The sequence below is a fragment of the Mytilus trossulus genome, chromosome 9 (assembly GCF_036588685.1).
Source record: "Mytilus trossulus isolate FHL-02 chromosome 9, PNRI_Mtr1.1.1.hap1, whole genome shotgun sequence".
Taxonomy (NCBI): Eukaryota; Metazoa; Mollusca; class Bivalvia; order Mytilida; family Mytilidae; genus Mytilus; species Mytilus trossulus.
Genome location: NC_086381.1, coordinates 30,962,244 through 31,106,422, shown reverse-complemented (window position 1 = coordinate 31,106,422; position 144,179 = coordinate 30,962,244). Strand labels below are relative to the sequence as shown.

Here is a 144,179-nt window from a genome sequence, read left to right as displayed (position 1 = left end):
ATGGTAACAATACATTTGTGTCTTACTTCATGCAGTTACAGTAATATTTTTATTGTGTATGGATAATAATTTTTAAAAGGTTTATATCTAAATTATTTAGTGAGTTTTATTTTACATTCTAAATGAGCCGCAGGGCGTATTAAAACCTGAACGCTTTAGAAAGGAATATCCCACTTAAGTGTTGTCGGTAAAATAGGATACTAAATTTTACAAATCTTTATAAAATTAATATTTTTTGACGGTATATAAGTCAGATAATGCTTATTTTAAGGTTTTTCTTGTCGTAGAACACACCTCAGTGTGTTCTACGACAAGAAATATTTATCTATAACAGATATTTCAATTTACACTTCTGTTGTAGATTTTGTTTATTTCCTATTTGCGCTTCCCTTTGTTTTGTAGCAATTTTGTTAACATTGTATATAAATCAAATTCAGGTTTATATATAATTACCATTTCATTCCCTGTTTGAGATTTATAAGTTCCAGTTAACTAGTTCGGTAACTATAATCTTGTAAGAATTGTCCTTTTCATTCTTAATTTATAACTGAAGCTCGTGCAAGTTCATCGCATACGGACTTGATACTCAGATGTATGCCCCTTACCTCAAAAAATCCTCCTTCATAGTAACGAGGAAGAATAACTATATTCGAAATTGTTTTACGGTCACCATCAAACATTAATATTGGTTGATTGATACGAAATGTATGTCTCTCAACTCATAAGCAATTCAACTTGTTCTTTGAGTTGTATTCTTTAGATACTAGTATTGTTGCATACTACGAGACCCACCCGTGGTGGCTCTATTAAGAGTTCATCAGATTCTTGAAGATATGGTTTGTTAGTTTAAAGTGCCTTCTAAGTTAATTTTTGATATTTCAAGATCGGTAAACCATCATTTATTCACATCGCTTCTTAGTTTAAAGTTAGGTGTGGCTTACCATTCGTTTTGGATGCGTTTTGTTATTTAATTTTGCCATGTGATTATGGAATTTCCGAATTGATTTTCCTCTAAGTTCAGTATTTTTGTGATTTTACTTTTTACCATATTGTACAAACACTGTTCAGGCTATGTATTGACCTCGACATTATGTCTTCGTTTCATATTATTTAGTATTGTAGTTTTGTTTACTGTTGCACATACGTTTATTCCCTTTGTGTGTATCAAGTTTAGAATCAAGTTTGATAGGCTTATGTTAAGCACATACTATTTTCTACTTGAGAATAAATTCGTTTGTGTTTTGATTGTTAATACATTTTAACAAAGTGTAAAGTAAATCATGAACAAGGAGCAACCGAAATTACCTTGCCGATTAATACAAGTAGATATGCCATATGATTGTATCATTTTCATTTGGTAGTATACATGCTAAATTACAGACGTCTGGAAGCAAACAATCCAAAATATAATCTGTACTTAATTTCTCTTTGATTTATTTTAATTATCTTTAAAAGTAATGTTGATTCTGTAAAATTCTCATGGAAATTGCTTTAGTATTAAATGCATCTGCATTCTGAGGCGCACAAAGCGGCCGATAATACCAGTTATCTGACAAGGTACGAAGAACCAATAAAAATGTAAACATACGATTTAAAAGCAAACACTAGTGTGCAAGACTGGAGTTCGTATGGATTCACATAGGAACGTATTATTATGGCATATATTATTAAAACTTAAGCAACAGTGGAATAAAGAGAGGTTCGGATTGTACGTTACACGCCAATAAAAAAGCGTTCTGGTAGAACAAGCGTAACAACGTATTTGTAATACGACTTTAAAAAAGAGGGTGGTAAGTTGTAACCAAATTGCATCAACTTAATTGTAATTGTACATCATAGTCTGCATATTAAACTTCAGACATCAGGGAATAAACAATCAAAATTAAACATGTACCCGTCTCACATACAAATTATGCTATGTTTGGAATCACTGTGTTTGTATTATCTTTATTTTTGCTGATGTGTTTTGTATATGCGACGTTTTGTGTTTCCTAGTTTCTTATAAATGTGACTCTGTATATTTCAAAATACCGGAATCATGTAAATGATCTATTACAATTATGTCAATTTCATTTTGTTATTGTTCTATTATATAAATTTGATAAGGGGACGACCATTCGATATTCTTGGGGAGGGGGAGAAGGATTTTGAAAATAAATAACTCAGCCTTGATAATCACAAAAATAAATGGTAGTTTGAAAATAAATTACCTGACTTGCAATGTATTGAAAATAAATAAATCAGCAGGTCTATAGCTTCTTGTGCCTTCAGCGGTTCCAACACCCTTCAAAACATGTTTTGTCTCGCTCCGCTCGGCGAAATATGTTTGACAATACTTTTGAAAGAGGCTAGGTAAAACCAAACTTTAATACTATGTATGTATGTATGCAATGCATATATATTGGTTGGGAATATAAATGATATATTTCATGAAGAAAAGTATAAAATACTTAATCTAATTATACCAATTGTCTTTTATAATATACTATGTATTTGTGTTTCGTTTGTCCTGTCTCGCTATGTATTATCTTAATATCTTAATATGTTTGTATATTTATATATTGTCCTCTTGTACACAAGAATGTGTCTGAGGGTATGAATAAAATCTTGAATCTTAAAATTTCTGCAGGGGATAATGATTAATTTTGATTAAATGGTACACAATAACTTGACTATAGATAAAGGAAGATGTGGTGTGAGTGCCAGTGAGACAACTCTCCATCCAACTAACAATTTAAAAAAGTAAACCATTATAGGTCAATGTACGGCCTTCAACACGGAGCCTTGGTTCACACCGAACAACAAGCTATAAAGGGCCCCAAAATTACTAATGTAAAATCATTCAAACGGGAAAACCAACAGTCTTATCTATATAAAAATTGAATGCTTTCGAATATCATAAGGGAGCTACCATTTGATTTTTATGGGGGGGGGGGGGGGGGGGGGGGGGGGCTAGGATGAAAAATTGTGTCCTGCATTTTTTTTAGTTGTAATCTCTGTCTTTTTATTTTTCCCTCTATCCGGTCCTGCTTTCTTTTTTTTTTTTATCCTCACTTTTTTTACATAAATTGTCATCCTGACTTTTTTTTTGCAAGTGTCTCATCCTGCCTATATTTTTACTCAAAATTCCTGTCCGGCCTTTTTTTTTTAATTTCATCCAAGCCCCTCCCCCCCCCCCCCCTAAAAATCAAATGGTAGCTCCCTAAATATAGTTGTGAAAAACGACTATTTTATCGATTATGTCTGTTTTGTTCACGCATCGTTGTAAAAATTACGGAATTTGATGCGACTTTCATAAAATGGAGAGGTTTATCGCTATAAAACCAGGTTCAATCAACCGTTTTATACATTTGAAAATGCCTGTACCAAAATGCAAGTCAGGAATATGACAGTTGTTTTATCATTTCATTTTGCCAGTTGATTTACCTCAGACATAGACTACTTTAGCTGTATTTGTTCAAATTTTTAGAAATTTTGGTCCTCAATGCTCTTCAATTTCGTACTTTATTTCGCCTTTGTAACTTTTTTTAATTCGAGCTGCACTGATGAGTCTTTTGTAGACAAAACGCGCGTCTGAATATATATACTATAGTCAGTTCTGGTATCTATGATGAGTTTATTTACAACCACTGGGTCGATATCACTGCTGGTGGAGATTTATTTTTCCAAGAGTATCACAATCCCAGTAGTCAGCTCTTTTTGTGCTGATATGAATTGTCATTGATATGGTTATATTTATAAATTTACTGTTTACAAATTTTTGAATTGTTTGAAATATTAAGGCTTTTCTACCTCAGGCAAAACGTTTAGAAATTTTGGTCCTCAATGCTCTTCAACTCTGTACTTTATTTGGCCTTTTTTACTGTTTTGGATTCGAGGGTCACTGATGAGTCTTTTGTAGACGAAACGCGCGTCTGGCGTATATACTAAATTTAGTCCTGGTATCTATGATGAGTTAATTTATAATATGTTTCCAATATTTAGAATATGCTAGCCCACTATATGTTGTGGTCAATATGTATTTATATCTACGTTTTTATATATCACATTTAAATAGTAACTTGTATTTACTGGTTAACTGTAATCGAAATCCAGACACACCAAATTTACGTCTGTTCTGCTTAAAGGCAGAAAGTAATAAATTATTTAAGTTTTTTACATGATAAATGGGAGATAACCCAATTTGAACTTTATGAATGTCCGATTATCTATTATATTGCATCACACGTTTGATACATAGGTTATACATAGATGACGTTCTTTCACTAAACAATTCAAAATTTGGTGACTATGTGGATCGCATCTATCCCATCGAATTGGAGATAAAGGATACTACAGATACAGTTAAATCGGCTTCATATCTTGACTTACATCTCGAAATTGACAATGAGGGTCGGTTGAAGACAAAACTTTACGACAAAAGAGATGATTTCAGCTTTCCAATTGTGAACTCTCCATTTCTAAGTAGCAACATTCCAGCAGCACCTGCATACGGGGTATATATCTCCCAATTGATACGATATTCTCGTGCTTGCATTTCCTATCATGATTTTCTTGATAGAGGGTTACTGCTCACAAGGAAGCTATAAAAACAAGAGTTCCAAATGGTGAAGTTGAAATCATCCCTTCGTAAATTTTACGGACGCCATCACGAGTTGGTTGACCGTTATGGAATAACCGTTTCACAAATGATATCGGATATGTTTTCTTACGTCGTAACTACAATCCCCTTCCCTTTAATGAATTTGACCTACCGAATTAGACTATTTACCGGATTTGTAATCACATTAGCAACACGACGGGTGCCGCTTACCCTTCCGGAGCACCTGAGATCACCCCTAGTTTTTGGTGGGGTTCGTATTGTTTATTCCTTAGTTTTCTATGTTGAGTCATTTGTACTATTGTGTTTCTGTTTGTCTTTTTCATTTTTAGCCGTGGCGTTGTCAGTTTGTTTTAGATTTACGAGTTTGACTGTCCCTTTTGGTATCTTTCGTCCCTCTTTTAATCATTTGTACATGTTATGCGACTTCTCCAGACATATTTAAAAGTAAATTGTCACCAATCGGATAAATCTTCTATAATAGTATATTGTTTATTGTCAAAGCCATATGGAACTAAGATGCATTGAATAGTTGTTTTCTATTTATAGTGTTAATATATCCTTGCATTTCCGTTTGTTATAGAACGGTTATTAAAAAGACGCCAAAATGTTGAGTAAAATGTATTTACCACTGGTTGGTACCTGTAATCTATTTACCGCATGGAGAGATATTTCTGATTTTTGTGATTTTACTTTTTATTTTTTTGTATGTGAATGTGTGAAATGCATTTAGATAAGTGATACAGAAACGTCTCAAATGGTTCGAAAAACAAATGAAACGGTGTTAATGTAAACATATCACTAAAATGCAATTTCATGTGAAAAAGTATAAATTATCATATGAAAGTATGAACATTTCAGCTGAAGCTGAATAAAAGTGAAAAAGTAGTATTACGTTTTCCCCGACTTTATGTAGATCAATCTTGTGTCAAAGTCAGGTGACGAAAGTAAACTGAGAAGCATTGTATTTGCATTGAAGGTAACACATTTGCTGTTTTCATTGATGAATAACTGTAGAATGTATATGTACAATAAACATTTTGAAATCATTGAAATATTGTTTGAGAATTATTTTTAAAGCTTTCAAATTTTCATACATTTGATGTACAAAAACAGTCGGAATTAAAAGCATCAATTTAAAAAACTGAATAATACAGTATTTAGATATCACATTATTCTTTTGTCATGTTGTTATTATGAAAACTGGCAAATTTAGAAACTGTTGGTTTTCTAACCTTTTTATATGGATCTTATGAAGACGAAACGCGCGTCTAGCGTATCAAATTATAAGCCTGGTACCATTGATAGCTACTTATTCCACTGGGTCAATGCCACTGCTAGTAGACGTTTGGTCCTAGAGGGTATCACCAGCCCAATAGTCAGCACTTCGAAGTTCACATGAATATCAATTATATGGTCATTTCTATAGATGATTGCAAAAGTATGAATAATTCGAATACTAAGGATTTTCTTATCCAAGGCATAGATTATCGTAGTCGTATTTGGCTCAACTTCTTGTAATTGTGGGTCCTCAATGATCTTCAACTTTATACTTTTTTTGGCTTTCTAAATATTTTGATCTGAGTGTCACTGATGTTTCTTACGTAGATGAAACGCGCGTCTGTCGTATCAAGTTATAAGCCTAACAATTTGTATCGCCGCTATTGAAGAATAAATACTACCATTTTCTTCAAGAGAAAAGTGGAGTGTACGTTAAATGCCAAAACAACAACGTTGGTAGTATCAAACATTCCATCCTAACTGTGATATCATTAAACAGAACAATTGGTGGTTATCGAATTGCATCAACTTAATTTTGCACTTGTTATAAGAATGGTTAATGAAGTCTGAAAATGAAACATTGCATCTCCTACTCGGACCGTTTAAAGCGTCACCAGTGTCTGATCAGAAAGTTTATTAATCGGGTATATGTCAAAGAACGTCTCGTATTTTTTTCTAATATAAAGTTCATCGGAAGGTATTTAGACCTTGTTGATAAATATTCCGTATCAAGTTCACATATAATACAGTAATGATCTGAAAGTATTATTCTGATATCAGTTTCATCTTAGGGAATACGTTGATATTATTGGATGAGAGGACTTCGCGTTAATCGTTAAATTAAACAATAAACACAAACATTCATTTGAATGATAGTATGAGTTTTTTAGTTTATTTTTTAAATCAGGTATTTTAGCAATTATCACAGAGTACATGCATTCTTTTGCGTTAACCAATGAATGTATTCATGCGCTAGGCCAGGCCAGACCAATTCAATGACATACATATACAAAATGTACGTGGGAAAAGAGTTTATACTAGTATGGAAAAGTAAAATTCCTTATTTCCAATGTAAAGAATTATAAGGATTAAACGTAAAGGAATTTACTGATGTATAAACTGGGGCAAGTCACTCATAAACTCATCATACAAATATAATCTTAATACGTGTTATGGTGTTCTTTTATTTGCCTTTATTAATGTAACTTTTACTGTTTTGTCTGTATTTTTGATTATATCGATTTGACATGGCTCTGTACTTATGCATCCGGTCATTGTGTTGTATGCATTATCTTTCATATTTGCTTTGTCGTTGTAAATTTTTCTGTTTCTTTGATACAGATGACGTGGCTCTGTAATTGAACATCTCGCTATTGTGTAATGTTCTTTTATACGTTTTGTATTCTAGTCTTTCATCTTTGCAAATGTTTGCCGATATGCCCTTTTGTATTTCTTTTATATATGATATGGTTGAAGAACTATTGACTATGTTATTTGTCCATGCAATTTTGTGCTTCTTTGGTACATATTTGTTTGGTTTTTTTTTGTATTAGGATTATGATTGCCATGTTGACTGCTGTATATCTTACTTTTCTACCTACTATGTCTGTTTGTTTTGAATTTCCCTCGGAGTTCAGTATTTTTGTGACTTTACTTTTTTCTTACGTATCTTACTGTTTCACATACTGATCATACTTTTGTGAACTGACTATGAAACTACAGTATTAGACGAAATTATAAACATTTAGCAAACAATTACAATATTAATCAAGTCATATTGATTAAGATATTTTATTATTGATTTGTTCAGTAATGTGATGCAATCAATTGCCATTTATAGTCTCTTTCGGCGTTTTGTGAAGAGGTAAGGAATAGACGGTTATAAAATTACAATATTTATAATCCAGTTTGTCATGGATAGATACAAAATTCATAATGAATCATGGTTTATATACTTGATCAACGGGAGATAACCAAATTTGAACTATATTCCATCGCCTATTATATTACAGAAAACGTCCAGTATATTCGGTGTACATGTAATGTGGGTTTTCGTACGTTTCCATTTGGCTAAATCATTCCTATTTTGCATATCTAAGAATAGTTATAGAACATGTAGAAGTGTGAAATTTTCTTTAATAGTTAGCACTTCTATTAATTTGAACATATGTAATAACGTTCAATTACTATATATATTGAGGAAACCTTGCTTTTTACTTAATTTCATAACTAAAGACCAGTTAAAACAACAAGCAAACAATTGAATGTTTTAGCATATTTGATAATAGTAGTATGAAATGGTTCAAGATTTTTTTAGCATTTATATAATGTTTTAAAGCAGCATTATTACTGGTGCCAAATGTGAAGCACCTGAGATCACCTGCAGTTTTTTTTTAAATGCATAAGATCAGCATTTCAATGTTTCGTGTTGTGTACTATTCTTTGTCTTTTGGTCATTTTTTGTCATGGGTTGTCAATTTCTTTTCTACTTATGTGTTTGAATTTCCCTTTGGATCTTTCGCCTCTCTTCTATTGTGCATGTACATAATGTAAGATACGAATTAAATAGTATTGCATCTTAAACTAGCGATCAAGGTGATTTCGTTAACATAACACGATACCGAGGGGTATTTAGAGCATTAGTAGGAGAAGGATAAAAAATGCCCGACGAAAATAAAAAGAAGACAAACAGTCCTCAATATACTTTGCACGGAATTAGTGTTCGAGGAGCATGCACTCATATGTTACGGCAAGGGAAGCTGATGTGGCTCTATTTTTGGCTACTTTCACTAGTATAAAAATAAGCTCACGTGAGGAAAATAATTCAATAAAAGTAATTTACCACTTTTTTAATGTTGGTATTGTCACCCTAGGCAAATAACGCTCGGCTAAAATGGTAAATGTTGACATCTGCAATATTTAATAGCCGTATCCGTACTTTCATTTAGGAGGGAGTTCACAATGTATTGACAGCAAATGACTTTTTTTGGTGAAAGCCTACGTTCTATACAACTGTAGAACGATACTTGCAGTTGTGAATAAACAAAACACTGGCAATGACAAATAAGAAGAAGTCAAACTCGGAAAGTATAAACTATTTATATTTGAACGAATTTATCAAATTTTAACCTACTTCTGATGAGTAACAAAAGACACAGTAAATCATGCAAGGTACCAAGTCCCTATTTTCGTAATAAAGAGTTCCAGATAAGTAAATCGTAAATATGTACTATTCTCCATTGGTTTTTTAAGTAGAGGATGTCGATTTTGAATCACTATACAACTACATACAAGAAAGGCCTTAAAGACATTTATAAAGAGATGTCCAGCGAGGACAAATAGACGATAACCTTCAAAATTCCATAAATTACTAAAATGATTCGAATCATACATAATCATTTCACAAAAAAAAATCGATATATATTTTCTTCACAACATTGTATCGTATTCGAAATTAAAAGATATTTAACATTAACCAGCATTTCTTTTATATGAATGAAAAAGTATAAACAAACTTCGTTGTTTAGTTCGAAAATTGCTACATAACTTAGAACGAAACTTATTTCAACAACATATACGCCGACGTTGAACTATTTTGTAATTCTTTGTGACTAAGTCAATGGTTACGAGTTTTTGTAAGTTTTTTTCGACATTACCTTATTGTCTGTCAAATAAGTTTCAATGTGTTTGTGATATATGCAAGAAAAAACTTCCAGCTTTACAGAAACTTGATATTAAAATAGTTGAAGTTGAACAGTCGAAATTTGAACAAGCGAATATTGAAATTCCTAATAGGTAAATTCTTAAGACAAATGTACCATCATGAAACTATTTTGCAATCTTTTGACATTATATTGCTGCAGTTTGAATTAACATTTTGTTATTTGGTATATTCATCTTAAGTTTATTACAATGAAAAATGATTAGAAATTAAGTTCGTGTAAAAAACATACGGGTCCGAAGAATTTGAGTGTTATTCCTTTTATAATTATACTCTAATCTCATCTGCTTGTATATACCCCGTTCCAAAACCGATCATGCTATTATAGAAGATAAGTATGTTTTACAAAATTTCTTTTGTGATAATTTTTTAAGGTGTTAAGGAACTATTGTTGGCTCCTCACGAAATTCATACCGTTATGAAAGGTCTTGACAAGAAGACTATGTTATATTACCTATTGACCTTATAAAAAATGGCAGTGTTAATGGAGAAATTTTATATTTGTTCCGAAGAAACAGGTTCATATCATACCAATATAAGTAACTAAGCTTCAAATAAGCGTTGTTAATATGCGTTGTGTAAGGAAGAGTGCACTAAAAAAGTGTACATTAAAAATTTGGCAAGTTATTGTGATAAATTTAGAAAAGTAAGAAATCAACAATGTTTAAATCATTAGAATAATTAGGCTGCCATAATTGCTTTCATCTACATTGATGGGATCATCTGTTTCCCGCTGTTTGGTAGAGATGTTATCTTTAGGACACTTTCCCCACTTCCATTTACAATTCTATATAGTATCCTGCAAAATACATCCTTCACGTCAAATACATTCAAAATATTGATATACAATTCGACTTCGAATTAATTTCGGAGTGTTTTTATATTCCTAGTTCCCTGTTTCTGTATTCTAACTTTTAACTTATTTTGGTCAAATAAACAATTATACGAATATTAAAATGCATGGCACCAATAAAACCAGATTTTAGTGGTTCAAGTAATTTAATTACTACTTTCATAGCTGTATTGTTACCTTTATTCATTCAATTTATGTTCATTGTATCAGCAGACTCAATGTTATTGCATGCAAAAAGATGTAAATACCTTTTGTATTAGTTATAAAAAAAATTATAACACGTGAAGATTGTCTCTTGTTATATCAATATCAATGCTGTAAAACAAGATAATAACTATTGATTTACAACTTCCTGATTAAAATATTAATCTAAATTTACTCATTTGAAGACTAATGTTAATGAAATCTCGATTATCACACTGAACCATTGAAAATAGTTTGAATAAATGGATGAATGAATTCCTAATATCAATGCAACGTCTAATATACAACGTTAAGATATTTGCAAATAAAGGTTTTGTTATTGTTAGGTTAGAACGCTTAAATGACGTCCAGCATACGTGTAAGAGTTTTCTCTCATACCCCAGGTTTACCTGCGAAAACAAATAAGTAAATCTGTTGTAAATGTTGAATACAGAAATTAATAATGAGTGCTTTACAAAATTGTGTTTGTCAGATATAAAATAAATATCATTCCGCCACGTCTCGGTGTTGATATTTAACAATACTTATCCACTTGTGACAATCGATAGTGGATAGATATCGCAAATTGGTGTGTTGGAATCGATGTTGACATCATTGAATTAGACTCATAACCAGATTTGTACCATAACGAAAGGTTCCCATAAGTAACAAGACAGATACCACTAGTAGGGCAGGATCGTGTACTCTTCCGGAGCACATTTGATAATTCCCAAGGTTTAATGGGGTTCCTATTACTTGGCCTCTGATCTTCTATGTAGTGTTTGTAAACTTTGTTGTCTTAAGTTTCGTCGTCCTATGTTTTCCATGGCAGTTTCAGGTCCTTTTGGATAATGATTGTTCATATCTCCTATCTTTCTTCTCTTATTTATGAAGCCATTTGTGTGAATAAAGAATGTACTGCACCATATGCAGAATTGTAACAACATCAATTTAAATCAGACTTGCAGATTTCTTTTGTTGTCTTTGTCTTTTTATAAAATTTAAATCTTAGGTATTATAATCATTCATGATACTGTTAAAACAGTCGATGTGAACCTTTTATTCATCGTTTTTGAATGAAAAGTGTCATAAACTCATTTTCAGTCACACAATAAACTTTTGAATCTTTATGATTATAGGCGACTACTTCTTAGACATCATCATCATCGTCGTCATCAACCAAATATGATTCATTTAAGTTATCAAAATAAACCTTTCAGATTAAATCAAATCTAACTTTTACATGATTGTTCGATACTATTTTTATTTATGAAATGTAGACTTCATGGGGTTCTTTGGCAGACGCAACTTTAATTATAATTTGATGTAGTGATTTAATTTACGATTTTCTGAATGACAGAACTGATTGTGATTCTTTGAAAAATATAGCTAGTAGCCGTTTACACTATATACGTCACATGAAGATTAAAACAGATCAAAATATATACAAAATTTATAACTTCTAATCAATTGTACATGGGTTTATAAAAGCCGTTACAAGATTCATGACCAAAAATATTCACTGAAACAGGGAGACACAAAATTTATGATGGAAAGACAGGGCTTCAATTAGGTTAAAAAAAAAAGAAGACCAAGAAAGCTGAAATTTAAGTAGAGTTTTAAACAAATATTCAATATGAATAGTTTTGATATCCTGATTACTAGTAATTGATAAATAAAATGATAAGACTAAACATAATGAAAAGTGCATTGGAGAAAGAATTCATAAAATGATGAAAAAAATGTTCTTTAAAGAAAGAATTATGATATACTATATCGATAAAAGACGTAGTACAATATATGTTGCATGAGGATGAAGTATAGAATAACGGTCGAGATAAACATTTATTGCACTTGATTTAACATAGCGTGTCTGGGATAATTACAAACTACCCTAACGTTAGTAAACTGCATCTTCAAGCTTATGATTATCGGATTGTCAAACCTGTTATTGTTAAATTAAATAATGATGCATCCGGTGTTGACAATCTAGACAGTTGCAACTTGGTAATTGACAAAATACACGATACTGTATGATTTTTTAGTGCACATTTGTTATTGAATCAATAACTAAGCACTTTCTTTAACTACTAAAAAGAAAAGTCACAAAAATATTGAACTCCAAAAAAAAATTCGAAAAAGTAAGTCCCTGAACAAAAAGCAAAATCAAAAGCACAAACACATCAAACGAATGGATAACAACTGTTAAATTAAAGCTTTTCAGACATACAGCTCATTGCTAAGTGTTATTTGTATGATTTGACATTTTAATTACTTTTCTATTTGTTATTTAAGAGGAAAGTCAGTTTGAAAACATGTTTGGGTTTTTCCCCCTTTCGGGTTTCGTCAATTTGATTTCTTTATTGAAGTTATTTATACATGAACTGAATTGCATTAATATCGATTCTTAATACCTAACAACAATGAACAACGAATCCCCGTTTTTACCCATAATTAAAAATTACTCGGCTTACCGGAAGTGTTTCCTTGAAGTTGGTTGACAATTTTATACTCTATTATATCAAACCATTATTTCAATTTAGATTTCAGGTAAATGTAAAAATGACGACGGAATCAACATGACTTAATTGTGACAGCTTACATTAAGTTGACAATGTATTGCCTGCGATAGAATCCATAATTTCATTAAATCTTGAAGGTGTTGAGAATGGACGCTATTACTGTATCATGGCTTAGATTGTTTCTGGTATCGTTTTTCGAATTCATCATCGGTAAGTTAAATCATCTTAACTTTTTAAAATGAAAGAAAATTTAAAAAAAAAAATATGTTCGATAAGTTAAATTATCTTAACTTTTTAAATTGAAAGGAAATTAAAAAAAAAATGATTTCAAATGTGTTGGAAAAATTTGTTAAGAGTGTTATTCTATTATATAGTACGAAATATCTTGTTATGCATTACACCACTTTAATATATGTATGTTTAGTATTAGACAAAGTTATAATAAATATTTTCTAAATATTATGTTAAATGTATAATTGTTACATTTCCCTAGCCGACATCTTATCTCTCACAATCTCTGTTTTCTCTTTTAAATTATCCAGACAGAGCAGGTTTAAATTTTATCAAAATGTTGAAATAAATTGAATAGAATAACAATAACGGACTGTCATACAAGTGAGAGGTTTAGTAAGCTACAAAACCTGGTTTAATCCACAAATTTCAACAAACGAAAATGTCTGTACCAAGTCAGAAATATGACAGCTGATTTCCATTAGCTTGGTGTGTTTGTGCTTTTGATTTTCCCATTTCCTTCGGGACTCTACGTTATTTTACTATATTGTGTATATATATATTGAGTTACTTAGTTATTGTCTTTATTTGTTTTTGTTGTTGTTATATGTCACAAACTGTAAAGTTTATATGGCAATAAAACTTTGAATTGAATTGAATTGATATATTCGTTCTAAATATAGATTACATTAAATGTTTTTGACTGGATGCTTAATGAAACTACTCGTAATGTTTATTCTTCTAGCATTTTGATCGAAGTTCTGTAAAAACTGTGCAAATTATGAACGCTCCGATGGTTTAAATTTGACTAATTGTCAACAAAGTCATTATAAGAGGCTTATTTTCTACAATTTTGGATATATTTACCACATTTGCATCACTCCCAGTTTGTTTGTTGTTGGTTTTGTTTGGTTTTTTTTTTTTTTTTGGGGGGGGGGTCGTGTAGCTTACTCAGTTTATTTTCGATCTTTAAGTTTGATCTTTCGCCCCTCTATTAATAGGATTTGTTTCTGGTTTTTTTGTTTTTTTTTTTTGTTTAAAATTGTCTTATTTTTTTAACTACGCGATTGCTCCCAGTGATTTTGGTATCTTTAGAATAACAAACTCATGTACTCTTGTTCAAAGCTGATGTTTTTATCGTTTATTATTTCAATGAAATAAGTTAGCAAGTTTTTTAAAAGTTTTTCATTTTTTTTATATCAAAAACTCATTAAACATTAAAATGACTTGATTGGTTCGCTAAACAACTGCATGAAACCTCAAGTGTGCCTCAATAAAAAAAAGCTTAAAAAGTACAAAAAATTTTAAACTCATAAGTCAATGAAAAACTGACACTGTTAATGTCAAGGCATAACATAGCAAATTGACAAACAAAACTAATAGAATCAAGACTAAGCATCACGATATAAGAATTTCAAAACTATGAGATAACATAAATTAAAAAAAAACAATATGGAGGCGTTTAATTAAAAATATCGGTCAAAGAACGACTTAATGTCATTTCTATATAATGTGTGGACTAAGCTATAAAAATGAGACACAGGATACACATTAAAACAATAGTCATGTTAGTAGACAGGTATTAACGCTTTTGATGTTCATTTCATGAGGACATTCGAGTAACACGCCTAATTAACGTTTTACAATTGACATAGAACTTTGATTTAAAAAATAGTCAGCTTCAAGATATTTATATATAATTACATATTCTATATGTTTGATCAAATTAATCTTTTTGCAATTATGATGAAATATCAATATTTGCTTTATAAATGAAGTTGTCACCGTTATGCCTCCCTACAATACATCATGCAAAATAATCCATTAGATACAATTTATATAAAGAACTCAATTTAATCATTTTAAACCAAATACCCGTATAAATCTATGGGCTATTTTCTACAGAAGCCGATAAGGGCCTTTAAAAAAATTATGTCGTAATTACGACAACATAGCATGTCGTTATAACGACATCGCTATTACGTAATTTCGACATAATATGTCGTAATCAAGACATAAAATTGAGAATGAAAATGGGGAATGTATAAAAGATAAAACAACCCGACCATAGAAAAAACAATAGCAAAAGGTCACTAACAGGTCTTCAATGTAACGTTAAATTCCCTCACCCAGAGGCGTCCTTCAGCTGGCCCCTAAACAAATATATACTAGTTCAGTGATAATGAACGCCATCCTAATTTCCCAAATTGTACACAAGAAACTAAAATTAAAATAATACAAGATAAATCGCTATATATATAAAAGAATATGTTTTGTGATTTCCAAGAGACTAAATGACACAGAAATTCATCATAATGCACCCAATAATTAGAAAAGCCCCCGTATAGTCAGCTATAAAAGAGGGACGCAAGATACCAGAGGGGGAGTCCCCGAAATGCTGTGTGGTAGACAGTGTTATTTATTAATCATTAGCTCTTTTGGTTTAACTCCAAATTTCATATTTAATGTATTTCATTGTAAAATAATTTACATGAAGCTGAATAAGTATATATTTGATAATTGCATAGCTTTTGCTATCTGATTCTTTGGTTTAATATATTTATTTATATTGTTAAGTTTAATATTTGCATCGTCACAAAATCTTCGGTTACCTTCTGTGAGAAACTTATATATATTATAGATCCTATTTAAGTTTATTGTGCAAACAGCCGTGGAAAAGCTGTGTAGCCAGTCAAGAACAATAAAAACAAATTATATGTTGGAAGAATATTAAAGTGGTAATATATGAGGACTGACATTTACTTTTACAAAGGCAAGCCAATCTTTCCACCTCCCTTTAAATTGATTGCTCTATTTCTACTTTAAAATGTTGGACCCGATGTTCCTACAACACGACGTTACACCTACTTACCTTGAGAAAAGCTTTTCAAGATTCAATTTAATGTGCTTTCATATTAACAAATATAAAATTATTTTTCATAGATGCAAAGGACTGTTTGAAAAATGACGACATTGGATGGCGTGAGGGTAATATCTACAAATGCAATGACCAAACAAAGTCTGAATGTTGTGAAAAGGACCACAGGTTTACCTGTTGTGAACCAGCAAGAGATACTACATTGTAAATATAAGTATTGATATTATGTTCAATATACTCATTGTCATAGAACAGTATGTGTCATCAATGGCTGTAACTAAATTTGTTTGAGTGAACATAACAGTATAAAAATGTAAAAAAAATACGCTCCCTAGACATGCAAATAATTGATGAGACTTTGCTTTGTTCAAAATAGCGTTAAGTGATTTGCGTTTCGATAGGTCCTATTGTTGTACTGTTATCTGCTGTATTTTACATTTTAAAATAATCTGTCTAGTTGACCGAACAAAGACATCTTTATCCATTTCTTTGAATATGTAGACAATAGATTCGACGTAAGTTATCTAATGTGATAAGTATTCATATACAATGTTCATACTTCATTTCCACTTTTTTTAATTTGTAAGTCAAATCCAACGTTATTATTGATTCAAGACCTTGACAATGTTTTTATGGAACTTTTTATTTAAAAGATTATGTAAAACAGGCAAATTTGTGCATATCAATTATCTTTTCATTGAAAGCTTAGTTTGTTCGATACTTGCAAGTCTGAAGTGTAAGATTTTATTAAAACGTACTTATATTTTTTATAAATTGAAATTAGTTCACTTCTAACTTTCATGTTCTGTTATATATATTTATTTGTTTCAGACGTGAACAATTTCAACTGTGGGGTGTAGTGGCATTCTTCATAATGATTATATTTATCATCTACATGTATTTGAAGAAAGATGTCGAAATTTTTACTAGACCTACATTGAAAGACAGCATACTGTCACTTGTGAGGTAAATAAAGTCTATTATTTTTAGTGTAGTCAGTTATATATATAATGGCTTCATATTGTGAAGTGTCAACTTATTTCGTTTACTTAATTACATTGGTCATAATGTGAATCAGTGTCATTACTTTTTTTATTTATAGTTTTGTTAAAAAAATCAATTGGAGTTAAAAATCCGATGAACAATTAACAGGAATATTTGCAGCAAGACATTATTAATCTTTCGTTATAAATTATGCTACTTCTCATATTTTGCCCATACCTAATGGCTGTCACAGTTCTGTTCAATATATACCTGATTCTATGATTTAAGTTCAAACTGCCGTTATCGGAATACTTTTATAATAATCAGAATTCGGGATTGGCTATGGTTGCCCTCATAACAAAGTCCTTATTTGTCAAAACTATCAAAGCTGACAAAATATGTATATATTATGATGAATTTATAATTAATTAGACTAGAGTAATTTGCAATGTACAATTTTAAAACTAAATGTTCGAGATGCTTTAAAGTTATATTTTGTTTAAGCTTTCCGCCGTCATATTCAAAGATATAACCTTACGGTATAGACAGACGATTTAGATTTTTGTTTTTATATATAAGTGTTTTAACAGTTTTCTTAAAATAATAGACAGTGTTTCCAATTGACTAAAAATATAGAAGAATATCGTGTCTGGCTTATAAGATTGCTTGTTTTCTTCCATTTGTCCATTTTAAACGATAAAATATGTTTAAACTAAATTAAGTGTTATTGTCCTCTACATAATCTCTTTATTCGATTGTCATACATTAGGGTCATCTTAGCCTTGAAGTACTGAAGACAAAAAAAGGTTTTTTTTGTATTTTTTTTCCTGGCCAGAAAATCTAGTGTGAGTTGTGTTGGCGTCCGGTGTCTGACGATGCAAAACTATCTAGAAATTGAGATCTACCTTTTTTCGTATTACCTTACAACTGTTTGACGACTTTTTATAGTAATTTAAAATTACAAGTTTTAGCAATTCTTTTCTCATTTAGGTTTTGTCATTTGTTTTGCATTTTGGTCTATTATTGTTGAAATCATGATAGAAAGATAAATATAAATTCTTTTTTTTTTATTCGATATCAAAGAACCAATTCGAGATTTATTTTAAGATAGATACCTTTACTTGATGTTACGGGCCTTAAACTTATGTGTCGTACATCTCAACTCATTTATATTGTCATCCACTTTTACTGGTCTTATGCTGCTTTTTGTTTTGTATACGTCTAAATCAATGCAAATGATTTTTAGGGCTTTTTTTCTACAAGTGAAAAGCTTTAATATCCATCGTTGAAATAGTTATAAAAATTAAACTAGTATAAAATGCACGTGTATAAAAAAAATTTCTAATTTCGCGTATTTACCAAGCTAACAGTTTCGTATTATTCCAATTGTCTATAATTCAAGTTTTAGCTACGTACCAATGTTTTAATTATACTTTCAGAGCAAAAAAAAGACAAAGCGATGGAGCAACAACCACTGAAAGGTCCAACAGAAATGATTCTACTACTTACACAAGAACTGGTATTAAGAACAAACCCCATTTAAATGAAGACGACGACTCTTGTTGGTCCGATTCACAATCTGACTTTGAAATTGAACCAGCGAACGGAATGTCATCAACAGAAAATGATGGAAGCCCACATGTATCGTATACGGAAGCAGTCTCGCTAAACCAACAAAGTAAAATGGAAATTCAAAATAAAAACAGAGCTTAAATTAAAATGTATTATCATTGACGAAAGTTAGAACATTGCAGTTTTTTGGTTTACATTTTACATAATTGAATACCAATCTTTAATCTATTTTACATTCTGAAAAGAAATGATATAATGTATAATCTCAAGATACAGATTTCCACGTAACGTTTAGCATGTTTAGCAACAAACACCAATCTATCAAGATACCAAATACCTACAAGGATTAAACGGTCAAATAAAGAAAAGAAAGTAAACTCATGATATATTCCAGGATTGAAATCATGTATTTGTACAAAACACGCATTGCGTCTATAAAAGTCTCATCAGTGACGCTCGGATAAAGCAAGAGTTTAAAATACCAAAACAAGTACGAAGTTGATTAGCATTAAAGACCAAACAGTTATAAAAGTTTTGCCAAATACAACCAAGATAATCTATTCCTGAGGTAAAAGACCTTAGAAAGTGGTGAACTAAACCTATGTGTATAACTAGCTTAACCTCTCACTTGTACGACGGTCGCATAAAATTGCATTATATCGGAAATAATTTGGATATGTTGAAAACCACAAATAATCTACTACAATTAAGTATACGGTAAAATGCATCATTAATGCAATTGTTACCAAGATATGGCAATGTACATTTTTAACTGATGAGCATAACTCAAGGTACAACTCAAGGTAAATTTTAGTTCAATTATACAAAGGCTGCTTCCTGCATTGTCAACCTAAAGCGGCAGATGTCGTGATATCTTCAATGCTTGTATGTATTGACATCATTTTCAATTTTTTTAATAAAAAGTAAAAACACAAAAATACTGAACTCCGAGGAAAATTCAAAAAGGAAAGTTCAAAATCAAATGGCAAAATCAAAAGTTCAAACACATCAAACGAATTGATAACAACTGTCAAATTCCTAACTTGGTACAGGCATTGTCTTATGTAGAAAATGAATTTGCATTTAACGACCGAGTCGGTATGATAGAAAATGGTAGTAAGTGTATCACAGGACATTATGTATGAGTTCTAGAGTCAGCTTTTGAAGGACAAAATCATTTTCTTTGGTATATTCTCCTGAATTCACCAAAATATTGAAATATTTTTTCTTTATTTGATCAGGATATATACCGCACTCTTAAACCGTAGAAGTGCATTTTGTAGCTGATCAAATCTTGAATGACGGCATTTACTAATTAATTTAACTTCTGAGGATGTTTGATCTAAATTTTTATCAATGTATGATAATCATGATAATATTTCCCTCATGATTGGTTTTATATGAAACAGAGACTAATCAATAGCCATAGGAGTTAATGTCTATTTTGGACGGATATTTCTTTTTTATATCAAATTATCTGCTTTTATTGTCCTTGTCAATTGTCGATTAGATATGTCTTTGTATATTTTGATATTAAACCCATGTGTTTCTGGTAAATACACAAATCAAGGTAACGCACAATCTGATGGGACCGCATGACATCTAAGAAGGAGCGTTACCTGGAATGGGTTATCAAGGTTAGTACTACCTAAGTGAAATATATAATATACACAAAATTGTATGTGAAATGCGATTATTATAAACGTGTTTTAAATATTTTGCATATTGAACAGTAGGCTGATTTTAAAATCATGACTGTCTGAGGTGAAGTCAATGCTATCCACTTAAACCAAATCCTTTAATCTCAAAACCTTCAATCAATCATTCATTTGTTACGTAACATCATAAGTCCTCAAACTCTTACAAATTAACACTGCATTACATAAGGACATTTGGTATGAGCATATGTATGCTAAGCATAATCGTCAACATCTAATCAACAGTTTATGATAACCAAGTAAGTGACCTTTATTACGATATTCCTGCATGCGAAGGAACATATATTTTGTTAGATTGATTCATAATTGTGCATGTTAGAATTTCAGTGTTATTTTCATACAAAAGGTGTTGATTTTGTAAATGTTTCTTGCTTAGATCATTTATAATTCTATATTAAATTTTCGTACAAGAATTATATTGCGTCCCTTAAGCTAGCCTTCTCGTACTATAAATAATCATTACGTATTTAGGGATATGTCATTGTCTATATGTAACTATCTTTTAAGTACATTTATAACATAAAATTGAGAATGGAACTGGGGAATGTGTCAAAGAGACAACAACCCAACCATAGAACAGACTACAGCAGAAGGTCACCAACAGGTCTTCAATGCAGCGATATATTTAAGCACCCGGAGGCATCCTTCAGCTGGCTCCTTAACAAATATATATAACACTTCAGTCATAATGAACGCCATACTCAACTCCAAATTGTACACAAGAAACTAAAATTAAAAACAATACAAGACTAACAAAGGCAAGAGGCTCCTAATTTAGGACATACCAAAAATGTGGCGGGGTTAAACATGTTTATGAGATCTCAACCCGCCTCCTATACCTCTTGCCCATGTATAAAAGTAAACGCAAAATACGAACATCAATATTCAGTTTAAGAGAAGTCCGAGTCTGATGTCAGAAGATGTAACCAAAGAAAATAAACAAAATGACAATAATACATAAATAACAACAGATTACTGGCAGGTAACTGACATGTCAGCTCCAGACTTCAATTTTAACTGATTAACTGATTATATCTTCATCATATGAATATCTTGCACAATCCTTCCCGTTAGGAGTTTAGTATCATATCATCATAACCTATTTGAGAAGAACATAACCCGTGTCATGCCAACAACTGGTTTTTAAATAAATGTCTTTAGTTCCTATGCAAAGACCCTGTAAGTGAATCAATATTAACGCCAAAATATGCAATCGTTAATGATCTTACAACAGTTTTGTAACTATATCCCTTCTTAATAAGTCTATGTAAAGGTTTTGTTAGCTTTTGAGGTCAATATTCACATTATTGTGCTTTATAAAGAATATTTCCATAAAAAATTGGATGTGAAATACCTGAACGTATAACCCGTCTGCATGTTGTCCTTATACCGATGATAACATTTAGTAAATGTTTTGACTAGTTTGTGATATCGAAAACCCTGGTGTAATAATTTTTCAATAATACATAAATTTCTCTCGTTAAAATCTAAAAAATTTTTACATACACGAGCGAATCGTACAAGTTAAGATATATATATATAAAAACACTGTAACATATGGATGGTGACAAGGGATCGTCACCATCTAAAAATAGATAATTAACCATATGAAATGAACAATCATCTCTTTAAGCATAAATTTTAGTATTAAGCTTTCCGTTAATGATATAGATATCAAGATCTAAGAAACGGCAGTGGTCATTGTCAGTATTAGCTTTTTTAAAGTAAGTTCAACAGGATATTTACTGAAGTTGTCATTATTGAGAGCAAAAATATTATCGAAATATCTGAAAGTATTATTAAATTTGTGTATCAGATGTTGTTTCGATGTGTCTTTGCTGATTTTTGTCATGAATTGTAACACATAGCAATACAAAAAACGGTCCGCAATAAGTGGTGCACATTTAATCCCCATTGGAATTCCGATAACATGACGATATACGGAATCTCCAAAGCGAACAAAAAAAATGTCTAGTAAAAATTCAAAGGCAGATATAGTCTCAAAGCCTGTCTAATTGGCATAGTTTTTTTGTTTATTGCTACTAAGAAATGACCTTAAAGAGTTTGAACATATATATTCACATTCTGACTTTTTAATTGGGTGTGTGAACAGTATAAAGTAAAAACACAAAAATACTGAACTCCGAGGAAAATTCAAAACGGAAAATCAAAAATCAAAAGGCAAAATCAAATGTCCAAACACATCAAACGAATGGATAACAACTGTCATATTCCTGACTTAGTACAGGCATTTTCTAATGTCTACAGTTTATTTTTTTCAATGTTATCAGCATAATCTTAACAACAAAGTGCAGCACAGAATATGAAAGTATTCAATAGATTTGATCGAATTCTTTTATCAACATATATCTAATGACTTTACGAATAATAGTAATGATAAGAAAAAAAATATTATCAAAACTAATGTTGAACTAACAGTATAACACTTTGAAACTATTGAAATTACAATGGAAGGGCTTTGACTCCATCCTTCCGGAGTATCGGAGTTATCTTTACGTTAGAAGACGATTACTTTATTTTCTGTAGGGGTACGGAAGAGATGCTATTAAAATAATCGTATTTTTGCCTAGCGAGACTAAAATTAAATAATATTGCAGCAAACATGATAAAAATGAATATTTTGCAACACAAAATATAGGATATGATATTATTAGCCAAAGATCAGGGTAAATATTCAATCAGCTAAAGTATCGTCCTACACAATCCGCCAACACAACATGGTCAACAAATAACTGTAAAAAGTTATCAAAGGTACCAGGCTTATAATTTAATACGCCAGACGTGTAAATTAAACGGATCATGATGTTCTCTTCGTGGTTTAAGTTCTTAGCATACTTCGATTTGGATCACATTCACCAGTTTTACATTCAGGATATACATGTAGTAATAATCTACGCAAAAGGTAAAATCATAACCCACGCAATCTATTATTAAGTCATTGTACTTCTTGTTGTTTAATGTGTAATTATTTTTAAAACATGTGACATACGATTACGTAATCCAAGTAACATTATCACATGACAACACACTTAAAAGTTAAGTGGTTGCATGTAAATTAAATGATATTTGGGGCATATTAACTTTGAGAACTCTCTAAATGTTATTACACAAGACAATCATCATGATGATATCGTTTAAGTGTATAATATCTTTCATATTTACAGAATTTCCTTCTCTTTGTTTTTTGTCTAAATTTAGAATTGTTTGGTCATTGACAGTGAAACTACTTGCTCAGTTTTAATACTGACTATAAAACGATTAATGAATGAAACAAAAGTGTAAGTATTCACTCATTTTATATTTTCTTAAATATTTTGTCATGGTTTATAATTTTGAAGTAATAATGAAATCAAAAAGAGAAAGTGCTAAAACAAACTCTGACTCATTATCGATAGTATTATGGTTTTTTTCTTTGAGAGTTGTAGTTTGGTATATTTAGATTTTTGTTAAACAGTATTTTCATCTTTATTATTTTGTTTATGATAGAATTTTAACGACAAATTTGATTTTATTATGAACTTTTATTGTATAGATTCGGAGAGGACGGTTTTAATCAATAACGACTGTCTCGTGATATTCGTCGATAACTTTATGTACATACTTCTACGTCATTTGAAAGTTGTTGAATTATAGACAATCATATCACATCTTCGATAACTTCGCGTCACTGATGAGTCTTTTGTAGACGAAACGCGCGTCGAGACACATATCCAACCAGTGTAAACTATGTTAGGTCATCGAACGCTCTACAAAAATGAGCAAAGCTCATACCGTATATTCAAATACAAGTATAGAAGATCCCAAGCGAGATATACAATGTATACCAAACAGTCTAATTTATAAAAGCAATAAACGAAGAAAATGTGATAGACTGCTACCAAAGACAACCACTAAATGTAAAAAAGTATGAATTAACTTATCAAAAATACACGGATTAAATTTAGTATATACGCCCAGTAGCAATCATAAAAAATATTTCCGTTTTAAATGCCCAGAAGAAAATATCGCAATTTCTTCGGCCAAATTTGATCTTCATTTTAATAGTTACAACGCATGCAGTGTACTTGCGTGTGTCTCCACTCACAATGTTTTGAAGTCTTGTATCTTAAAATACAAGAAAAGACCTTTGATCTGTCGATATGCGTTCTTTTTCTATTGATAGCTATAGTTTGACTGAATCTAAATGTGCATAGTTAGTAATATTTACTTATCGACACATCTGTTCACGCTCCGGTTGGACTTCGTGTATTTCACTTAATTAGTTTACTTGGTATTCTAATTCAGAATATTTGCGAGATTTGAATACCAGTAAATAAAAGCATTACAGATACCAAGATATTTTTGAATTTTGAATAAACGCCAGACGCTTGTTTCGCATACAAAAGACCCATCAGTGACGCTTGAATCAAAATGTGCTAAAAAGGACAAATAAGTACTAAGTAGAAGAACATTGAGGACAAAACTTTTTTAAATGTTTTGCCAAATATAGCTACGGTAATCTATTCCTTAGGTAGAAAAGCCTTGGTTTTTCAAAAATTCAAAGTTGTGTAAACTGTTAGTTTACAATTATATGCATGACTATATGAATGATAATGCATGTCAACACAAAGTGCGGATTATTAAACTTGTGATACTCTGAGAGAATAAAAACTCCACTAGCAGTGGCATCAACACAGTGGTTGTAAATAAACTCATCATAGATACCAGTATAACAATTTTGAACTTGCAAGAGACGCGCGTTTCGCCTACAAAAGATTCATCAGTGACGTTTGAATCAAAAATGTAAAAACAAAGGCCAAATAAAGTACGAAGTTGAAGTATATTGAGGACAAAAAATGTGTAAATGTTTTTCCAAATATTGCTAAGGTTGTCTATTACTGAGGTAGAAAAGCCTTAGTTTTCAAACATTCAAATTTGTGTACACAATTAATTTATAATAATATGTATGACCATATCAACGTTATTTCGTGTCAACATAAATGTGCGGATTACTGGACTGATGATATCCTAGGGGGAAAAAAATTCCACCAGCAGTGGCATCAACATAGTGGTTGTAAATAAACTCATCATAGATACCAGAATAGCAATTTTTAATTTGCGCCAGACGATCGTTTCTTCTACAAAAGACTCATCAGTGACGCTCGATACAAAAAAATGTTGTAAAAAGCTAACTAAAGTACGAAGTTGAAGATCATTGATGAACAAACATTTCAAAGAAAGATAAGAAGCTAGCAATATCCTTTAACTTTACTTTCCGCTTTATAGATAATGTTCTGTAACTAAATAATCTAAAATCAATTTACTATGCTCAACGTATCTATCCCATCGAACTAGAGGTAAAATATACAACATATACAGTTACGTCTACCTCATATCTTGATTTACATCTAGATATTGACAAAGAGAGTAGGTTGAAAACAAAAGTTTTAAACAAAAGAGTTAATATCATCTTCCCAACTTTCCATTCTATGTAGCAACATTCCAGCAGCGCCTGCATACAGAGTATATATCTCACAATTAATACGATATTCCCGGGCTTGTGTTTCCTATCGTAATTTCCTTGATAAAAGGTTGCTGCTCACAAGAAAGCTATTAAACCAAGAGTTATAAATGGTGAAGTTGAAATCATCCCATTACGGACGCCATCACGAATTGGTTGACCGTTATGGAATAACTGTTTCACAAATGATATCAGATATATTCCTTATCTTGAAAATACAATCCATTTCCTTTTCGCCACGAATGTGACCTACCAAATTACTACTTTTTACCGTGTTATAATATTAGCAACACAACGGGTGGCACATGTAGAGCAGGATCTGCATACCGTTCTGGAGCACCCAATTTTCGGCGGAGTTTGTGCTGTTTGGTCTTAAGTTTCCTATGTATTGTGTTTTGTACTTTTATTTGTTACTTTGTTTTTTTCATTTCTAGCCATGGCGTTGTCCGTTTATTTTTCGATTTATGTGTTTGACTGTCCCTCTGGTATCTTTCGCCCCTTTTCTATCAGTTTTGCCAAATTTAGATAAAGTAATCTATTCTTGAGGTAGAAAATCCTTAGTTATTCGAAAAGTGTTGTAAACAGCTAATTTATAATTACATATATGACCAGATGAATGTTAATTTATTTCAACACAAAAGTGAGGACTTCTGGGATGTTGATACCCTCCGCGGGAAATAAAAATCCACAGTATTGGCATTGACCCAATAAACAAGTGTTGCTTCTTTTACGAGACTGTTTGGGATGTCCTTGTAATTTACAATCATATCTATTTATGTATGTGTTTCTCTGTGCCGACTGTTATGGCTTTCTTTGAACCTATCATGTCACGTGATGTGTTTTATATTAAAATGTCAAAATTGGTCCGTTTTCAATAGTTTTTTTGTAATCATGGTACACTTTTAATTCGTATCATTATAACTATTTCAACAAACTTATCAAAAAGTTGTTTATGTCTCATTTTTATAGATATTTCGGTAAACGGGAATGGAAACACAAGACAGGGACCGTTTGAGAAAGTACAGAATTGACATTATCAATAATCTTGAAGCTGGCGATATTTTAGACTACCTTCATGAAGATGAAATACTGACGAATACGGATTGTGAACTAATTTTTAGTGGTAAAACGAGAAAAGAACGCTCAAGATTACTGATCGATACAATTACAAGACGTGGTCCAAAAGCTTACAGCTCTTTTACACGTGCTCTAAACCTATCAAAGTATGAGTATATTTGTGCGAAAATCACCTGTGGCCAATGCAAGTGTACTAAAATATATCCGAGGCAAACATTCTCAAAAGAAATTAAGAACTCGCCCAATAGTTCAGAATCTATGCATGAGATTAGAACCTTGATTTTGGAAAATGTTGAACCAATTGATATTTTAGATATTCTGTATCAGGAGCATGTTCTCTCTGAGCACGAGTACGAACTTGTCCAAGAATGTAAAACAAGAAAGTCTAGATGTTCCAAATTGTTATACCTGCTTTCGCTATGCCATCAAGATATACTCATTCCAGTGTTGAAGGAGGCATTTAAATCCAAATATGATTTTATTAACACGACCATCAACCAAACAGTAGAAGAGGGTAAATTTAAAACCAATGAATTGCATTTCGAAAGTGCAGATATTTGCAAACATACATGTATTACATGCCATGATTGTGATACGAAATATATGAGAGATCTTTCTTGCAAAAAGTGTGTAGGGCGAATATCATATGCTGACTGCAACTGTTTCACGGCGGATGCATCCTTCAAAACTTCAGCATTAGATAAAAGACATAACCGTCAGTTAGTGTCAAATCATTCGAAATGTTCGACTACGCAAATTTGCCGACCAAGGCATTCACGAAACCGACAGAGACCGTACAAAAAGTCTTCATCGCTTTTACCGTTACTATTATCAGACACAGATTCCACATCTAGTGTCATGACAAATATAAGATCGTGTTTTCCGTCGAATTGGAAGGAGAATTCGAAATCGAGAAAACTTTTCATTTTAAAAAACTTGTCAACACGGCCCCCTTTAGAACAACACCAACATTTACTCGTGGCTTTCAACTATTTGAGTACATTAATAAACGAGGGCAAATTTGATATTTTTCAGTGTTATTGCGATGAGTTAAAGCAGAAATATACCGACGACTATGATCTTAACTGTTTGATCCTGTATTTACAGGCAAGTAGAGAGCTTTTTAAAGCAGATTCTGATAAGGCAAAGAAACTGATAAGTAACGCACTCGAAATCGTTCCAAAGACTTCTAATCCTCAGTACTTCACAACAGGATTGTTATCTGCAAAATCTAGAATGTTTTTAAGTAAGAGACAGTTTGAAAAATTTCAAACAACGATTGATGATGCTAAAATGATCGTTGAGTCAGAACCTTTGAGCTACACTGGTCATGCAGCTGGCTGGTTGTATCTAAATGATGCTAGATATTCTGCAATTCAAATTGGGTGTATCAATTTCCAACAGAGAAATTCGTCTAGGGCATGTAAACTGTTACATATCAAGGCCAAAAACAGTTTTAAGAAATCGATATGTCATTTTCAGAGAGATGTCGGAAAGGACGGTCCTTTTGGCTTTGGATATGCATTATGTCGTTTGATAATTTTGCTTCTTCGATGTGGTGATAATGGGCGAATGATGAATATATTACACCCTTCAAGTGTTGATATCAATACCGCAGCGAAGTATCTGAATCTTTTGGAAGATTGTATAAAAGATATGCCAAAAATGTTGAAAATGCATTTACATTTAGCAAAGAGTGATTATTATTTTAGAATTAAAATGCCACAATTAGCACTGCAGTATGCAACATCTGCTCACAAACTCAGCAAAGATTTACAAATGTTAGAATTTTCTGAACATGCAAACAACCGAATTATTGAATTGAATGTTATCCACCGCTTGCCTTGATCCGAAACAAAAAAAATGAATATCGAGAAGTATTGTGCAACTTTGTATTCAAGCATTGTTTACATTAAATTTTACGAACATGGGTAGTTATATCAAATAAACGCTTCCGAAATGTCTGTACTGAATCAAATAAAGTTGTTTTCTGTTAGTTTGAGCTTTTGATTTTGACTTTTAACAAAGGACTTCTCGATTTGATATGTCCTTGGAGTTCGATATTTTTGTTTCTTTTTTCCAATTTTTCATAAGTTTGAGAATTAAATATGTTAATCACTAGAGATTATGACAAAGAAAACATTTTATTTATATCCTGTAAGCTTGGGCCGGTTTTTTATATGTATAATGGATCCCTTTTGGTAATGTTATCTTACTAAAATCAGTTGAATGGATATTGATAAATATTTAATGAGTCAGACGCGTTGGCTCACACCGATCAGCAAGCTATAAAGGGCCCCAAAAGAAATATTCAAATTTATAGTCAAAAAACAAACTTACAATGACATCGCCAAAAAAAAAATTCTGAAAAAAAAGGAGTCTAAAATTCGCTAAATAGAAAACAAAAGACTGAGTAACTTGGGACCATACTTAAAAACAAAAGGTGATATCAAGTGCTCCGGAAGGGTTCGCAGATCATGCTCTACAGATAACAAACGTTCATATTTATAGTTATTTTGTAGTTATATTAGGTAACAATTGTGTAAGTTCGTTAACTATCATGTAAATTTTCTAACCTACACTGAGTGTGAAAGAGGGACAAAAGATACCAGAAGAAGAGTCAAACTCATAGATTGAAGATAAACTAACAACGTCATGTCTAAAAATTAAAAAAATACAAACAGACAAATAATAGTACAGAAGACACAACATAGAAAACTAAAGACTAAGCAACAGGAACCCCACCAAAAACTGGGGTGATCTCAGGTGCTCCGTCAAGGTATGCAGATCCTACTCTGTATGTGGCAACCGTCGTGTTGCTTATGTTATTACAAATCCGATAAATAGTCAATAATTGAATTTATGAAATGTTTAAATAGAACTATTTTTAAGAGGAAAAAGTATTTTACAAGATTGATCTCATGAAGAGAAACTTTGAGGTTTAAAATATCAACTGCTTGGTAAGATGATATTTTGAAACTAAAGAATGAGCAATCAACAATGAAGTGTATGTCCTAACAATATTTTGAGTTCATAGGATGATAGGAAGCAGGAATGGATAAGGATTTTGCGCATGCATGTTATCTCACTATGATGTAAACTAACGATACCACAGACATGAAAAATTTGTTCCATTTCATGACATATACCATTTATTGATAATAATGAATGGAAGGACAAAAACTTGAATACAAATGTGATCGTTTCTTTTTTCCAATAGCAAATATTCCCTTTCTAATTAGCTTTTATGCCTTCAAATGCTTATGATAATTCATTGTCCAAGTGATGACCTTAATCAAGAGCTGGTACAAATAACAGAAAATTCTTTATACAATATAAAATGCTTCGCTAAGCGCAGCCTGATACGACCGCAGAGGTTGAAACCTGAACAGTTGGGTCAAGTTAGGATACATTATTCCAGCTTGATACTGTCTGAATTTTGATTTTGAATACATTTTGGAATAGTATAGGTTTTATGACACAAAATAAATGTGGTCAAAGATCTCAATAAATCTATTGTGCAATAAAGTACAATTCATGATTTCTTCCTTACACATTTTAAAAATTTGAAATTTCAAAAAGTCTGAAGAAGAAAAAGGGACCCAACCAAAAAGTTGGGGGAAATATCCCCTCCCTTATCTTTCTGGAACCTTATTGGAGACATTACCCCCTAGTACAGCCTTCACTTTATGGTGTGGATCATTGTTGTAAAATTTTTAAGATAACCATACACTAAACACAAATTATTGTATGTAAACTAGAAAAATGCTTCTTTTTAGTCCCTTTTTTGTCCCTAAGTCTTTCACGTTCGGGGCAATAACCCCTAAACTCAATCCCAGCCTTTCTTTTGTGGTAAGATAACTTGTGGTACAATTTCAGAGAGATCCATACACTTACAGACAAGTAATTATTCGAAAACTACACAAATGCTTGTTTTAGTCCTTTTTTACCCCTAATTCTTTACTGTTAGTACAATAACCCCCAACATCAATCCCAACCTTTCTTTTGTTGTATTTAATATGCATTTAAACATATTAATATCAGCAAGCCTTCATCGGGAAATAAGCGCCATTAACGTCTTGCAATACAATCATTTCTAATGACACAACTCTCCAGGAGAGAAAACAAAAGACATAGAAGTTGGCAAATACATGATACTGTACTTCCTAATAAACTGAGAAAAACCCATACCACATATTCCGTTTTAAAAGCCTTGAAATAACAAATGTCAACTATTCAAACAGAAAAACTAATGGCCTGAATACCGTAAATACCAATGAACGAAATACAGTATGGTAAAAAGCAAGACACGTAAACCACTGAATTACAGGCTCCTGACTTTAAAAGTGCACCAAGCCTCACCCAGCTTTGGACATGTTTTAAGCATGAATGCTATTGATTATAAGATGGCATTAAAGTATTCTTGTAATAACAACTATGGATACAAATGACATGGGTAGGATCTTAATAATGTTTACTTCACTGCATTATGATGTATGTGCCCTCAAAGATTGCACTGAGGCCATATTAACATAACCATCAAGCCAGCAGCAAGAATGTTCTAATATTATTTCAAACAATATTTATCCATATAAAAATTGTTATCATTCCCCTTTAAAGGTACACAAGAGTAAAGTTACTGTATTAACAAGATCCGCAGGTTATTAAACTACGTTATTAAATAATGGAGGAGTAAAATGACCACAAATAAAATAGAACAAAAGTGTCAATAACTTATACATGTGTCAATGAAAAATTATGACTTTTGTAAACGTCAATGCTCAATAAGGATGAGTAGAAACTCTCTTTTTTTTAATTGAAAAATTGTTTTGTAGTGAAATTTAATGCTAATAAAATTCTGATCTTCAATCTTATAAACAAGCGATGTTCTATTTTGAAAGATTTCATAGTTCATATATGTGTTTATTCTTCAATTTGTACAAGAATATTTGTCATCCTATGAAATTATATTTTATGCTGTGTATACTTCGAACTTAAACCCGAATAAAAAACAAACTATAACAAGTGTTAAAAGGCACATTTTTTCTATACTTGTCATGTATAGAAAAATCTACAAATTTGAGTTTTGTGATAGTTAGCATTGTGTGTTAGTTTCAAAACATTATTTATCTGAGCGTCACCAATCAGAGCGTCACCAATGTCTACAGGTGACCAGAGTTTCGGTGGCCAGAAGAAGTCAAGATCAATACCTGCATGTGAATTGTGTTCAGAGGTTACAAAAGCCAATGCATGTGTAAGGTGACAAATAGTAAGAAAATTCAGTCTATGTACGATGACAGAGTAACTGTGTAAAGTCATATCTTTGTAAGGATGACCAGAAGAGTCCAAAATCAAAATATAATTGTGTGAGATGACCAGAAGTAACCACAATTCACATTTGTGTAAGGTGAATAGAGCTTACCAAAGTAGATATACTTGCATAGGTAAGTAATCACAGGTAACCAAAGTCATTATAAATGCAGTGTGACCAGAGGTTACCTTATCCAATATCTGTATGTGCATGGTTACCAAAATTAATTTATGTGTAAGGCTAAAAGAGTTAACCAAGTCGCTGTATGTGTACGATGTAACCGAGAGAGACATCTATGTGTGATAACCAAATTTTATCAAAATCAATTTTGTGATGTAGGATACATGGGGTAATCATTTAAAAACATGCATTTGTATCTCTGTAGAGATGATCAGACATTTCCGAAGTCAAAATATACATGTAAAGGGTGAATACAGTTTAAAAAAGTTAATGTAAGGGACCAAAAGTAATCAACGATAATATATGAAAAGGTGACCAGAGGTTACCAAGATTATTAGTAACACCTTTCACTGACGTCAATGTCTATGCAAGTTGACAAGATTGAACAACAAAAATATATCTGTATGTGTATAGTCACAAGAGGTAACAAAAATCAATATACGTGTGAGGTAACCAGAGATACCAAAAGACAACCTCTGTGTAATCAAGATGACCAGCGCGGTTACTTAGTCAATATGATTGGAAGTAAGGTGACCAGAGGTATAAAAAGTCAATATCTGCGTCAGGTGTCCAATTGTAGACAAAAAAGGCATATGCAAGTTAACAAATTAAAACATTTGTGAGATGGTAACCAAAAGCAACATCTAATTTAGGTAATACTGGAGACAATATATGGTATAAGCAACGTTAATACCTATTTCAGGTGATCAGAGGTAACTGAAGTCATAATATTTGTGAGATGACCAGAGGTAGACAAAGTTAATATCTGGAATATCTGTATATTATTTAAGCTATTATGGTCCTTTTATGACTCTTTGTTCAAACTATAATTACTTTATCAACTACATGATTGTTCGAAAATTGATGTCTGATACCAATTTTATATCTAATTTTATTATTATGAGTCTATCAAACAACTTTTTGTACAGTTTTTAATTGTGAAGTTTCGGATTTGTATGTATGAATAGATAAATTCATCAAAGATACCATGACGAAATTTTATATTTACGCCAGACGCGCGTTCCTTCTGCAAAAGTCTTATCAGTGACGCTCGAATTCAACAAAGTTAAAATTGCTGTTTCAATGACGTTTCACTTAAACAAATAAATGTCACCATCACATATGTGTGCAGCAAAGTGAAATTTTTATCTTACTGCGCAAGCAGTATAGCACTATTCATAGACATTACCTGGGCCCTTATCATGATAACTATGTTCCTTGTGTTATATTGTATATAACGCACCAATACGGTGAAATATAAGCCCACCTGAATACTTTTTAATGCAATTTTTTTCAGAAGTGCCACACTTAAATATTGCCTCGGTTTTGTTATTGAACATTAGCGCACCATTTAAATTTCTATCCTTAGGAACACTACTGTATAAGTGTTTGTTATTTCACAGAAAAGCTAAAACGTCATTATATTTCATTGAACATTTCACAGAATATTTCTTATGCATTGCAACTTTAAAAATATCCTTGTTATTCGAACTATTTGTTATGGACACTCCTTCAAAACGTCACTTCCGGAATAAAAAAAAATCAATTTGATTATGGACTTTCCGTTTTGAATTTTCTTTGGAGTTCAGTATTTTTGTGATTTCACTTTGTAAATGTTGTAGGATAAACATGTACAACCTACAGTTAGCTAATCGCATCGAATTAACTGACAGAAATCGAGCAGTAGTGTTGTTGCAGTTCTTGTTGATACAAAAAAGTTCGGGTTTTATTTTGAAAACCCAGCAGGAAAGAGGTGTTTTGCTAGAAAAAACGGAACAATCAATGTTATAGGTAAGGTTCTATAAAATGTATACACCAGACGAATGGTAAATAAAAGCAAGAGTAGTATACTTTTTAGGATTCGAGCGTCACTGATGAGAAATTCGTTGACGAAACGCGCGTCTGGCGTGTTAACAAAATTTAGTCCTGGTATCTTTGATGAGTTTATAAACAGCTTTGACAGAGAATATTATTCTGTAATCTTTCACTTCACAAATACAACAGAATTTGATATCAAGTATACGGGAAAATTTGTATGTAAACATTCAAATACTTTAAGTAAAGATAAATGGCACCTTTAAGATTTGAGGGTCTTTATTTGATTCATCCGAACCCTTCCGTAACGACAATAATATATAAACGATTACTGTTTTTACCATAAAGTGACCGCCTTCAACAAATAAAAGATTTAGGGCAACCGTGAACCCACCTTGATTTTTTTTTTCAATTTACATTGTAAATCGTGTCGTAAATTATAGTTGTTATATTTCTTTTTGATACCCTCGCGACACATATCGATGACAGCATTGATTATTAAACATACATCTAGAGAAATTTCGAAATAGAGCGAATCAAACTTTATTTGAATGCACTTAATAATATTTTTTTAAATATGTTTTCACGTTAATAATGTGCATGATTTGCTTTGAATACTACAATTCAAAGTGAAGTATCATATTTGAAACTTTAGGAACTTTTTTTACAATTTTAATGTTTAATCTATAAATCTATTCTAAAGATTAAAGTGCATTATGTTTGTGTAGTCTTTCTTATTAAGTATTTAATGGCATTATTTGTTATATTCATATACATGTAATATACATTTAATACTGCCTTTAACTTTATATAGGTTTAAGTAACTGATAGCTGTTTTTTGCCCTTATACATTTGTAGGACTCTAAAGTGCGATGGAACTCTAAAGTGCGATGGTCACGCTCAAGTGCGATGGAACTCTAAAGTGCGATGGTCACGCTAAATTGCGATGGCCTACACTAAAATACGATGGTGTATCACGCTAAAGTGCGTTGGTTGTTTGTTCGCTAAAGTACGACGGTGTACCACGCTTAAGTGGCTGAAGTGATATTTGTTTCTAAATCAATAAAATAAGTCCGACCAATTAAAAATTGCTATAAAGGTAATTTATGTTTTGCAAAATATCAAATTTCATGTAAAATTATTTTTTAACAATTCGGAGCGTATTGAATATTTGGATGTAGATTTCCGTTCACACTGATTTTACAACCTCTCTTACAGTTGTCATTGGAAATAGAAAAATACAAAATTCGTTCATTGTCGGAATATGCAACATTTATTTGTACAAGCTTTAATCGAAATGCGAGGGAAAGGCAACATTCGCCGAGCTTTCTCTTTTTTTGTAGCGAGTACAAATACATTGTTATTTTCCTACAATCTACGGTACACATTAATGTTTTAGCAGACAATGTATAATTCATGCATGAAAACATGTACTTGAATTTTTACCAACGGCATTTTAACGGGGATTACACAGTAAACTGCCACATAAACAATGATCCAAATGTACCCGTTCGCATCATAAAGAAGCAGGATAAATATGATTATTCTGTTTTGTATTTATATAGTAAAATTGTCGACTGTAGGATACAGTCCTACTTCCAGCACTAGAGAAAAACACCAAAAATTAAGTTTAAATCAATTACTAGGAAGTCATGGACATTTGTTAAAAAAATTGTTAATCACATATTCTCAGTATCTTCCGGCCTGTTCATTTTTGGTTTGTATAAACGACTGTTAACGTCATAATCAAACTACGTTTCAAGCGTCTAGATTTTCGCGGATCATCGGACTTTAGCGTATGGAAGCATCGCACTTAAGCGTAGACCATCGCACTTTAGCGTGGCCATCGTACTTTTGCGTCCCCATCGCACTTTAGAGTCCTACATATTAACTCACAGTTTTGAAACTTTGAGGCAATGTTGAATTGAATTATCAATCAATCAATTAATATTTTTGATTGACAAAAAAGTGATGACATGTTGTTTACATTTCTTCAGTTAATATTCTTCGAATCAGTCATATTTTAAACGCTCAAATTTGCATTCATAACTTAAATCATATTCGTTTTCAGAAAAACAACTCTACTTATATGCACCGTAAGAGTCTCAGAACCCAGTCATAAGCGTTCCTTTATCGCTTTGTTTTAGCTATAGGTCATTGTCGTTTTATTATTACATTTTTCTAAATCAGTGTAGGTAGTTTTTTCCCTTTCCCAAATAAAATCAACTACTGCCATTTTCCTGACTTGGTGCAGAATTTTAAGAAAAAATGGTGGGTTAAACCTGGTTTTCTGGCTAGCCAAACCTCGCATTTTAATGGCAATGTTCTAGAAGCCTCTTATTTTTCTATGACACAGCTGGATTCAATTTCTTTAAATTTTCATTGAACATTTCAAAGAATATCTCTTTTGCATTGCAATTGTAAAAAATATCTATGTTATCCGATTCATTTGTGTATGAATACTCCTTCAATACGTCACTTCCGGTAAAGAAAGTTTCAACCCATATTATAATATATTATGTAAGAAGAATTCAAAATCCTATTGGGTATTTGTACGTGTATAGTGCATTCATCCATCTAAATAAACAGGTATATATTTCCAACTGTGTAGAAAAAGTATTTAAACGCATTAATGTAAATAAAACGGAATTTGATGAGACTGTTATTAAAGTGAGAGAGTTAGCGCTATACAACAAGGTTTAATCCACCATTTTCTACATTTAAAAATGCCTGTGCCAAGTCAGGAATATCACAGTTCTTGTCCATTCGTTTTTGATGCGTTCTGTTATTTGTATTGCCATGTGATTATGGACTTTCCGAATTGATTTTCCTCTAAGTTCAGTCTTTTTGTGATTTTACTTTTTATATTAACAACATGTTGTTTACCGATGTCAAAGACCCTTCTTGTGAACAAGTATTCATGATATTTTGGGGATACTTTTTAGTCTTCCAAACGAATCCAACTTGATGAATCAACCTCAACAGAGTATAACTTCCTTCAACGACATCCGTCAATCAACCTGTATTTTAACATTGTCACAGTGTTATTGTGATAAATTATGTGAAGTAATGTGAAATGATAGTGAATCCCACAAGCCTCTTACGTTTTTTCAATAAATCATATTCTTTTTTTTTTCTTTGTCCTTTTATTCATCTTTTAATCAACTCAAGAGCATAAGATATTGTTAAAACATGATTATGATGTGTATATGACTTTATATATTTTGTTTGTTAAGTAAAATTATTATAATCAAAACTGGTTTTTAAATTCTTATTATCTAATCATTGTGAATAGTGACATATTTGTTTATTTGATCGAAAAACAAACCATTGTTCTGCTTGCATAATGTATTTATTAATTTAAATATCCTTTTATTATTCAAACAGGGTAAAGAATTTTTAAATCCAATTGATTTTGATGAGAAGAAAAAGCATACACAAATTACCACATAGATGAGAAGTGAAAAGCGAAATATAAAAGATGGCATGCTCTGAACAACACGAAAACATCAAAAGTATTAATAAAGACAAACAGTAAGTTCCACGTAGAGTACATTTTTCGAGGTAATACAAAGTTAAATGCACCTTTTGATAAATCTCGTCTTTTTATAATATCAATAATATTCCTGAAACGTTTAAACTCGTTCCTTTTGTAAGACTGATTTTATTCAAATGAATATCAAATGAAATGCTTGAAACATCCGTAAATTTTTCTAAATAAGATCTCTAAATTAGGACGACAACATATTCGATCTTCAAATATTGTAAATAGATTATGATGAGATAATTCTGGTGCTTTACCTTGAACATAACAACTAAACAAATGTGTTAATGTAACAAAATGATACCTAATGACAAGTATTCTAACAAAAGGATATATATATATATATGTATTACTGCTCTGCATATCTGTAGTGATACCTTTATGCCAAGATGATGTAAACTTGTAAAAAAAACGTAAATGAGGTAAAATCAGTGATAATTCGCTCATGTGCTACGCATATTTCTTTTGATATGGTATTCAGTCTCTCATTTAAAAATCGTTTGATATTTGATTTCCTCTTTCACATGTAGTTATTTAATAGATATTTCTAAAACATAATGAAAAGGACGGTAACGTTTTGATTTTGTTTGTTTAAACAGTCATGCAATATTTTTGGCAGGTGCATGGAGTTCACATGTAGAGATGAAGTTCACGTTGTGGTTACGAAAATCGACCATTTCAAAAAATTACTTAATCAGAAAGAGGAATATGTTGTGTTTTACTCAGGAGAAGAGTCTGTCAATGTTCACCCAAAAATACTCGGGATGGTATCTACATTCTTCAACTCTTATTTCAAATGGCATCCATATGTCACAGATGTTAATTTGGAAGAAAATGAGGATCAAGTTAAGGATTACGAAAGTATTTCCTGTGTCGTGCAATATGCCAATACCGGTATTCTTAGCTTTTCTTCTCTCAATGTCGAAAAACTTTACCAGACAGCACATTATATACATTGTCCCTTTGTTATAGAGGAATGTGAAAATGTTATAATAAAAATAATGGGAAACAAAGATGCATTGGAAATATTATCCATGCTAAACCTTTGCGACAAATTCCAGTCGCAAAAAATATTGAAAGCTATCTGTGAATTTGTCTCAGAGAACTTTGTACAATCTTCGACCGAATTATTACAGCTATGCGAGTGTAACTTTGAATTACTGTTTTCGAATCAAAATTTATCAGTTTTTCGAAAAGGAATTCCAGTTTATAATCCAGATTTTGTTTTATCTGAAACTGTAAATGAATATTTCAAGGGTAAAGACAATTGTAAGCTCTGTCGAAAGTTGAGTCAGTGCGTAGATCAAAAGTTCTTTTCAAACTGTAAACGGAACATAGAATTTGGAGATGAATCATATGGCCTTTCAGCAAAAATAATTTTGAAATATTCTGATTTTGATGGCGGCATACGTTCTGATGTTGTATGTAGTGAAATAAATAGGTATACAAATGACAGGCCTAAGAAAATTTCTCTTTGGTTTGTAGAATGGGATGGCGGAGTGGTTCTCGGCGGGATGACAATCCTATATAAAAGTGGAAGAAAAATTGATTACAATAAAAAACCAAAGAAATGTATTTCGGAAGACGAATTTTTTCTAGACGAAGACGAGGTGGTCACTGCCGTGAACCTGTATTTAGGATGCCTCGTGAAAGACTTGTCGTTTAATACCAATTTTGGGCGAGAAATTGGACCCTTCTGTAAAAGAAAAATTGGACCTTGGGGGTTTCAAAGAAAAGAAATGTCTCGTGGTGAGCACAGTTATTTCCATTCTTTAAGGTGTACAATTGTTCAACTGCGGTACGGCTCAGCTATCTCATGTTTGAACTTTGCCTGGATAACATATCCTTGCGATGAATTCAAAGAAAGCAGCATTTGGAAAAACATAGCGGAAGACGACTACATTGCCAAGAAAGACACCACACGGATAGAAGACTACAACCCTTTAACTATGAGCCATAGCCAAAATGATTACTTGAGATGTATAGAAGTTGACGGGGCTCATTTTAATTATCGATAATCACCACTGCTGTCATTAGGGAACTGTAATACAGTGCCTACAGAAAACCTATTATCTTAGGCAGTGTCCGTGCGTACCCGCATAGCCAAATTACCATTCATAGGCTGTCCACATCCGGTTTTAAAATGGAATGAATAAGGATAAGAAATGAAACGTGAAATATATAAAGAAGTTGATATCGATCATAAGGGGATTTCGTGTAGAAGAAGTGAAGAGTATGAAAAGTAACATTTTCAAATGGTATTTATTTGATAATATATACATAATGAACATTTCAAATTGAATACACACTGATGAAAATTGAAACTGTACAGTCCCTGTTAAAAACAACATGATAACAATTAATGCAATTATAGATGGTAAATGCAAAATTAAAGAATTCTATTTTACTTAAATAGAAAAAACATGTGAGATTTAAGAATAAACTTTAGCAAATGTAAAACAGACATTTTTCCAGTCAAATTGGTTTGATTTTTTTTTTCCTCCGTGAATACAGGAACAAATTAATCTGTTAAAACTTTAATTCCTCTGTATTTTCCCCCCTGTTCTTTTTTTCTCTGCAGCTTCAATCGATTGAAACAGGAAGATATGCAAATATTGTTTTAGAAAATAGAGTGTGCCATATATATAACGTTTTTATTGAAGATGAAGCGCATGTTTTATTAAGATGTCCTCTTTATGACGATTTTAGAAACCATTAATATTATATTGCTGAAACTTTTAATGATAATTTTAATACTTAAGATGATAATCAAAAGTTAGTGTTTTTATTCTCAGATGTAAATATGATACGTGTGTGTGCCAAAACCTGTCAATTGATTTTAAAAAGACGCAGAAATTTTAGATATTGTAAATAGTATTTTATTTCATATTGTGTATTATATCTATGCGTTTTAATAGTCATATAATTTTGCATATAATGGCTCTCATTTTATTTAGTATTATTCTACAATGTATAAAGATTGATTGTATTTGTTGAGAGATGAGACTTTAATAAAACTTTGAATTGAATTGAAAAGTGTTCAATCTATACTAAACTTTTATGAAAGTTGAAACACAGGTTGATATCAGCGATTTTTTGGACTGATTTGAAAATTAGTACCGAAAGATTATTATTTTACTATCTAAAACTGCTGATCACAACTACCAGATATCTCTAACGGAAGCCGAGCTGATGTGAAAATTTTTCCGTAGACAAAACTTGTATCCATACAGTATCTGTTGGTATACTGACCAAATAAAAGAGCACCCCTTTGTCTTATCCTGTCGACAATTAGTATGTTTATATTTGAAACATTTAAGTTTAGACGGACCCGAATAAGAGATGCTCGACAGTGAAGACAAGATCTTACTCCAAGATCCAAGCATGAGTAATAGACATTCATGACACTCAAGAAATCTTTCAATAATTATCATTTTTGAGTGACGCAAAAATTTCAATTGGCATTTATCTGTTTTGCGTTCGGTAGGTGTCTGTTATCCTTCCGTTCGTGTCCGTTTCCCATCCGAGTCATCCGTTATACTTCAGGTAAAAGTGGGTTGGTGAATTTTTCTACCGGACCTCCAACGAATCTATAACGGACAAGTAACTACTACAAAACGTAAACGAAAAGGACGATTGCAGTACAAGACGGACGTGAACCGGACGTTCAACGGACATTTCATCCGTTGGATGTGCGTTCAAAGTTTTGAACATGCTTAAAAGATTTCACCGGACAGAACGGACACCGACGGACAAAACTGACGCTAAGCGGATATGAACCAGATATGGACTGACGTCTAACGGACATAAACGGATTGAAAAAAATATCCGTTTGCCATCGATCCGTTCGAGCTATCCGTTAATGTTTTACCGAGGGTACGTTTTGCAACTCTTAGTAGACGTTACTGTCATTTCTTACGATTATGTTCCAATTCGTAATCTCAACCGAACATAAAACATTTATCAATATAATACAAAACTCTCAATTGGGAGTAACCACTTGCAAAAGTCAAGCGCATTTTATTCAGATAATAGATAGAAGTAATTCATTTAATATCAATGAGTATTGTGATAAAGTTATTGTCTGTCTCTGACTAGCACATAAATATTTGCGATCCATCCTGGACTATTAACCTGTAAATAAATATTTGTTTATAATTATTTATTTGGAAAAAAGCCTCTAGAACAATTGACTGCAATGACTCGAATGACTTGAACTACTTTAAAACCAACCGTGCATGAAATTCTACCCGCATTCCTAATATATCCAATCAAACAGACCTATCTATAAATAGCATAAATACGTGTACTTACCAAACAAAACAAACTTGAATGGATATATGTACAACTTTGATAAAGATAATAATCAGTGCATGTAAAGTGCGGATCCTAAAATACCATTCACTGTATATGCCATGTATTTCTGATGTAGAATGTTAAATAAACAGACGAAACAATTATGATATTTGAAGAAAATGAAGAAAAATAGTTCACATGTACATGATAAGTAATACATAATACCATTTAGACAAAGTAAGAGATGGAAATGGGTTTGTATCGCGACGAAAGCCCCCCATACGTAAAATATGTATCGAAATAGGTGAACATTTAGGACGTTTTACGAATAAATCGTGCAGGTGATTAAAAACTAGCAGGAAAGATGTAGTTAAAGAAAAATGTTAATTTCAACACAATTGTTAATGGTGTATAACGTAGAATAGCTTTTGTCATTTAGTTTGTCCATAATGTATTGAATTCCACTATGATGCTATCTTTATGCGAGTCGTGTTTCTGTTGAATAATGATACTTTACTTTCATTTTCACTGTAGAGCGATTCATTAGTATTGTATTTGCGGTGCATTTCACTGTATGAATTTTATTCATTTTCATGCAATAAATTCCTTTTTACAATTCATCAGCATCGGTATTTAAAGTGCAGTTATATTTATCAAATGCAATAACACTAAATCACTGAATACGTACATCTAGCATGTCTATCGAAATAGAATGGGATAAAAAGGGATAAAAAAAAACAGCAATGCTTTTCTTATATTTTTTTATCAAATCACTTCTTGACCAATGCCAACGAGGTTTTGACGTAAGATTTTTGATTTAGGGTCCGGTTTTAAATTGGTCCATAGCGGCAAAATTTGTTCGGACTCGATGGTATCTAACATCCGGCATAATGACGGAACATTAATAGACAGAAGAAAGCTAGGTTTCTCCTTATTTTCTTAATTTTTTTTTATGTTATCGAAGAATATATATACATATACAACTATTTTCTATTGTGATATGCAATATTTTCTACAACCGTTCTATTTTAACAAAGAAATAAGTAAAAATGCATGTAAAAATGACGAATTGAGTGAACCTTGCCTCGAAATTGTTTAATTTCTCGTTAAATTGTTCACATTGTACGGAAAGGAAGGTACGGGACCATAGATACTGACACTGAGATTGCAAAACTAGTCCTTATGAGCATCTCAATACTTGTATTTCTGTGTATAGAACGAAAGAAATGGGTCATGTAAATTAAAACACACCGGTTTCGTCATTGTTGTTTACAATAAATCACCCGGTTTCGTCTCTATATATCACCCAGTTTTTAATTATTTTTTTTTAAACCAACAATTTATGAAAAGCAACGTAATAACGGATCTGAATATTGTCTTTCGAAATAATTTAAATATCTATTTATTATAAAGTAAACTTGGCGTGTTTACATTTATTTACATACTAGGTAATTATAGTACTACACATTTTCCTAATGAAAGGCGAATCCGTTATTTCACTGATCGCCAAACTAATTTGAAATGGAATATGAATACTCAATAGCAAACACTGATTTCTAATTACTTTTTTAACATTAACATTATGATAAAAAAATTATATAGGTTTTGAGATACATCGCAATATGTGACCCCCCTTTTTGTACAAAAAAAACACCTAAATAACGAAGGTCTGTGGCCGAAGGAAAAATAATAAAGAAATGAGGTCAAGGGCAGGGCAATGGACATATGGCAAATTGGGGAAAAAATCGTTATATTGTGTTCAATACTTGTATATGTTACTGTCAAACATTCTAACTTTTGGCATATGCAGCTTTATACAAATAGTTCAAAACGCTATGAATTCGAATCACTTAGTGTCGCTTGTTTAAAAATATCACTGAGAATGTTTATAATGAACATAATCAAACTCACATAAGGGCAAAGTCAAAATAAATGGTTCCTTGCATGTATAGCAATATTTATCAACCATGCTGATAATTTGATTGGATAATTTGATTTTAAATGATGTTGCTTGGTGTGTAGAATATTCCTGCAAAATTTCTTTGGAAAATCTCAAGTATTAAAAAAATTATGTTAAAAAAAGATGCCAAAATTGTCAGGAGTGCAACACTTTTTTGTGACATTTTGAAAAAAAAAAATTTCAAGACACAGCAAATTGTTTCATGGAGTGATATGCCATACATTTTTATTTCTTTGAAAACTGTTATATCTTAGTAATGATTTTAGCTCAAAATGGAGCTTTTCCATTGAACCGTTTTGATACCGATGTGTTTTGAAAAAAAGTTGTGCCATGTCAGGAGTGCAACACAAAAATTAGTATCACTGAGGAAAAGAATGAATTTTGCTTAAATAACTCACACCTAAACATAAACAAAAGTTAATACTGTTAAACAAATATGTCCTTCCTAGAATAAATAGTTTATTTGCCTGATTCTTGGTATAATTAATGTATGAGAGTCAAGTAAATAAGGTCTCCCTATGAGTGTCAGGAGTGCAACTTTGAAGTTTAACGACTCACACTGAAAAAATACAAAAGCCAATATATGGTTCTGTATTATTTTTCAAAAGATACTATCCTAGATACAAGATTGCACCCAAAGAGTAGTCTGATAGACAAGGAACTTTTCTTTAAGAACCATTTCTTTGATGTCGGGAGTGCAACACTTTTAAAATGACATTTTCTTGGACTTACATGTTAAGATGATATCACCTCCTAGTGACTTATTTGCAACAAAACATGTTTTCTAACTATTTAGGTTACATGTATAAGGTATAATAAATTCTTAAAGGTAGGTTTCAAAGCAGGAGTTAGATCCAAGAATTGTTTTTTTGTCACAGGCAAACATATTTTAATGCTTAATATTCATATAATTTTCAAATTATGGAAGGTAATTGTCTTAAACTTTGTCATTTGATTAGGAAATAACCATATTTCATTTTACAAGTTTTAGAATGGTTTCAAGTAACACTAATCAAATTATTATAATTGTTATTTATAACAAACTATTAATTGTGTTGCACTCCTGACATGGATTTACCATAACAAACCATTTATCACATTTTGAGTTCAATTTTAAGACCCAACCTTTCAATCAATGAAAGCTGGGAAAGATGGCTGTGAAACTCAGCTTTAGAGTGCGATCAGACAGGCTAAGGGCATACATAGTCAACAACAACTTCAACTTTAAGGAGAAGAAAATTGAGAAAAACAATGAAATAAGATCCTAATCTGAAGGACAATCTAGACGAATATAAACAAAGAAAGAATAAAGAAAACAAAACAATGTAACACTTAATTCAAAAGACTTTGCGAGAATTAAAACACATATGAGAAAAGGAAAACAAAACAGAGAAAGTGTCAACAAAAGAGAAGAAGAAAATTGACACATTAAAGCTGAAAAAGTTGCAAACCAGCAGAAAATTGTCCAGTCATGGAGCAATAAAATCAACGGTACCAATTTTGTTGCACCAGATGCGCATTTCGACAATACATGTCTCTTCAGCGATGCTCGTGGCCAAAATATTTGAAATCCAAAGCATATCTAAAAGATGAAGAGCTATTATCCAAAAGGTCCAAAAAGTATAGCCAAATTCGTGAAAGGAATCAGAGCTTTGCATGAGGGAGATACATTCCTTAATTTATAATAATTTATAATATTTTGTAACAGCAAATTTTAATAACACAAAAAATCCGTATTTTCATGCCGGTACCGAAGTAGCCAAAATATTTGAAATCCAAAGCATATCTAAAAGATGAAGAGCTATTATCCAAAAGGTCCAAAAAGTATAGCCAAATTCGTGAAAGGAATCAGAGCTTTGCATGAGGGAGATACATTCCTTAATTTATAATAATTTATAATATTTTGTAACAGCAAATTTTAATAACACAAAAAATCCGTATTTTCATGCCAGTACCGAAGTACTGGCTACTGGGCTGGTGATACCCTCGGGGACTAATAGTCCACCAGCAGAGGCATCGACCCAGTGGTAGTAATAAAATCAACGGTACCAATTTTGTTGCACCAGATGCGCATTTCGACAATACATGTCTCTTCAGTGATGCTCGTGGCCAAAATATTTGAAATCCAAAGCATATCTAAAAGATGAAGAGCTATTATCCAAAAGGTCCAAAAAGTATAGCCAAATTCGTGAAAGGAATCAGAGCTTTGCATGAGGGAGATACATTCCTTAATTTATAATAATTTATAATATTTTGTAACAGCAAATTTTAATAACACAAAAAATCCGTATTTTCATGCCAGTACCGAAGTACTGGCTACTGGGCTGGTGATACCCTCGGGGACTAATAGTCCACCAGCAGAGGCATCGACCCAGTGGTAGTAATAAAATCAACGGTACCAATTTTGTTGCACCAGATGCGCATTTCGACAATACATGTCTCTTCAGTGATGCTCGTGGCCAAAATATTTGAAATCCAAAGCATATCTAAAAGATGAAGAGCTATTATCCAGTCATGGAGCAAAAGTACAGATGCACTAACAATACCTAGAGAAATCAGAAAGAGAAGTCAAAGAAAAAGACATTATCTGCCTGACCATTCCAAATCTTGTGCTAAAACAATTGAGCACATCATATCCACAGCTACACCAAGGTGGTTATCAGAGTTAATGAGAACTGATGGCAGCTGTGTACAAGAAATTGATGAGTCTTAAATATTTTGAAGTAAAAACAAAGATGAGGAACCCCTTAAAGATCTGAAAACTGTTGAAAAGAAAATGACATTTTCAAAGAGTTCCTTAGTTCTAAGTCTTTTGTATAATGTCTAGTGTGTCCTTGAGGTGGATCTTCTTTCAGATTTTTTCTCAATGTTCTGCCCATCAAATTTATAGTCGATGTTGACTTGGTGATTATTCCACACATCAAGCCACAACGTTCAGCCCATTTTAACATTGCAAGCACTGCCATTTAAAAAAAATAGTAGCGAAATGTGATGAGATGTGAATTTATGTATACAATAAATGTATGGTATAGCTAAAACAAAAATGTTTAAATGAACATAAAATATCAAATCTGAAAGGCATATATGTATATGAACACTTAATCTAGAAATCATGGTATGTTTTGATGATGTATAAACTATTTTGTTATGATATATATTGAATGTCATGAGTGCAACAAGATAGGGGAAATAAAGTACCTCAAATAGGTATAATAATTTAAAAAAAAATAAGAGTTCAGAAAAATTTTGAAGATCACAGATCTCTTTTTAAGCTGTCAAACAACAATTTTGATGGATATTTAATGGAATTTAGTTTATAGTTTGGTAACCTGCCCTCAATTGTATAAGAATGTGTTAGAAAATCTATTTAAATATGGTCTGAAGTGCATAAGATGCATAAGGTAAAACAGAAATTACATTCAAATGACAGATTTAGGTCTTTATAAACCAGCAATGATTAAAAAATTTAAAAAATCATGAGCATTTTGTTCTAGTTTCTTTATTTTAGTTTGGTGTATAATATGTCAGGAGTGCAACAAAAACAAGGAAAATTGGATGTATTTCCTGTTTGATACATCTTTTTTATTAAAAGATTTTTCTAACAATTTTTTTTCGTCAGTTAATTTAAAAAGGGTTAATTTTGATAAGGAGAAGGTTTTTTCATCAAGTTATTGATGAAATATTTTTTAATTAAAACTTTTCAATCAACTTTAAATGAATTGACACAAAAAATAGCCAAAAACATTTTTAAAAAAATTAATCAAAGATGAGAATATTAATTTTTGCATTAAAAGTAAAGTTTGGATTACTGCAATCAAATGGGTTGAAAAAAATAATAATATTTGATAGTATTTGTTTGAAATCATATTCCCAAGAGGTATACTTGATTTTTTTTTTTCAATTGGTTTATGTCAATAAAGTTTCAGAAATGTTTTGTTTCTTTATACTTTTTCATATCCTTTTGGATTTATTCACTTAAATGTATATGTATCAAGATACTATAAAAGAAAATGAACTAAAACAATGTTGAAATTTGACCCAAAAAAATAAATCTGGACCATTTTTTTTTACTTTGCCCACAATCCGATTTCGCGGGTGTCCCTGTTTTCTTATTTCTTACAATATTTTAATTCGGTATACACTTTATAAGATAAGTGGCGAATCTAGAAGACGTATAGATTGACCCCTTTCCGGTCCCACCTTTGATGCATGGTTGTTGTATCCTTTTCTTCATATAAACATTAAATTTCCATGTCGATTATGCATGCATATATACATTTGTCTTTTCATCAACGTTTATCCTTAAGAAAATTTGTTTTTAACGATCATAGAAAAGATTACATACATAGAATGATTAGATTACTTATAAAAGTGCCTATCCTTTTGAATGAGAAAATCACATATCAATTGTGTGTTTCGATTTTTTAAGACCGTAAGGATCTCTAATTTCAAGTTTAAACATATTTTCCATAATTCATATAGAAAACGCATATTTGAGAGCTTTAACCTCAATAAACGTTATAACCTTCATTTCTATCTATTCTGTTGTTAAGAAAAATGAATGCAAAGTAAAATTAAAAGTATTTGTGTTCCGTATAAGAGTAGGAAGTCTAGTGTTTGTTAATTAACACAGGACACTTTTAATTTGCAAAACACTCATTTGCAAATCCGCCGCCGCATCAAACAAGTGCTACAAAGTCGTGTATATAACCAAAATGTGCGTAATTACATGGGATTCAATAATTTCATTGGTTTTCTGCTGTTATTGTTATATATATTTGGTAATTTGATTTAGAAAAACATGGGATTTTCAATATCCCATGGGACAGGTCAAAATCCATGGGAATACTTTTGGTCCCAGTGGATTTTTTTGGTCCCAGTGGATTTTTGTTGTTACATGGGACAAAAAAACTCCCATGGAACCATATTTATCTCATGGGATTTTTAAAATCCCATGGGATCATAGTGGTTCATTATTAAATGTAAAGAATACCATGGAGAGATTGATTGCCTGAAAAACAATGATTTTTTTTTTTTTGTGTTTCAGTGATGAATCTCTGATTCTATGGTTGATGATTCTTCATAGCTGAATATGTTTTTCTCTTTGGATATTTTAATGCAATATGGTGTTCTACTACTTATATAAACTAAACATTTAGATAGCAAAGCAGATAATATTATGTATTAATATATGTTTATTCTGGAAATATCAATACGCTTTTAAACACAATTATTTACAACATTTAAAATCAATAAAAATATTTATAAATATAATCAACAGTCTTAAACTCTAACATAAAGGCTAAACATAACTTTACATAGTATTTTCTTTCTTCAAATTACACACCTCCCTCCCCCTTTTATTTGCCAACTTTTTTTTCTCCAAGATATATTACCCCATCCCCGCCCCAACAAAAAAAACAATAATAATAATATAGTTTTATGGAGACATATTCAAATCAATTTAGAAAGGACTTATATATACAATAAACAATCAATATGTACACACATTACAAATTTCAATACTGCAATTGTGAAAAAAAATTTCAAGCAAAGACCCCATTTGAGAATTTTATAAAATCGTATATTTTGAAGACCGTCAGTTTGCTTGTAACTGCATCATACTGGGAAAAAACAGTTTTAACCTTTAATAATAACTTTGAATGAACTATCTATAGAGACACATATGTCCATTGATATATATTCAGTTGGTTGTAATACAAAAACAAGTATTAAATTTCAATCATGGCAATTACATTTTTATTTTATTTTCATAATTAAAAATATATCATACAAATAGCTTGCATTTAATCATTTCTATTCATATGTTCTTTCCTTTTCTTTACTGATCATGCTGATTGTATTTACACAGGACTAATGATATATAAATTTGTTATATATACAAAAACACATACGATAATGAAAAGGTTATTATATGAATAAAACAATATAACAAGAACAAACCTGAAAGTTAAATGAAACAAATGAAATGGTTTGAGTATAAATCTATACTGTAACCTTTATCCATATACTTTAAATCTCATTCTTTACATCATTTAAAGATAATGTTCTTATCAAAGGATGTATTTAGGTCAGGTTTATGACTTTGTGTCAGATGTTCAGACTCTTGCTTTCCCCCTAGAATACATAGTAAAGTTAATGCCCCATAACACCCACTTTTCTTTTCATGTAATACTTTAACAGCTCATAAAAGTTCATGTCTAAAAAAATTAGAAGATTGTATATTTTTTTTCAATTTGAGACCTCAATAGTATATGTTTATATGCAAATATAAGATTAAAGCATTTTTCCTCCATTTCTGAAAAATGAGATATCTCAAAAAGGATCTCTATAGGTTACAAGAGCGCAATTATTCGTAATACATTTTCCATAGGGTATCAGTGGTGTTCAGTATGTTTTTTTTTCTCGGAGACTACACAAACTAGGGAAAAACAGGTAGCAGTTCCTTATACTAGAAAGACAGTGTTGCATTACAACCAAAAAAATATATAGGATAATGCGGCTCAAATTGACTACAAATGCAGTTGAAAAAGATTGTCTGTTTTTTCACTTAATGAAAAAGGCATATTTTCAATGGCTCCGATGAGCAGAAATTGAAGATATTTTCTATACTTCATAAAATGTGAATATGATTTTTGACAACATTTAAACCTAATTGGATAAGCTTTCGATTAAATGGAATTCCAATCTTGTATCATCCAACCAGAAGCCGTATATGATTCTATTCTGAGTACCATCTTGGGATAAAAAAAAACTTGCTGGTAAAATGTTAACAAATAAGTGCACTCTTGTAACCAATAACAATGATAACCTTTCAATATTTTAAGCTTATATAAGGCCAAATAAAAAAAGTATGTGTGGTTCCAGTTACATCTTTAAAAAAAATAGGGTAGGTAGGTAAGGATTTTTTTTTAATTTTATGTTTTATATTTACATGGAGTCTATGGGAGCAACAATCGGACTTTAACAGTGCTTAATGAAAAATGGCAAAAAAATCTTTACGGTAGGCTTATTTCGAGACTGAAAAGTAGGGTAGGTAGGGTTACTGGAACCACACATATTTTTTTTCATTTGGCCTAAGAAACATAAAATATATCAGTTATAACAATATACATCAGTCAGTGGTGACATTACTTAACGTCTTTTCTTAACAAGGCGAATCACAGACTTCTTCTGGCATTTTTTAAAATGTTTGTCAATGACATCGGTGACATTAGATTCTAAAGTTGGTGTCTGCTTCTTTGAAATTTTAAACCTTTGAAAATTGGTTTGAAGAGGCACATAAAGTCGTTCTTTTCTTTGGCTGAATGTTTCCAGATAGTCTTTCCACCAATCGAGATGTTCCTGCATAAACCTTAAATGAGAAATATGAAATTAAGAACTGGGATTTGGCAAATAAGTATTTTAAAGTATAAAGTTTATCATCGAAAACATAAACAATTTCTGAAATATTGAATAGTTTTGTCATTGAAAGTTCACACACAATTAATAAGACCCAAATAAAGATTTTAATTTCACTGGCAATATACGACTTCATTTCATCTTTTCTAAAATTAGATAAATATTCAACAAGTGATACCTATACTTCTTTGGCAAAGCACAGAAATAAAAGTGATAATAAATGATTTAGTATTCCTGAAGTAGACAATGCATATAAATATTGATATAAAACTTAATTCACATATGGTTTGCATTAGGAACCATTTGAACAGATATTTATTTTTCATATCTCACTACACAGAATGTGTTAACCTCAAAAAACATTAAATTCCTCCATTGCATCTATTGGGAGCATATATCCAAGTATGGTTGTTATCAGATATAGAATATTTACAGCAAGCATCCAGACTCGAAAGTGACTGACAAACAGATGGGTCGAACACTATATACCCCATTATTTTGAAGTGTGGAAAATTGGTTGGTATATCAACACTTCTTATTTATTTAAAATGATAATCATACATGTCAAAGGCTTGTTTTTTATTCCATTGAAATTTAACAAGTTGCTGATATCAAGTTATATTCAATATTCCCTTAATTTATAAAATATAAACAAAATAAGGAACTGTAATGAAAATTTAATGTTACATACCTTCTAGTCGACATCCATTTCTCAAGATCTCCACTCATATTTGTCACAATAGATGTTAACTTTGGTGGTTTGCCTTCCACTATTGATTGGACATCAAGGTCAGGTATGGTATTTGTTACATCTAGTTCTCTGTATGGTGTGCAGTGTCCAGTTTTTAAATTTCAAAGTCACTTTGTCATCTGCCTTACGGAACACAAAATGGTGAATAGTTGGATGCTCCTAATTTTCTGAAGTCCCAAAGGCTGGTGATACGTTGAATATACGGCATAGGCTGATGTTGATATTAGCTGGTGTAGGTCAGGACTCGTGACAGCTGCTTGCTGGTGGCATTAAACCGAAAGTCTTAAGAGAAACTGGTCGACATCCTCATGGATGTGACCTACCATCAGGAAACTGAGTTTGATCTAAAACATTATAAACAAAATAATTAGATCAAGAAAGCAGGCTTTTTATAGTGATTGAATCAAAATAAACATTTGCACAATATTTAAAACTGGAAAAACATATCTTTTTTATGAGTAAAATCCTATAACTTTACGTGTAAATACTAAAATTTATAAAAATTGAAAAGGGAACTTACATCAATAGATATAAAAAATTCTACAAAGTTTTATGAGAACTGCTGAAAGTATTTTGTGAGTAATAGTTGGAAAACTTGTTTATCTCTCTTTTTAAATGAATAAAACCATATAATTCAGTATTAAATGTAAATTTAAAATTAATATAAAATAAAATAAAAGGGAGCTCACATCATTAGATATCAACAATTATCAAAGTTTTATGCAAATTGGTTTTTTAGTCTAAGTCCAACATTTTGATGACGGATGGACAGACAAACAACAGTATACCATAATACGTCCTATAAACAAGTGTTTAATTACTGTATAATTCATACTATATAATATGTAAATATTCTTTGTATGTCATATTTTTTTCATAAAAAAATGCATTTCATATCTATGTTCCATTTTAGCCATTATGGCTGTGTTTCTTTGTGTACAAGGAATTAAAATACAAAATGTATGCAAGATACTCTCATTTAGCACATGTTTGGCTGATATTGATTCAGTAGTTTCAAAGGAGAAGATTTTTCTAAGTAAGCAAACTAGATGAACAGACTAAAGAAATGTTTTAAAAGGGTTATAACCCCATAATAGGTAAATTTACAATATTGTCATAAATATAATCTTATTTGTAAATCCTACTCTGCTGAACATTTTTGCAACTTGTATTTATCTTGATCTATACTCATATTCAATATAACAATTGAAAACTGCAAAATTTTCTTAAAATCATCAAATGTTTCCTAATTTGGCTAATAATTTCCGGGCAGGTACCTTGACATTATAAATACTTAAACTTTTTGTCTGATTACCCTAAATGACACTGTTTTATTTTTATTCATTACAGCTATGTTTTATGTGGAAACAGAAAATAAAACACAAACTTTATTCTAGTTAATCTAAGAATTTAAATTGATTCAGTAGTTCAAGAGATGAAGATGTAAAAAGTTTACAACAGATTGCAATGGATGCGAAGTGATGGCAAAAGCTCACATTTGCTTTGGAAATATACATTACTTAAACTGAATACTGTAAAAAAAAACTAGAGGCTCTAAAGAACCTGTGTCGCTCATCTGGGTCTATGCGCATATTAATCAAATGACACAGATGGATTCATGACAAAATTGTGTTTTGGTGATATTGATGTGTTTGTAGGTCTTACTATACTGAAAATATTTGCTACTTACAATTTTCTCTATCTATAAAAAACTTGACCCTTTAGATATAGAGAAAACATTTTGTAAAAAATTACAAAAATTAACCAAATTAATGAAAATAGTTAAAAATTGACTCTGAAGGGCAATCACTCCTTAAGGGGTCAAATGACCATTTTGTTGACTTATTTTTAGATCTTACTTTGCTGAACATCATTGCTGTTTACAGTTTATCTCTATCTATAGTTAAAAAGGTATTGAACAATGTTTTCATATTTTTAGCTCACTTGACACAAAGGGCCAAGTGAGCTTTTCTTATCACAACATTAACAACATTGTTGTTTCCTTAGTATTCAAGATAAAAACCAAAAAAACAAATTCTGAAAATTTCATGGCAGATAAATATTGACTTGATAAACATTTTAACCCCTTGACAGATTTGCTATGAATGCTTTTGTTTCAGAGTTATATGCCAAGATCTACATTTTACCCCTATATTCTATTTTTAGCCATGGCGGCCATCTTGGTTGGTTGGCCGTGTCACCGGACACATTTTTAAACAAGAAACCCAATGATGATTGTGGCCAAATTTGGTTTAATTTGACCCAGTTTGTTTCAGAGGAGAAGATTTTTGTAAAGGTTAACAGACGACGACAATGACGGACGACAGACGCAAAGTGATAAGAAAAGCTCACTTGGCCCTTTGTGTCAAGTGAGCTAAAAATATGAAAACATTGTTCAATACCTTTTTAACTATTTCAGCTTTCACTAGCATGGCTAAGAACATCAACACATAGTTATTTTTGTTGCCTTTTGCGGCATTGTCGGCTTGAAGACATAAGGTTGGTGGCAAGCTAGCCCCATTGTTCTACAAGATAAGAAAATAGTTATCATATTTTTAAATTTCAAAAATACTAGAACACACCCGCGAAATCGCAGACATTCAGTTCAGCATGACAATATGTATGGAAGATAAGTAATTTTCATTTTCGATATCATTATTCAAACACATATAATCTAATATTATATCGTATTCTTTTTTGTTGTTGTTTTTTTTTTACATAATAAATAAAAGTCATGAAAAAACATAAAATGAGAACATTGTTTATGTTTGCAATATCATCAGTTGGACACATACAATCTTTTATTGCAAAAAGCTCTTTTTTTTCTTTTTTTTTACGCTATAAATAAAAACACAGAAAAAAAGTATATATATACAAATGTTCATGGAAATAGGTAAATAATTTTACTATTTAATGTTTATAAAGTTTATGCACATTTAGTTAAGCTGGATGATAGTTAGGGTCCCTTTGGTTTCTGAATATTTGATGTTCGTTCGTGAATTTGGTCGGTTGGTGTTGTTGCTGGGCGTTTGTCTTTGCGTCCATCAGGCGTTCCAACATTGTTGTTTCCTTGGATTCTCCTCGCTGTCTTTATTAAGTTGTTGTGGACCGTTTTTTGCCAGACTTTTTTTAGCTTTAGCTTTTGCCTTTTTAATTTCATTGTTATGTTTAGATGCTGAAATGCCTTGGCGTTCAGGCTCGTTCATATTAAGAGCTGCATCCTTTTTATTTGAAGCATTATAGCTGAAACTTGCGCTTGTCACATTGAAATTTTGTGAAAAAGATGGAGACTGGTTAGGGATACCCATCTTTTCAGTGTTTATAAAATTTCAGATGTATTTTTATCTTCACTTGTTGAATCATCAGATTGACGTTGACTGGATGTTCTTGGGCGTTGGCAATAACAGTCTCGAAATTTGGACATTCAGCTTTCTTATGTCCTGGGTTATTGCATGCTGTACATACCCATTTATTTGGACATTCTCTGAGCACGTGCCCAGTTTGCAGACATTTGTTACATGTGAGCTGAGAGGAATCGGTTTTCTGCTCTTCGTGTAACAAAACGGCCATGTATTTACCAATTCTGAGAGTTCTAGGTAAGAACTTTTCCATGGGTTCACAGTATAATATCCTGTCTCCTGTTTGGCTGTTGGTGAGTAAACCGTCAACTCTGAGTCGCTCTCTGTCTAAAGTGTGGACTGTCCTTCCTAGATTTTCTACCGCCCTCATAATCTGTCCATCCTCAGCAGAGCATGGGATATTCTTGACCCTAACACGCCAGTGATGAGGATTGTCAGTATCGTATACTTTTGAATTAGGATTGCGGGTATAGATTTTCAAAAGTTTGTTTTCCTTAAAACCAGTCCCTTTGTTATTAAAGTGTCTCTGTCAGTTTCAGAGTCGGGATAGAAACGCCACATCCTTTTACCCTTTGCAAACCTTTGAGGTTCCTACAATTAACAATATGATCAATGGATTTATAAAGTTCAACATGGTTGAGAAACTGATCTATGTTTGGTTTGACATCACCAAACAGGTCTTTCTCTAGCAGGAAAACTGGTTTAACAGAACCCAGTATCTCGTGTGGGTTCATAGGGGTTTCAACCTGATTATTGGACATCAGACCATTTTTCACTGCATTTTTGTATAACTCAGGTAAGTTTTTAATATGGCTGACATCAGCACTGTTGATGTCCGAACTTGTCATCATCAATATGGTTATTTGTCCATATACTGTGGATTCATTAATATTCGTTGGATACCAATTTTCGTGGATTTCGTGGGTACAAGAGAACCACGAATTTAAATATTCAACGAATTACAAGTATTCTAAAGGAATGTATGCAGACTTTGTCAAAACCACGAAATTAAATATCCACAAATATACAGGTTTTCCTCAAACCACGAAAATTGATATCCACGAAAATAAATGAATCCACAGTATTTGTAAAAGTATTGAAAACAGCTAATTATAATTCAATTGTCTTCCTAATAGGCACCTATTCAATATACTTATACACTGGATTACGTCTTTAATCTATTGATTTTACTTGGATTTGTAGGAGCGAAAAAAATTCCGTGGAATACCTTCGGCCCCTTACGTCCCCTTACCAACCAACCAACTTATCAATCAATCAATCAATCAACCAACTAATCAATCAATCAATCAATCACCCAACTAATCAATCAATCAATCAACCAACTAATCAATCATTGCATGCATGTTTCCGTCTCGTGTGTTTAATACGGTCTCCAAGGTCTCATTTGTTTTTTTCGATTGTTTCAAGAGACCCTATCCAAAGTGTTTAAGTTATAAACCAACCAACCAAACAACCAATCAATCAACCAACCAACCAACTAATCAATCAATATGTATGACTGTTTTTTCATGACAGTATATTGAAGGAACAAACTCTCAATTATTCGAGAAAAATTGAAATTAATATTGTTCTTACGTCTCTTCTGAAAAGAAATTCACATGTGCTCTGAAACTACAAGTCCAATCGACCTCAAAATTTGCAGTCAGCAGGGCATACATTTACTAAAAGTTTATAGAACAACGTGGTGCAGCTACCTTTCAAGAATTTTCCTAGAGAAAAGAAATGGCAATGCCGTAAAAATCGCTTGCTAGGTCCGTAAATCTCAGTGAAATCCTACAATGAAATAACCGCTCCGAGATTGAAATACTAATCTGTGTTACAAACAGGTGCTGAAAAATGTACAATATCAGAAAATAATCATTAAATGTGTTTTAAAGTTACACCGGATCGATTAAATCCAAAGCATGCATTGCCCGTGAACTGTGATCAAAATGTCAATTTCCTACAATGACAAAAGACATTACATTGTGGACATTCCGTCTCTATACATGTTGTCTTTTCAACATCTCCACCTAAAAAGGAATAAAAATACTAAGTTTTCGTTATTATAAACCCGCGTCACGTGATGTCTCCTCAATCTTGCGCGCGCGCTGGACCTAAAATAAAATAAAATCTTTCCATACTAAACATGAAACTTCTCCGGTAACACAATACTATAGACCCCTTACAGAAACAAACAAACAAACAGAAGAACAAACAAACAAACAAACCCCCCCCCCCCCCCCCCATCAATCTATGCCTCAAAAGGTGAAAGACTGTTTACAATTGCTTTTTAAAAGCAATTGATTTATATTAAGATTTGATTTTGTTCAATGTTATCTGTACGATAATATACGTTTGAAGTTGGATTCATAACAAACTGGACATATATATTATAGTTAATTGCTATTAATAAGTACTGCAATATGCATTTTGTTTAAATGTAAGACAAGTATTTAGTTCTATATTATAATCTTAAATCAAACCTTATTCTACCTTACTTTTGAGATATAGTTTTTCATATGTGACGTGACGTTATTTTTGTGCTGTTTCGGAAATTTCATAAATTCAACCTGTGCCTTTTTACCACTTCGTATGTGACGTCATTTTTATGATTTATTGCGTTGAGGCCTGGACTGAGTCGGTTGTGTCTATTCTGTGTTGGTCTTTGCATTATGTATTCGGGTTTTGTTTTCAGTAATTAGTTCATACTTCAGTTTCATTATGTATATCTTTTATATTCATTTGATAAAATTTACTGTTTGCAATAGCATTAATTGTCATAAATAATATGGATTATCTTTTTCCAAGCATAAAAACATAGCCGTATTTGACACAACCTTTTTCAACTTTGATCTTCAATGCTGAACAACTTTGTACTTTTTTTCACTTTCGATCTTTTATATCTGGGCGTCAGTGGTGAGTCTTTTGTGGACGAGGCGCGGTTTTTGCGTATTGAATTTTAAACCTGATTCTTTTTGTTATCTATTATTCATGTGTTTCTTTGTCTAATACATTCTCCTGTTTATGTGTATTGTAGTCCTGTAATATTATGTTGTCATTTCAATGTTATATTTAACATTGCCAAATTTGGTTTAATTTGACCCAGTTGGTTTCAGAGGAGAAGATTTTTGTAAAGGTTAACAGACGACGACAATGACGGACGACAGACGCAAAGTGATAAGAAAAGCTCACTTGGCCCTTTGTGTCAAGTGAGCTAAAAATATGAAAACATTGTTCAATACCTTTTTAACTATTTCAGCTTTCACTAGCATGGCTAAGAACATCAACACATAGTTATTTTTGTTGCCTTTTGCGGCATTGTCGGCTTGAAGACATAAGGTTGGTGGCAAGCTAGCCCCATTGTTCTACAAGATAAGAAAATAGTTATCATATTTTTAAATTTCAAAAATACTAGAACACACCCGCGAAATCGCGGACATTCAGTTCAGCATGACAATATGTATGGAAGATAAGTAATTTTCATTTTCGATATCATTATTCAAACACATATAATCTAATATTATATCGTATTCTTTTTTGTTGTTGTTTTTTTTTACATAATAAATAAAAGTCATGAAAAAACATAAAATGAGAACATTGTTTATGTTTGCAATATCATCAGTTGGACACATACAATCTTTTATTGCAAAAAGCTCTTTTTTTTCTTTTTTTTTACGCTATAAATAAAAACACAGAAAAAAAGTATATATATACAAATGTTCATGGAAATAGGTAAATAATTTTACTATTTAATGTTTATAAAGTTTATGCACATTTAGTTAAGCTGGATGATAGTTAGGGTCCCTTTGGTTTCTGAATATTTGATGTTCGTTCGTGAATTTGGTCGGTTGGTGTTGTTGCTGGGCGTTTGTCTTTGCGTCCATCAGGCGTTCCAACATTGTTGTTTCCTTGGATTCTCCTCGCTGTCTTTATTAAGTTGTTGTGGACCGTTTTTTGCCAGACTTTTTTTAGCTTTAGCTTTTGCCTTTTTAATTTCATTGTTATGTTTAGATGCTGAAATGCCTTGGCGTTCAGGCTCGTTCATATTAAGAGCTGCATCCTTTTTATTTGAAGCATTATAGCTGAAACTTGCGCTTGTCACATTGAAATTTTGTGAAAAAGATGGAGACTGGTTAGGGATACCCATCTTTTCAGTGTTTATAAAATTTCAGATGTATTTTTATCTTCACTTGTTGAATCATCAGATTGACGTTGACTGGATGTTCTTGGGCGTTGGCAATAACAGTCTCGAAATTTGGACATTCAGCTTTCTTATGTCCTGGGTTATTGCATGCTGTACATACCCATTTATTTGGACATTCTCTGAGCACGTGCCCAGTTTGCAGACATTTGTTACATGTGAGCTGAGAGGAATCGGTTTTCTGCTCTTCGTGTAACAAAACGGCCATGTATTTACCAATTCTGAGAGTTCTAGGTAAGAACTTTTCCATGGGTTCACAGTATAATATCCTGTCTCCTGTTTGGCTGTTGGTGAGTAAACCGTCAACTCTGAGTCGCTCTCTGTCTAAAGTGTGACTGTCCTTCCTAGATTTTCTACCGCCCTCATAATCTGTCCATCCTCAGCAGAGCATGGGATATTCTTGACCCTAACACGCCAGTGATGAGGATTGTCAGTATCGTATACTTTTGAATTAGGATTGCGGGTATAGATTTTCAAAAGTTTGTTTTCCTTAAAACCAGTCCCTTTGTTATTAAAGTGTCTCTGTCAGTTTCAGAGTCGGGATAGAAACGCCACATCCTTTTACCCTTTGCAAACCTTTGAGGTTCCTACAATTAACAATATGATCAATGGATTTATAAAGTTCAACATGGTTGAGAAACTGATCTATGTTTGGTTTGACATCACCAAACAGGTCTTTCTCTAGCAGGAAAACTGGTTTAACAGAACCCAGTATCTCGTGTGGGTTCATAGGGGTTTCAACCTGATTATTGGACATCAGACCATTTTTCACTGCATTTTTGTATAACTCAGGTAAGTTTTTAATATGGCTGACATCAGCACTGTTGATGTCCGAACTTGTCATCATCAATATGGTTATTTGTCCATATACTGTGGATTCATTAATATTCGTTGGATACCAATTTTCGTGGATTTCGTGGGTACAAGAGAACCACGAATTTAAATATTCAACGAATTACAAGTATTCTAAAGGAATGTATGCAGACTTTGTCAAAACCACGAAATTAAATATCCACAAATATACAGGTTTTCCTCAAACCACGAAAATTGATATCCACGAAAATAAATGAATCCACAGTATTTGTAAAAGTATTGAAAACAGCTAATTATAATTCAATTGTCTTCCTAATAGGCACCTATTCAATATACTTATACACTGGATTACGTCTTTAATCTATTGATTTTACTTGGATTTGTAGGAGCGAAAAAAATTCCGTGGAATACCTTCGGCCCCTTACGTCCCCTTACCAACCAACCAACTTATCAATCAATCAATCAATCAACCAACTAATCAATCAATCAATCAATCAACCAACTAATCAATCATTGCATGCATGTTTCCGTCTCGTGTGTTTAATACGGTCTCCAAGGTCTCATTTGTTTTTTTCGATTGTTTCAAGAGACCCTATCCAAAGTGTTTAAGTTATAAACCAACCAACCAAACAACCAATCAATCAACCAACCAACCAACTAATCAATCAATATGTATGACTGTTTTTTCATGACAGTATATTGAAGGAACAAACTCTCAATTATTCGAGAAAAATTGAAATTAATATTGTTCTTACGTCTCTTCTGAAAAGAAATTCACATGTGCTCTGAAACTACAAGTCCAATCGACCTCAAAATTTGCAGTCAGCAGGGCATACATTTACTAAAAGTTTATAGAACAACGTGGTGCAGCTACCTTTCAAGAATTTTCCTAGAGAAAAGAAATGGCAATGCCGTAAAAATCGCTTGCTAGGTCCGTAAATCTCAGTGAAATCCTACAATGAAATAACCGCTCCGAGATTGAAATACTAATCTGTGTTACAAACAGGTGCTGAAAAATGTACAATATCATAAAATAATCATTAAATGTGTTTTAAAGTTACACCGGATCGATTAAATCCAAAGCATGCATTGCCCGTGAACTGTGATCAAAATGTCAATTTCCTACAATGACAAAAGACATTACATTGTGGACATTCCGTCTCTATACATGTTGTCTTTTCAACATCTCCACCTAAAAAGGAATAAAAATACTAAGTTTTCGTTATTATAAACCCGCGTCACGTGATGTCTCCTCAATCTTGCGCGCGCGCTGGACCTAAAATAAAATAAAATCTTTCCATACTAAACATGAAACTTCTCCGGTAACACAATACTATAGACCCCTTACAGAAACAAACAAACAAACAGAAGAACAAACAAACAAACAACCCCCCCCCCCCCCCATCAATCTATGCCTCAAAAGGTGAAAGACTGTTTACAATTGCTTTTTAAAAGCAATTGATTTATATTAAGATTTGATTTTGTTCAATGTTATCTGTACGATAATATACGTTTGAAGTTGGATTCATAACAAACTGGACATATATATTATAGTTAATTGCTATTAATAAGTACTGCAATATGCATTTTGTTTAAATGTAAGACAAGTATTTAGTTCTATATTATAATCTTAAATCAAACCTTATTCTACCTTACTTTTGAGATATAGTTTTTCATATGTGACGTGACGTTATTTTTGTGCTGTTTCGGAAATTTCATAAATTCAACCTGTGCCTTTTTACCACTTCGTATGTGACGTCATTTTTATGATTTATTGCGTTGAGGCCTGGACTGAGTCGGTTGTGTCTATTCTGTGTTGGTCTTTGCATTATGTATTCGGGTTTTGTTTTCAGTAATTAGTTCATACTTCAGTTTCATTATGTATATCTTTTATATTCATTTGATAAAATTTACTGTTTGCAATAGCATTAATTGTCATAAATAATATGGATTATCTTTTTCCAAGCATAAAAACATAGCCGTATTTGACACAACCTTTTTCAACTTTGATCTTCAATGCTGAACAACTTTGTACTTTTTTTCACTTTCGATCTTTTATATCTGGGCGTCAGTGGTGAGTCTTTTGTGGACGAGGCGCGGTTTTTGCGTATTGAATTTTAAACCTGATTCTTTTTGTTATCTATTATTCATGTGTTTCTTTGTCTAATACATTCTCCTGTTTATGTGTATTGTAGTCCTGTAATATTATGTTGTCATTTCAATGTTATATTTAACATTGCCATTAAAGTGCGAGTTTTGGCATGCCACAAAACCAGGTTCAACCCAACATTTTTTCCTTTAAAAATGTCCTGTACCACGTCAGGAATATGACCATTGTTATATTATTGTTCGTTTCTGTGTGTGTTACATTTTAATGTTCCGTCGGGTTTTTTTTCTGTTTTTAGTGTAAATTCACATTGCGATTAGACGTGTCACGGTCTATCCCAAATTCATGTATTTGGTTTTGATGTTATATTTTTATTCTCGTGGGATTTTGTCTGATGCTTGGTCCGTTTCTGTGTGTGTTACATGTTAGTGTTGTGTCGTTGCTCTCCTCTTATATTCAATGCGTTTCCCTCGGTTTTAGTTTGTTATCCCGGTTTTGATTTTTATCCATGGATTTATGAGTTTTGAACAGCGGTATACTACTGTTGCCTTTATTTACGGTGATTAACCTGAACTTTCATACATTTCTTATCACGATCGCCGGATTTAAAACATGTATGTTTGCAAATCTTTGTACATAAGAAATTTAATTCATTGGTTTTAAATTTACCTTCTTCGACTGTTTGGTTAATGGTCGTCTTAATAAAATCTTATTTTGAGTTGAATGCCTGAATTCAACACTTGAATGACTATATATATAGCGATCTTTCTTGCAAACGATGTCTAGAGCAAATATCATCTGATGACTGCAACTGTTACACGGCAGATATTATAAAGTCCTTCAAATCTTCAGCATTAGAAAAAGAAATAACCGTCAGTTAGTGTCAAATCATCCGAAATGTTCGACTACACAAATTTACCGACCAAGGTATTCACGAAACAGACAGAGACCGTACAAAAAGTCTTCGTCGCTTTTACCTGTACCGTTATCAGACACCGATTCCACGTCTAGTGTCATGAGAGATATAAGATCTTGTTTTAAGTCGACTTACATAGGGATTTCAAAATCAAGAAAACTTTTCATTTTAACAGATTCGTCAACACGACCCCCTTTAGAACAACACCAACATTTACTCGTGGCTTTCAACTATTTAAGTACATTAATAAACGAGGGAAAATTAGATATTTTTCACTGCTATTGCGATATATTAAGGAATAGATATACCGACCGACAACTATGATCTTTACTGTTTGATCCTGTATTTACAGGCAAAAAGATAGCATTTTAGAGCAGATTCTGACAGGACAAAGAAACTGATAAGTAACGCATTTGGAATCGTTCTAAAGACTTCAAATCCTCAGTACTTCACAACAGGATTGTTATTGCCAAATCTAGAATGTTTTTAAGGAAGAGATAGTTTTAAAAATTTCAAATAACCATTGATGATGCTAAAATGCTCGTAGAATCAGGATCTTTAGGTTACACTGGCCACGCAGCTGGTTGGTTGTATCAAAATGATGCTAGATATTCTGCAATTCAAATTGGGTGTATCAATTTCCAATAGAGAAACTCGTCTAGGGCATGTAAACTGTTACACAACAAAGCCAAAAACAGTTTTAAGAAATCGATATGTCATTTCCAGAGAGATGTCGGAAAAGACGGTCCTTTTGGCTTCGGATATGCAATATGTCGTTTGATAATTTTGCTTCTTCGATGTGGTGATAACGGGCAAATGATGGATATACTTCACCCTTCAAGTGTTGATATCAATACTGCAGCAAAGTATCTGAATATGTTGGAAGATTGTATAAGAGATATGCCAAAAATATTAAAAATGCATTTAGATTTAGCAAAGTGTGATTATTATTTTAGAATTAAAATACAACAATCAGCACTATATACAGTATGCAACATCAGCTCACAAACTCAGTAACGACTTACAAATGTTAGAATTTTCTGAACATGCGTACAACCGAATTATCAAATTGAATAGTATACACCATGTGTCTGTATCCGAAACAAAAGAACAAATTGGACACCGAGAAGTATTGTGAAACTGTGTATTCAAGGATTGTTTACATGTGTATTGATGATAAAGAAATGTTTCCAAAATACCGCTTCTGAGTCAGAAATAAAGTTATTTTCTATTCGTTTGATATGTTTGAACTTTTAGTTTTGCCTTTCGAAAAGGGACTTTCACAATTGAATTTTCCTTGGAAGCTCGGTACTATTGTTATTTGATTTCATTTTAAAACTCATATTAGAGGATTTTTTTCCCCTAATTTTTCAGAATAAAATATGTTAAACACTACAGATGTTGACAAAGTACACATTTTATTCACATCAAACAAGCTTGGACCGGTAACATTACATGTGTCTGGCGTGTTTTTCTTGATATAACCATTATCAGGAACGTTCAAAGCAAAACATTGTTAAGATATGTGTACAAATACATGAGATATATTACTAGTGTATGGGACATAAAAAGCAAAAACACTTTGGGCAAATGTTCGCCTGCTGGAGATAAAATCTAACTTTTTTTTAATTAGTTCTGAACTTTTTCAACGGTAATAATAGTCATGACGAAGACAGATCCTTAAGTGCAAATGTCCAGTAGAACGTGTCGCCAAATTGGACTCAAATGAACCATTAATAAAAAGCTCAAAGGGATAAAAATTCATATAAATCATATAAATAAAGTTTTTAAATTTTCTGAAATAAATTAAGTATAAAAGCCGATACAATGTAGTGATAATCAATTCGTTATACCAAAAATAGGCAAAATATATCAAAGAGATATTAGAAGATGTGATATGAGTGCAAATAAGACAACTATCCATCTGTCATAATCTGTAAAAGTTAACTATTACAGGTCAAAGAATAGTTTTCAAAACGGGGCGTCGGCTCTCACAGAACAGCAAGCTATAAAGGGCCCCAAAACAAATACAAACTGACAATGTCATCTCAAAATATAATACAGAACGCAACGTCGTGTAAAAATCGAAACATAGTAAACAAAAGACTGAGCATCAAGGACCATACTTAAAAACCAAGGGTGAAATATAATGCTCCGAAATGGTTAGCAGATTATGCGCTATATATGAAAAACGTTCATAAGTTATATCAGGTGACGATCGTTAAACTCCTTAACAATCATGTAAATGTTTTAACCTAAACCAAGTGTGAAATGTTGAAATAGAAGCATTTTTAAGAGGATAAAGTATGTACAAGACTGCTCTAATGAAGAGAAACCTTGTGGTATATAGTATCAACTGCTTCGTTAGATAGAACAAAAGAATCAGCAATTGACAATGAAGTCGATTTCTGTTAAAAGTGACCATAGGTATCCGAGGTTAACCATGAGTACATTTTGTAAGTAATGGTTTTTTTCCGGAAAAGGTAGGAATCAAGTCAGTGATATTTCATTTGTTTTCCTTTTGTTTCGCTTATTTATAGCGTTCAGATTTGTCAGGTTATATGAACTTTCCCTTCTTTATTTATATTGGAGTTCAGCATTTGCAATGCAATTGAATTTTCCAGAGTTCCTCACTTAAATCTTGCATCGGTTTTGTTATCTAACATCAGCGAGGTATTAAAATCTCTATACCAACAGGCCTAGTATCATCACTGTATAATTGTTTGTTATTTCATATAAAAGCTGGGATAAAACGTCATTTTATTCCATTGAACACTTCACAGAATATTTATAATGCATTGCAACTGTAAAAAGATCCTTGTCATCTGAATTATTTGTGTGTGAATACTTCTTAAATAACGTCACTTCCGGTAGAGAATTTTTCAACATATGTCATATTGCCAGACGACATCATTTTGATTGTGACATTATAAAATAAGCCTCTGAACCATGGAATAATCTTATCTCTGTTAGGGCTTTTTCGAAATAACAAACGAAAAATTTGCAAATATTCGATATAGTACACCTTTTTCATTGAATAATCTATACATTTAAGTTTGCATTGCATGCTCTGTTATCAAACCACTGTCTAGTAACCATTCTAGGTCTGATGGAAGCTACGCCCTAGACGGGACGGAATAATACCAGTACTGTCGGTGAGGCGAAAGTCCTCAATTTTAGTTGTTAGTAGTCCTTTCTTTGTCATATTTAGGAGGAACAATAAAAGGGGGATGTTAGTAATAACAATTTAGAAAATAAGCTGTATAATAACATCCCATTTTCATATTGTTTAACGTATGTGTGTCCCACGTCAGGTACTTTGTCGTGAAAGGTAGTTTATCATATTTAAATGGTTATGCCCCCTCCCTTTATTAAGAGAATTAAGTATTAATAGCAGATCTTTGATTGTTTCTGTTGAAATTATTTATACATACATGTAGATATCTGTCATGGAATCGAGATAGTTCAGAGCGAGACATATCGACAATGTGTCGACCTGTCTATTTGTCGTCGTCTTCATGTCTGCATCAAGATGTTGTTTCTTTTTCTGTCGTTGGACTGATGCTCAGTTAACGTATTACCAACATCCGATTCTCCTTCTATTTCACATTTGATATTACGTGTATGTTGCTGGCTGAAAAAAAAGATATAAATCTGACAGAACTCATTTGGGATATTGTTAGGACACCTGTCTATTGTTGCAGATTCTCCCTCTAGATTTCTTTTGGTTATTTTCTGTTGGGTTGATGTCTCATTGACAATTACCTCTCATCTCCTTTTATTCACGCAGTACTTAATTTTCAATGTGCTTTAATTGCTGACAAAAAATCAAATAAATCAGATAGACTAAGCACTGCGATTGATTCTTTGCATCAAGTGTAATGGATTGATTTGATTGTTTTTGCTTAACGTCCAGTGGCAAATATTCCATGCAAATTAAAACCATTGTGTTAGAAATTCACCTCAAGTCTACTTAACATTAGCTTTTATTTGTATTTTTCTGAAAGAAGGAGAGAGAAAAAAAACTGAATGATATAGAATAGCAGACACGCACATGCTTCAAATGTGTTTTTTGGAATAAAACCACTATGCAATCTTAAGCTTTGATGGCTATTTCGACTTATGTTAAAATGAAGTGGCAGTTATTTCATAGCAATATTATCTGATCCCGACATGACTGTGATGAAAAAAGCAACATATTACATGGTAGAGCACGCTGGTTCCCGAAAGGTGGATAGTATAAGAACAGGTACTCCCGATCTGGGCAACAAGGCAAAATTGGTCCAATCTTCTTCTTCTTCTCTAAGTAAATTCCTCCGCAACGGAGCACCCGTGTCACACGGTAAAAAGAAATCCCTTATTTCTATATTACTGTTTAAAAATATGGATCAGACTAGGTTAAAATATATACAATCCTTAAAAGATTATCGTTGTCCTAAAACCATTTATTAATGTAAAAGCTAACATAAAAATATTTACACCTACTATTCTATGTACATTAAGCATATAATAATGTAGTCATAATATCTTAAAACGCACAGATTAAAAAGGAGTGAAAAAGATTTACTGTTGAGAGGTAAAAGGACATAGTTTATTTATTTATTTCTTGACAGAAAAAAATAAAAAGATAAAAAATATAGATTGCTATTAATGGTCTGGGATTTAGCATTACTATTTAAATCACTAAAATTAAAATTAACTGTTATGTTACTGTACATAATATGCAGAATTTATATCAGTTTATTTCTATTTAACTAGTTGTTCTACAGTTAAAATAGAGGTTGATTATATGGAATCATAAAACTTTTATAAAATCTAAAATATTTGATCTGAATCATTACCAGTTAAGGCCTTTTAAAAACTAAAATATGGAATATTCTTCTTTTTGTGTTACATTGTCCATTTAAGTTTACTCTTAGGCTTCCATTTAGGATATATATGTCTGATAATTAATCAACTCAATTTTTTATTTTGTTTTTTGGGGGTAAAAGTTAATTGATAAATTAATGGTTATTTAGACATTACACCCGGGGTCTTTTGCCTCAGACTGCTTTGATACTGCCATCCTTTTGTGTAATAATGTTCTGCCACAATGGAGGTCATAGCACAGTTTTCTGCTTATTCTTTCTATCTCTGTTGAGATTTCTTCATTAAGAATTTGAATATTTTCCCGTACTTTGGTTGAGTCAATAATTACTTGCATTAATAGTTCTTTGTTTCCATCGAAGTTCTCTTGCCATTTATTCTGGCCTATATTGCATATAATAGCTTGTTTCAGTGCAGGAAACACTTTTTGACGTTGTTCATTTAATGCTGGGCATCTGAGTAAGAAATGTTTTAAGTCTTCCTGTTCTATTTGACAAAGCAGGCATTTTTGATCATCACTATTTCCATTAAATCTTTGAATATGTTCTTGTAAAAGGTATGTTCCTGTCAGTAACCTAGCTTTAATATTTGCCTTTTTGACCTCGTATGTTACTGGAGGTAATGTTCTCCATACTGGATGGACTCCATGTATCTTAAGGCTTTGGATGTTACAATGTTTCAGTGTAGATTTTTCTTCCATTTCTTTTTGTAGGAGGTTTGTCCATTTCTCAGCAATGCTCCTGTTAGTATCTTTTTTCCACTGAATTTTTGAGGGCAGATGTTCTTTGAATTCTGCTATTGAAGGTAGATTGTAGAAATTCAGGATTTCTTGTACTCTTGAAAAGAAGCTATCAGCATTCCCTGCATTAATGGTCATCTGTCTTTCCATTACACTTTTCAGTTTTGTATTTTCTGATGCTAGTATGGAATACAAAAGACTCAACTGTCTTTTGTGTAACTCTGCCTCAATTGGAAGGGCTCCAATTAGCATGAGAACTGCTGCACTAGATGTCCTAATTGGTAATGATTGGAAGCATCTGAGAGTTTTGAGGTGGAATTGCTTCAGCTCCGACATTTGGGTGATATTTAGTGACAGTACTTCTAATCCATATAGTAGTCTTGGGAGTACATAGGCTTGATATATCTTATATGCTGTAATAGGGTTAAGTCCTTCTTGTCCATTCAGTCCAACAGGAATTAGAGTATATAGTGTCCGTCTGGCTACACTGATATGCTCTTGAATATTTAGTTTTGTTTCGTTCTTACTTGCTCTGATGATTCCAAGATGGGTTGTCTGTTGGTCTTCTTTTATTGGTTTTTCTCCCAGAGTTATAGGATGTTGTTGTTTGGTTGTTTTTATCCTCTCTGTTTTGATAAGTGTACTCTTTTCTGGATGAATATTGTATCGATGCTGACAGGAAAATTTGTAGGCAATATTTAGCATTGCCTGAATTTCTGTTTCATCTGTTGTCATTAAAACAATGTCATCAGCACATAATGGACTTCCACAGTAATCAAGACCTATATTTAATCCTAAACCTCTTCTTTCTAGCTCCTCAGGTAGTTCATTTATATATAGCTTGTATAAATGGGTTGATAAAACTCCCCCTTGTCTTACTCCTTGTTTTATTGAGAATTGCTTGCTTAGATGGCTGTTCCACTTAATTTTTGATGACATATTGGTATATAAATCTTGAACCACTCTCCAGATGTCTGGTGGTAGTTCATAGAATAGTTTTTCCATGAGAATCATGTGGTGGACCACATCAAATGCTTTCTGACTGTCAAGTGTAGCTAAGAACAGGTTCAGGTTTTGTTGCTTTGCATGGACTATGCCCTCTGACACTATTAATGCTGCCATAATTGGAGATAGTCCTTGAGTGAATCCGAATTGTAGCTCGGATTGGTTATTGTTGAGATCTATCATTTTGTCAAGTAAGGCATATTCAAATACTTTCCCTAGGGCTGATGTAACAGTTATTCCCCTGTAATTTGTTGGTAGGGTGGAGTCCTTTCCTTTTTTGTGTACCGGTGTCAAAATTCCTGTTTTGAACACTTTAGGTATTTCTCCAGTAAGCATTATGCTGTTAAATAGAGACACTATATTTTGGCTTATGCTTTTACCTGCATAGATGAAATGTTCTGCTGTGAGTGAGTATTCATCTGCTGTTTTTCCTGGGTTGAGCTTGCCTACAGCTTTTATTATTTCCTCCTCACTAAATGTTGTAATATTACAGGTATCTATTTGATGTTTCATAATGTTGTTCATTAGCTCCAGCCTGTGCTTGCTATCCTCTAAGTATTCTTCGTCATAGTGCTCCTCCTTTGATGGAACTGCTAGCTTTTCGTAGTAGTCTGCAAATATACGTGACTGTTCTTCTGGATTCATGATTTCTTCTTCCTTCTCATTCTTAATGACTTTGGAGTTTGCATCTTTGGATTCATGCTTGTTTCTCCTGATCAGTCTATGAAAGGCTTTTGAATCAGGTTTATTCATAAGCTTGTTATAAAAGTTTTGTTTATCATTATGATCTTCTTTTCTTATTTGTTTCCTTAGCTCTCTTTTATGTTTTTTCATTTCTTGATATTCTGTACTTCCTTCATTCTTTGGTCTATTTTTCTGCTTCCATGCATAGAATGCTTTTTTGTTCTTTTCTATACATTCCTTTACTTTTGGTGAGGCTTTCCACTTTGGTCCTTTCAAGGCCACTATTTTCTTGACAACACTCATTTCAGTAGCTTCTTGTAGAATGTCTATGATATTAAGTGCTTGTTGTTCTACATCAGTTTCGCTTTGCATTTCATTCTTCTTCCTTACTTGATTTACTTTCTGTTGGTAGTTTTCAATGTTTGTTTCCTCCCATTTCAGAATAGTTTTCTTTTTGCTTTTTGTGCTGTTACTCTTAGTTTTTCCCTTAACAATCAGGTTGGTTTTTGCCTTTACTGGTACATGTGCTGAACTGTTAAGTGGATTTTGGTCCATTATTGTTGAATCTAAAAGATTATTGCCTCTGATGTTTTCTAGGATGTAATCTATCTGCGAGGTTGATTTTCCATTATGGTGATAAAACGTAGGTTTGTGAGTATTTCTAACTGTATGCTTTAACTGATGCTGACTGCAAAAGTTCTTTAGTAGTTTGTCATGGTTATTATTTCTACTTGGCATGAGTGTTCCATTCAAATCCCCCACTATGATCACATTGTGTGTTTGCTCATATTTATCAATGATTGATGAAATTTTATCAAGATGTTCTCTGTACTCTTTATCTGATCCCGTTGCCATTGTTGGCATATAGTTGTTAACTAGTATGATTTTAACTGGTTCAGATTGAATTTCAGTGACTATTATTCTTTCTTCTTTTTCTAGCTTCCTGACCTTATGTGCAATTGATTGAGGCCATATGGTTATTACTCCCCCTTTCCCCCTTCTTCTTTGCATTTCCAAATCAATTAGGTTATCATCAAAGCTTGAGATATGATAGTCGCAGTCTGGCAGAATTTCTTTTAGTGCTACGGATTCATATCCGTGTAACCAATGTTCTTGTAGGCATAGGATTGAGTTTGTTTTTAAAAGTTCTTTCATATATACCTTGTTGCCTTTGATTCCCTCAATGTTCATTGAGATAATATCTAGCATTGTCTCAGTAGTATTTCGGTCTCCTGTCCAAGTTCTTGGATGTCTGGTGGTTCCTTTGGTTGGCCTATTTTCCCTAAAAAATGCTGTTGTTTTTGCTTTTCTTCTTCTGTTGGATGTTGAGGAAGGTTCATTGAAGGATGGTCACCCTGTTGATTATTAGGAACTGTTATTTCATTGTCAGGAGTTGCAATAATTATTGGTGTTTCTTTCAGGTCTTGTTCTTCATTTAGCAGAGATTCTGGATTTGTAAGTTGGTCAATTGCTTGGACCAGTTTAATTTCTATTTCAGCATGTCTTAGCGGACTTGAGCTTATTTCGGGGTTGGACTTTTCTTTTCTTTGCCCATTTATATCACTGTGTCTTCCCTGTGATATTCTATTATGGTAGTAGTGATGACTATTTTGGTGATAGGGTGGTGGTGGAGCTCTCTGCATTTCTTGTCTTAGTAGTGGAGCTCTCTGCATTTCTTGTCTTAGTACATCATTTTGGTACACTGGGTTGTAGTGTTTTGGATCAATTGGACCGACTTGGTCACGTCTTAGATGAGATTGGACCTGACTGCTTAAGAAAGATTGATTTTGTCCATTAATATAGGGATCATTTTGATGTCGACTTTTTTCAGAGTTGTACATTGCGACATTTTGGTGATGTTGTTGTCCCGAGTTATACCATCTTGGCTCTGTTTGATGTTGGGTTTGTCCAGAGTTATACCCTCTTGGATCCATTTGATGTTGACTTTGTCTATCGATATACCTTCTTTGGTCATTTTGATGTAGGATTCGTCCATTGATATCCCCTCTTGAATCAGTTTGGTGTTGGATTTGTCCAGAGTTAAACCATCTTGGCTCTGTTTGATGTTGGATTTGTCCAGAGTTATACCCTCTTGGACCCATTTGATGTTGACTTTGTCTAGAGATATACCTTCTTTGGTCATTTTGATGTAGGATTCGTTCATTGATATCCCCTCTTGGATCAGTTTGGTGTTGGATTTGTCCAGAGCTATACTCTCCTGGATCTGTTTGATGTCTAAAATGTCCAGTGTTATATCTTTGGTCATTTTGATGAAACAATTGCTCAGAGATATACCCTCTTGGATCAGTTTGGTGCTGGCTGTGTCCATAGTTATTCACTCTAGGGTCAGTTTGATGTTGATTTTGTCTAGAATTATACCCTTGTGGATCTGTTTGCTGTTGGTTGTGTCCAGAGTCATACCATCTTGGGTCATTTTGACGAAATTGACTTGGCCTCAATTCCTGATATATTCTAGATTGTTCCATGGCATGATGATGTTGTAACTGGTTGTAATTATCATTATGTCATACTTTCATATATCTATTTCATCATTCACGAGAAACTTCAGTCACGTGTTCTACCGTCAGTTGAGACTTTAAATTGGTATCAATTCATTACCCATTGTCTTTTATTTTTTCACAAAGTTACAGTTACTCGTAGGAATTACATTTTGTCTAAAATATGTACAACTTTCTTGTATGTTCTTTGTAACCGAGCCCAGAAATAATCAATATACCTTCTTGGTGGTGTCAAGCGAAACAAACACAAAGGAATTAACGCACACACATTTTTTTTTTAATTAGCGCAGCTTTACCTACGTAAGTCTTCCTAGTAAACAATAAATAAAATAATTCATGGCAAAATCTGTTTGCATGCAGTGTCACCAATCGACCAAATATTAGCCCTCAGCACCTTCGAAACCAAGGACTGATATTGGTTCCTTGTGGTGATAAAGCATGTGATACGGATTTTGCCATATATTCTATATATACAAATTATGACACCAATATCTTCAAGAATGGCCAAAACAAATGCGGAAAACTGATTACTTAAGTGAATTTTCAGATTCCAAGGACTGTAACTTTGCACAAAATCATCAAACTGGAACAAAATTCGAAAATTTGATCTGCAACTTGTCATGATTCAACAATACACACAATATCAAATCTATATCGCCAAGCAAAAAGAAAAGCAGGTTGAACCCTGGACAGTTGGGGCAAGTGTGGACACAACATTCAAGCTTGATACAGCTCTGAATTTGGATTGTGATTAAACAGTTGACACAACATAGGTTTCTGACACAGAATGAATGTGATCAAAGAACTTAAACTTTAAAACTTTTAAATTGGACATTTACCTATTACGGTCAAATATCCAAAATCAAAAAACATGGTTAGATTCAGGATACATTGTATCAAAGAAACCCATGAATTAATTTTTTGTTAAAATCAAACTAATTTAATTTTAAATCCTTTGTACTTTAATATAGACCAATTTGAAAATGGGACCAAATTTAAAGAATCTAAATTCACAGTCCTTTTGGCCCCTTTATAATTCCTAAATTGTTGAGACAAAAACAACCAAAATCATCCTTCCTTTTGTGGTCATAAACCTTGTGTTTAAATTTCATAGATTTTTATTAACTTGTAATAAAGTAATTGTGGGTATACCAAGAAAAATGCTTAATTTGGCCCTTTTTGGCCCCTAATTCCTAAATTGTTCGACACAAAATACTCCCAAAATCAATCCAAACCTCCCTTTTGTGGCCATAAACCTAATGTTCAAATGTCATAGATTTCTATTAAATTATAATAAAGTTATTGAGTGAAAAACCAAGAAAAATGCTTATTTGGGCCCTTTTTGGCCCCTAATTTCTAAACTGTTAAAAAAACTCTATAAATCTATCAAAACCTCCCTTTTGTATTCACTTATAGTCGAGTTATTGTGCTAAAACCAAGAAAAATGCTTGTTTTGACCCTGCAAATCCCAAGAAAATGCTTATTAACTAAAACAAAAGTTATTGTCCAGAAACTAAATGCATCTTCCGACAACGATGACAACATCATACCATTATATGACGCAAAAATTGTTTTTTTGCAGTCGTATACAGACTGACAAACATAAAGTCCCCTTTGACTTCTTCAGTAGGGAACTAATAAATACTGGAGCAGTTATATGACCACAAATGAGACAGAACAAAAGTGTCAATAAACTATAAATGTGTGAACAAATAGCTTATGAAACTTTTTATCACAGAAATGCTCTATAATTAAGGATGAGTAAAATCTCTTTTAGCAAATAATTTAAAATTTCCAAAAAAATGTTTTGTATTTAAATTAAATACTTATGAAGTTGATCCTCAATCTTCATCGGTCTTATTATAAACTAGCAATGTTTATTTTGAAATATTTCATAGTTCTCATCATGTTCTACTTTACATCTCTAAAATCATAATAAATGTGAAACTATGAAGTTCACATACGAATGATTTTCATCCTCTAAAATTATCTTTTATGCTGTACATTCTGAGCTTTGTCCCACAACAGGAAAAATGGAAAGTTGGATCAAAACAAAATTATAACAAGTGTTTAATAGCACCATTTATTGATAAAAGTAATGATAAATATTAAATGCCAGATGATGATACTTATGTATCTATCTACATATCAAAATGGTTTCAGATGTAACTGTATGATCTGAAAAAAATTAAATGTTTCTTCATGTCATTAATGGCGAAATTCCATAATTAGTAGTAAAAAAAAAGTTTACAACTCAGGAAGACGGTTTTATTAGTCACAACCCATAAAGATAAATATTATATTAAAAATATTTTTTTTAAAGTTTGTTTTAATATCTTTACTTTAAAGTTAACAACCACATTGCAGATGAACAGTGGTAAAAAGCATTGAATAATTTTTAATTTCAATCTAATATCTTGTTGAAGAAAAGAAATGCTTTTACCAGTTCACCTTTTAAGATGTAAGTTTTGTTTGCAAAATTACTCCAAAGTATTTTAATAACCAACATATCTTTTTCAAATGATAGAAAAAAACGTAAATCTTTTTGTTTACTTTTCTTCAGAGTTGAATTCAATGAATATCCTGTCAATCATCTGTGCTCATCTTCTTTTCTATATATATATATTCAGTGTTAATTAAAATATTATTTTTGTGAATGACTAGGCACAACCAAAGGAATAAACTGATTTTTTTAAAAGAGTCAATGAGATATACTAATCTATTTCAATTATTTTACAATCTCTGTATTCTGTAAGAAACTGATAAGATAAATGTTCTACTACATTTGTAACTGGTTCAACTATGAAAATGAATGGAAGATGAAAATCAGTCATTCATACAAATAAAAATCCAAATGTCCAATACAAAATCAGACAAATTGTACATAAAATTATATCACAGAACTATAAACAACCTTTTTAATGACAAACATTTGGTTTTTATACAGCCTAAAGAAAACTCAGTTTACACCTATAATAGCACTATTCGTTTTATACAAAATGAGCGAAAAGTAATAAATATGCAAAACAATTTGGATGCCCAACAAACTTAAAGGTTATCAAAATGAAGCTTTGTTGAAAATATCAAGAAGTTCTTATATGCAGCTGCTTAGCCAAATGTGTCACAGACAGATCTAAGGCAAGACTGACTCCTTTGGAGCAGAGTTAGTATAGCAATAAAAATGTTTTGTCAAAACAAATTATTATCAATATTGTTTGTATGGAGTACCATTTTGGCAGGTTATAATTTTGTCTGGTCAATCATTTTTTCCTTGTTTTAATAAACAGCTGCACCATGAGCGCATAATACGCCCAACGTCTTGTGTGCAAGTTTTATGCAATAATCATAAAAGTTTCTGAGAAAGTTTTAAGCAATAACCATATATTGTTTTTGAGACACGGCGAGACATGTGAAACCCCCCACCCTGTTTTTTTTTACAAAAAACTAAATATCACTAAAATAAATTTTTGAATCAAAACCAAAAAGTATACAGATCTTAAGAATAATATAACAAAGAAGTGTGTGTTAAGTTTTAAGCAATAATCATAAAATTGTTTTTGAGATACAGCATGACATGTAAAAAAAAAAACCTTTATAAAAAAATACTCAATATCTCAAAAATAAAATTTTGAATCATCACCAAAAAGAATACAGATCTTTAGATTAGTATAACAAAAAAGTGTGTAAAGTTTTAAGCAAAAATCATAAATTGTTTTTGAGATACGGCACAACATGTAAAAAAAAACTCCCCCTTTTTACAAAATACTCAATAAGTCTAAAATGAAATTTTGAATCATCACCAAAAAGTATACAGATCTTAAAATTAATATAAAAAAGACATGTGTAATGTTTTCAGCCATAATCAAGATGATTTTGACAGTGCAACATGTGAAAAATACACACACCCGTTTCAGTTACAAAGTGCTGTAATTCAAAAAGTTTAAATCTTATTTTCTGCAAAAAGTATACAGATCATATATGACCATCATAAGAAACAACTATATTAAGTTTCATGAAAATTGGATAAGTTGTTCTCAAGTTACTGTGCGACATGTTTATGCCAGAAAAGACTTCTCCAGTTTCTTCATTTTTCTTCACATTTACATGCATGGCAGACTTTTTTTTCTTTTTCAACTATTTATTATAAAAATTTAATAAAACATCTGACTGGCTATTAACTATGACTACTATTTAGCAAATGTGGGGTTAACAACGATGGTGCAGCAATACATTGCAAGTAACAAAATCTACACAAAACATATATCTTTAAGACATCTGTGAATATATCTGCCCTTAGATGGTGATACTGATATTACTCCGAGTAATGTCCAGTGGGAAGTTACTCAGAAGTAGCAAGAATGTGAACTATCATGTACACAACTTTCTGTGCTCTGTATTTATTTACTTTATCAAGGTGTCCTTCAATTTGATAATACCTGCTGTGTTCCTACCTCAATTATGAATTTCTTTTCTTCATACAACAGTTTTATGGACGAACTGGATGGCTGACTCTGGCTTTTACCTTATATTTGCATTGATATTATTTGGGTCTAAATCAAAAGAGCCTGCTTAAATTTTGGTTATGTACCTTTTAAGGGCTATTGAAGTCTTATTTGAAAAGACAAATGGGTGTTATGGGTCAAAATATTTTACCCTATTTAGTAGGTAAAAAACAAGGAGTCCGAACAACTGACACAAATTCCAAAACCTCACATAAAAACATTCTTCAGATTCAATTGTACAGATCTATACCTATAGATATGCATACAAAACACTAAGTTATATCAAATATAACATACAATATAAATAAACACACGAAAAGAGTCAAAAACACATAAATATCAGTAAAATGACTAAAATGCAGAAATTTAATGCAAAAACACAGTTATTAAAATTACACATTTATCATTCATAAATGCTTTTTCTTTATCTATATAATAGATAGTCTTTTTCACAAACACTTATTGCACTTTCATATTCAATCTATTTTTATAATGAACAACCATCACACTATTCAACTTTTAATCAAATGCTGCAATCACTTCTCTCCTATGAAACAATGGAATATGATTTGTATCAATTATTGCTCGTTGTTACACTTTTCTACTAAGTTTTTAGTATTACTTCTTTGTTGTAGATGTCGCAAATACTTGCAAATAATTTTTTCAGTAGTATGCAGAAGTTCTCCAATAATGATTAGTTATACAAAAATGTATTTTTCTTATTGATCTCTCCTCTATTATAAGTCACACCTACTTCCTATTCAAAACTTTATAAATAACATTTGTCTGGTCTGCCTTTGAAAAGGTTTTTTTAAAAGCTGCCCTTGTTACAGTCTGAACTAATGTTGGACTGGATTAATAAAATTAAAATTATATATTCTTCCACATCTTTTCATTCTTTACTTTTCATTTAACATTGGCTTCTGTTTCATGTTAGATCAATCATTTGACAAATATTTTAAAGCTTTCAGTCCATGCTTCAGTGATAAATCTCGTTTAAATTCAGCTTTCAGCAATTTAAGACATCTGCAAGTAAAAACGTTACAAGATTGCATCAGTGTGTATAGTAGGTATATAACTTTATAAATAACATTTGTATAAATACAATATAACGATAGAAAATTACCAGATATCCAAACATGTTAGATATACAGTATGCATATTTTGAAAAATTTACTTCTCATCAGTGAGGCTCTAAATAAACTCTTCACAATAGACATGTTAATGTGCGTATTGTTATGCATTAACTTTTCTACATTGGCTAGAGGTATAGGGGGAGGGTTGAGATCTCATAAACATGTTAAACCCCGCTGCAATTTTGCGCCTGTCCCAAGTCTGGAGCCTATGGCCTTTGTTAGTATTGAATGATTTTTAATTTCAGTTTCTTGTGTATATTTCTTAAAAGTTTAGTATGACGTCCATTATCACTGTACTAATATACATATTTTTTAAGGGGCCAGCTGAAGGACGCAGTCGGATGCGGGAGTTTCTAGCTACATTTAAGACCCATTTGTGGCTTTCGGCTGCTGTCTACTCTATGGTCTGATTGTTGTCGCTTTGACACATTCCCCATTTCCATTCTCAACTTTATGTAATTCAACTTTCTTAGTTAGTCACCATTTTGTAGTTCTTAAGTTTCTGCACTTTTTCTATCTCTGTCAAAGTTATGATATTCGCTTTGCCAAAAAAAATCAATTTATTTTTTGGAAATTATCATGATTTTTCTAGATACCTTAGATAAGGGCCAGTGGTAACTCTCGTTTGTCAGTTTCTTCAAAAACGTTAGAAAGCACTATGACCTATTAGTATTTCTTATAAAAAAAAAATAATACTTTTATTTTAAACTTTATAATCAATCCTTATTTTGGTCAATACATTTTAAATTGTCCATTCAGTTATAATCTGTCACTTACCTTCTGTAGTTAGAACTTGATCTAAATTTAGCAATGTCAAAACTAGGAGCATGAGGCATGTGGATCATAAAGGCATTTGGTAAGACGTAATACTCATATCTGGAAAAACAAATATATTTTTAAGGTCTCTAGAGCTTTTCCTTCCCTAATTTTCAGTCAAAATCAGCAAATAGGAAAAAACACAGTAAAATGCAAAGTTATCCATTAGGTCTCTAGAAATGGTGCATCTAGCTAATTTGTCTAACACCTGACAGATGATGAAACTGTACATGTATATGCAATAGTAAATAATGTATTTATTTTTTAAATTTGTCCTAGACACAAAAAAAGCCAAGAAATTACTTTGAGGTCAGAGGTAAAGGTCACATGAAGGTCATGATTCATGATAATGAGACACTGCAATATGATAGTGGATCTTAATGCAAAATATCATTGTTCATGTCAATAGATTTAACATTTTTGGTTTGACAAGGTTATAAGAGAGCAATAAGAAAAAGAAATACTACTAAAACATACTAACATGTTATTACTGTATTGTAAATCGCAGATTTTATCAGAAGAAATTCCTTTAAAACATACCCTAAAACATCTAACTCCATTATGTGTGAGACTTTGTTCCATCCAAACCCAACAAATCTTTGGTCAAACTTTGGAATGTCTTTACCAACTACTATATAAGGTTCAAAATCATGGTTCCATTCAACCTGTAATTAACAAGACATAATACTATAACATCATCAATATCTGTAACGCAATATTTCATCAAACTGAAATATGGAAGAAGTTTTCATAAAATATTCATTTATAGTAAAAATACACAATAGACTGATGTTATGACATTGAAAATTATTTCAAGATTGAACAAGAGGCTGTCACAACGACAGCAAACCGGATTTATTAGCATTTATTTGTGTCCTGGCAATATCACAAGAACCATTACTGATGATTGGTGAAAGTGAAAATTGTCAATATCAAATTTGACCTCTATTTTGTCATCAGTATCAACATATTAAAATTTGAAAAACTTTGATTGAATGGTTTGTGAGTAAATGCAACAACGTGAATGGAAACACCATTTTATGATCTTTCAAGAACCATAACTCCTGAACGGTAAAAGTCAAAATCGTCATTATTGAACTTGACCTCTATTTTGTCATCAGTAACAACATATTAAAATTTGAAAAGCTTTGGTTGAATGGTTCATTAGAAAATGCACGGACACGACTGGAAACACCATTTTTCAATCTTTCAAGAACCATAACTCCTGAACGGTAAAAGTCAAAATCGTCATTATTGAACTTGACCTCCATTTTGTCACCAGTAACAACATATTAAAATTTGGGAAGCTTTGGTAGAACAGTTCATGCGTAAATTCACGGACACGACTGGAAACACTATTTTTCAATCTTTCAAGAACCATAACTCCTGAAGGGTAAAAGTCAAAATCGTCATTATTGAACTTGACCTCCATTTTGTCACCAGTAACAACATATTAAAATTTGGGAAGCTTTGGTTGAACATTTCATGCATAAATGCATGGACACGACTGGAAACGCCATTTTTCAATCTTTCAAGAACCATAACTCCTGAACGGTAAAAGTCAAAATGGCCATTATTGAACTTGAGCTTCATTTAGTTGTCAGTAACAACATATTAAAATTTGAAAAGCTTTGGTTGAACGCTTCTTGAGTTAATGCACGGACATCATTTGATTGCCGCCCGACCGACCGCCCACCCACCCGCCCGCCCGCCCGCCCGCCGAGCATCCCCAATTTAATAACCGACATTTTTGTCACAAAAATCCGGTTAAAAATTACCTTGTAAGGCTGTGTAGAAATCCTCCATTTGGCATAATTAGTCTGTGCATGTCCTTTTGGCCACACATGAAATCTATAAAAAAAATCAAAAGTTAATTTCATGAAAAAATTGAAATGAATACTGTAGAATCCTTAATTTTTGTGGTGTTAAAATTTCATGGTTTTGTTTGTATTTAAGATTGCATGGGGATTTCATTTTGTGGTTTATATCAAATTGAAGTCATATTATATGTTGGTTAAATTTTCGTGGGGGTTTTAATTTCCGGGAAATATACAAAATTAAATACTCCATGAAAATTTCTGCTTTTACAGTAGTTATAAACTTTCAACTTGTAAAACATTCATCCTTCAAAAGTTCTTAATATTTCAATTATAATATGGCATAATAGCACTATATAATTCAGAGACTTTGTTGATTTAAAAATATCAGGCCCAATACATGAGGCTTCAAGTAAAGTTATCTAAATATATTTGAATTTTTTTGTTCAAATAAAAATGTTTGACCTTTGACCTTTAAAAACAGTTCTCTAATTGTCATCATGGAGTGGACTTATGAGTATTTATCATTATAGTGTTAAATGTATTTTAATTGATCTTTGGCCTATGGCTATAAAGCCTTTATTTCGATAAAATGAACAAAAACTATTTTACCCTAGGTATTTTGAGCAGGGGAATGATGTAAATTTTCTGTCATTCACTGTTGGCTGGTGTTTATGTGAACTTACCTAAATGTGAAGAGATCACCCATGTCTAACTGTGTCAGTAATTCTGCTTGTTGGCTGGTGTTTATGTGAACTTACCTAAATGTGAAGAGATCACCCATGTCTAACTGTGTCAGTAATTCTGCTTGTTGGCTGGTGTTTATGTGAACTTACCTAAATGTGAAGAGATCACCCATGTCTAACTGTGTCAGTAATTCTGCTTTGGATTTCGGAAAGTCTATTCTGTATCTTTGTGTTTCAAATGCTGGAACAATTAATGCCTGAAAACAAATCAAATACATGAACATGTATAGAAAATCAAATATTTAAACAATTAATCCAACAGTTTAAAGAAGAATAAAATGCTGGAATAAGTATAAAATGCCTGCAAAAAACATTTATTTTTTTAAACAATAAAATGCCTGTAAAGTACATCAGTTACTGGAATAATTAAAAGACTGTCATGATCAAATTCTTAAACAGCAAAAGCATGTAGACCATAGAATATTTCAAGAACATTTATGAAAAATATTAATGTCCAATTCTCAACACATCATTCCTAATTTTGAAAATAAGCAGGAGAAAAGCAAAATATTGTACTTATATTTCAAATAAACAGCTGCGCCATGAGCGCATGATACGCCTGACGTCTTATGTGGAAGTTATATACAATAATCATAAATAGTTTCTAATAAAGTTTTAAGCAATAACCATATATAGTTTTTTAGAAACTGCGGGAAACCCCCCACCCTGGTTTTTTTTTTACAAAAAACTAAATATCACTAAAATAAAATTTTGAATCAAAACCAAAAAGTATACAGATCTTTAGATTAATATAACAAAGAAGTGTGTAAAGTTTTAAGCAATAATCATAAATTATTTTTGAGATACGGTCGCGACATGTAAAAAAAAACCTCCCCTGTTGAACAAAATACTCAATAACTAAAAAATAAAATTTTGAATCATCACCAAAAAGTATACAGATCTTTAGATCAATATAACGAAGAAGTGTGTAAAGTTTTAAGCAATAATCATAAATTTTTATAGAGATACGGCACAACATGTAAAAAAAAACTCCCCCTTTTTTACAACTACTCAATCACTCAAAAATGAAATTTTGAATCATCATCAAAAAGTATACAGATCTTAAGATTAATATAACAAAGACATGTGTTAAGTTTGTAGCAATAATAAAAAATCGATTTTGAGATATGGCGCGACATGTAAAAAAAAACTCCCCCTTTTTTACAAAATATTCAATAACTCAAAAACGAAATTTTGAATCATCACCAAAAAGTATACAGATATTAAGATTAATATAACTAAGAAGTGTTAAAAGTTTTAAGCCATAATCAGAAATTGTTTTTGAGATACAGTGCGACATGTGAAAAAAAACACATCTCTGTTTTAGTTACAAAGTGCCGTAAATCAAAAAGTTTAAATCTAATTTTCACCAAAAAGTAAACAGATCATTTGACCATCATAAAAAAACAACTATATTAAGTTTTATGAAATTTGGATAAGTCGTTCTCAAGTTACGGTGCGACATGTTTACGCCGGACAGACAGACGGACGGGCGGATGGACGGACACTGGACATGTGTATACTATAATACGTCCCGTCAAAATTTTGACAGGCGTATAAAACACTTGTAGATAATTCACAACTTGGAGCTCAAAGTGAATACAATATTTTTGTTTATGTAGTTACAAACTAGAACTAACTTTTTTGCTGTTTTCCATATCCATCAGTGGTAATGCTTTCTTTAAATATTCATACAATCCATGCATGGGTAGGAAATCTACATCAGATAGGAACACATAGGGTGTATTGACTTGTTTTAAAGCTACATTACGTAAATAGTTCACTGGGTAATATTGCTGTAACAAAATCAAAATATTAACATTAAATAAGAATAATTATGCACAAGAAGGAGCAATCAATTTGACTTACTAAGTATGTATGTGGTTGTAAATAGTCAATTTTCATGGTTGTATTTTTTCACCCGATTCAAGATTTTTGGTAAATTGCATCCTGGGTTGTTTATGTCCAAGAGTTTTTTCATAACTGAATATTTATGCTTATATGCAAGTATGAGGTGCTTCTTAACCTGGCAACAAAAAAAATGTCAATAGACAAGTTCTAAATCTGAATGTTAAGCATTTATACGGAAACACTGGTAGACCTATTTGGCAAATGACCGCGATTTTTGGCAAATCTCCGCGGAACGGATAATAAATAGAGGTTTATCGTAAATTTTCCGTTTTACAGAATATTTTGCGGTTCTCCGGAGATTTTCCGTGTCTCAGGGAATTATCCGTTTGTCCGATTAAACAGGTGTGTATTGAGTCAGTGATAGAACCAGTGATGCGTGAGCGACGGTTATTAATAGATCGTTGTATAATCCGTTATCTGTGAGCAGCGGTTATTAATAGATCGTTGTGATTATATACACTGTTTACAGTCAGATAAAAATAACCGTCTTATTACCCTTTTCAGTCGAGAAATAAAAATCGGTGGTTTTGATATTAAAGTTACTTGCAATTTAAATATCGAATTTAGTTCAATAAAGAATAATCTATTTAAATGTGACCAATGAACAGGAAAATGCACGTGGTAACTTTGCAATACTACAAATATGTTCACCTTACAAAATTCTTCTTTATTGTCATGTTAAGATAAATCAGTTCCTGTAAAAACAGTAAAAACAGGGTCTTAATTACTGCAGATGCCGTAATCCGACATAATGTCATACTGATTTGACACTTCTCTAGTGTGAGTAACACCTGCTGTGATATTTATGCAATACAACATGGACAAGCGGAAGGTCATAAATCAATCTGTTGATCCGAATTTAACTTTACCTGTACAGATATTTATTTATGGAGGATATCATAGATACATTTAATAAATTGTATTGTATTCAATGGAGATAATTTAAATACACAATATAATTTATTCAGACATATTTGCAGGTATACATTGAACATGTTTATTCCAAGGTTTGATATTGAATGCTATTTTTTTTTTTAAACTTCGATCTGATCAGTCTCGTAGATTATAAACGAGTAATTCATTTATAGTTACACATTGTTACTTTTCTAACGTCTTTTTCTTTGTGCTATTAAAAAAAACTCCCAATTTTCCACATCAGATCGACATTTATATATATATATGAATACTGGAAATCTTTTTTTCCGTCCGACACCACGCTCCCCACAAGAGCCCCAAGATATAATCATACCTGTCAATCACTAGCCGCAAGTTGAACATTTTGGTCAGCCTTCCTCGTGCTTTCAATTATGACATCGTTGCGAATTTTTTTTTTTTAAATTGACATGTGAAAAAAATAAAGTGATGGGAAGTTTATTTTACGACCTATCAGAACTTCTTGTGATTCTAATAAGATTTTTCTTAGGCCGCATTTCTTTCTAACAAGAATTTTGTAAACGTTGTGTCGCGTGCGTTACTGTTTTCTAAACGATACACGAGTAGAAACAAATACATCGTTTGATAAATCTTTAATGACCCTGTTTGAATTTTCAATAATGCATGTACATTTTTTTTTTAAATGCACATTGAGAGAAAACATCGTTTACGATAATGCCGAAATCTAAACTTAGTCACTGCCATAGACTAGAAATAGTATCTCTATTCCGTCAGAATAGGAAAGTCAGCGCGATAGTCCGATATTTAGGAGATCAACATGGTATAAACGTTGACTGGTGTACTGTTAAAAAGATTATACTAAAGTACAAATCAGGAGATCTTTTTGCTGAATCAATGTCAACCGACAGCTTTGTCAAATTTAGAAAAGTTTCTGATTCCGATATTTTAACAGTCAAAACCGCTCTTTCTGAAAATTGTACCATGACTGCAACAGACATTCAGCGCCAACTCCAAGAAACCGGGACTTCTTTATCAAAGACCACAGTACATAGAGTAATCAAGGAAGCTGGCTACACTGCAAGTGCACCTCGTTATTGTCAAATGATCCGCGAAGTCAACAAAGTCAAACGCGTAGATTTCTGTAAACAGCTTGTGTTAGATAATGACAATTTTAATGACATTGTATTCACCGACGAATGCACAGTGCAACTTCATGATAACAAAGTTGTTGTTTATCGTTTAAGAAATGAATCTGCTACACCAATTCCACAACCGAAGCATCCATTAAAAGTGCATGTATGGGGAGGTATTAGTCGTAGGGGAACCACACGTCTTCTGATTTTCGACGGGATTCTTAAGTCCGATTTTTTCGTTGAAAACATTTAAGAAAAGACTCTTCTGCCTTTTATCAAATCTGTTTATCCAGATGGTCACCGTTTTCAACAAGACAACGACCCAAAACATCGCTCCAAGCTTGCCAAAAGTTTCATGATCGACAATGGCATTCAGTGGTGGGACTGCTGGCCCTCCGAATCTCCCGATATCAACCCAATTGAAATGGTATGGAATATGCTGAAACGCAGACTTGCTAAAAAAAAACTTAAAACTAAAGATGACCTTCAGACAGCTCTACAAGAGTTTTGGACCAGAGATCTTACTATTGAGTACTGCAACCGCTTTATTGACCATTTATATAAAGTTGTCCCAGTAGTAATAGCATTAGAAGGACGTGCAACAGCCGATGTACCTCGCAAAATATTTCCTGAAAGGTCTTATGGTAAATCGATAAGTTACTTCAAAACCAAGTTAGATGATCCCAGTTTCACCAAGAAGATCGAACACCTCCTACCGCACTAAGAAAACCAAGTCAAAAACTACGAGAGATGCAGCAGAAACTTTTTCATAACAGTCTTTTTCAAGGCTACACAAATCATTCAAAAAGATATCTTTAATTTGTTGTACACTCAAAGGGGGGCTTCAAAGAGTTTTACTCATTATACCCATTGCCTTATCAAGTAGTGACCCTCTACTGTTTGTGACTGATTTCTAAAACGTATAGATTTTTTAATCCTACAGTCTTGTTCTTCAAGAACAAAAGAAAATATCGATTTTTTTTGTAAACACATATTTACGCTATTCAGTAAGTTTTATATTATAATTGAGAAAATTTGCTGCATTTTATTTTACCTAGAAAAAATCTCGTAAATAGTTTTTTTTTGCTGCGAACTATTTTAGTGAGAAAAAAATCTCGATTTTATTTTTTATTTTTTTATCTTAATATTTTAAGCCAGTTGAATATGACGTTGTGTTTTTTTTTACAAAGAATACACACTGGACATAGTTACATGCTAGGCTAATAATATCTTTTATATCAGTTTGAGCAAGATGGCGTTGAAGTGAACAGACGTGTATTTTTTAGGAGAAGGAAAAAGTCCATTTCATAATGTTATAGTGAGTTTTTGATGTTAAAAAAACGGTAAAATGGATATTAGCTAATTATCGAGACATTAATGATAAAAACAATTTGAAATTATTGAATTTTGAGGTGAATTAAAGACATCCTGAGAAAACAAACATCTACGAGTGATTAGTGCTCACTATTACAACTGACCATTACCTGTCGGACAATCCATACGATAACAAAAACATAAACATTACACTCAACAATCTAAGTGTTTACAATTATTATATCGTACAATAGAATAGAATATTTTTCAATATATGCACGTGTATCAACGAGTGCTCCAGAGAAACATCTATATTATTTCACAAACAATCCAACTGACAATAATTGTACCTTTCGTACATTGTGAATATAACATAATTGAAAACCATGACAGGTGGTGGAAGGCACGGCAGGGGTCGCGGTAGTGGTAAAGGGAGGGGTGGTTTCAAACCCAACCAGTCAGCCACTAGAACATCACAGAGAAACCGATCCGTATCTGCGGCCAAACGCCAGCGTATAAATGACTCTGATTCCAATGTGTCTGAAATTGCAGACTTTATTCAATCTGTGTCAAGAGATGATAATTCCATCAAGGTTCTTGTAGATGAACTGCTAAAAAATCAAAATATTCGAAATTGCCTAATAGATGTTTTCAGATCAGGTGTTTTTAACGAACTTCAAAACCATATTAATACACTTGAACTTCGCTTAGATGATATGGAACAGTATTCCAGAAGAACTTGTTTAAAAATGAGCGGTATTCCAGAACCTGAAAAAGCCACCTTTGATGAAGATACAGACTCTAAAGTTCTGTCCGTCATAAACGAAATGATAATCAAACCCCATGACAGAAAATTGTCTCTTCGTGATATAGGCCGCACACATCGTATTGGCGAAAGAAAAAAGGGAAAAACTCGAGATATCATAATTCGCTTTATATCATACCGAGATAGAGCATTAGTGTACAGCAACAAAAAGAACTTGAAGATGGTCAATGATGAGCAAGATAATGTTAAAAAAAGAATATATGTCAACGAGGCTCTAACATTAAAGCGTGCTACTCTATTTCGAAAAGCAAGACAACTGAAACACGACAAGCTCATAAACAGCTGCTGGACTCATGATGGGAAAATTCTAGTACGGAACTTAACCAAAGACCAGACATTTCAAATTAAAACTGAGAAAGATCTTACTCAGTTCCTTAAACTAAAGATTTCTTCCGACGTCCCAGAGACTGATCACCAAGCTAGAACACCACGTCCAGCCTATGCAAAAAGTTCTAAGTCCTTAAGTGTCAGCGCAAACATATTTCGACCGTTAGCAGGATTGACGTCAACACCTGTAACCAACGAGGTCCCATTGAGAGCCCGCTCATCATCAGCTAACTCTATTACAAGTTATTAAAAACAATCTGTACATAATATTTCAAAGACAATCTGAATTATATTATATCTAATGCTAATCTAACTACATAAATTCTATACATATGTTAATCAAGGCAAACTCCACAATTAAATTTCTTTTTTTCCCTTAATCCATTTTTACAAATTGAGTTATTCCTCTTTGTACCAGTTTCGGCAAAATATCAAATTTCCGGTTCAATGAGTCTTTTCATACCATCATTTGGATCTAAAATTATTCTAGACTGAAATCAAAACAATTCCATTGGCATACTTTACCCTTTTTTTATCATCGAACATCATAACACACATACAATAACTTAATGTACAATCCTTTTCCTATTTATCCCTAGCTGCATGTACCTCTAGACATGACCCAGTTTATAAAACTCCAACATGTCTGGTTTTTGGTGTGTTACATGTATGCAGTGAGTACTCCCCCTTTTCCTTTTCTCCTTCAATCATTTTTTATTTCATTGAGAACTAATAAATGCTGGATTTTATCCATTCAAATACCAGCACAGAGTGGTTACGGTTGTAGACTTATGCTGTCAAACAGTATGTATAATATTAATGTGACAAACTTTATGGGCATTATCCAAATAATTTGTAGTATGCTTACTAACTCATTTATTAGTGATCATGGATAATACTTTATTACCACTTTATAATGTCCATATTGATGATAAACCTAGTATCAGAACTGTATATATCTCCAACTTATTTTTTAGTCTTATTATTGTATTAATCTTACTACAAAGTAATGACATTGAACAAAATCCTGGACCAAACTCATCAAGATATAGCTATCAAAATATTCAAATAGCTGGTATTAATGTTAATTCCTTACGTTATAAAACTGATTTAATTCATTCAGAACTAGGTGAATGTGATGTGATTTGTGTATCTGAAACAAAACTGAAAGCAAATGTTGGAAGCACTGATTTGGTAATGCCAAATTTTCATAATCCTGACTTATTCAGAAAAGACAGGTTAACTGACGGTGGAGGAGGAATTTTGATCTATGTAAGAGACAGTCTCCATTGTAAACGTCGTAGTGACTTAGAAATAGCTGAATTAGAATCAGTTTGTGTTGAAATTACAACAAAAACTGGTAGATTCTTAGTTGTATGTTTTTATAGACCTCCAAATGCACCAGTCACATCACTTGACCATTTTGAAAATTTATTAGATAATGTAATAGATACTGATAAAAATGTAATATTGCTTGGTGATTTAAACATTGACTTACTAAAAGCAAGTCCGACTAGTAGGATATCAAGAATCTGTGAAAGATATGGCATAGAAAATGTTGTTAAGGAACCTACTCGAATAACCTCCTCAACTGCAACACTCTTAGACCCTATATATATGAATAATCTTAGTTTACTAAGAAATAGTATGGTACTACCAAGTTTTTGTAGCGACCACTCTCCAACACTTATTGAGATTAATTTTTCCTCTGCTAGACAAAAAGCTTATTCAAAAGTAGTTTATGACTATGAGAGTGGTGACTATGCATCAGCAAACATGTATTTACAAAGAATAAACTGGTGTGAATGCTTTAAAAATGTTCATGACATTAATAAGATAAATGGTCTAATTAACCAAGAAGTTCATCATGTCATGGACACATATATTCCCAAAAAAAAAGTATTGGTGAGACCCAGGGACAAACCTTGGATCACAACCAGTATTAAAGTTAAAATGCGAAAGCGTAACCGTGCTTACAAAAAAGCTAAATCAAGAAATTTAATTTCAGACTGGAAAAAATTTAAAGAACTTAGAAATGAAGTGATTGATCTAGTAAGAGAAGCTAAACGTCAGTACCTGATTAACTTGCATAATTCCCTAGTCGATAAATCAATCCCACCAGGGAAGTGGTGGAGAATAGCTAAGAGTGTTTGCAAATTTAAAAATAAAGAGAGTCAAAATTCTCCCATTAAGGTAAATGGAGAGATTCTTATTCACCCCATTGAGAAAGCAACAGCCATAAATGATTATTTTTGCTCAATATCTAGATTTGACACAGAACCTCAATTGCCTAATGTCCCACCTTTGGCACCATATGAGCTGTCTGACATAGTGATTACAGAGCAGGATGTAATTGACCATTTCCAAATTTTAAATATTAACAAACCAGCTGGACCTGACAAGCTACCTCCAAAATTTCTTAAGGCAATTTTCCCATCACTGTTTACACCTCTAACATTCATATTTAATAAAAGCTTACAATCAGGAACAGTTCCCAGTGATTGGAAATTGGCAAATGTATCAGCTATCTACAAGGGTAAAGGAGATCAGGACAATGTTTCAAACTACAGACCTATCTCTGTTACTAATTGTTTTAGCAAAATATTGGAGAAAATTATTTTTAAGTATTTACATAATTATATACATGATCATGCAATATTAACTGATCAACAGTCCGGGTTCCGAAACAAGGACTCTACTATAAATCAGTTACTTTTATTATATGATGAGATTGTAAAAAATCTTGACAAAGGGAAAGATGTCAGATTTATTTTTTGTGATGTGTCAAAGGCATTTGATCGTGTATGGCACATGGGACTTCTATATAAGTTAAGAAAATATGGAATAAAGGGTAATTTGCTTAACTGGTTCAAAAGTTATCTTTCTGATAGACAACAAAGGGTTGGAGTAAATGGGTTTTTTTCTAACTGGAATACTGTCAAGGCAGGAGTCCCTCAAGGATCCATCTTGGGCCCTTTTCTGTTTTTATTGTTTGTGAATGATATAGTAGATGCGGTTACAAACAAAATAAAACTGTTTGCAGATGATACTTGTCTATATTGTGTTGTACATGATGAGAGATCAGCAGCTGAATCCTTGGGTCAAGATCTAGAATCATTAGATCAATGGGCAGGGGAATGGGGTGTAACCTTCAATGCAGACAAAACCAAATCTATGTATTTTACGAGAAAAAGAAATATTGATGTCACATCACTATGCATGAATGATGCACCTCTAGAAAATGTCTCAGAACATAAACATCTTGGTATAACCTTATCTTCTAATGCCAAATGGTCTAGTCACATACAGGATATTTATTCAAAAGCTTGTAAACGTCTTAATATTATGAGATATTTAAAACATAAGATTGATAGACAGTCTCTTGAAAGACTTTACATTGCATTTATAAGGCCTATTTTAGAATATGGGAACATAATTTGGGACAACTGCACACAAGAAGAATCAGATCTAATTGAGTCTGTACAACAAGCTGCTGCCAGAATTGTAACTGGGCTTCGAAAGGGAACTCCTAGATGGAAATTATATAAGGAATTAGGTTGGGATTCCCTCCAGAATAGACGTCAGAAAAACAAGTTATTGTTTCTTCATAAAACTATTTCTGGAGATATTCCTAATTATATTGCTGCTGATATCTTGTCATGTACAAACACTAATGACCAGTATGGTCTGAGAAAAAAAAGGGAATTTAAAACTCCTCAGTGTCGAACCACAGCCTATAAAAACAGTTTTATTCCACATACTCTTGAAAAGTGGAATTCACTTGATGGAGAAGTTAAAAATATTTTAAGCTTCACAGGATTTAAAAGAAAACTGAATGAGGACATAAGTCCTTGTCCTGTTTTCTTTTCCACTGGTTCACGTAAAGTTAATATAATCCACTGCCAATTAAGAAATGAGGCTAGTGATCTAAAAGATCATCTCTTCCTTGATCATTTGTCGGACAGCTCTATGTGTGCATGTGGAGATCCAGTAGAAGATAATTTTCATTTCTTTTATGTTTGTCCATTTTACATTTATCAGAGATATGAGCTCTTTCGAAAAATAAGTAACTTTAAAAATGTCAATCTTGATGTCCTACTACAGGGTTGCTCAGACTTAAATATTGATGAAAACACAGAGATATTTACATATGTACAACAATATATTCATGAAACTGGAAGATTTTTATAATAATTCATGTGATATTATACTGTTTAGAAACCAGCCTATAACCACAGTGTACCACTCTTTAGTCTTAATTAAAGACAAACCTAACTTTTAACACAAAAAACAACCAATTGTGTTTAGCATCTTTTTGCAAATAAATTTATATATATTTTATTATATTTTTTGTATTAGTAATTATATTTTAAAAAATCAAGAAATTAATAGTCATGTAATAAGATGGTAGACTAAATTATTTATGTATTGCAAAAAAGGGCCAATCAATTTTTTTTTATTCATATAAATAGAACAACTTTGTTGCAGTGAGCTTGTGAATTTGAGTAAAAATCACTTTATGATCTATTTGATTCCTAACCAACAGTTCATATCCAGAAATCAACGCCACTTTGCTTATTTGAATATTATACTAAAGAAATCGGATACGGGTCACGGAAATTACTAAAAATGTTAGGGAATTTTGAAAAAAAATGCCTTTTTTAATTTTAATTTAAGTGATAGACAGGTTGCCGGGGCAGAAAATGAATATACACAACAATATACACCATTTAAACGAAACATTATGACTGTTGTTGCAAAAATACAGGTTCCTGAGCTATTTTAAATATCGAAGCGAGAGGCCTTTAACATTGCAGTGTAAAATACAGGCTAAAATGGCTGAAACGTCAAATTTGACAACTTCGTGTTGAAAATTGGATTACAAGGTCATTACAAAAACATGTTGCCGGGGTGGATTTTGAAATTTGAATTTCCAAAGAATAAGCAAGTCCAAACCTTGAATGTGTAGTCGTTGAACTCTAGGTTCCCACGTAAAATTAAAATGTCACTATTTCAAGAAGAATAAACTCACGAAAGCACGAAAAAATCACTAAATTCACGTTCATTGTTTTGATTTTGACCGCCTGACAACTTTACGGAAATATCAAAGTGATTGTAAGTAAGGACTCTGTGACGGGCAACTTATAATATCCGTGTTTTAAAGATTTTAATGATATCAAGCCTATCAAGCCAGTCCAGTTCAAACTACTATCACGTGGTACAATTCTCATTTACATATTATGAATATTAATTATCAAAACCACTACTCATTTCTGGCTATGTATTATTTTGGTACAAAATTCGATATCACCTTCAGTAGGTCTTGCTTTAACTTTGTTAACATAGTTATTTATATATGTATACACAAAAAATACTTCAAGAAGTGGAGGAACTGCCTCCCTGACTCACTGCAACAACGTATGATCTATTAACTTTATCAGAAAATTATATACTATCATGCATGTTATTCAATCCATCTTGTATGGGAAAGGATTTGTATAGGCACTGCCTTTTGTCCGATCCCTTTGTTTAAATGTACATTTGATATTTGAACAATAAAATATTTTGAATTGAATTAATATCTTTTATAATTTTATCAATCATAACTTCTCTCGCTATACAGTACACTAATTATTGAAGAGTTATTTCTTCGTGCAAACAAAAAGCCGGCCGAGTAGTTCCGATTGATGATTTTATCCATGAAATTGAACAGGAAACCCCATAAGTTTTAAACACATGTACACACGTGATATTATCGTGTCAACCTTGACCCCGCTTTCACCAGCAATGCATTTAAATGTTCGATCAAATTCTCTTCCAATTCAAACATTTTATTACAATAAAAATAACCATCGTATCTTACAAACGAAAAACTAGTTTTCAATAATAGACGTTTCAGCATCATTCGTGTATTTCTTGTTACAGTAATATTTCACGTTTTGAGAATATATAAGAGGGGGGATAGGACCTTTATCGGGACTCCAGGATCGGGTGTTTTTAAGCTTGTGATTTCAAGAGTAACACTTTCGGGTACCGGAAAGTCTTTTTCGAATTAGGGGACCTCGGGATTTCGTGATTTTAAGTCCGGGATTTCGGTATTTTGTTTTTTAAGCCCGGCATTTGGGATCAGGACCCCTTCTTACCCTCCCTCACATGGCGTTTTCAAATATGAATAAAGATAGGAAACTCATGTCTTTTTAAAAGAAAACTAATCTACGAAATTACTAGAACATATAACTCGCGACGAAATGTAGAAATAATGAGAAAAGAACGGATAGGAAAAGATATTTTATTTTATATTCGAATCGTAAATAAAAAACTGAGAAGATAAATAAGAGAACAATAATTTGTGTAGAATGTTTCTTCCTCAGACAGACCTGAAAAAAAAAACATATTTCTTTTATTGGTAAATTAAATAATTAGAACTGAAACAATCTGAAAACCGTTCATGCCTTTTAAATGTCTATTATGTAATTATCGATTTTACCTGTTACATTATCATAACTAATTACATAATATTAAGTAGCATGTGCGGCCGACCATGCACGCTTGGCTGATTTTATTGCACTTACTATCAGCTGATGATTTGATTGACAACAGGTAATCAATCATCGACATTTAAGTCGCTGATGCTGAGCCTTTTTAAAACCTGCGACATTTTTCAGACCATGTCACGGAATGTACTGTACATGTTGTTGGTAATCAGACTTTTTTACAAACGTAGAAACAAATACTTCGTTTAATCAGGTTGAAGTTAGAAACAAATGGAGCGTTTGTACTAACAAACGACAAACTGCAGAAGCATTTTTAGCGTTTGCATTAGTTTATGTAAACTTTGCAAACGTATGTTTGAAAGAAATGATCAAAACATGTGCGAGCTTAGCCGTTTGCATCGTTTGTGTTAGAAAGAAATGCATCTTTAATGAGTCTGAATCCATAACCGTCAAAATAGCATGCTTTACAAAAAGATCAGCCAATTCAAACGTTTCTTTACACAGAGATGATTTTAAGTACGTCATACATTACATGTAAATTAAACATTTATTTAAGTAAATTTGTTTGTGTATCTATCAATTTGGTTACAGGGTTGTACCGTGTGGTGCGTTTTCAGATTCATTTCTCAACAACTTCCTGTGAACCGAAATATTTCGGCAGGGGTATCAACGGCGGCAAGCTTACAGTTTAACTTGCTTAAATTTTATTTAAGTCAGTTTATTGAAATAAAAATTGAAAATGGAAATGGGGAATGTGTCAAAGAGATAGCAACCCGACCATAGAAAAACAGCAGCAGAAGGTCACCAACGGGTCTTCAATGTAGCGAGAAACTCCCGCACCCGAAGGCGTCCTTCAGCTGGCCCCTAAACAAATATATACTAGTTCAGTGATAATGAACGCCATACTAATTTCCAAATTGTACACAAGAGACTAAAATTAAAATAATACAAGACTAACAAAGGCCAGAGGCTCCTGACTTGGGACAGGCGGGAAAATGCGGCGGGGTTAAACATGTTTATGAGATCTCAACCCCCCCTTTTACCTCTAGCCAATGTAGAAAAGTAAACGCATAACAATACGCACATTTAAAATTCAGTTATAAAGAAGTCCGAGTCTGATGTCAGAAGATTTAACCAGATAAAATAAACAAAATGACATTGTTTTTGCAGAAGATTAATCCAGACATTAACGTACTTTGGCTTCCCATTTGTTCCACTGTGTATGATAACTTATTTACGCATTACATCATTAATAATTACCAATATTAAAATGCTGAAATGCAAGTTGTATACTTATTATTTTACTAATTTGCGTTTTGGTTCCGTTCAAATTTGCTGTTATATCATGTATAGATTCCTTGATTTTCATAACTTATCTAGTTTCAGTTGTTAAATACTAGTCAGTAAAGAGCTAAATATTTTGCCTTCCAGCAGAGCCAACAATTAAGCATCAGACGTATACGTGATACATTAATCATATATATATGTAATATCAGTAATGGACTCCTAGACTTTTTCTCCTTTTATAGACGACTATGCAGTATGGGCTGTGCTCATTGTTGAAGGCCGTACGGTGACCTACATGTATAGTTGTTAATTTCTGTGGCATATGGTCTCTTATCCAGAGTTTTCTCATTGGCAATCACACCACATCTTTTTTTTTAAACGGACTCATTTAGCATTTGTTATATTCTCAACGGTTGAGAAAAACTCCATGGATGACAAGTCAACTGGGGTTTTGAGTTGAACATTTTGATGGTGTATGTTTATAAGGGTTTGAATAGGATTTATATAGAAGAAGATAGAATATATATGGACAAAAAGTGCACAACAAAGGGCCAAAAAAGTAAATAAAATAGACACCAAGAAAACAAAGAATATAGAATAATGGGGAAAAATATGAAGACTACAGAAAAATTACTTACAACTATAAGACATTATTCAAGACCCTCGTGTGTGTTCAAATACAATCTGTATACACTATAGTATATATCTTGCTATAAAGTTCTCAATGTTATTTGCTCGAGCATGACTGTCTGATTCTATTTAATTTTTAAATTGATGTCCAGTGGCAAACATTTCTAGAACGTGTCATTTAGGAAGTAAATACAAGAAAAAATGAATCTGTTCATGCGCGGGTTGGTTAAAATAGAGCTCCCTACATATATCTTGTTTAAAAAAATATTTATTTTACTCAGCTATCTTCAAGGCACTATCTTCTGCTGTTACATGAAATTGTGAAATTGACTGATAAGATTTTATTTTAGATTGCCAAAGTTTGAAGTAGTAGAGACCATTTCCGTGACCTGTGTTTGTTGCACTCTGTGGGTAAAATCCAGTAGTTTTTTTTTAGCCTACTGAGATTTTAATAACTTATTTTCGAATTATGGAACCATATCAAAATAATAAATTGAACAAGGGTTTGACAGTCAGTAAACTGTCACACAAGAAATATATTGAATGTTGCATGTACACAAGTCCAATTTGTAATGTTGTCTTTACGTCCTTTCACATTTTTTTTTTTTTCAAAATTCGGGATCCGCTTTCGAATATATTATGGGAGTCTGTCAATGGAGCTAGAGATACATTTAACGACCTTGACTGGCTACACAACCCTTGCACAGTAGATAAATACATCATACACAGATACACTGGCTGGTTAAAGGGACAATAAACCAGAAGTGTAAATTGCCCCAGGTATTTAAAGTATATTGTGTGTAATGTGTCAACAGCCACGTGTTAGTGAATTCAAAGATAATCAAAATGATCTAATTCACGTAGTAATCTACCATGCAGCTACGCATCATCGCACATCGCAAATAACTAGCTTTGCATTGTAAGATATTTAATTATACCCCCGCTTTGAAAAAAAGGGGGGGGGTGGTATACTGTTTTACCTCTGTCTGTCCTTCCGTCAGTCCGTCAGTCCATCCGTCCGTCAGTCTGTCAGTCAGTCAGTCAGTCCGTCCGTCCGTCCCATGAATATTTTTCGTCACATTTTTTGTCAGGACCTATACACTACCAGGATTTCTGAAATTTGGTTTCAGGCTTGATATAAGTCAGCTATACTTGGAACTTGATGCGTTTTCAGATAAATCACTCAACAACTTCCTGTTTACCGAACACTTGATTGATTTTACACATGATAGCCAAGTTGAAAATTTTTCTCAGGAACTACAATACAAGGATTTCTGAAATTTGGTTTAATATAAGTCAGCTATACCGTGCACGTGGTAACTGTCGTTTTTAACTGTTTATATGGGAATTGGTAAAAAAGTCATAGTTCAAAGTCATAAATGAGCATAAATAAGTGTTCCGTGAAAATTGTTTTCGAAAATCTAATTTGTTCATAATTCTTTTATGTAATAAAATTCGTACCTCCCCTTGTCTGATCACCAGCATGGCTAAAGGTATTACTCCCAAATGTATTGTGAGGTGACACGTTCAGGTATTCAAGCGATTTCCTGTCGGACTTGCAAGTTCATGCATCGCTTCACTTCTAAGGGTATTGATCAGTGTATACGACCGATAACTTGAAACTTTCCATTTTGAACTATCAGGTGTATAGTATAAATCTCTGTCTTGCGTGTCCAATATACTAGTCATTACTAAACGCATAAGCTTGTTTATAAATTACATTTCTGGTGTAAAGAATATTATTTATAAAAATCTAAATAATTCCAAAAAAAAAAGATTTGATAAAATAAAAATCTGTTTTCACATTTTTTCCAAGGGTAAATTTGGGGAAATGTAAGTACTCGTTCTCAAAAGTGAAGGACAGTTTGAAACATACAAGAAATATTGATTTAACAAAAATATACGCACTTATCGACCATTCTTTTATACGCCTTGATAGAAAGTTACGGAACTATAGATAGTTGCAATTCAAAATTATATAAATTGCTTGTTACACCCTCAGCTGCCACTATATGTAATGCTAAAATTGAAAGAAAAAAATTGTTTTTGACTTGCCGCGAAAAAAATAGTGTTTTTCGCCACAGGCGAAAAAAAAAGTTTGTACAGAAAAAAAAACATAGCCCCCCCCCCCCCCCCCCAAATCAAATGGTTGCTGCCTAATGTACAATGATGTGAACATGGTTCTGAAAGTACATTATGCCAAATTTCCTGTTCCGACATGCATGTTATATATGCCACTGGACAAACACTAATTATCCCCAAGGGATGTGAATATTTTGCTGGAAAACTATTGAGTATCAAAGTTTCAAATTAATTTCGGGATTTATTTTCCTTCTTGGTATTCAATATTCAATAACAGAAAAAAGAATAAACTGCTTGTCCGCTAAATAGCGGTATTTTATAGTTATATTAAAAAATAAGGATATATGACATTAAATTGGTTCTGTCTTTTTTTAAACATCGTTAAAAAGATGTCTGTCTAAGGTGAACAACACAAGAACCCTGTAATACTAGTACGAGAGAATAGCATGTAAACATTCCTTCTCAATAATATGGTTGTATTGGAAATCTTTTCATACAGATTGACAACTCATGGTCCGATATGCATGTAATATTTGCCACATGACGCCCATAGTTCTTTCTACCATCATCATCTTATTCTTTGATATTGCTGTAAACATCGATGGTTCACACCAAAACAAAATGGGAGTAATGTACCTTCTGATAGCTTGTCCGTGTTATACACTTGTGAAACTTAATATATAGACGAAATTTCGGTATTGAAATGAATCTACATCTCACAAACAGGATTTTTAAATAACGATTTTGAGCAATCGTTGTAGGTTCATGAATATTCATATGGTGCTTTTCTTTAGCGCCAATTGGAAAAAAACGTATCTTTAAATAAAGTTTGCTTTATTAAACATATTCCTCAGAAATCAGTTATCATAAAACCATACAAGTTATGATAAACCTTGATAAAACACAGTTCTGTTATCATAAAACATAAAAGAATGCGCTATGTAAACTGGAGTAAAATTATGAGACAGTTCTAAGCACTGTACATGTACTATAGTAAAGTTGTAAGTCTGTTCTGTCACAAAACTTGTAAGCGAGGTCCATGCAGTTATATTCATGTCTGGAAATGTCCCTGGCTGTTTATCCAAAAGATATAGTCTGTGTTTTTTCTGTTTCCCATCGTTTTTTGAGAAATGCATTTAAGAGTGAATCGTTAACTGGGTAAAGACCAGTGGCAAATATCTCTGTGTACGTTCTGTCGATTTGGGAAGATATTTTCTAATTCATTTGAAAATATCTATATGTGTTTGCAATGTTCAATGCTTGGACTTTGAAAAGGCGCAAATAAAGCTAACTAAATATTATTTTGTTAAAAGAGGTAATACAACAAATTTAATTTTTGAAACAATTAAATAATTTTGTAAACATCGCGTGTGAGGGTTTACACGGAGTTAAAAGAAAAGACAACAGGGCAAATCTGAAAAAAAAAAATCCCGAAAATTCGTAGTAACAGGAAATTAAACTTAAGAACAGTAATTGAAACCCCCTCCTCAAACAAATGTACCTCTTGACCTGTATTATGCTGAGGTACAATTTTTTGGTGAAAAAAATATAGAATGCTGGAAGTGTTTCGATGTGCTATTGGAAAATCCTTTGAAATCAAAGAGCTGATAGCTCTGAAGTGGAAGAAGGTGAATAAAAAGTAACTTGAATTACCATCAAAGCAGACCCACTTACTCAGGCTGCTTTGTTCCATTATTGTTAAATGTATTTTTTTCTTCAAACAAGAAAAGGTCATAAGTACATGGATTTCCCATCCGTACAATCTCTTTCTATGTTCAGTTGACTATGAAAATTAGGTAAAATCTTTAATTTGGCAGTAAAATTAAGAAGATCATATCAAGAGGAACACATGTGTACTAAGTTTCAAGTTATTTGGATTTCAACTTCATCAAAAACTACCTCAACCATAAACTTTATAACCAGAAGCAGGACGGACGGACAGACTAGAAAACATATTGCCCATAAATGGAGCATAAAAATAGTAAGACTTGTTACATACCCGCCAACTTTTGAAAGTTCCCATATGGGTTTTTACTGCACAACAACAATTTTAAAGGTTACAATTTTTAGCGACGTATTTTGCAAGATCTGGATTGTCTAGAAAAAGTGTCATATTTGTATGATGAACTTACATGCCTTTTCCTTAAGTCTGTTTGCATGATTCTAGTTATATATTAAATCGGTAGAAAAAATATACATGAAGCTAGCAGACCAGGGTTTATTTTCCAGATTAAGAATATTAGATGCTTGTTGAAATTTCCAATTTTGAATAATGCACAAAGATGGACCTTTAACAGGTTGGGAACAACACTCCAAATGAGGGTAACCTAACTGGAAGATCATCACAACCCACTGTAAAAAATGAGCACAAAAAAAGTCATTTATATTCATATTATTTGATGAAACTTTTCCCCAAGAACTATGCATCTATTAAGTACTGAATGGTCAAAACATCATGTTTTTTTATCGAAATAAATTTTGTTGTAAATGTAACCAAATGATGTAGAAATTGTGTTTTTTCTTCAAATTTCCATCAAATTGTAATGTTTATAGTTCCCTTATTGCCTCTCTATTTGATTAAAATAAAATAATAATAAGAATTTGTTTCTTGTTTTGTTTTGTTTTTTGACAAATGATTGTTCACTGCTTGCAAATGAATAATTATATTTGTATATTTTATCTTGTTGACTTCTAATCATTCTACTACTACTACTAAATAGAGTTTAATGGCGACTACCCTTGCAGGAATTGCGCCAGATTACCTTATATAAAAAAACATTTCAAGTAAATGTTTTAAAATTATCATTGTTTAGTTGTAAGCTAAATCATTTCGAAACAAATTTATCACATAAACTTCAATGTCATCCTTGAAAGGAGGTCTAGATTGCTAAAATAATTTATAAATTTTAATTTTTTTATTGGTCCAAAATCATTTAAATTCATTTAATTAACATCATTTTATAATTATTTGATTAAAATATTAATCATTTATAGTCTTTTTACAATTTACATTTTTAAAAGCAAAATAACTGAAAACAGGCTAAAACAAAGGGAAGTAACAAAAAAGTATTTCAATATTCCCAATACACATCGTTTTGATAACACAACGGCAGTTAGCCGGAGGTAAACATCGTTGATTACCAGTATGTTTGACACCCAAGCTGTCAAGTGAAGCCATATAATTATACATCTTCTTTGATGTTCAGGTAAAATTTAACACAGGTGTCAATTACACCCGTACAGTAGTACGAAATGATTAAATATGGCGTCTGAAAATTTTCATTCATGCACGGGAGTTTTTTCTCCTAAACGGGAGGACGGGAGGAGACCCCTGAAAACGGGAGTTTTGTTCTCCCGCCGGGAGGTTCACATGTATGTTACGAAGGGCATCTAATTCACATGGCAAAGGAAAACCATGAATAAAGACAACACTTTATATATCCTTTTTATTTATATAAAAACAAAATCTTCTTGTCTGCAGGATTGCAAATTCGTAACTTCAAGGGCGAACTTGTAAACAGGGCGAGTTGTCCCGATACCAAATTCACGCATGCGTAATACAAATATCTACAGTTAAAACATCCTGTTACAAGTAAACAAATAACGTTCATGTGGATGAGATGAAATCTAACAATTTACATAAATAAAAGGGTCATATTTGCGATAGTGATTGTTTTACAATCATAATTTACAAATTAAATGATTCAGATGCCTAATCATGTGTAAAAATCGGTTTCAGGAATCTAAGTTGTTTTGAAATTGTAATATACGAAATGAATGCGGCATACGCAGACTCAATGCCAAGGGTCGGCCCCTTAAGTCTTCAGAAGACTTGACGTCTTCTTCCACTAAAAAATGGGTAGGGTTCACCTGGCCACGGCTTAGGTAGCACTTCACAGAAAATATAGTTGCAATTGAGCCACAGAATGTTGAATGACCTTCCAACCCTGGCCTTCTAATACGTTAGGCACACTGTTAGTGTCATACATGCAAAACTACAGACATATCTACGGAGTGCTACCGATACTAGTATGCTGAAGAAATAATGAAATTAATAGAACCAGAGCCGGATTTAGTGGGGAATGGCGTTGATAGGAGTTTTTAATAGTCTTGATTTGATTGATTGATATACATGGAAGTTTTACACTGACACAATGACTGGCTATACAACACATAGAAGTTTTTGACGACATTGACTGCCTAAACAGCCCTTTGAGTTTCTCAGTCGGCTATAAAGGGGGAATGACACGGTGTCCGCCCCTTTTGTTGAAAAATAAATCTTGACTATGTAGGGAATCACTTGAGAATGATTGGAGCTGGTCCTCTCATGACATTATCAGTTAGTCTCCCCTCTCCTTATATATAAAAAAATCTGGATCTGCCACTGAGAACAAGTTTAATAAATTAAAAAAAAGAATGTGTCACTAGTATACACGGATGCCCAATCCGCACTATCATTTTCTATGTTTAACAGACCAGGGACTTTCTTTACTTAGTATAGAAAGTCCCTGAGTGGACTGACGGAATGAGGTAATTCTAATTTGGCATTACATTTAGAAAGATCATATCATTGTGAACATGTGTACTAAGTTTAAAATTGATTGGATATCAACTTCATCAAACACTACCTCGACCAAAAACTTCAACCTGACGCGGGACAGACGGACGAACGAACAAACGAACAGACAGACCAGAAACAATGCTGAGAATGGAACATCCTAAGTATATATTTTTAATCTTTATTGCAAAATTACACCCATAAGGGTCAAGCAATATAAACAAACATTTGTAAATACAATGTAATATAAGGTAATCTTATACACTCCCAGTCCTGAAACACAAACAAAATTAAAAGTCATCTGATTGCAATCTTATATAACTGTTAATACTGATGAAGTCGCTTTATCATTGATTTATAAGATACAAGTTGTGACCTTCGAAATTGTTTTATATTATTTTATTTGTATATTTTCCTATAGACTTTTAAGGTACCTCCGTTGTCCTTAAAAAAATCCCTTCCATAATATCCAAAACTTCATCGTTGATTTGAAAAAAAAATGATTTTAGATTTTCGATTATCAATTGAAATGAACCTACTAGAGCCTCAGCTTTCAAGCGCACAATAATGTCAATCATTACACATCACTTTAACCCTGAATTGACATTCCACAATCGGTCAGTATATAACATCACCTGTGTTTATAGTTACAGGGTATTTCCCGCCGTTGGAAAATCCCGTGCAGTCGACACAATTGATTTTTAACATTCTCTATCATGAGCGAGGTCAAGTTTTAGATCAAGTTAATTACATATATTTTTAACGTTAATTATTTAATTATTAAAAAAAAACGTATCATCATTTCTTTTCTTTTCTTTTTTTTTTTTTGCTAGTATAGTAAATAAATCTCAGTCCCGGAATGTAGATACACTTAAAATTAGACCTGGAAGTGCCTTCTTATAAATGGAGAAACTGTCTTTCACATTAAAATTTTAAAGAATATTATCGCTCAGGCATATTTTAAATTTTGTAATAAGATGATTGATTGTTGGTTGTTTAACTTCCAGTGGCAAATATTCCATAAATGTCAGGACGAACTTAGTTTTAAGATCGAACTCTCAAAAAATAATTGAAAAACAGTAATGATGACAGAAGAACTTTAATACGTGTGAAATAACCATCCAATCTTTTAAATATAACTTATTTATATTTCAAAAAGTAACAGATTAGTTTACAAGACGTGCATTGACGTACTTTCATATCTTTAAAATGGAACTTCTTTGTCTAAAAGACAACCCACGAGTTGTCGAAATCCAGTTGCATGCATACTATATACATACATATGCATATTATGCATCGACGATCGTTGTATTACGTTACATACTGCTATACCAATTGACCCCTGATATCAACTAAGGTTAGAACTTCCTATAGGCCGTTCATTTTATTTTTGTTCCAATAAACGGTTCTTGAATCAATTATAATTTCTGAAGTATTTACGATGAAAGCATTATTCTCAAATCGTCTTACACAATGATAAAATTGTATTTATACCACAATTGAAAAGTAATTTAATAAAACAAATGACAGATGAACTGATTAATTATAAAGATGAATGTATGTCCATATGATCATATACATACACATTCGGACTAAAATTCGCAACTTGTCATTATCTCATCGTAGCATATTGTTAATGTTTCTAATATATGCCTTCAACCCAAAGAGGTATAAATGTGCATTTCATTCTGAAAGATTAATGGATCAGCAGGTGATCAAGATCGTTTTAAAAATTCCTATTTGCCAATGAAGTTTAAATGATCTTCGGCCTCAGACATACACATGTATTTTTCAATCATAAAAGTAAACCTTTAACCCCGAGAAATATATAATCTGTTTCTCTCTAAATTTACAGAAACATTATGTGATAATTTTTTGAAAATTCCGTATATCTCAATCGATTAATGATAGTTCTGTAAACTTCTACATATATTACAATCTGTACCTCATTACAACCGTCCCTCACACTTAACGGATAATACAACGATCAATTAATGATTGAACGTCGCTCACGCATAACGGATTATACAACCGACCTTTTAATAACCGTCGCTCACGCATCACTGGTTCTATCAATGACTCAATACACACCCGTTTTATCGGACAAACGGATAATTCCCTGAGACACGGAAAATCTCCGGAGAACCGCAAAATATTCTGTAAAACGGAAAATCTACGATGAACCTCTATTTATTATCCGTTCCGCGGAGATTGGCCAAAAAACACCGAATATTTTACAAAAATCGCGGTGATTTTCCAAATAGGTCTGCCAGTGAAAGGTTATTACGATATAAAATGTATCAAGTGTGTGTGTACAACAAGTTTAATAAGAAAAGATCTGTTTAATTTACAGTAATGTCATCAGTATATGTCTTCTTATTTCCTTAAGGAAGAGTTGTGCTTGCTAGATACTATAATCAACTATTGCAATATAGAAGTAAGTAAATCAGATATCCTCCCCTTTAACATTCAAGTCAAGGATTATATTTCTTTGAATATATCATGTGGTGGTGTTCTATATCTGTGTACAGTTTCATCATTGTCCATTCAGCCTGTTTAGAGGAGTGCTACTTACCAGACAGATGGAAAGACAGGGTAATTCCACAATATTTTGCTTGCCTGGGGTTAAAAAAACCTCATACAAAATTTAAACGGAAATATAAGTTATTGCATGTAAAAGATGAATGTTGTTACTTTTTCACATTTAGTCCCATCAATCTGATACAGTACATGTAAAAAAAACAACATCAAATCAAAAGACTTTATGTGTCCACTCCAAACATATATAGCCTACAGAGTTATTGACATCAACAATGCAAATTTGAGAATATTGTGGGACATGAAAAGGGATGAATAATGACACACAGGCCAAAAGATTACTACCATAAGTTGAGGTGACATTATATTATTATCTTACCCCATCTCTGTACACAACATGATATCCTATATTTTTCCTCTGCATCAATACTTCTGATTCCTGAGCATATCGTAAGAACTGTTGAGCCTCTGCGTCAGACATGTGAAGAGCTAGACTGATAGGGCCTTCCCAATGTCTACAGATTGTCTCTAACATCTGAAGTCTGTCCATACTTAGTTGTGCCACTAATGTCACATCCCATTCTGTTGGTTGGTAATCGTAGTCAAGATAATACAAATGTGTACGGTGTACAAGTATACGTTCTCTACGAAAATCATAACATTCATCGTCTTCATTCAAAGCACTCAACTGTAATATAATGAATATCTAAACTTAAAAAACATAGAAATAATATAAAGCAGATCTCTTTTTGGGGGCCCTTAATTAATAGCTCGCTGTTACATGTGATAACAAATTTCCTTGTTGAAGACTGTACTTTGACCTATAATGGATTATCACTTGGAGGGAGAGTTGACGCATTAGCACTCATACCACATCTTATATCTACTTACATTTAACAATAAACATCTATAAAAATTGTCACAAATTTAATTTGGTGATGGTGTAAAATGGCATTTTTATTTGTTTCATTCCCTGATACATTTACTTTTACTTGATAATATAATCATTTTCTATCATAAATGTTTATCAAAAGAAACTTCATCCATCAACTTTAAATATTTACCTGTTGTTCAATAGGGTTTTCTTGAGTGTTATCACATCCAAACAATTCACGTCTCAGCAGATTAGCATCATACTCCAGAAATGTCAGATACAAATTGTGGAAAAATTCCAAATGTTTTATTTTGACTTTTAATTTCTTTGGTGAATTCCAGTGGATTATCTAAAAGAAAACATAACTTGATTTTACTATACTTGCAGAATTGGTGAACAAACGTACAATCCCTCATATTTTTATATATCTTTATTTTTATCATAAATTAACACTGTGTAAAGATAAATGCACTTTGTTTTTTCAACATAATAAATTAGTAGGAGACTATTCTTGCCTGATAGTACCTTAATGCACATGTAGTTTTTTGTAATTAATTATTTTTGTAATTATTTTGTCGTACATGTCAGAGATGTTCAGAAAACAAAATATAACAATTCCTATGTAAAAACCATTCATTCACAGTAAACCAAGCATTTAATGTCACATATGCAAATATTATCATTTAGCTGTGCCTTACCTTGAGATCCGAGATTTCACTGTAACATTGTTCACTACGAGTGTTATCACTTAGTTGTACATTCCATTGACAAGGTAACTGATACAATAGATAGGGATGAAGTTTTAAAACTGTATTAAATATATCCTGAAAATTAAAATTGGTTTCAATCAAGACATGTTTCAAAAAATTTTATATGAATAATCAAATCAAGAGGAATTACAGTTGTCCTGTCTTAATATGATATGCATATTGCAATTACTGCAATTTTTCAAAAATGAAGTAGTTAATATAATTTGTGGCAAAAAAATATACTGTTTTTGCCCCCAAATATCAGGTAAACTATATTTGGAAACATTTGAATATATGATTTATCCTTAATACAAGGCTCATAATCAGGGTTCTTTCTAGTTACTCTAAAATGTGAAGGGCCAAATGGTGACCTGTAGCTGATAACCTTCTACATCGTTTGGTCTCTGGTGCAGATTTTCTCATCAGCAATCATTCTACATCTTCCTATTTTGATATTGTATGTTGAAAAAAACAGAACAAATGGGTCTTATTGATGTACTAAAAAAAAGATGCACAGTCAGATATTAACTGCAACCATAATGAGTAAATTTGAAAATATTCAACATGGTTTATACCAGCAAAAAGTACAATCTCAGCATTTTTTTAAACCTATCAGTTAAAATGTTTTCATTTTGGTTGAAGAATGTGATTTATGATTGATTGATATGTTATACTATCAAAAATATGTTGTAAGATTATTACCAATTATAGATTATTATGAATACCATTCAAGTCTTATTGGTGCAAATGAAATGTATAATGTTGAAAAATGAAATGGCAGTTGGCAGGCACTAAAGGAAAGCACAGCTTTTTTCCAAGGTCTAAGATACATGGCTACTTTTGCATAGGTACTATGTCTGTACTAATAATATGAAGTACTGGAAATTTACTTTTAATATTTAGTGCTATTTCATTACTTTAGATATATCGTAATATTTATGGACCTGTTATTTACAGTACTTAATTTTTACAACATATTTTTGGTACAGAAATAATACCAATAGTGATCACAATATTCCATGTTTGAACATCATAACAGAAAGAAATTTGAAAAAGACAAACTTTCAAAATGATGAAAATGTAACGGTGTAACCAAAAATCTGTAGTACTTAAATTTCAAGTACAAATCAAGTACTGTAAAATACAGGTACCTAAAAATTACACAACAATTTTAAAGTAACAAAATAGTACTGAATATTAAAAGTAGATTTCCAGTACTACAGATTTTGGGTACAGAAATAGTACCTATGCAAAATTAGCTGTGTAGTGTATTTCAATTTTTTTTAACTAAAGTGATTTTACCCTCCACTTTTAATACATAAAATACTGTCTTTGTCATCATCATTCGAGTGAAACTCATGAAAAACAAACTATGAGAAATATTTGCTTCAATCTGTATTCACCTGTATTCATCTCAGACAATGTATTCCAACTTTGAGAATTGGCACTTTTTAGCAGATTTTCCTGACTTTTTCTTTTTTCATTTGATTATAAAGATTATAAGAAAATTGATAGTACATTGCCATGTTCAGTTAAACACAAATTCCGGATCAAATTTAGGTAACAGTAGTATATGATGTTCAAAACACATAAATCGATAAACAAAAACAAATCCGGGTCATAAACCAAAACCAAGGGAAACCCATTAAATACAAGAAAATGACGACAACATTAAAATGTAACACATACAGAAACGAACTAAGCATTAGATCTAAACCCTTATCTGACATCTTAACTCGTTTGTGTACTAAGTTTCAAGGTCCATGGTAAAAACAAAACTTTAACCTTATGATATAGGACTGATGCATAGACTAAAACATAATGCACTCTCTCCTACCATCATGTACTAATGTGTATCTAACTCTAAAATAAGCCACATAATCCTATTATACCTGATCAGCTAATGAAGTATATAACATGGTTTGTAATTCTTCTTGTGCTATTTTATTCCATAATTCCATCCATCCCATATCACGTAACTTTTGTAAGTCAAGTAAGATAACTCCAGTATTGAAACCTCTTCCCTAAAACATATAAATGGATAGTCTTGTTATATATTTACATAAAGACCAATATACAGAGAAATAAAAATATGTTTAGGGAGTAAAACAAGTATCATTTTCAAATCAACTCAGCAGTCTGAAATGTTTTCTTTGTGATCTGTAGTTGAAATATAAATAAATATGCACTTTTCATTTCTTCTCCTTAATCCTTATTTAAACAGTACCTTAATTTTCATAAGTATGCCTTTTTAAATTTTCTTTCTATATAACATATTATGAAGATCATAGAGACATATATTCAAGGATATTTTCATAGAATAAAATCTCTCTAGAGAACAAAATATAAGAAATTTAAAGACATGTCATATAATTACAATTATCCAAACTATTCTACACAAAATATATTACTGTACCAGAGCTCTCCATGGTCTGTGATTCTTCCAAAGTTTACCAAGGTACCAGTCACTTTGGTTTTCTACCAGTCCAATAGCCTGAAATAAACATGATCAACATTCAAAATGCATAGCTTAATGTATCAATCTGACAAAAATGTGTAGTCACAGATTATCTGAAGTACACAATGAAAAAATGTTTATGAAACCAATCTGTCACAAACATACTATCATCACAATCATAGTAAAGTCAGAGATTATCATTATATTATAAGTTATATGGTTAGCTACTGACCCCATACAGATCCAAAGAGGGTTAGTAAAATCCATAGGGGGTGAGTCCCCAATGAATTTTATTCATGCTCTATGGATCTGTAGGGGGTCAGTTGTTAACTGTATAACAAATTTATTAGACGCTGGACTTTTTCTGCGGCGTTTTGTTGAAAAATAAACAATGAAACACAACAAAATTAATAGATGACGTCGCTATTAACGCGTCATGAACCCCATATGAAACTTACTAACCCCATACGGTCTCATAGGGGTCACCACATGACGACGTTTAACCAATCACAACGTGATAATTCATCTGTGGTATGATAAATGTCTATAATGCTTTAACTTCCCTCTCTCTAGAAGTTTCTGGTCATCTTATTTTTGCACAGTCACAACAAAACAGAAAAGTTACCCTATACATGCTATATATGTACTGGTAGTACATGTAGTGTGTAAAAATTTACCCTGACTGTCTTCTGAGTTTTTGTTGTTGTTTTGTGATACTCAGTTTCTGTTTTATTGCTCACCCACAAAACATACATGATATTCAAGGAGGGCAATTTGTTATCTCATTTAAGGAGGCTCGCAGGTATAAGATTTTCAGAAAAAAAATAAACATTAATTTTTCATTACAAATTTTTTGTATTACCTTAAGTAGTTTTAACTTCCTTATATGATACAAAAATCATTCCAAAAAATCAATTTGTTTTGGCCCCAGGTGACTTTTAAAATGTAGATATCATTGAAAAAGCTCCAAATTATCTCCCTTTGGTGTAAAAAATGTTTTGGCATTAAAATTGAGATGTCTTTTTTAACTCATCGGTGACCTTTATTTTTTATTATTGTTTTCGAATAAGCAGTACATAAACTAAATAATTGTAAAATTTAAGCGATTTCTGAAACTTAGTTTTTTTTTATTTCGATATTACCGCGCTTTCTCTTATTAGTTCTACAGAAAAAAAGGACATTAACAAAAATGTATGCTTCTTTCGTAGGCAGATTGTGAGCGTAAATGAACGGTGACCCCCTTCTTTTATTTCATTTTTCTATTAAGTATAAGATAAAGTTCATTTATAGAAAAATATAGAGAAATTCTATATTAAATAAAAAATAATGATTTAGACCCGCAAGTCCCTTGAGGGTGGGTGTTTTTGTAGTGAAAAGCATGAAAAGTGAAAGAGAATCTCTTAGATTGCCAATATAGCTATGGTGATTTCTCCTTTTTCAATGTGCCTTCCATGGGTTCCATAGCCCATGTATGGTCAAGAGGAACAACCTTAGTGGACTATTGTTATTTTATTCATCTAATATCACTCTTGTCTGTTTTCATTTTGAATACTAGTTATATTCTTACAACCATAATCTGTTAGATTTTTGTTTTTTATTTTTCAATTCTTTAATCTGGTACATTTCACTTTCTTTAAATCCTCTATCTTTATTTTTGCATTTTATAACGGTATACTTCTATTCTAATCATACAACCTAAAACAATTCAATCACATGACTGTACACACAATAATATAAATATTAACCTTTTTGCCCTTTAGAATGCTGAATATCTTCCACAGCTCAGCTATATCTGTAGCAAATGTCACATCTGTATCTAATACTATAACCTAGTGAAGTAAATAAAACAGTTTCCTTTTACATGTAATTATAAAAGGTCAAAACAGAAAAAACATTTGACTGCATAGACCAAAACATCATATCATCAAATGGCCCAAAATTAATGCTAATCATTTCAAGCCTATGACACAAAATTGGTGCCATTAACATTTCAAAGTTTACTCTGATTCATAAAAGGGAAGTGTTATAAATGCTCGTCTGGCCCATTAAATTATAATCCTGGTACCTTTGATAACTAATTAAGCATACAAAAGAAATGTTGCAATGTAGTGGAATAAATTAAATATGCTTGGTAAAACCAATTTTATCAGAAACCTTTTTTATTTTCTTTCACATACATGACATAAATAACCCTTGTTTAAATTTCTGCTAGCTAATTTAAACAAACAAAATTTGGCATTGTATAAAGGACATCTGACAAACCAAATTAAATTAAAAAAAAAATGTTAGACAAAAAGTAATTTAAAGGGAGATTTTGTTTATGTATATTTTATTATCTAAAGGTTTTACTGTAAATCAGGTGGACACATCTATAAATAGATCTATATAAACTTATTTTTGACAAAGTCTGATCTATTTTGTTTTGAATTTCTTAATACTAACCTTGGTGAGATTTTGTGGTAAAGTTTTTGGTAATGTTAACTTCATCAGACCGAATACTCCAGAGTAATGTTTGTTGGATATCCATACTACATCTTCCTACAATACAACATGTACACATCTATGTTTAAAACTCAAGATTTCACAATAATACTTTATGTCAGTTAAAAACTCAGAAAATGCTTACGTAAATAAACTCAGTAATTGCTGAAATAAATTACATTATCTAATTTTTTACTTTAAAAAAAACCAGCTTAATTATTTTTATTTTATTTCACAGCATATGAGAAAATATAAGTTAGAATTACCTGTACTTTGTCTGTTGAGTAAAAACTGAAATTTACTGAAATTAAGAAAAATTTGTGAGTGAAATTGAATTTATAAATCACTTTTGAAAAATACAAGAGATTGACAGCAAGCATATTTTTCTTCATGATTATGATACTTGCAAATCTGGACCTCCAAACAGGATCAAATCTTAAAAAAATAAATGAATTTTTGTAGGGTTCAGAACTGGAAAGGCCAAAATCAGTATCCCTTTTCTCTACTAAAAGGTGTACAAATCTAAAATGGTGAAAATAATTAATAGTGCTTTTCTTTCAGGGATTGTATGGATGCCAGATAAAATAATAGGCTAATTGGTTCTTATCCTGAATATGCATGGAGGATATCTGAGGATAATAAAACTTTGAATCTTGAATCTTTGATATTTGCCATAATTAAAACACCTTAACTAATACCAAATCATTTTTCCTATGTACATGTACAAAATTTCTGTTCTTTTTGCACCCATATGACTGTGCACTCTCCCTTACTAATTATGTTCCTTCAGTTTTCTAGACTGATGACTTTCAGCAAGAGCTCATACCAATGTAAAAGAAGGATAAGTATGTATAAAAAGATATAGCTCTTTGTAGACAAATTTTGGTTAACAGATTTTTTTTATGGAGAAATGTATGCCTGTTTACTTTTTTTTCTGTCTCACAAAATAATTTCTAGTTACCAGATGCATTTAAGTTCAAGCAGATGAATCACACTTTGTCAAATTTTCACCCTATAATAAGGACTGAGTTTTTACTAATCAAAATAAATATAAATACCTTCAGGAACATTCCATGTTTCAAACAGCCGGGTCAAAATAAGTTCAGCTATATGATCTGATATAAAGTGGAAGTGGAGAGGATTCTTTCTGTAAAACAGTACACTTTTAATCAATGTGACAACACTCCGTGTGGCACTGTGACCAGCACAAACAATGGCTATATGTATTACCTGTAACAAAAAATATTAAAGATTTCATTACTGGTTTTGCTAATCTAATCTTCTTCCTTGATATGGACTGGATTCATATTAGAATGTTATAAAATCTATATTCTTATTTGAAAGGATATAATGAAAAAAGAAACTTTAAAACTGTCCTGTGTCTCCTTGTGGGGGTTCCTTCTTATATATTTAGTGGTATGAGTGTGACGCAGAACAGGGTTCGCTTTTTCATGCCCAGCTGGTTAGAACAGGGTCCTTTTTTCATGTTCTGCCCTGCTGGTGAGAACAGGGTCCTTTTTTAAACCAAGTATTTGTCTAGAACAGGATAGCTTATTTAAATGTTTAAGATGCAGTCTAGAACTGAGTTTATAACAGACTTATTTTTATATGGTCTAGAACACGGTATACAACAGGGTATCTCCTGTTTTTCTATGTTTTCTGGTTAGAACAGGGTATGATTTGGCAAGTGATTTCGGATGGTCAGTACCAACCCTCCCCCCTAATTCAGCAATAAGATATTTTACATACCTCACACTTGGGTATTTCCAGTTCAGCATTAAGACATTTTATTAGGGTTTTATTACCATTATATGTTGTTCCATTCTGTACAGCTATACTCATCTGTAGGCCCATTAGTTTATTTCTTGTTTTACTGTTATAATAAAAAGATACAATTATTGATGAAAGAATAGTATATTGTTAACCTGCTAAAGTTGTTTGCACCTGTCCTTAGTCAGGAATCTAAGGTTCAGTAGTAGTCTTTTGTTGATATGGTTCATTAGTGGTTCTCATTTTTTATATACATAAGACTGCTGGTTTTACAGTTTGAATGGTTTTACACTAGTAGTTTTTGGGGCCCTTTATAGCTTGCTGTTCGGTGTGAGCTAAGGCTCTGTGTTGAAGACTGTACATTGACCAATATGGTTTACTTTTATAAATTGTGACTTGGATGGAGAGTTGTCTCATTGGCACTCATACCACATCTTTCTATATCTATTAAATCATAGGACTCCCATATACATGTTCTATGGTAGCTATATGAGTTTTAATTGAAAATAAAACAAGATTTTTTATAAATTACTAAATATTTGATATAAAATGTACTATATCAATTTTTTAAAATAGAACACACATACATCACATATAAACTGTATGAAGGAAGAGGTTGGCTAGTGTTTGTGTTTGAAATTTGACAGCAATGAATTGCAATGCAAAAAATCCCACTCACAGGTTAGGAAATTTGAGATAAGATTAAAACTGTATTGTTTTTTTAAGATAGAAAAGTAAAAAACGAAAGACAAAGTATTTAAGCATATTTTTTTACAATTTCATAACCAATTTGTTCAAGTAAAGCCCAAGTCCCACTAGACTACGAACACACAACGATCACGGCGATCTAAAATAAATTCAGATCGTGGTGAGGCCGCAGTATGAGCGGCATGAAAATGTAAACTTTCATTGCTTTCATGATGCTACTGCGTCCTCATTACGCTTCTACTACGATTATATAATAGATATAGGAAGATGTGGTGTGAGTGCCAATGAGACAACTCTCCATCCAAATGACAATTTAAAAATTAAACCATTATAGGTTAAAGTACGGCCTTCAACACGGAGCCTTGGCTCACACCGAACAACAAGCTATAAAGAGCCCCACAATTACTAGTGTAAAACCATTCAAACGGGAAAACCAACGGTCTAATCTATATAAACAAAACGAGAAACGAGAAACACGTATATATTACATAAACAAACGACAACTACTGTACATCAGATTCCTGACTTAGGACAGGTGCAAACATTTGCAGCGGGATTAAACGTTTTAATGGGCCCAAACCTTCTCCCTTTTACTGAAACAATAGCATAACATCACAACATAGAAAAACTTACGATAAAATATCAATTGGCAGACTTAACTCAATCCAAAAACGTATGATTACACAATGAACGAATAAATTTGATCTGCGATATCTGAATACAAATCAGTGGCGTAGCTGGGTCATTTTTACGTGTACGCCCGAACCTAGGCGAGGGATATGAGGAGTTCCAACGGCTCAATGTTAAGGCACCAGCATGCTGGTATAGTAGATAGTAGGTTCGAAAGGGAAAGCTATCGAGAATGTACCATAATGATTCCTGTCATTAAAAAATCATTGATAACAACATACTTTTGAATCTAAATGTTTTATTTTTTTTGGTTAAATTTTCTAATGTGTTAACTTAATCATCGTGTTAAACTGGAAGCTAGCCTAATGGTCATTGGTTTTAGAGAAAACGTCCAAACCAATATTACTTTTAAATAAGTTTAAAGAGTGCCGTGACAATCGACAAAAACACCTTTTAATGAACACGGAAAAAAAATTCTAAGAGGAGCAATACAAAATATTCTGGAACACCTAGCATTTCTTCCCACAAAAAGTGAATCTATTCATCATTCCTTTAAAGGGATTCAAAATAAAACAACACCTTTTGATATTTTTTCCTTGATCTGGAATATTTCACGACAATCTATGAAGGTTTAATAAATTGAGCATGTAAAAAAAATAATTGCATACAGAAGAGTCCGGCTATCTGTCTAGCAGGAAAGAACAGAAAAATGAATGAAAACAAATGATTTCAAAATTTTAGCTTTAGACATTAGTCGTAGAAAAAGCTTCTTCGGCATTTTCTTAAAAAATTCGATGAAGGTTCGACAAGTAGTTAATGTAATTGAGAATTGAAATAACAAAATGTAAGCCCAAACTGCGACCACTTATTAATTGCAGAAAGAAATACATTTTGTCCTTAAAATGCGGGAAAATTAAAGATATAATTGCATTATTATATTGCTCTGAATTCTCTTTTGATAAACAGTTTCTGTCCAACTTTCGTAAAATTTCACAGAGAGTCATTCAAAAGACTTTATCCACATTCGGAACCTAAATATTGACGCCGCTTTGTCTATCTTTTGGGACATAACATCACATGCTCGACAAAAATACAAACAGCATATCGAATCTGAACAGATAGTGAATTGCTTTAAATTTAAGAAAAGTACGTAGAATTCATAGAAGATTCAGACTTTTACAAAAGATTCGAATAAATATATTAAATGATCTATTTGAGTAAATTTAGTCCCTTTTTATTTCAAATTACAATCCATTGAAAAAAGAAGCACAAGGCTGATGTGCTTTTGACCAGTTTATCTTATTCTATGTCGATTATTTGTTTTATTTTCAAAATTCAAGTGTACGCCCGGGCGTTTTGACGTAAACGTAGCTACGCGCATGCAAATGCACAGTTAATTAAATATTAGAGACAAACATTCATGACCAAAAGGCTAACAAACAAATTCAAACACACTGAGAAATATTTAACCAATCACTGTTCACTTTAGAAAAAAAAACGTTTTTTTTATAATCTTGAAGTTTATACAAATGTTGTAAGAATAAGTGAAAAATTGAAGATATTACAAATAATCCAAGCTGGTATACAGACAAGATCCATATAAATAAAAAAATGACAAAAAAGCATTATAAACAGTATCAACAGGTCGAATTAACAGGAAAATACGATTTGAGAGTACTCGCAGTTACTGACAGCTAGTTAAAAGCCAAAACCATAATGTTTACATACTTTATGTGAAAATGACAATGAGAATGATGGTCGTAGTATGAACGTAATCAGGTCGTGAGAAGAGCGAGATGAGGACGGCAAAGGCGTGCTAGAATCGTACTATGGGCGTGAACAGCGTGGTATAGTCATAGTGGAAGGGTAGTTGGGTCGCGGTGAGAACGTGATGATCATAGTGAGGTCGTAATAACGTCACTGTGAGATCGTAGCGCAGTCTCTCCAAATAGAATTGCTCTTGCTACGATGGTACAGTAACCTTTGCAATCTTACTACGATCTTAATGCACTTTCACTACCCTTTTACTACGACTTAATTTCGCCACGACTGCACCATGATTGTTTTGAACATGTTCAAAGTCGACACACTCATCACGATCTTGAAGACCTCATCACTACCGTGATATGACCTTACTGCAATCTACAAGATCGTACTGCTATCATCAAAATTTTCATTTTTATCACAGATCGTAGTGCGAAAGTGGCCTAGTGGGACTGTGGTATAAACCTATCTTGTGCACGATTATAGGAGTTAGTGTACATGTAAGGTTTTAGTTATCATTTGTACCTGAGTTGCTTTCTGAGGACTTTATTTTCTTGATCTGCTTCTTTCAATCTCTGTGCAAGTCTGGACTCCAAAATCTGCCCAGCTTGGCCGTCATATTTAGGGATTTCTGTAAAAAAAATGAATGATAAAAATATTATGTAGCATTAAGAATTTCCATTTAAATCTTACTGTTCTATGCTCACTTCCTTATGACAAATTGTCTCTTTATATTCATATTTTAATTCAACAGTAAGTGTATTTCAATTGACATTGACATGTGCATGTCAACATGTTTTAACATACAACATGTACAAGTTGATACAAAATCATTACATGCCAGATTATTATTTTATGAACAAAATCTAACATATTCAATAAAATCATACATGCTGTTCATAGTATTCATATACAATGTAGAAAATAATCAGGCAGCAGACAGAAACATGGGAAATGGAAGAAACCAGATATTTATATTAACATTTTTTGGGAAACATTTTGATAATTGGCAAGCTGTACAAGTGATGTAGTCATTTCTGACTTGCTGACTCTAAGATCATGATGATTTGTCTTCCTTTAAAAATTTATAACATTGATAATTACCATCAGTTGTTAAAGCTAAGTAAACCAAAATACATGTTGGAAAGGCTCCTATTATCACCAACACAGCCAAAGTCTGCTTTCTCATTCTTATCAGCATAGTGATAACCCATGGTCTCTCTCACTACATTGCATACTGTTCTGAAAATTGAAAAAAAAATGATATCTGAAGATTTATTCTTTTCGAAACTTGACATTTAAATACTTTAAAAAAGTGAAGAGAACTAAATACATCAATCTGATGTTTTATTCTTTAGGGGAAAAATATTATCATCATAATTGTGCATTAAATGTTTAGGTTGTTTTCATGTTCATTCATTTTTCATTGTCTTTTTTCACTAGCATAATTGTATATGGTACATAATTTTTCTTATCTTTTTTTTCTATAAACAATTTTTTAAATTTTCTTTTTTTTCTGTTCTATTTAAAATAGATTTTCTTTTTTATAATTTTTGGTTTATTTATCTATTTTACAAATTTCTTCATCATATTGACTTGATTTTTTTTAATTTCCTTCATCTAAAGTCACTTACCGGGGTATTTAGTGGTCAATTAATAAAACACCATTACCTTAAGTTTGAATATATGATTAAACGGTTCTCCATACAACATGTTTACTATGCATGGGCGGACTTACTGGACGACTGCATTTCTGTGAAAAACACAGGTGATCAATTTGTCATGTTTTTCTGATTAATTTTTTAAATCATTTAAGGATTATAATTTATATACCCTTCTGTTGATTCAATGCTAAACATGTGAAAATTTTATAAAAAAAAACACAGCCTTCAGGGGTACTACTTGTACAAGTTATTTTTGATTACTTGAAGAAGTAATATTAATATACTTTCAATGTATATAAGTAAATTTGTAGGATACTTATACAAGTGAATTTTATTTACTTTATATAAGTAAGTACAGGTAAAAAAAATATTGGCTGAGTTATGTCCATTAGACATTCATATTTTTTTACTTGTAGATGTAAAAAAGTCATCCTATCTTCTTTTTTGAATTCTTATGATTTCTTTGCTCTTATAGAATTTTAAATTATCTGCCCTTTGCAGATGTCTTTACTAATCATTTAAGAGTAATTTCATGGACAATGGAAAACCAATTTGTCTGTTATCTTCAGAATACTGCTCATTTACAAGCTCTCAAGGAGCAATTTTTGAAGGCCTTGGGCAAATTCTTAAGATCTTTGCGCAATCAGTTTCTTTGTTGAATTAATGAGATGAAACATTGAACTCTAATAAAAAAAATTGAGCAAACCTGGGGAAAATCTTTTCTTTTAGGGTGCGCTCGACTTAAGTTACTCAGCACGAGGTATTTCGCAATTTACATGTTGCTTAGAACTTTTTGTAAAAAATAAACACTAGCACACCATAGAAAAGCAAGTGAGTAATCTATCATGTCTATGTTTCAAATTTTATAACAAAAATGTCTGTATAGTAAAGGCTGTGAATTTTCTATAAAAATCTTGGTTTATTTGCCACAAAGTACTCTTTTTCTAATAAATGAAATGAAACAGTAGTTAATAATGCGTTGCATCAAGTGAACCCTTGGTGTATGCACAAAATGGCAAATCTCTATTTTTCTTTATACGGTATCTGTAGAGCATGGTAAAGTGGGGTGCTCATTTTTGCCATATCTTCCTATATTTTCTACAGTTTATGTTCAGGTCTATATGTTTCAGGGACTAAACTTGGGAATTTCAAGCTAGGAGCCCAGACCAGATATTTCATAATTAGTTTCTATATGTTCAACTGAAATTTAACTGAAAGTTTAGGGGCCCAGCTCAAAATCTAGGAGCCATGGGCGACTGGGCCCCCTTTAAGTTTTGTCCCTGTGTTTTTGAAATATACTGATATTTCTATATGAAGATAACTTCAAATGCAAAATATTCTTAAGCTTGAAAACGTGTTTGTTTGAAAATAACCATCTGAAAAGTTTGATAAAAGGGTGTTTGTCAACTTTGAACATGTTGAAATTGCCTGATATTTCTTCAATGGGGGACACATGTTCGCCGTTTTTATATGTGTACATCTATTTAAACCCAAATAACTGAAGCTTTAAACACTATTTTTCAAATCTATTTCATTATATGAATAGCAGACATTTTTCAAAGGTGTACATACCTGAAATTTAGGGCAATCAGTCAAAGAGTTACCCAAAAAAACTTCTTTGAAAACGTGTTTTTCATTCAGGAAATTGGACGCAAATTGTTGTCGTTTTTCGGTAAGTGCCGCAATTTCTTCGTATTTTAAAAAATTTTCATATTTGTCAAAAAAAATCTAATTTACCGGCACATTTCTTCCATTTCAGCTATCATGGCTATTATTTGAAGTTTTTACACCTCAAAATCATAACTACGAAAATGTGTCCCAGGCAAATATGTGCACCCCCACTCTAGTTTGATACAATTGGAGTTTGAAAAATTCATACAAAAATGGCTACAGAAGGGGTCATAAACCATGTAAACCTTAAAATATATGTTTGCGGAAATAAGACAATTGAGTTTCAGTGAATAAATTCAAATCAAATTTGATGCAATTTATATATAATAAAGAAGAAATATATACAAGATCAACAAAATCAATGCTGTAGCCAGTGTAGGTGAACTGCATCGTAGATCTTTGATCTTTTATTGTAAATAGACACTTTAGTAATGCACATTGAGTACTCATTTTTGAGTTTAACTACTATATTTAAGAAGAAGAAGAATCTTCCAATAACAATTGAATGAATGAACTGCCCTAGTTGACCGGAGGTAATTTGAGGAAAACTTCATTTTTTAAGGGAAAATGCATTAATTGGAAGATTATGTTTATATAATTATATGAACTTGTACAGATGGCACAGAAGGGAACTGTGATATCAACTAAATAGTGTAGCAGATTTATAATTTGCAACCCAGATGTCGAATTACAAAATCAAAAACTTCAAAATTATGTCACTAATGTGATTGATTTTGCCAAACAAAAGCTTATAAAGATTCAAAGTTTAACAAAAGAAACATAATTTCTCAGAGACAAATGCATTCTACTGCAGCTGTTTCAAATTTGCAGGACCACAGTGTCAATACCTTTATATAAACCTATGTGTTCATTATGAAAATAGTATCATACAGATGAGAAAGGGTACTTTTTTTCAATTTTATTTTCAACTGGACCTTTTTCTGAGATTTGTGTAAAATGAAAGGGAAAACAACGAACAGGTAACCAGTCTTCTTCTTCTTCTTCTTCTTTATAATTCTTTCCTCCACTGTCTGGAGTACCACTACTTTTGTAGTGTAGCACGATAAGCAACTGATTACTGTATACTGTAAGCAACTGTGTGCATGTGCAGGAATATTGTACAGTGAATATATGATCGGTGCACAAACCAGTATTATTTCGCCTAAAATATATTGTCCTAGATACTGGTATAAAGGATATCAACACAGCCTGGCGTACCCACCACCAATTTACAACGCAACGGCAGTTGGTCTTATCCAAAATGAGCTAAGGCTGCGATCCCAGCCAGAGCTCAATTCAAAACATAAACTTTAAAATAACTTAATGTTAAATCATTTTTGTAGACGTGCAGGAAACTGTTCCATCACCATACTATATACATCTGTGCTCCATATAAATCACACATGTTATGTCAATTATACACTAATCAATGTATATTACTTTAAAAGTTCATGCACTGTGGCATATACTAAAATCTAAAACACTTCGTGTACCACCAAATTATCAATGTTACTGTGACAGTTTGTAACTCAGCACATAACTCAACTTTGTATTGTTCATTCAAAACTGACCAATATGCACATTTTTATTGGTACTTCACTCGGATTTCCTTTTACACTGCACCAGTAGCCTTATATCTCCTACTTCACTAAAAAAACACACAAGAAGTTAAGTTAGGGAGGGAATAAGTAGCTTACATAATATTTAATTTATCACCTATTTGGGACAAATATTTATTTATCCGAGTATCCAGTTCATAAGAATTCCCCAATTACCACAAAATAAACTAGTCGAAAAGGTTATGATTTTTACCGTTAAGCACAGTTGATATTCTCGTTTATAGATTTTTTTTCTATTTTAACAAGAATCCGTTTACTTTATGGTTGATTCTAAAACATTAAAGAATTAATTGTATACATTTTTTAAATAAAAATATTATACTTTTTGGTAATCAGATATATTTTGCCAATATTTGTATTGGCCATGGCCTCAGCTGCATCAGATTTTGTGAGAGAAGTATGGGAACGCTATCAGAAGATAGTGAGGGAAAATCCTGAAACTGTCAGTCAGCTAGAATCCACATTCAAAGTTGTGTCATATGTTATAGCAGGTGAATTGATGGTTTATGAAGAATCTTTAGAAGAAATCTTCAAAAGGGGTGGATAACTCAAATTTTAATCCTACTTTCAGTTTCACATAATCAACAAAATGCTCCTTGATGGTCAACCTCATTCATGAATAAATTATTAATTGGTTTATTTTACTCATAAGTTTCATCTTTAAAATAGGGATTAAGCAATACTCTTATTGAATTCTGCTATTTTTTAGTGGTTTTTTTTTAAATAAAAGGCAAAGGTCATGGTTCAGATTTTATCATTTGTTACATTTCTTAGTTTCAAACTTAAAAATGATGGCAAACCATGTATATAAGTGAGCAATATACAACCCTGCTTATGTAATACCTCATGACAAGGATTTGTATAGTAAATGCAAATCCTTGCTCATGAGAATGCCCATAGGCACGTAGACATACACATGCATTCTGTCAATAGTAATAAAATATGGGCAATGGGCAATGGGATATACATTGTAAATGGACAATATTTTCCTACCATTACCCATATTTTATTACTATTGACAGGATGTCTAGTGCTTGTGGAATGCTCATTAAAATGACATCGAAATATTGGGTAGCAATTGTTAGGGCTCACGCTACCAGGCGACTTGGGCGAAGAAGTCGCTTTCCCGACCGTCACTTCCCTTTCCCCTGACCCCCAAAAGCGAAGACAAGTCGCCCTGTTGTTTACGATACTCGCTTTCAGTCGCTTCCGTCATCGGACATTTTCAATTTTTACCAAGTTGATGAAAAATCAACTTTTTACTACATGTAATAATTAAAGAAATTTAGACATAAACAATTAATTATCTTATGAAATGAGGTTGAAGCATCGTTTTTGCAGTGTGTAGCAAAGTTATTTGATAAAAGTACAACTTTTTATCACTTCGTGCACTTCCGAAAGTTCCGGTGCTTGTTACTCGAAAACGTACATCAACCTAACTTTCAGCTGCAAAATAAGTTTGTTACTTCATTTAAACTTGATAAAAGTTGCCCCTAGTAAATGTTCAATCCATTTATTGCATTAAAAACGTAATGATCCTTTCCAAATAACTTGTCAAACATCATTTATTTTTGTATATTTTCTTGCAATCGTCCGCCATTGTCCGATTTCTAAACTACAGATCGGAAACGGATCAACTATGACGGAAATCCGTATTTTTACAAAAATTACTATTGACGCACGGATGGAACAGCTGACAGGAGAATATTGATCCCAAAAGGAAAAATTACGCATTCCACACGCATTAAAAGACTTTTGGTTACATCTAAACAAACTCATCATTGATTGGTGTATATAATTCCCTTTAATTTATATGGATTGTTGTAAACTATTGTAAAGTTGCTTAACTCTTAGACTATTACACTAAAATCAATATATTATGGCCCAGCTTACCTTTATATATCTTTTGATGAGAAACACTGATTTCATACACAAGATAGTTTGTAATTAAATTGTAATTGATATATTATAAATTCTTTACCTTTTTAAAAAAAAAAAATTTTTTTAGTGCTAGACAATTAGTTGGTAGTTTCTCACAAGGACCTTAGTAAAATTAAAACAACTTTTAATTTGAAATGTTACTTTAATTGAATACTCAGATATGAATTGACAATATATAAAAAGAACATTATTTACAAATGACTGTTTATACTACAGTAAAATCCAAATATTGTAGCGCACTGCACGAATGAGCACTTCTCTTTCAAATCTCACCACTTCTCCCTATCAGTTTCAAAAAGAGAAGTCACTTCTCCCTATAATTCTGAAGTAGTGTGAGCCCTGATTGTTAGTAACATACCTAGATATAACCTTAATCCCATCATCATCATTTTCCAATCATGGTCAGGAGTTGTAGACAACTTTAAATATTGACCATGTTGACCAGGAGTTTAAAGTTTTCCAACATTCATGACATATTAAAGATACTGGAACAAGAACAGAAGTAAAATTTGGTGGTCCAAATCTGAAAAGTTGCTACTTGCCGTACTGTGCAACCTGTATTTTTTGGGGACTTTTTATATAATAAATGCATGTACAAAAAAAATGCATATATGGATTCTGATATGTGTGTGTATGAAAAAAGACAGAAACTAATTAGAACAATAAAAACTCAAATAAATATTCAGAGGTTAAACATGTTAAAATTAGTCATTTATGATTTCTGTTATAAATTATATACATATTTAGCCAATTAACTATTTTTGTCTTTCAGGTAGATTTGAAGATTCCCAGGTTTTGTCAGAACTTGTCTACTTGGCATCCAATTTACTGATTTTATTAAATGATACAATCTTTAGGCAGACAGCCAAAGTTTTGAAAAACATAGTAAGTCTGTTAGATTTTGATTCAACATGTATTGATGTACTATTAATGTTTAAAAGTTGAAGCTAATAGTAAAACTGAATTTGAACAAGCAATTCAAATCAAAGTAATACATTATATCTTCAATAGTCTTACAAACCAGCATGAGCAAAACATGCTGTCTACTCAGGGCTTCCAACTATACAATTGAGCTAACCAAATATTATTTTTTATACAGGTATTTATCATTTAGCATCTTTTAGTGTCTTTAGTCAAATTGTATAAACCAAGTGATTTTCAAGATTTTAGAAGTGATTGGTTGTCATAGTTGAATACTTAGTGAGAAATAGTGAAAAGTATCCTAGTCTAATGCCAAATAAAAAACATGTGTGTTTTCTATTCCCCTTCCTTATTTATTTTTTAGGCTAAAAAATACCCAACCCTTAAGTTTGTTTTCTGCACTTTTCAATAAGCACTGTTAAAGTCAGATTGTCCCTCCCATAAACTCAATGTAAAAAAAAGATGGTAAAATCCCTACCTAGATTGACCTATATGTCATGTATGTACCCTATTTTTATCAAAGATGCAATACGCCAATAGGAAACACACATACTATTTTTGTTGGCCAGATTTAAAAAAGAAAGAACTGTTTTTGGCCAGATATTGAATGTATAAATCTGAGTCAAACTGTTTCTTCTGTTTACACCTTTGATGTATATGCAAAGTAGATGACTGACTTTTGTAACGCCAAACTATCAAATGTATTGTTATATTTTACATGTATGCTCTTTCTATTTCCAGTCTGTCCCAGTAGAAAGATGGAAGAGATTTCTAACAGTTTTACAGTATGCAGAAGTTTTTCTAGAGATGGCAGCACAGAGAGCATGGGGAGAAACTGGAAGATGGTTCATTATATTAGTTGTACAGCTCACAAAGTAAACATTCAGTCTCTCTACACATTATATTAGCTGTACAGCTCACAAAGTAAACATGCATTTTCTCTACACATTTTTCTGCTTTATGTATATATACATATACAACTCGTCTAAACATCAACCCAACAATGTTAGATCTGTAAGTCTGCTTTTGCAAATATTTTGTTCTTCCCTCAGAGGATTTTGAACTTATGCTACAGAGATTTCACGACATCAAATGGCCTGCAATGTATCTGGCCGGATAGACCACTGGACCACCTTGGCTTAACAATTTATAAAGCTTTCGGTGGCATGTATATAGAATGACCAAATTTGTGTTGTGTCCTTCAAAAAAAGTAGTATGATCTTTTATGTTAAAACCTTGATATAAAAGTGACATAATTGGTATTCATTAATGTAGACTTCTTAGAGTATTTTGAGAAGTGTCATTCAAAATATTGTGTACCTACGCCTCTCCCTTCCCTTCTTCCTGGCAAAAAAAACAACAACAAGGAATTACCTATTCCTAGGTTAAGAAAAGAGGAGGTATGGTAAGAGCTGTTATTTGCCCCCCTTAACACGTAAAAGTAGTTCATTTGTATTAAACTTATTCAATATAAAAAAGAAGATGTGGTATGATTGCCAATGAGACAACTCTCCACAAAAGACCAAAATGACACAAATATTAACAATTATAGGTCACCGTACGGCCTTCAACAATGAGCAAAGCCCATACCGCATATAGTCAGCTATAAAAGGCCCTGATAAAACAATGTTTAACAATGTAAAACAATTCAAACGAGAAAAACTAACGGCCTTATTTATGTAAAAAAATGAACATAAAACTAATATGTAACACATAAGCAAACAACAACCTCTGAATTACAGGCTCCTGACTTGGGACAGGCACATACATAAATAATGTGGCGGGGTTAAACATGTTAGCGGGATCCCAACCCTCCCCCTAACCTGGGACAGTGGTATAACAGTACAACATAAGAACAACTATAAAAATCAGTTGAAAAAGGCTTAACTCATCAGATAGACAAAAAATACAAGTGGACGTGGCCGGGAAGTTATACATCCCGACACAAAAAGACACAATGAACAGATCTGAGAGTACTTGAGTTATCTGACAGCTAGTTCAAAGCCATTAGCCACTAATAAAAAAATTATGCCTCTAAGACTAAGCCTTTCAGAATAATTTTAATTTTATTGATAAATGAACCAATTGCTTAAATGTGGAAGCTTTAGTGCAGAAAGGTCACTTTTGATGTCACTGAGTTAGGTAAAGCTCTTAAATAATAATTAGACTAATTTGACAGTTAGATTTTTTGCATTAAATGCATGAATTTTAAAGCCATATTGCTATATTTTAATTTTACAACAAAATTGAAAAACGTTTTCAAACTACTGTTGTCAGTGGTAGATCAAGGGGATTTGAAGTTTGATCACACACACACCCTTTCCATAAAGATTATTTGGAAGATTTAAAATACTGTTGATTTTCAAATTCTTATATATTCTTTTGTCTTATTTTAGGACAGTTATTAGGATGATGTTGCTTTGGAAACACAAAGGAGGATTTCAGACAAACCCTCCGCAGCCTCCACTTGATAGGGACCAACTTTTACCAAAATTGAAGAGAAGTGTTTCAAAGGTAAACAGTAGTAACGTTAACTGATTGTTGAACTATGTTAATACAAAAACAGATGCATTACATTCCAAATTCAGCATAAATACAACCATATTGTGATGTTTTTACTCATGAAAACCACATCAGCAATAATTATCCTAATAAGATTTTTATAGTCACATTCTTTTGTTTTCTTAGAAGCAATTAAAAAAAAAGACCAAAAGATTATTTTTTTTAAGGGGGGGGGGGAATATTTTAAATATTAGCAGATTAAATTTTGATCATTTAAAAATTTCCCTGAGGTTGGCAAGTTTTTTGTCTTGTTTTGTTAAACAACATCTGGTATTGTTGACATGAAAAGAAATTAACTTTTATTTATTATTATTTCCGGAAGATGCAATCTCCAAGATCATTATCATTTACATTCAATCTGATCTCTAAAACTTTGTTAGAATGCTTATTGATAGCAATGCGGTTTATTATACATTTATAGCCATATATTACTTTTTGTAAGAGAAAAGACAGGTATCTTGGAATATTCATCATTTCAAGATTCAATCCTGAAAATTTCCCTTTAAAAAATTGCCTGAGATGGTTAAACCAGCGGTGCTGTATCATTTCTAGATTCATATAAGCATTGTATTTCATGTATTATACATTTTGTCATATTTTTGTAGGAACTACTTGATTTGGAAGAAAATTTAGATGGTGAAAATGAAAGTCCAACTTTTACACTGAAAAGTTCAGGCAAAGTAATGAGACGTCTTTCAACATGTAAGTTGAAGATTGTGCTATTGATTGATTGATTGATCGATTGATTGATTTTTGTTTAACACCCCTTTCAGCAGCTATTTTGTGGCAATCAGTTTTTATTAATGGAGGAAGCTGGAGTACTGTGAGAAAACCACCAATCATTGGTTTGAAAACTGACAATCCTATTCAATTAAGAGTCAAGGGCACCTGCAGCAACTTACTTAGTGACGCAGATAATTGTACTAGTCCAGTCGATTTGTGCAGATTTTTGACAAAATTGCTCAGAATGTGGTAAAAGCATGAAATTTGTAATAATGGTAGTATATGTCATGGACAACATTTTAAGCTATGGACCCACTCTGAAAGTCGAAACTTGCAGAAGTGGCGGCCATTTTAAAATGGCGGCCGTTTGATCTCTATAGATTAATAAAAAAAATCATGAAAATAATATTAGAGAAGATATTGACATGAAACCTGGGTAATAGAATAACAGTGCTGATTCCAATTGTCTTGTTGAACAAAGTTTTTGGAAATATTACCCATATTGAATATTGAATGGCGGCCATCTTGAAAAAAAATCTGTTTTTTTATGCCAAAAAGGGTAGTCATTATTCGATGAAAATTTAGAAAAAAACCAATGTCGAAGATATACAAATGTATTTGTTTGAGCTATGTTAACAGGACGCAAAGCGAGCCTATGACCCCCCTCAAAAATGAAATGTATATGATTTGTCAAACCTCATTCTGTCTACCATGTTCTATCTTATTGTCCTCCACATTTACATAGAGTAGTACATCTTAATACTGCCTTTACACATTTGCATTTTCTTAGTAACCGTGTTCACTTTTACTTATCAGTTAAGCGCTTGCTGCAGGAAGTTATTATAAAGTCATATAGTATATTCATCACAGATGACATGGACTTCATATGTATTGATTTTTCGGTAGCCATTTTAAAAGATGATGGCCATTTTGAAAACATGAATTTCCAATATAACATTATTCGCTAATCTTATTTATTCACTGTTTGCATTTACATTTTTTTTTACTAATATGCATTGGATATTTATAAAATGGTCAGATAAGGCATGCACATGTTTACAAAATAAAGATATCAGTATAAAAATTTCTAACTGTTACTTACACGTTTGCCTAAGTAACTTTTTAAAACAGAAATTACGTATATATGATATAATTTATGACCAAACGTTGTTGTTGGAAAAGATCAAAATTGTAGATTTCTAAAACACTGGAGCTAGATATCAGAAGAACAAAATGGGCGTTTCAACTAGAAGGAATGTGTGAAACGACAAGAGAGGACATGGGAGGGATTGCATGCAATGCCAAGCAGATCCAAACAGAACAGACATAGACATTTGAGCTGGCAATCACCCTTTTTGATGCAGGCATACAACGATGTTGGGTCTTGAATTGGTTTTCCTTTCGCTCAATTTGAAACAGTTAAATGAGGATTATGGAACTGCAGAAGCACTCCAGATGGCACAAATCTTGTCAAACAAATTTGCAGACCTCAAAATATTTCATCAGTAAAAGGGAAAACATACTTTAGATGTTGAAGATAAATTGCCAGTTGAAAGAAAACAAGAAGTAAATAGACACAGTTTAGTGATACTGAATCAACACAAACAATGACTGCAATGTATTTTTTTCTGTTGTGATGTACCTGAAGATCACCATGGTACTTCGAAATTTAAAAATCGACAAAAATGGGACATGAATGTGCACCTGTACTACAAGACATATTTCCTTAGCCAAAGTAAGAGCTGGAGATGTCAAATTACTAGTATTCTGCTTGATGATTGATAAAACTTGACAACATAGCAAATAGGCAGAATAAAAGACACAGAAAGAAAGCCAAGAATCTTTTATCCTTGGAGTTGTGCTTTCCAAAATAATAAAATAGATTGACGGCACACGGTCTGGCAGGTATTGTACCAATCTCCAAGCTTGCAGATCACGCTAAATTGTAAAAATAAATGCCTGGAACAACTTGTAGTTATCATGGAAGGAAGGACTGATACAACGCATCTAACTAAATAGGAATGTAGCTAACAAAGGATATCTGCAAGCATACAAGCAAGATAAATTAATTCTCTTGATTTTCAACAAAGGTATTCTTGAAGCTCTGAAACAAACCTCATAATTAAAGGGTATCTGAGGGGATTGGAAAAGCTTTACTGCAGGGATTCTCAACAACAGCTTTTAACACGAATCAGTTCATAAGTTTCCTTAGTATGAATGGTACAGGATGGCCAAACATCGAGACACAATCTAGTAGTATCGATAGGTGAAGACAACACCATTTCTCAGCTATAATAGTTCAATGGTGCAACTCGTCATTGGAAGGATACAACTACAACTTATCAGTCCTACGATAGAGAGTAAGATGTCGCAAAGATTGTGGAACGGATTCATTTTGAAAGCCTACAATGAATGTCTCTGTAAACTTTTCTATAGTAGCAAGCCTAACTCTTCAAACTATTCTAGTTGCTTTGACTATGAAGAGGCCTTCCCCATCACGACTTAAACATTTTGTAAAAGACATGGCCTGTTTCAGAAATTCCCCAACATATTCATTGAGAATCCAAAGAAAGACGCAACCTTTCATGTGTGCTTGCATATCATCTATGGTAGCTAGTATTCTATTTTTCATAACTGTTGTATTAATCATTCCTTCCATGACAACTAATATTTACTAAGGATGTTTACTGTACCATTTTTCCATATCATCAATTTTAAATATTAAAGCAATATCTGTTCCAGACTGTGAGCCGTCACTGTTTTCTATTATTTTGGCAAGCCCCATTGCAATGGATAACCGATTCTTGACTTTCTTTCTGTGTCTCGAATTCTGTCTAATTGCCTTGTCGTGCAGTCTTAACAAACATTTAGCATGAGATCGGCTCCTGAAATATTAATCTTCAGCACTGAGTCTGGATAAAAAAACCATGGTTAGTAGTTCAAGTGACAGTCATATACTCTATTGTCGATCACAATTGTTGATGCTTTAAAATGATAGTTAGATACCTCATCACAAAGAAAGAAAGACATATCTGCAATCATCGTTCTTGTTGATTCATCACAACTGTAGCTGGTTATTCTACTGTTTTTTTCAATCCGTGACTCATTTTGTTTTTCCTGACTATATATATATTAAGATTTGCTTTGACATGATGAGTACCTTTTGCCTTGTGATTCTCCCATTGCATGGCCTTCATCAACGTGGAACATTTGTATGCTACAAAAAATGACTGATTACCAGCTCAAATGTCAATGTCTGCTCTTTTTGTATTTGCTTGGCATTGTAAATCATCACGTGTCCTCCCTTCCACTTACGGAATTCTTTCCAGTCTATTTATTTATTAGATTTTTCAGCTCTAGTGATTTTGATACCTAAGTATTTTTCCTGCTCAAAATACAGTGCTCATATTGTATATACGCGTTTTTTTGTATGGTACCTAATCTCTACATGCTAAACTGGAATTAAAAGAATTAACGTATTTCTTTAAATACATTCATTTGTTAACATATGCATACCTTACTTGAGCACTTGGTGAATATATCTTATATGAAAAGCAACAGTCATAAATAAATGATTAGCACAACTAGTTGTAAATGCATATAAAACTTAGTATTAATTCAAAAAACAATAGCAAAAGGATAGCGATACAAATTTACGTTTCCAAAATGACCACCATTCAAGATGGTCACTAAATACTTCAATAGTCCTCAGTTTATATTCTTTGTCATAAGAAATACGAAAGTTTATCAAAATTAGTTAAGTAACATATTTTTCATATTTTTTTCTAATTATCTTATTTGACTTTTCGGACATGATTTCAAAATGGCCGCCTAGAGCCGCCATTTTGATTTTCTGAATTGGGTCCATAGCTATAAATGTTAGTTATGACCTCAACTAACACTCTGCAAAGTTTGATGCTTTTACCACAATCTGAGCAATTGTTTCACATTTCGACTGGACTATACAGTGATAAATTGGCTTTGGGCAAATAAAACCATTTAAAACAAATAACTAGATACTAAATATACCAGTGTTTTCTACACCTTATGTTGGCATCAGCTTATTTATCATGACTATACCTTACATTATATAAATAAGAGAAATTGGGACAGGCAGAAATTACATGAATTACATAAGCCCACCACCAAAACCTGTACACAATTTTATGACTCCATTTGCTCTTCAAAGAAGGACAATTAATAAAATGGTATAATATAAAATCCAAGATAGTTGTTTATACTTTTAATGATAATGTTACTTTTAGGTCTATTAATGGACACGAAATTTATTTATAATTTCACTGAACCTAATCATCTTTTCTTTTCAGCACCTCCAATCAACTTCAGAACTTGGAAGTTACCTTCAGAAGAAAAATCCAGTTATTCCAAAAACAAAAAATTACCGTACGGAATTTCACCAACGTCATTATCAAAGCAGAGACTATATGCAGAAACTTTTTATATAATCAAACCATTGTTACACTGTATCCTTTTATTACATCATTGCCTTCAAAAAGGGTCCGTGCCGATACCCCCCTTTACACCCCTCTTCAAATTCTCATTTGATATTAAAAACAGATGAACATTTTAAAAAGTGAATCATTGCAACCTGCCACTGCTGTTCAGCCTGTATTATAATCCTCCCAGCCTTGAAGGAGATCCCCTAACAAGTTGATATTTCTTGTCAAAGATTGAATATTCTCTTAAAACATTTCTTTCTCTTATATGGCCCACCATAAGATTTATTTTTTCTTTATTTTGATAATGTTTATAGATTATCGTTGATTATCTCAACGAGATTGATTTTCTCACTTGAGCTGGTACAGCGAAAGTGAGAAAAGCAATCGAGTTGAGATGAACAATGATAATCTGTTTATTGCTATTTTACCTATGATGACGTTGTCAATTTCGATGTCAATTTTGTTAACAACGCCACGTGGCTTCTTAGTTTCTAGCGATAATTTTTCCATATCAAGTGAGAAGCATTATATGAAAATTATCACAAAAAAAGATCAAAGGAATTTTTGATGCTAGTATTGTGCTTGATTTTGAATTATTTTTATGAAAAAAAAGACTTTCAATTTTAAAAATTTTGTTTAGTTTTGGAAAACAGCCATACCTGTACTTAAGGGCATAGGATACAGTTACAGGGAAGGCAGTGACGTTGCTAACGTAATTTGTTATTTTCGCGACGTCAAACTGTGACATATCGGGAAAAGATGCATTTTTCGACTGATTTTTATAATTCAAACTGATTTAATTTGAAAACGAGTTCATGGACCCCTATTTTTTAAAACGGCATTTTGTTTCATTTTGCAGGGAGATTATGTGACCCAAATTTTATAAAACTGTAAATAGAGGATTTTTTTTTAATTTTAATAAACATGCAGTAAAAAATGACGTTTTTTCCTCAATTCACGAACATTTGATAAATATGAGTTATTTCTGAATAAAAAATTGCATATTTTTTTTGGATATTTATAAAATATAGAAATTACCGATTATTTAACAACAAGATAGCACATGAAGGTATATTTTTTATTACATATTTAAATTAATCGGGTAAAAAATAGCCTATATGCAAATTTTTATGAACTTGTAAATACAGGATCAAAACTGTATCGTATGCCCTTAATTAGCCATGATCATTGGTACATACTGTTGACATTAAGATCGCAAAGTTGATGCATTAAACATGATTATAAATTATAAACATTTGTTTTTAGTTGCAGGATAATATTGTTGTTCTGTGTAGTTTTCCTTAAATATCTGTAGTGTGTAGCATGCGTCTATTTGGAATAGAGTCATGGAAGCCTTACTTGCTATCTGGATTCGCTGATGTTTCAAGGTAATAGTGCTTGCATTATATTATACATTATACAGTGTTCTCCTTAGGACATAATATTTTTACCATGGTGCTATCTGGTTTTATTGTCAAGCCTGCAACTTTTGTTGCAGAAAGCTCGACATAGGGATAGTGATCCGGTGGCAGCGGCGGCGGTGTAAGCTCACTTCTTAAAAGGTTTATATTTTAGAAGGTGAAAGACCTGGATGCTTCATAATTTGTATATAGATGCCTCATGTTACAAAATTTCTGTCAGTCACATGTCCAATGTCCTTGACCTCATTTTCATGGTTCAGTGAACACTTGAAAAAAAAGTTCAGAATTTTTGTAATCTTGAATTCTCTCTTATTATAAGTAATAGGATAACTATATTTGGTATGTGCGTACCTTGCAAGGTCCTCATGCCGGTCAGACAGTTTTCACTTGACCTCAACCTCATTTCATGGATCAGTGAACAAGGTTAAGTCAAGTCCATATCTCAGATACTATAAGCAATAGGGCTAGTATATTTGGTGTATGGAAGGACTGTAAGGTGTACATGTCCAACTGGTAGGTGTCACCTGACCTTGACCTCATTTTCATGGTTCAGTGGTTATAGTTAAGTTTTTGTGTTTTGGTCTGTTTTTCTCATACTTTATGCAATAGGTCTACTATATTTGTTGTATGGAATGATTGTAAGGTGTACATGTCTAGCAGGCAGATGTCATCTGACCTTGACCTCATTTTCATGGTTCAGTGGTCAAAGTTATTTTTTTAAGTTTTGGTCTTTTTATCTAATATTATATGGAAAAGGTCAACTATAATTGGTGTACTGAAATATATTATGATCTCAATGTCAGTCCAGCAGGTTTTATTTGACCATGACCTTAATTTCATGGTTCATTGCACAGTGTTAAGTATTTGCGTTTTTGGTCTATTTTTCTAAAACTTTAAGTAATAGGTCAACCATATTTGTTATATGAACATTGTTAGCTGTACATGTCTGCCTGGCATGGTTCATCTGACCTTGACCTCATGTTCATGATTCATTGGTCTTTGTTTAGCTATCTTGGTTAATGTTAAGTATGTGACAGTTGTAATAAAGCTTTATACTGTGGACTATCAACATAATATCAATAATTAGTAAAGAAGGCGAGACATTTCAGTGTGTGCACTCTTGTGATAGAAAGTATTGTGATTATGATTTTATGATATATGGGAAACATTGCTATTTCAGTTGCTATGGGGATACATGTATTTAAAGAAAACTGGTGAGAACGCTGTTTTACACATGGTTTTATTTGTCAATGACTTTCAAATGCCTATAATTTTTATGCATTTTAGATAGCAAAATAGACAACTGGATTTTTACTATATGAGGGATAATTAGATATCAAAAGTACCGGGATTATAATTTAGTACTCCAGACTTGCGTTTCGTCTACATAAGACTCATCAGTGACGCTCATATCAAAATATTTATAAAGCCAAACAAGTTCGAAGTTGAAGAGCATTGAGGATCCAAAATTCCAAAAAGTGGTGCCAAATAAGGCTAAGGTAATCAATCCCTGGGATAAGAAAATCCCTAGTTTTTCAAAAATTCAAAGTTTTATATTCAGGAAATTTATAAAAATGACCACATAATTGATATTCATGTCAACACCGAAGTGCTGACTACTGGGCTGGTGATACCCACGGGTATCTTAAGTGGTTTTTTTTTTAAACCATATATATAGTTTGATAAACTGTAGTACATGCTAAGGGTCTATTTATTGAGTCTGTTGTAAAAAAAAAAAACAAAAAAAAATCACTGATCTGAGTCTCCATAATCCATATATATTGACCATTCACAGATTAAATAACTATAATATATTTTTTTCACAAACAATAGTGATAATTTGATTTTAATCATCTTTAAATATTTAGATTGATCCCTGGTTCTGCAACTAGACAATATAGATGAATTTTCTTATAAAAAGAAAAAAAAGAACTCAAAAATATTTAATTAGGAAATGCTCCAAGTTTCAAATTTGAAATACATCATGGTAGTATCTGTAATTTCAGTTCACTATGTAGATACATGAACATGAAGTAAACATTTTTTATTTTACAGTTTATGTATGATTGGTGACCCCCAAGACCTTAACCAAGAAGAAAAACAGGAGATAAAAAAACGAACATACATGTTATTATTATATTTATTGAAGTCTCCTATGTATGATAGACATACTAAGTAAGTGATATTAGTGACGGAATTTGAAGTAAAAAAAAAATTATGATACTAAGGGACGACATCAAAAGTTCAATGAAGGATAAAAAAATTAATTGACATAGTTTTTTTCACTGACCCCCCTACCCCCCTCTTAACTTAATTTGGGAAAAATTGATTGACCCATATGGATATATTTAAAAATCAATGTTGGATAACAAAATCTTGCAGCAGTTCAACCCCACCCCCAAACTATTTGAATTAAGTTTTTTATACGACCGCAAATTTTGAAAAAATTTTCGTCGTATATTGCTATCACGTTGGCGTCGTCGTCGTCGTCGTCCGAATACTTTTAGTTTTCGCACTCTAACTTTAGTATAAGTAAATATAAATCTATAAAATTTTATCACAAGGTTTATGACCACAAAAGGAAGGTTGGTATTGATTTTGGGAGTTTTGGTCCCAACATTTTAGGAATTAGGGGCCAAAAAGGGCCCAAATAAGCATTTTCTTGGTTTTCGCACTATAACTTTAGTTTAAGTTAATAGAAATCTATGAAATTTTGACATAAGATTTATGACCACAAAAGAAAGGTTGGGATTGATTTTGGGAGTTTTGGTTTCAACAGTGTAGGAATTAGGGGCCAAAAAAGGGCCCAAATAAGCATTATTCTTGGTTTTCGCACAATAACTTTAGTTTAAGTAAATAGAAAATAATGAAATTTAAACACAATGTTAATAACCACAAAAGGAAGGTTGGTATTGATTTTGGGAGTTTAGGTCCCAACAGTTTAGGAATTAGGGGCCAAAAAGGGACCCAAATAAGCATTTTTCTTGGTTTTCGCACCATAACTTTAGTATAAGTAAATAGAAATCTATGAAATTTAAACACAAGGTTTATGACCATAAAAGGAAGGTTGGTAATGATTTTGGGAGTTTTGGTCCCAACAGTTTAGGAATAAGGGGCCCAAAGGGTCAAAAATTAAACTTTGTTTGATTTCATCAAAATTGAATAATTGGGGTTCTTTGATATGCCGAATCTAACTGTGTATGTAGATTTTTAACTTTTGGTCCCGTTTTCAAATTGGTCTACATTAAGGTCCAAAGGGTCCAAAATTAAACTTTGTTTGATTTTGACAAAAAATTAATCGGTTGGGTTCTTTGATATGTTGAATCTAAAAATGTACTTAGATTCTTGATTATCGGCCCAGTTTTCAAGTTGGTCCAAATCGGGGTCCAAAATTAAACTTTGTTTGATTTCATCAAAAATTGAATAAATGGGGTTCTTTGATATGCCAAATCTAACTGTGTATGTAGATTCCTCATTTTTGGTCTTGTTTTCAAATTGGTCTACATTAAAGTCCAAAGGGTCCAAAATTAAACTTAGTTTGATTTTAACAAAAATTGAAATCTTGGGGTTCTTTGATATGCTGAATCCAAACGTGTACTTAGATTTTTGATTATGGGCCCAGTTTTCAAGTTGGTCCAAATCAGGATCTAAAATTATTATATTAAGTATTGTGCAATAGCAAGTCTTTTCAATTGCACAGTATTGCGCAATGGCAAGAAATATCTTATTGCAAAATATTGTGAAATAGCAATTTTGTTTTTAATTAGAGTTATCTTTCTTTGTCCAGAATAGTAAGCAAGAAATATCTAATTGTAAGAATTTTTTTTATTTGGAGTTATCTTTCTTTGTCCAGAATCAACTTAAATCTTGGTTATATATACAATATGCAATACAATGTATATTCACTTTTTACTACCAACTGATAAATTAAAATAATCTTTACCATTCAGTGATAACAAGCAGTTTTTTTACATCTTAATATTTTATGATGTATTTAAATGAGTAGTAATTGTTGCAAACTCCATTAGAAATTTTAATTAAGATTAGTTTTGGAATAAGGGAAAGGGGGATGTGATTAAAAAAATTGGGTTCAATTTTCTCATTTGAAATTTCATAAATAAAAAGAAAATTTCTTCAAACATTTTTTTGAGAGGAATAATATTCAACAGCATAGTGAATTGCTCTAAGAGAAAACAATTTTTTTAATTTCATTAGAACACATTCATTCTGTGTCAGAAACCTATGCTGTGTCAACTATTTAATCACAATCCAAATTTAGAGCTGAATCCAGCTTGAATGTTGTGTCCATACTTGCCCCAACCGTTCAGGGTTCAACCTCTGCGGTCGTATAAAGCTACGCCCTGCGGAGCATCTGGTTTTATCTTACATTGATCTTTTGATGTCCTCCCTAACCAGTCAGAATGATGAAAAACGCAAAGATCACTTTTTCATAAATGATTAATTTGAATTACCATGATCAATAAGAACTTGTATGCTATGGCTTATGCAGTTGCATCAATCTGTTGAATAGATATCTATTAGAATATCGTCTGTACTAATCTAAGCTCGAGGTGCTTTTTAATGCCACTAGCATTTCTTATAATAAAAATTGTTGCGGAAGAGAAACAAGGACCAAATAAAAAAAAAAAAGTATTTAGCTGTAATAACTGTTCTAATATTTTAGTCTTTATAAATTTTTATTCACAATAATATTATCATTATTATGTTAACATTTAGTGAATTGAATAAACATAAAACTATGTTTCAAATGATCTGAGTATAATTATAAAAAACCCCACTTAAAATCAAAATATTTTTAGTGTTCAACTATCCATATTACTTAATTGAATAATTATCACTGTCCCCATGCTCCAAAGAAGAGGGTTATAATTGTTTACGAAGCAAGTCAAGTTTTTATTATGTTGATGTCTATAGTTTTGGGTTTTTTTTTTCAGAGTCAAAATATTGTCGACATTACAGTTTATATCTGACCATGTTCCATTAACTGGATTAATTCTACGTAAGTATTACTGGATTTTGCAGAAAAACAAGCTTTTATTTTATTTTAAAATCTGAAGTTAACCTCTTGCAGACTTAAAAAAGCATTCCTTTTTAATTGAATATTTGAAAACAACAGTCAAATGTGGGTACAAATATGTAAAAAAAAAATGTCCAACTTAAAGCAATATCTGCAGTATTCAGATGACTCGATCAAAAACTAATTGAATACTCAGAACATTCCAATTTAGAACCCTGATTGTACTATGGAGTTATCAAATTATGGTACAATTTATGTTACATATGATATGAAAAGAACATGTTGGTTAAACGTCAAATGGACAGCATCCAAACAACATTGGCTAAAATATTCAGCTGGAGGTCAATATACTGTCACCAATAATGATCAAGTACAATATCAGAAGCTCAGTGTAGATAAGTTATAAGTAAATCTGTTCAAGAGAACAAAAGTAAAACAAGACGACCATGTCACGATTCAAGATGTTTTACTTAAGCCATTCCACTATGAGTAATCATGAACATGGATTAGTGTTAAATGTTTTTGATACATTTCTACTTAATAATTTATTTGTGTTTCAGGTCCATTAGCACAGTACCTACCTGCCTGGCAGAAAGTATATTTCTACTTGTGGTCAACATAATTACTGACAAATTTTTAAATTGTATAATAAACAGAAAATATTCTTGTACTTGTTTCACATGCTCAATTTTATTTCTAATAACAAAGTTACAACATATCATCATTTTTTTCACTAGTTTTATACCAAGTGACCAGATGTTCTGTACTTGACTTTTGCTCAAATTGTCAACTAAAAGGACAGAAGATAAAAATATCAAATATATAATGTAACTACTGCACATTGGTTTCACAAATGTCTTATTATGCAAGGTATTCTAACTGATAGCAACTAGACTAACAAAGATAGTATTGAGGGCAGGCATGTATATAAGGGGTAGAGGAAGTGGGATAGGATTTGCTGGATCATATCCAAATGTGATTGATTGATTGTCAGTTACTAAATTTTCAGTGCTATCTGAATGTGGGCTAAACTTTTCAATTAATGTCAAGGCGTAGGTACAACCATACTATTTTGGAGTCTGTTGCAGATAATTTAAAGGGTAATAGTTTATCATGTGTGAAATAAAAATTATCTGAATGGTTTTACAGTTTCTCATTAGTTCAAATAAGCATGAAAGTCTAGTTGAAATCCTATTGAAAATTTGTACATAATAATCTATCTTTTATTATTTGTAAATAATGCCATAAACATTGCATACTATAAGTCTCATTCTGGTCCACTGGCTGCCTTCTCATGACACATTTTTGACACTTACTAGATCTAGATTTATATTCTATTGTTCTTCAAAGCTTTATTTTCTTTGATATTTGTGTTATGTTCACTGTAACCCTATTAAAAATTAACATTCTAATACAAATTGAGAAACTCACAATATTTGGCCTATACAGGTTAGACTGACAATATTGGAAACCAATTCGCCGTTTCAGAATCTAATGCATCCTGGGTAATATTTTCAAAAGTGCACACCAAAACGTCCTGATTGGTTAAAAATGTCATAAACAATGGAAATTTAACCAATGACGTGACGTTATTTTTATTTTGGGGTACGAACAATGAAATTACCCATGATTCTTTAGATTCTGAAACGGCCAATTGTAAGCTTACATTATATTATACATTACAGGTTATAATTTATTAATTGTAAAATTGTATGATCAAATTGTTTAAAAATTCTATGAAACTTGATTGTTATGCAGAATATGCAATTACAATGATTAAATACTTGACTATTAAAATTCTGTAAATATATTACTTTTGTGTATTTTTTATACAAAGAAGATATAGGATTATATACTGTCTTGCTCATTCACTGATTTTTTTTTATATCCAAAATGTATTATATGAAAGTTTTGAGAATGAAGAAATGGAAATGTGTGGTAAACACCAATGAGACAGCAACCCAATGACCTCTATAAAATTTTGGCTTCCAAAATGGTTGTACTAACCTGATATCTCCTGCAAAATTCATTCAATATCTAGTTTGTGTTTGGCTGGATGTGACAACCAACGTCACTATGCTATTTAAACATAATTCAGGAAAAATAATGTATTATCTTTTTCTTTATCAGTTAGCACCAAATTCATAGAATAAAGTGGCTTTCTAAACTGATTTTCGTTATGCATTTTTTTCTGTACTTTGTTATTCCTTATTATATCTTCCTACATTTTTGTAAAAAAATGTCTTCAAATCTGTATATTTTTTAATTTTTTTGCCATTGTTTACATTTTTTGCCCCTGGTCTCTTTTTCTTTTTATTGTAGCACCTAATTAATCTCAAATCTTTTTTTTATCTATTTTTCTGGAGAGTGGTAGATTTTTTAGTACACTGCATGATTGTGTGACTGTCCAAATTAAGGAATATTTTTAGTTTGGGTTGTTTTCATGGTTTATGCTTCTTTTTGTCTATTTGAGATAATGAACATGATAACAAATCTGCGGTAATTGTTGTCCGAGGCTTAAGTTGCAGAGTGCTAAACATATTGATGCGGATCCTGCAGTATAGGTGGCATTGAATAATTGAATTAAGCTTATTTCAGAAGGTAGAAGACTTGAATGCTTTATAACATGTGTGCAGATACATGTACCTTATGTAATGAAGTATCCATATTTCAACCATATTTGGTGTATTGAATGATTGCAAGGTGTTTATGTTTGTCTAGCAGGGTTCATCCTACCTTGACCTCATTGTTCATTGGTCAATATTCAGTTTTCCGGGTACCACGATTTCCCGAGAACTACGAGAACAACATAATATCCCGAAAACAAGATTATATATCCCGAGAACAAGATTTTTTATGGTGTTATATGTGTTTTTTGCTTAAATAAGTGTAACAGCATACAATGATTAAGGTTTATGGCGTTCATAATTAATAAAAATACACGCAATCTTCAGAAAATAGATTTGTATGAGGCAAATTCCTTATTCCTTAAAACAATATGGCGGACGTTATATTTTGTCAGTTTTTATATGAATTTTTAACATTTTTTTTAATAAAATATATTCTTTCAGTACATTTGATACTTTTCTTTTCTGTCAGTTCTTCTAAGATCTTCTAATACTTTGATTTTCTTAAGTTGTCTACCTTAAGAATGTCCGCCATATTGTGTTCAACAAGGATTTTGCATACAAGACATAGAAATCGAATTTTTGACCTAAAATTGCATTTTTATTGAATAAAAACGAGTATTATCTCTTATTAGTATTCTTTATTATTGTAAAAAGTAGTATTAATTAAAAATCTTGTTCTCGGGCTACATAATCTTGTTTTCGGGATATTATGTTGTTCTCGTAGTTCTCGGGAAATCGTGGTACCGCAGTTTTCCTGGTTTAAGTTTATTGGTTAGATATTTGAAGATACAGTTTATCTTTATTTGATGCATATACGATTGAAAGGTATGCAGGCATTATGTTTTCTGTTCTGTTTGTTCATTCGTCTGTCCGTTCCTTCGTCTGTCCCGTTTCAGGTAAAAGTTTTGGTTAAAGTTTTTGGTCGAGGTAGTTATACCCCCGCTTTAAAAAATGGAAAAAGGGGGTATACTGTTTTACCTCTGTCTGTCAGTCCGTCCGTCAGTCAGTCCGTCCCATGAAACTTTCGTCACATTTTTCTCAGGAACTACACATCCACCCTTTCTGTAATTTGGTATCAACATTTATATATGTCAGCCATACCAGAGACATATATACACAGAGATTGGCAACTCCGTGAAATCCCGTTAAAGATCGCGGCCCAGAATGAGATTCTCGTCGATAAAATTTAGAACATGCAATCAAGTCGGGGATGAATAACCTCGATAGATAATCAAGAGAAGCAATGGGAAAATTATATCAGATCATATTATAATTTCTTTTCTAATAAAAAAACTTGAATGTTATATTTATCTTTAAGCATTTATTGAGAAAAATATTGTTATATGATATGCATTTCATAATTAAAATTTCAAATCTGGTAATGCTCAATTGTTATAACAAGAAAATTTTCGGTACGGCATATATCTTTGCAATAGTTTGTTTAATTACACA

General features: G+C 32.1%; 4 protein-coding genes across 4 annotated transcripts; 3 read left to right on the top strand and 1 right to left on the bottom strand.

The window, feature by feature from the left end:
- Positions 1 to 13,164: 13,164 nt before the first annotated feature.
- LOC134683808 (uncharacterized) lies at positions 13,165 to 19,260 on the top strand. Its single transcript, XM_063543113.1, has 4 exons — positions 13,165 to 13,370; positions 16,335 to 16,473; positions 17,101 to 17,235; positions 18,693 to 19,260. The coding sequence occupies exons 1-4, from the start codon at positions 13,307 to 13,309 to the stop codon at positions 18,964 to 18,966; spliced, it is 612 nt and encodes a 203-aa protein (XP_063399183.1). The 5' UTR covers positions 13,165 to 13,306; the 3' UTR covers positions 18,967 to 19,260.
- A 4,370-nt stretch (positions 19,261 to 23,630) lies between these two features.
- On the top strand, positions 23,631 to 29,137 carry LOC134685552 (uncharacterized). The gene is made up of 2 exons (XM_063545339.1): positions 23,631 to 23,842; positions 27,034 to 29,137. The coding sequence occupies exon 2, from the start codon at positions 27,052 to 27,054 to the stop codon at positions 28,987 to 28,989; it is 1,938 nt and encodes a 645-aa protein (XP_063401409.1). The 5' UTR covers positions 23,631 to 23,842; positions 27,034 to 27,051; the 3' UTR covers positions 28,990 to 29,137.
- A 46,817-nt stretch (positions 29,138 to 75,954) lies between these two features.
- Positions 75,955 to 122,363, bottom strand: LOC134685551 (xylosyl- and glucuronyltransferase LARGE2s-like). The gene is made up of 19 exons (XM_063545338.1): positions 122,261 to 122,363; positions 119,182 to 119,319; positions 118,603 to 118,708; positions 114,955 to 115,078; positions 114,264 to 114,435; positions 113,472 to 113,506; positions 113,167 to 113,262; positions 112,470 to 112,553; positions 110,683 to 110,760; positions 110,159 to 110,290; positions 108,216 to 108,341; positions 107,708 to 107,866; positions 107,023 to 107,331; positions 84,290 to 84,445; positions 82,740 to 82,846; positions 81,865 to 81,937; positions 80,627 to 80,751; positions 80,048 to 80,146; positions 75,955 to 79,160 (listed from the first exon to the last, which is right to left on the bottom strand). Exons 2-19 carry the CDS (start codon positions 119,276 to 119,278, stop codon positions 79,073 to 79,075), a joined length of 2,166 nt encoding a protein of 721 aa, XP_063401408.1. The 5' UTR covers positions 119,279 to 119,319; positions 122,261 to 122,363; the 3' UTR covers positions 75,955 to 79,072.
- Positions 122,364 to 123,309: 946 nt separating this feature from the next.
- LOC134685550 (peroxisomal membrane protein PEX16-like) lies at positions 123,310 to 141,905 on the top strand. The gene is made up of 10 exons (XM_063545337.1): positions 123,310 to 123,522; positions 125,745 to 125,857; positions 126,635 to 126,768; positions 128,290 to 128,407; positions 129,061 to 129,157; positions 133,507 to 133,662; positions 134,954 to 135,026; positions 137,115 to 137,234; positions 140,015 to 140,079; positions 140,658 to 141,905. The coding sequence occupies exons 1-10, from the start codon at positions 123,396 to 123,398 to the stop codon at positions 140,717 to 140,719; spliced, it is 1,065 nt and encodes a 354-aa protein (XP_063401407.1). The 5' UTR covers positions 123,310 to 123,395; the 3' UTR covers positions 140,720 to 141,905.
- The last annotated feature ends 2,274 nt before the right edge of the window (positions 141,906 to 144,179 follow it).

Bases quoted from the DNA above. Each gene is read 5' to 3' on its own strand.
- LOC134685552 (XM_063545339.1), top strand. From the start codon at position 27,052: ATGGAAACACAAGACAGGGACCGTTTGAGAAAGTACAGAATTGACATT.
- LOC134685550 (XM_063545337.1), top strand. From the start codon at position 123,396: ATGGCCTCAGCTGCATCAGATTTTGTGAGAGAAGTATGGGAACGCTAT. The intron at 123,523-125,744 runs GTGAATTGATGG...TTTGTCTTTCAG, and splicing joins TGTGTCATATGTTATAGCAG to GTAGATTTGAAGATTCCCAG. The intron at 135,027-137,114 runs GTAATAGTGCTT...TTTATTTTACAG, and splicing joins GGATTCGCTGATGTTTCAAG to TTTATGTATGATTGGTGACC.
- LOC134685551 (XM_063545338.1), bottom strand. From the start codon at position 119,278: ATGCTGATAAGAATGAGAAAGCAGACTTTGGCTGTGTTGGTGATAATA. The intron at 110,761-112,469 runs GTTAATATTTAT...TGTTTATTTCAG, and splicing joins GCATTCTAAAGGGCAAAAAG to GCTATTGGACTGGTAGAAAA. The intron at 82,847-84,289 runs GTTAGTTCTAGT...ATTTGTTTTCAG, and splicing joins ATATGGAAAACAGCAAAAAA to GCATTAATTGTTCCAGCATT.
- LOC134683808 (XM_063543113.1), top strand. From the start codon at position 13,307: ATGGACGCTATTACTGTATCATGGCTTAGATTGTTTCTGGTATCGTTT. The intron at 13,371-16,334 runs GTAAGTTAAATC...TATTTTTCATAG, and splicing joins GTTTTTCGAATTCATCATCG to ATGCAAAGGACTGTTTGAAA. The intron at 17,236-18,692 runs GTAAATAAAGTC...TTATACTTTCAG, and splicing joins AGCATACTGTCACTTGTGAG to AGCAAAAAAAAGACAAAGCG.